Source organism: Lagopus muta, chromosome Z (genome assembly GCF_023343835.1).
Source record: "Lagopus muta isolate bLagMut1 chromosome Z, bLagMut1 primary, whole genome shotgun sequence".
In the NCBI taxonomy this organism is placed as follows: Eukaryota; Metazoa; Chordata; class Aves; order Galliformes; family Phasianidae; genus Lagopus; species Lagopus muta.
Genome location: NC_064472.1, coordinates 25,090,343 through 25,234,521, shown reverse-complemented (window position 1 = coordinate 25,234,521; position 144,179 = coordinate 25,090,343). Strand labels below are relative to the sequence as shown.

At 40.9% G+C, this 144,179-nt stretch overlaps 5 protein-coding genes and 1 long non-coding RNA gene across 10 annotated transcripts; 3 read left to right on the top strand and 3 right to left on the bottom strand.

The window, feature by feature from the left end:
* Positions 1–17,195: 17,195 nt before the first annotated feature.
* ENC1 (ectodermal-neural cortex 1) lies at positions 17,196–30,025 on the bottom strand. The gene is made up of 3 exons (XM_048931795.1): positions 29,843–30,025; positions 23,437–25,249; positions 17,196–20,250 (listed from the first exon to the last, which is right to left on the bottom strand). Exon 2 carries the CDS (start codon positions 25,235–25,237, stop codon positions 23,468–23,470), a length of 1,770 nt encoding a protein of 589 aa, XP_048787752.1. The 5' UTR covers positions 25,238–25,249; positions 29,843–30,025; the 3' UTR covers positions 17,196–20,250; positions 23,437–23,467.
* A 27,275-nt stretch (positions 30,026–57,300) lies between these two features.
* On the top strand, positions 57,301–72,871 carry HEXB (hexosaminidase subunit beta). The gene is made up of 14 exons (XM_048930596.1): positions 57,301–57,658; positions 57,752–57,903; positions 60,549–60,614; positions 61,367–61,413; positions 61,612–61,722; positions 63,769–63,870; positions 64,196–64,325; positions 66,960–67,140; positions 68,207–68,293; positions 68,879–68,951; positions 69,619–69,793; positions 70,570–70,660; positions 70,869–70,973; positions 72,681–72,871. The coding sequence occupies exons 1-14, from the start codon at positions 57,366–57,368 to the stop codon at positions 72,742–72,744; spliced, it is 1,677 nt and encodes a 558-aa protein (XP_048786553.1). The 5' UTR covers positions 57,301–57,365; the 3' UTR covers positions 72,745–72,871.
* Positions 72,872–73,093: 222 nt separating this feature from the next.
* GFM2 (GTP dependent ribosome recycling factor mitochondrial 2) lies at positions 73,094–92,070 on the bottom strand. The gene is made up of 21 exons (XM_048930595.1): positions 91,846–92,070; positions 91,649–91,738; positions 90,839–90,923; positions 90,035–90,080; positions 88,801–88,898; positions 87,637–87,762; positions 87,179–87,267; positions 85,936–86,024; positions 85,635–85,695; positions 85,363–85,548; positions 82,160–82,240; positions 80,521–80,669; positions 79,912–80,055; positions 79,731–79,830; positions 78,966–79,155; positions 77,307–77,383; positions 76,658–76,796; positions 76,314–76,499; positions 74,818–74,933; positions 74,405–74,587; positions 73,094–73,933 (listed from the first exon to the last, which is right to left on the bottom strand). Exons 2-21 carry the CDS (start codon positions 91,709–91,711, stop codon positions 73,805–73,807), a joined length of 2,337 nt encoding a protein of 778 aa, XP_048786552.1. The 5' UTR covers positions 91,712–91,738; positions 91,846–92,070; the 3' UTR covers positions 73,094–73,804.
* Positions 92,071–92,313: 243 nt separating this feature from the next.
* NSA2 (NSA2 ribosome biogenesis factor) lies at positions 92,314–96,330 on the top strand. The gene is made up of 6 exons (XM_048930597.1): positions 92,314–92,445; positions 92,669–92,856; positions 93,457–93,607; positions 93,957–94,136; positions 95,264–95,456; positions 96,071–96,330. Exons 1-6 carry the CDS (start codon positions 92,443–92,445, stop codon positions 96,136–96,138), a joined length of 783 nt encoding a protein of 260 aa, XP_048786554.1. The 5' UTR covers positions 92,314–92,442; the 3' UTR covers positions 96,139–96,330.
* A 5,263-nt stretch (positions 96,331–101,593) lies between these two features.
* On the bottom strand, positions 101,594–134,583 carry FAM169A (family with sequence similarity 169 member A). Of its 5 annotated transcripts, none has more exons than XM_048930593.1 (13): positions 134,481–134,583; positions 118,139–118,276; positions 116,718–116,817; positions 115,559–115,644; positions 113,511–113,682; positions 111,840–112,019; positions 109,754–109,876; positions 109,449–109,546; positions 105,950–106,004; positions 105,473–105,611; positions 104,902–105,064; positions 103,299–103,493; positions 101,594–102,550 (listed from the first exon to the last, which is right to left on the bottom strand). In XM_048930593.1, exons 2-13 carry the CDS (start codon positions 118,271–118,273, stop codon positions 101,981–101,983), a joined length of 2,016 nt encoding a protein of 671 aa, XP_048786550.1. In that variant the 5' UTR covers positions 118,274–118,276; positions 134,481–134,583; the 3' UTR covers positions 101,594–101,980. The 5 variants fall into 5 exon arrangements, with proteins under 5 accessions (XP_048786550.1, XP_048786547.1, XP_048786548.1 ...); XM_048930590.1 differs by lacking the exon at positions 134,481–134,583 and adding an exon at positions 134,348–134,472; XM_048930591.1 differs by lacking the exon at positions 134,481–134,583 and adding an exon at positions 134,248–134,382.
* Positions 134,584–134,605: 22 nt separating this feature from the next.
* On the top strand, positions 134,606–141,650 carry LOC125686523 (uncharacterized). The gene is made up of 3 exons (XR_007373824.1): positions 134,606–134,701; positions 139,980–140,308; positions 141,470–141,650. It is a non-coding gene; the product is annotated as an uncharacterized LOC125686523 (long non-coding RNA).
* The last annotated feature ends 2,529 nt before the right edge of the window (positions 141,651–144,179 follow it).

The window sequence follows — 144,179 nt, the reverse complement described above, 5'->3', positions numbered from 1 at the left end:
ACTGTCTTCCAATGACCCAAATAGTCAAACCTGAAAAGATCAATTCATTAGTCTGCTACATTCTCCAGCGACCCAGAACCCAGAAATGCGACCCTAGAAACTTGGTCTGCTTGAGCTTCGTGACCAGAGACTCCCCAGATAACCACAACAGGTGATATAATAGTGTGTGGAACTGTTAGTCTGACTCCAGGCTCCTAACACTCCTAGTGAAGCCAACTGCTTTTTTCTTACAAGCCATCAGGAACAATGGCACTGAAAGCAGTAATTAAACTGAATGAACTTCCCAGAGTGGAATTGAACACAAAGTTTCACAATGCACCAAAACGTGTACCATGGTGCTTGGGGAACTGAGGTTTTTCTGCAACACTGAGCTCATACTTATGCTTGAAATGGACATTGTCTGCATTCCAGTAAAGAAGCAGAGGATTGTACAAATTAGTGCTGGAAGGGACTGCAAGGGGTCACCTCATCCATCCCCCTGCCCCAAGGCAGGCTCAGCTCTAACCAAACCATTCCTGACAGATGTTTGTCTAGCCTGTTCTCAAAAACATCCAGCAGACATCCCACAGCCTCCTTCAGTGATAGCAGTAACTTATTCAGAGATTCCAGAACTCAGCTCAACATATGTATTGTCTTACTTCAAGTATAAGGATGAGGCATGCATCAACCTTTAAATATGCAGATGTGTTACAATTTATCAAATGTCAAGAAAGCCCTCACCCATGCAAAGCTGATTGAACAGCATTTCACACACACTTCTACTGAAAGAGAGAGGACTTCCAGAGCAACTGACTACAGCTGATCTGCTCCAAACTAATAGACATGGCTCTGAACAGCACTTCTCCCTCCACACCAACATGGAGGCTTTTCAGGCACTTTGAAAGTACTTAGGATACACCTGAATGCACTCAAGTGCATTGGCTCCCCTTTGCTTTGCAGAGCAGCATTCTCCTGCAACATCAATGGGGCTCAAAGCCTCACTCACTGGAAGGCTGAGTCTTGAAGGTACGCGAGGTGTCTGCTGTGGGACAATTCCCCATACTCTCACTTTGAAAGTTGCTAGGAGAAATTGGTGCAGATAAGATACTACTGTTTCTATCATCTCTATTCTCTGGGATACTCAAGGCCAATAGTAGTACAAGAGTTTCTTTACTGATATTCCTGTCCTTAGCCTTTTTTATAACTTTTGACTTCCATTATACTTACTGGAGTGTAGGAGACAAAAACAAAACAAACCAACAACAGCAACAAAGCAGGTCTCACCTGATTTCAAGATGGGTTTTGGAAAAGAAAAAAAAAAAAAGCATTGTCTCTTGATATCTTTGGGAGAAAAAAAAGGTTGTTTATTCTTTCATGTGGCTTTTCTCTTAATTAAATTGTCCCCAATACTGCGAGAATTGAAAGCAGTTAGAGTTTCATCATCTTTCCCTCAAAGCCAGTATGTGCTTGGCATTTTCTCCAAAATGAGCCTGAGGCACTCTGTAACATTTGTTGAATTCATTCTCCACAATGAATTTGTGGAATTTATTGTGCAGAATATAAATTAATAGAATGATTACCAAAATAGTCAATTGATTTTAGTACCATTAAGCAGGCTGTTCTTAGAAGGAGAAAGATAGGGTGACCAAGAAGCAGGTGCTAAAGCTTATAAAGAACACACAGGAGTGGGAAAGAAGTTTCTCTGTGCCTGATGGAGTGACTGGTCTCATCCCTGTGAAACAAATGAGGAGTATGCACCATTCTTCTCCCTGTAAAGGCATGGTTAGGTGAGGCATGGTGAGTTACTCCCAGAGGTAGGTGCAATTCCTGAGTTTCACGAGTGCCCCGAATTCATCCTGTAGCACTAGCTGCGTAACACTCAGTGCCCCAAAGCTTCCCTCACACATGGCTGCAAGTTGCTTTTACAATATCAGTGACCTGAATATGTGAGAGCAAAACTCTCAGAGAGAATTAGATTCAAGAAGCATGAAGCTTCCCAGGAATCTGAAAGAACTGGCATTTAGGCCTTCATGGCCCGCTAGAGCCAGTTAAAAGGTCAGAAATAAAAGGTTATTGACCTGTAGATTTTCTTGAGACTCAGAGGGCACCATGACTTCAGCCCTAGAGTTCTTCTCACAACACAGAGATCACAAAGAAGTTTGTAGGTCACTGACCCCACAGCACATGAAATCACAAAAATGACTGGTAAATTTACTCTGCGTTTTATTAGACTGCATTGAATGTAAATAAATTACTAAGAGATTGTCACTAATTGGAAAGCTCATGAAAGCCATAAGCAACTCTCCTCTCTGGAAGAAATACTTAAGTACATTTCTGTGTCAAAACACCGGATCATAAGTGTCCTACTTGACTTTATAATATATGAATATATGTTGCTTGTCTGGGGTGAGGCAAAGTCTCTCTGAATCTGAGTTTAGTTTTTCCTCATACCCTTTAAACTGTGTCTGAACAGCTCCTGAAAACCTACACAGTTACTCTCTCTTCAAACAAATATAGCAATACAGGTCATATTATATATTGCACACAAGAAGGGGTTGTTCTTGACACATTGCCAAGAAAGTTTGAGAATACAAGTCTGTATCACTTTGATCATGAAAGACAAGTGGCTCCAGTTATTTGCAATTGTATTTGACAGGATGGAAGTAAGATAGAAAGTCAAATGTTAAAGATCAAGGCTTTAAGAATATGCAAGCAAAATAGAATAGAAGAAGTAGATTTTCAAAAGGTCAGGGAAGGACTCACATATAAATTTTATTAAACATCTATTTGAAAATCTGTGCATGATGCAAGTGAACTCTTAACTGTTGCTGTACTCAAAGCACCCTCTCTAATTCTAGATAGCCACTCGCTGGCAACAGCAGATTTCCAGTGTTCAGCAGTGCTAACAGGCATCAAAATGCTGCCACAGCTTTGCGGGCACCTTTTCACACAGATTCTTGCCTTTTAGTGAAATCCTTACAGTCAGTAGAATTAGTCCTGATCCATGCTGACGGAAACAGAAGGAGAATCAACATCGTGTCCCTTCAAGTGGCAATCCTTGTAATCATCTTTTCTAAATATGATGGCAAAAGCTACTGCCTAAAGAAGTTACCCCAACTTTCAGATGGACTTTGAATACTTCACACACAAAGGAAAGCCTTAGAGAATGACATCAGAAATGGATGTTTGTTTTAGAGTGGATCTCCTAAGTAACTCAAACTTGCTTCACACCAAAAGCGTGTTATACAGGTGAAAGATTAGTAGTTTATCTAGCCAGCCTGATGACTATTAGGATGGAGCTAAGCAAGAGCAAATTTCTTAAATGGAAATAGTTGCAATTTCTTAAAAGATTCAAAGATCTGATGAATTATTGTGTTTTTCTTCATATGAAGCTTAGGTTTAAAGGCAGTAGCATCCAATATGTTAATGAGACAGAAGCAGGCATTGTTATGACTGCTGCTTTATTGATATTCTCAAAGTAACCTTGCTTAATAACCCAAGAAGCACTACCCTCTAGCCATGAGAAGATATATCTGAAGCACTAAGTACTCAAGGACCTACTGCTATCAAATTCCTTTACATGAGGGAGTAATGCAATGCAACACAGCACAGTGCACCTGCCATAGCCATGAACTCTTCCTCTCTGCTTGATGCCAGGGACAAGGACACGTTGCAAGTAACCAGTGATTAACATGCTAGCAGTCATCAAGTCATCATTTTTCTTACAGAAACTATACCTTCATGTGTTTTGATCTCATAATATAATTTGTCAAATGTTAACTGGTTTGTCCATTTTCATCAAAGGAGACACAATTTCAAACTACCTTGCTTTTAGCACAGAGGAGGAACAGGCATGGGAACCTGCAGATCAGCTGATGTGGAGTAACCTGTTTTCTACAGTGACTTACTTCTTCACATACCTACGGTTTGAGGACTTTCATGCTGTTGCTGCATTATGGACCATAAACTGCAGGGAAATCCATTTTCAGCCTGCATATCATGGAATCATAGAATGGCTTAGGTTGGAAAGCACCCCAAGGATCATCAAGATCCAACCCCCTGCCACAGGCAGGGCCACCATCCTCTACATCAAGTACAAAATCAGGTTTCCCAAGGCCCTACCCAACTTGGTCTTGAACACCTTCAGGGACAGAGCATCCACAACTTCTCTGGACAGCCTGTTCCAGCACCTCATCACTCTCTCAGTAAAAACCTTCCCTGATATCCAATCTAAACCTTCACCCTTTGAGCTTAAAACCATTCCTCCTTGTCATATCTCTGTCTATCCCTGTAAAAAAGTTGATTCCCCTCCTTTCTATAATCCATTTTTAAATACCAGAAAGTTGTAATGAGGTCTCCTGGCAGTCTTCCCTTCTACAGGCTGAACAAGCCCACCTCTCCCTCAGCCTGCCTTCATAGGGAAGGTGCTTCAGCCCTCTAATCATCTTAGTGGCCCTCCTCTGGACCTGCTCCAAGAGTCCACATCTTTCTTGTTGGGTGTCCCAGACCTGGACATGGTACTCCAGATGGGTCTTCATGAGGGCAGAGTAGAGAGAGACAACCACTTCCCTGTCCCTACTACATGATAAGCAGCAGTCTTCAGTCAGTTCTAGTCACATACCTATGAATTCTTAGCCGAAGACATCAATCTTTCTATGATTCATCTAAGGAAAACAGTTTCAGCTATCTCTTTTTCCTCCTCTAGTGAAATTTTGATCATAGTTACTTTGAAATCAAAGTTCACATCAACATTTGCCATGTGAAACATGGAATAATGTATTAAAACATGAGGACTTGCTGTAGAGATCTCCAAGATAAAAATCAGTGACACACACTATTGCAGCAGAGGCTGACATATTCTCTGACCTGCTTTTGCTTTGAACAGTTGGGTCTGAGATGATTGTAGAGAACAGGACACTCCCATCAAGTTCCAAAAAAACTCACATGACTGGGTACTCATTTCAAAATGAGTCCTAAAGAATCAATAGCTCCGTTTTGATTATCATAACCCTCTGCAGCAGAGTAAAAGCAGTCACCAAATGTATCTGCATCTCATCTTTGCATTTATTTCTTTCACTCTGACATCTAACAGTCCTCACTGTTTGTTCCTCTGTGCTAGACATCTTCCTCTGGGCATAAGAATCTTTTGTTCCGTGTTGGAACATCTCCATGCACAAGAAAGATCTTGTTCTGTGGGACATAATATCTAGACATACGGCATTAGAACAATAAGAAGTAAATCTTGCTTTTCTTTTATTTCATAATAGCAAGAGATGCTGAAGCCATTAAACCTAGCTATGATGTGCAGCCAGCAGGCCTGGTTCTCCTTCTTTTGCGTTGTTCCCACCACTTAGTTCTGAATGCCCCTTCCCTGTCCCACCATACTCATGGATCTTCTCTTTTCCTTCCACAATTTGGCCGTTAGTAGAAGCTGAAAGCATTCTTCTCCTCAGTCCATTATTTACTATCTGTTTTCAGGTTGCATTCAAGAGCAGAGCTGGCTGAGAGATACCCTCAAATAACAGAAAAAGCAATAACAATAACCCTCAAAGAACAGAAAAGGAGTGAGAGCACTCTCCTAAAGAAAGATTATCACATTCCTTCACAGCTGTTTCAATTACCTATTTTCCTCCTGCTCTCTAAACTCTTCTCAGACCCATGCTCACAGGTTGTGGATTTGGGCAGCACTGCTGCTGGCCATTAGCCCAATTGGGCTATTCCCAGGCAGCAGCACTGCTTAATAATTCTTTAAACAGAAGTAAAGTTTCATTCTTGTGTATTGTGGAGGTGACTGGGGCAGTAGAGGTATTTTCACACAGATTCATCTAACAGCACTAGTATAGAACTATTTAAACTGTTCTCTGAATTACAGTAACTGGTCAAACCTGTTCTCACAACTTCTGGCTTTGAGAGCAAGAAACTGAAACCAGGGAAGCTGCTGCTCAAGGAGATCTGATGTTTCAAATGGATTTTATATCAATTTAAATTTTCTCCAGGCAACTATAAATTATTTTGGGGATAGGGCAGAGTCCTACATCTATCTGTTCAACTCAGTTGTCATTCTCGGTTTGTAACATTCAGTGCAATTTTTTTTCCCACCTAAGAAAAACATATCAGTGTAAGCAAAGTGCATATTCCCACTAGGTATTTTAACATAAGCTGTTAATGACTTGTGACTTCCTCATGCAGTCAGGCAGAGAAGACTTGTTTCACACTAAGCAGGTAAGCAAAATTTAAACCAGATGGTTCCAACAAGGAGGAGTTCTGAGAGGAGCAAGATTAACATAATTTTATATACCTAAGCAGGGGCCCCAAAGCATGGGAGGAAAGTAGCAGTACACTGACAAACTTTGGTGCTTACTTGAGAGGCAAGAAAAGGAGCTCACCACCTAGAGTCCTAGAAAAATGTTATTCAGTAGGAAGTTTTTGCAACTACTTACAGACATTGACCCTGAGCATCCATTCAATCTAACAAGGTTCTTGGTTAACTTCCTGCTTGTACGGTTGAACTGTAAAGACACACTGCAAGGCATTAATCACATAATAAGGAGAAATCAGCCATAAAAAGGAGGCTGCTTTAAATTTCGTGAGCCATCATGTGAGTCCAATTTCACTTGCCTTCACAATTCAAAAAAAAAAAACAGCACTACACAGGTACATTAACTTAAACAGTTTTCCTTTTGGTAATAGCAGCTTCAGTTGAAATGGAAGGATGTTGCAAATGAAAGCTTTTTGTAACACCTTACCAATCCTTCACATCGCTCCAAGAGGGAGCAGACTGGTAATTGCAATCAAACTTAAATCTGGTTCCAGTAATTAAAGGGATCACATAAATCTTCTACTCACTGGCATGAGATTCTGTTTACTAGTTAATTAAAGACTGTTTCTTAAGCCCTTTCAGAACAGACATAAAAAAGAAAAACAAAAAAACAAAACAAAATAAAACGCAAGGCTGAAATTATTGGTTCGGTTCTAACCAGGAACAAAATGTTAATTTATCCACTAGTTCATGTGTGCCTGTATTTTTGAAATGTCTTGTTTCCTTTGATATTGCTGAGGGTGAGGAAGAAAGTGTATGCTCCCTAATGGCCCAACAGTCACAGCTGAGCTTGCCCTCAGCAGGGCAGTGGGCAGCAGACCTCATGGCAGGTCACTGTATTATCAGTGAGGTTGGGAAGCCTGCATGTACTCCAGGTCTCCAGTAAGTATGAGGGAAAGGACTGTAAGGGGCAGATTATCACATTTGTAGTGTTAGCAAAACATAATGGCCGTCAGGCTGAATAAGAGGAAAATATTTATGTGGTGTCTTCAGATGTTAGCATTATTAGACTTTAAATAAATTTTCCTATGTTCCATCCTAGCCATTGAGTAAAGGTGGTCCAGCAATCTGACTGCTTTTTCAAGGCTCTGGAAGAGAAAGGTTTGTTTCCTTCCTATGCCACAAACTTCTTTTTGTTACCACTTGATACTATAACACAAGGGAAAATACAAACTAAATCTTACACCTATGTGACGCTGTACTGAAGCCGCTGCTCAGCAAAATTGCCTTGTATACACAAGTCTCTCTTTACCAATGCATAGCACAAATCCTCCCCTTTTGGACCCAGTATAAGAACAAATACGCCAGAAACCATTGGATTTCTTGGAAACATGTCAGCGGACATCATATGGATACTTCAGCCAGAGGAACAGATTTGGGCCATACTTGAATCTTAACATTAAACTGCAAAATCAGACTTTCCAAATCCACTTTCTTAAAATATTTTGCTAGGGTAAGTTCTTGCAGCCCCTGTGCTGAGCTGCCTGCTGGGTGTCAGACAGGATAGAGTCCTTCTCCTGCCCCAAGCCAATAAGCAACACCACACTTGGGTTAGCACAGTTCAAGCACAAGCTGCTGTTGCTTCAGTTAACATGCTCTGGTCCTCAACCAGGCTTAATGCCTCACATTTATTATCATGTTATCAACTCACACACAGCTTTCAGTCAGCTCAGGTCATGAACAGAAGTTATGATCTTGCCACTGTATGTTATAGAGACTTGGCATTTCTCTCCAGTCCACTGTTAAGAAAAATCTCCAGCATCCTTCCCAGAAATGTAGGATTCTTGAGGCTTGAATAATATTCAATTTCACATTACAACTCTACCTTACTGCTGGGATTGAAAAGATTTATTCATTTTCACTGCATGTCTGTCCTGCCCTATGTAGCTTCATACAGCACCTTTATCAGAGAGCTGTGCTGAGCATACATAGATGTTGCAAAGGACAGCTAAGGATGAGGGCAGGGAGTGTTTTGTAGGTATACACCTGTATTTACACATGCACATGTACACAAAGGCTGATATGTTTTGATTCAAGAAGGGGAGGAAATGTGAGCATAATGGGTCTTTGATTCAAATGAAGTTTTCTAAATCCCCATTCCCAATTCTTCTACCCACGCACACCAGTTTTCCCTTCCCACAAGTGCTCTCTCCTGCTTGGGTGGTCCTAACCTTCCATGGAGAGTGCTGGAAAGGCAATGCATACTCCTGCCCCATCTCCTGCACACAGAGGGCAAAACACTGTGTACTGCAAGAACCACGTGTTATAAAATAGTTTCACAAGAATAGCTCTCAACTACTGCAGTAAATTAAGCAGATAGCCATGAAACTAGGATAAAATCTGATTCAAAAGCATCTTAATCACTGGCATTGCACATCTGAATCATCTGCTTTTTGATCTTATTCTTAAATCTTGATGAGCATTTTGGAATAGGTGTTGCATGAAAAGAGTTCCTGAGACACAAGGCACCTCATATGGTGGTGCTCTGTACCGGCTGTGTTCATACTGCTGGACTTCAGTGGTCCCTCTGCATTTCTCCTGGCTCCTGCCTCTCACGTCCATCTATTTTTCCTGCAATCCTATTCTCCTATTGTCATTTTCCTCCCACTTGCACATCTTCTTATCCTCCACATGCTCCTGGCCCTTGGGAAGTGTCTTTCCCTTTCAGGCAGGTTAGCTTTTGGAAAGCTCTACCTCAGCCTCCTACCCACATAACTCCTTTCAGTCATTCTGCTTGTTTAATCCTCCCCTTGGACTCCTTTCCCATCCATAGCAGGGAAGTGTGACAGACAAGTAAATCTTCAGCTGTCGTCACTTCTATCCTGGTGAGAAGAAGGACTCACAACTCAGCCTTTTCCCACGCCAAAGCAAACTACAACCCATGGGCTACACGTTTGCCAGTACATTAAACCACTAATCTGTAGTATTTAACTATTACAACAGGTCTTGGCATTCTTTCTGACAGGGCCAGCTAGCACTCTCCTAGCTATTACAGATTTATATACGTTATTGATTGTTTAACAAGTTCTGTGCTTCTAACAGGATGCTTTACTTCTTTGTTGCATGCTTTCCTAAAGTAATGGTCTGTTGTAATTAACTGACCAAAGACTTATCACAAAAAACAGACCCTACTGTGGTTAAAGCTGGTGAAGTGCTATGCCATGCAACTCCTTCACAACAGCTTGCTTTGTTTGTGTAAGTCATTCCAACGCCCAGCATCAATCACAAGGTGAAAGATGCTGACGAAGGCCAACTTTCGTAGCCTTTCTTCATCCCACTACTTTCTCAGCCCTTTCTTTCTCCTGTGGGAAACAAGCAGCTTTCATCCCAAATTCTCCCACAAGTACATTTCCCAGCAGTGCCTAACAAAGATGGAGCACAAAGAGGTCACAGAGCATCCCCTCTGTATGACCAAGTGATGTTCTACCGAAGTGGCCAGATACTGCCTGAACTCCTCTATGCTGACAGCAGATACAGTCAAGCAGTGGTAGCCACTTTCCGTTGAGACTAATCAAAACTCCATGATGAACGCGACAAAAAGCATTCACCTATTCATAGCATGTCTTCAGCATTTAGAAAATCAAGTATAAGGCATCAGCTACATAAAAATTCACAACTGTGGGGGAAAAAAAGAGTATATATCATGAGGGCTACTCAAGACAACTGCTTCACAAACTTGGGAAAGAGAGTCCAGCCTGGCCTTGAATGCTTCCAGGGAGGGGGCATCCACAACCTCCTTGGGCAACCTGTTCCAGTGCATCACCACCCTCTGTGTGAAAATCTTCCTTTTAATATCTAACCTAAACCTGCCCTGTCTCAGTTTAAGACCATTCACAGAATCACAGAATCACAGAATTGTAGGGGTTGGAAGGGACCTCCAGAGATGATCGAGTCCAACCCACCTGCCAAAGCAGGTTCCCTACACCAGGTCGCACAGGTAGGCATCCAGGCAGGTCTTGAACATCTCCAGAGAAGGAGAGTCCACAACCTCCCTGGGAAGGAGGGAGGTTCCCCCTTGTCCTAGCACTGCAACCCTCATAATCCATGCCTTGGCTGTGTGCCTGGTGCCGTGGTCTCTGCCTGCCTTCCATGGCTTGCTGACTGGAACCGTGGACCCTTCCTGCCTGCCTTGGCTGGTTGGCTGGAGTCGTGGCAGGTGTCTGCCTGTCTTGGCTGGCTGACTGGAGTCATGTCTCCTGTCTGCCTGCCATGGCTGGCTAGCTGGAGTCCTGGCCCCTGCCTGCCTGCCTTAGCTGGCTGGCTAAAGTTATGGCCCCTGCCACTCTGCCATGTCTGGCTGACTGAAGTCCTGGCCCCTGCCTGCCTGCCTTGGCTAGCTGGCTGGAGCCTTGGCCCCTGCCTGCCTGCCATGGCTGGCTGACTGGAGCCTTGGCCCCTGCCTACCTGCCTTGGCTGGCTGGCGAGAATCGTGGCCCCTGCCTGCTTGCCTTGGCTGGCTGGCTGGAGTCGTAGCCCCTGCCTGATCCTTTGGCTGGCTGCAGCGGTGCCGCTTGCATTCTTCAGATGGAGCCGTGGCCTCTGCCTGCCTTGGCTGCCTGTCTGACTGGAGCCATGGCCCATTCCTTCCGGCCTTGGCTGGCTGTCTGGAGATGTTGTCGTTGTCTGCCAGTCTTGGCCTCTGCATTTTTGAGCTGGAGTCTTGGTTGCTGTCTGCCTGTTTTGGCTGGCTGTCTAGAGTCGTGGTCTCTGCCTGTCTGCCTTGGCCAGCTGACTGGAGTCATCGTCGCTGTCTGCCAGTCTTGCCTGGCTGGCTGGAATTTTGTCCTCTGCATTTTTGGGCTGGAGTCTTGGTTGCTGTCTGCATGCCTTGGCTGTGTGTTTGGAGCTGTGGCATTTTCCTGCCAGCCTTGGCTGGTTGGCTGGAGTCATGGCCCCTGTCTGCCTGCCATGGCTGGCTGACAGGAGACATGGCCCTTGCCTGCCTGCCTTGGCTGGCTGACTTGAGGCATGACCCCTGCCTGCCTGCCTTAGCTGGCTGGCTGGAGCCGTGCCCCTGCCTGCCTGCCTTGGTTGGCTGACTTGAGCCGTGGCCCCTGCCAGTCCCTCTGATCATCTTAGTGGCCCTCCTCTGGACCCACTCCAAGAAGTTGACTTGTTAGACAGTGCCTGAACATATACCAAAACAAAACAAAACAAAAACAAACAAACAAAAAAAGACAAAAAATGCCCAATTAGTCGTGTCTCTGAAAATTTGTTATGAGGAGAAACTGCCCCAGCATGGTCTGAACAAATCGGACATGACCAAGGATTGTTTAATTCATTTTTTCTCTGTTTATTTTATTATTCTGAATCCTGGCTGGCGTCACAGCCACTTCCTGACGACAGTTGTTCGATGGGTGGAATCGTGGCCCCTGCCTGCCTGCCTTGGCTGGCTGGCTGGCTGGAGTTGTGGCCCCTGCCTACCTGCCTTGGCTGGCTGGCTGGAATCCTGACCCCTGCCTGCTTGCCTGCTTTGGCTGGCTGGCTGGAGTCTTGGCCCATGCCTGCCTGCCTTGGCTGGCTGGAGTCGTGGCCCTGCCTGCCTGCCATGGCTGGCTGGCTGGAATCCGGGTTCCTGCTTCCATCGGCTGGAGTCGTAGTCCGTTGTGTCATCGGCTGGAGTCATGACTCCTGCCTGCCTGCCTTGGCTGCCTGGCTGGAGTCTGGCCCCTGCCTGCCTGCCTTTGTTGGCTGGCTGCCTTGCATCACAGCTGGTGTTCTGTTGTCAGGTTTCCTGTATTTAGAGCTTTTGTTAGGGTGGTGGCTCATGGCATCATAAAGCCTTGGCTATGTATGCCTTAGAATGTCCCTTGAGAATTAAAACATGGCTGCACTGGAGGATTGGGTGACTTTGTCCTGACAGTTGCCCTGTGTGTCACCACTGGGATTCTGAGGGGTCCATTTTCAGGCCATTTCTCTATATTGTTTTTACGGTTGATTGCAATAAAGATCTGTTAGTTGTATCAATGAGTTTGTGGATGATGCTAAGCTGGGAGGAGTTTTGACTTCCTTGAGGGTAAAGAGGCCTTGCCTTGAGATCTGGACAAAATGAGGGTGGTTCCCATCTGCACAAAGAAGGGCGAGCGCTGGGTTCTGCACCTGGGATGGGGTGCCCTGGCTCTGTGTGCAGACATCAGGGGTGCAGTTCTGGAGTGCAGCCTGGCAAAAAGGGATCTGATTTGGCGGCAAATTGCATCTGAGGCAGCAGTGCACCTGGCACTCAGAAGGGTCAACCGTACCCTGGGGTGCGTCAGGCCCAGCACTGGCAGGCGAGGGAAGCGGCCGTCCCGCTCTGCTCTGCGCTGTGCGGCCTCGCCTGCAGCGCTGGGTGCAGGTTGGGGTGCCACTCCATAAGATGCGAGGAGAGAGTGTCCAAAGGAGGGCTCCAGAGATGGAGGAGGATCTGAGGGCACAGTGTTTGAGGAGCAGCTGAGCACCGTGGCTGTGCTCAGCCCAGAGCAGAGCAGGTTGAGGGCAGCCCTCATGGCGGCTGCAGCTCCTCACAGGGAGCGGAGGGCAGCGCTGAGCTGTGCTGCCTGGTGACAGCGACAGGGGAAGCCCATTCCATGCCCACCACTCTCTGGTCCTGTGTGAAGCCAGGGGTTCGAACTGATGACCCTAGGTCTCTTCCAACTGCTGCATGAATGCCTCCATCCGCACACCCCATGCTTCTCACCCATAGCATCAAAATTGGGCAGTGGCTCTCCCAGCTGTCTCTCTCCCTCCCAGCTTCTAGCAGTGCCCTCAGCTGCTGCACAGCAGGCAGGGCAGGGCATCATGATCTTTCACACTCTGGGAAAAGTCCGTTGTTTGTACAACAAACTGAGCATGCAAGGGAATACACAAAGAGAACTTATAGGTACACATCAGGTGAGTAAAAAATAAATGGGAGGAGATAATTAAGCAAGAAAGAAGCAGTATCACTGGCTGGAACAAGGCTGTACGGATGGCCTGCTCTTGTGGCTAATGAAGAGTTGGAGAAAGGGGCATTTCTATCAGCTCAAGCCAATTTGCTGACTGTGGCAGCAGCTGATCACTTCCTATATAAAAGACCTGCAGTGACACAAGGGGTGCTTTGAGGCTTGTGAGCTGCGTTTACCAGGAGCACAAGCATCCATCTGTCCCAGAACCTTTTATCCAGGATCACAGATGAAAGGCATGGTTCAGCTAAACCAGGGAGGACATACACAGCTCTGATGACTAACCCTTTTAAAGCTGACAAAACACTCGCTAACACAACACATCTGATCTCACCTTATGACACGAGCATTTCCAGGGTTTTGCAAAGTTATCCAGAAACAGCTAGATGCAGAGTAGAGCCAAACACAGCTTCAAACAAGCTGATAGCCATGAGCCACATGAAAAAGGGGCTAAAGCTGTGCTATTCAGGTAGAGAGAGACTGTAGCAGATGCTCTGGGGATTATTAGTCTGGTGGATACAGTCTCTGTACCATGTTCAACAGCAGTTTATAAGCAAATACCATCTATAGCACCTTACATGGAAATTTAGTATTTATAAAGCAAGAGGGTTCTACTTTGAGATAAGAATTGCCTGAAGAATCAGACCTGCTTCTTTCTTCCGTTTGCTCAGTACCCCTCTGCACTGCAGCGTGGGATAACACCTTGATTCAGCTCTAATACCAGCTGTGCCCTAAACTCGGCTGCTTCCTATCAGTTCTCCTTGGCTAAACAGCAACCTTCCTGATGGCAGAACCATTGTTCCTGGCCTGAGACCACTATCTAAAAAGCCAGATCACCTAACTCTATCCTTTGGCAAGACCCTTCCTGTTAGTCTTGCAGGACAACATCCCTGTAAACACAAAGGTGAGTTCCCACAGGCAGCAGTACACAGCAGCCCCAAATCCTGTCAGTGGAGATATCAGGAGGCAGTGGATGATAGGACGTAGAGAAATCCCACAGCCCCCTGCAGCCCAACAAGGCTTCCCTGCTCTCAAGGAAGTAATTTTGCTCATTCCCAAAGCCATTGCTGAGATGTGTTGTGATGAGGTGCATTGAAATCTGGTGGAAGACCCTGTAAACATAAGCATCAAATATTAGTTTATGTGTGTGATTCTAACTTACATAGATGTTCAATTGCAGTTGAATAATATGGCCAACCATAAACTTTACTTCTGCATCAGAGCACAGCATACAACCCACAAATTCTGCACAGCAATTACTAAGTATCTAACAAACTTAATTGAGTAAAGAAGTATGAAGTAATTTACTAAATGTCTGATGAAAAAAGAAATAAAAATTTTGTCCTGGTAGAAATTCCAGTGGCTTTGCTTCCTTCAGAGATACAGATAAAGGTTTTTAGGGTAATAGGGCAGACACTTGAAGAAACGGCAGCGCTGGCTATGCATATAGACTGGGGAATGAGATGCTGGAGAGCAGCCTCACTGAAAGATGTCAAAAGGTCTTTGCTGACAGCAAATTGAACGTGAGTTAACAGTGTGTCCAGGCAACCAGGAGGGCCAACTGTACCCTGGGGCACATTACACACAGCAGGTCAAGGGAGGTGATAGTCCCACTCCACACAACACTGGTGCAACCTCACCTTAACTATTGTGTGCAGTTTTGGGCACCACAGTACTAACAGGACATAAAACTATTAGAGCATCTCCAAAGGAAGCCTACAAAAATAATGACGAGTCTAGAGGCAAAGACTTGTGGATCATCTCATGTCCCTTGGTTTGTTCAGCCCAGAAGAGAAGAGGCTGAGGAGAACTCTCACGAAAACCTACACCTTCCTCATGAGGGGGGAATGGGAGTGCAGATGCTGATTTCTCTGGTGATCAGTGATAGAACCGAAGTGAATGGTGTGGAGTTGCAACAGGATAAGGTCAGGCTGAATATCAGGAAAAGGTTCTTCACTGAGAGGGTGACTGGGCACTGGAACAGGCTCCCTCAGGATGTGCTCATGGCACCAAGCTTGTAGGAGTTCAAGCATTTGGACAGTGCTCTCAGACATGGGCTCTGATTTTTGGGTGGTCCTGTATCAACTCAGAATATTTTATGGTTCTATTACACATTGTCTCCCATGGTATCCAGATACTGCCAGAAACAGAACCTAAACTTGGTGATGAAAGAGATTTGTCATTTATTTAACCGCTCATTTTAATTCTTAGTCATGCCTTATGTACTTTTTCAGTCTTAGAGGTGAATCTCATATTCAAATATACAGTTTCTAACAAGTACTGATACTTTAAAATTCATGGGCCATTATTAGAAGTACAGGACAGACGGCCCTGTTGCACATGTGTTATCCACTGAGGGAGCTGGCACTTTATTCCATGCCATACCTGTGCATAAATTTAAAGGTTTGAATAAACCGTATATTTTCCTCTCTGGCACTGTATTTCCTGTATGATTCACACATGTGATAGGCCAGGCTATCATTGCAGACTACTGCCTCTTGTACTATGGAGGGGAGTAAATTTTGCATGCCTTGCAGAGGTGTGAAGGCTTAAGGTCTCACTATACATACTGGATGTCCAGTAGGAGAAGTCTTCCACGTTCAGTACCAAGCAAGTGGAATTTGAATCCATGATAGGATAAAAGCCCTCCAGAAAGGAAACAGATGGCCCTCATGAGACAAATGAGTCGGTATGTTGATGCCCAGTTCTACAGTAAGCAGCCCAGACCTCTGTACACTGAGAACCCAAACTGTTCCTCTCCAGCATAAAGCTCACCATGAGTGTGGCAATTGATGCAACCTTGTCCTGTTTGAGATGGCATTTTTCTTCCAAGATCTTTTGTATTTTTTAATTCCTGTGTCAAGTGTGCCCCAGCCAAGACTGACTACAGACAAACAGGGAAAATGAGCAGGATCAGGGCCTGTCAGCCACACACTGCTGTTCTGGGCTGATAAATGCCTCAAAGCCTGCAGTTAACAAGGGACAGCTACAGGAAGTTTGATACAAGTAAGATCAGAAAATTTCAGAAATCTTAATTGCTGCAGAAAACAGTTCTTTCTGAGTCTGCTTTACCTTTCTCTACCTATGCTAAGTAAACACAACAATTGTACTTTCAGCACCAGGTTGCACAGGCTGGTGGTGGCACCTGGAGCATCAAGCCCATCCCTGCTCTGCCACAGCCCATGGGCATCTCCTCTTTCCCTTCCTTCTTTGGAGCTCCGTGTAAACAAAAGGATGGGACAGTAGACAATGAAAAGCAAGGAGGGAAGGTCTTGTTCCTTTGCTCTAAAGCAATGGACTGGACAAAAGTCCCATTACACAGGAAAGCAGGTCAGCACGTAGCAGACATGAGGAACTGAACTACCAGGGTGTGCACAAATGCCCCTGCAAAATGCAATAATAGATTTGGACATTAAGCTACATCTGAGGGCCAGAGAGGTACTAAGACAAGGTGGAAAAATCAATAGCATAAATAAATAAATAAATGTGTGTATGTATATATATATATATATATATATATATATATATATATATAAAATGTAAATGAGCTTAAGAGATCAAAGGGCTTGGCTCTATGCGTATATTATATGTAACGACTGGAATGTTTTATACACAGCCAGCATTTTTTCCTGGCAAATAATTATGAAGGATTCGAGATGCTTAATACCGCTTCCAAGTCATATCAGGCAGTAGCCTGAACTGTGCAGCAAGCACCATCAAACTTGCATTTCCCGTTCTTAAATGTTTTGAGGCTCCTGGGAGGTTTAACTGCTGAACTTTGAGATACTGATCATAGTAACAGCAGCAGCATAGAACAAAGGGAAGGGAAGTGCAAGTGAAGCAGAAGCTTAAACCAAAGCAGTAAACTACATGTTATTGACCTCTTTTTATTAAGAATACTTGAGAAGGACATTATAATGGATTCAAAACATTGGGGGGGGGACAGAAGGAAGAGACAACACTTAAAAGAAATGATCCATGGAGAGAAAATCTCTAATAATTTATTGACCTTCAGTTTCACATTGTGAAAAAAAAAAATGCAAGTTTTACAAAACCTTAAAATGTAGTAGCAAACAAAAAGACACACCATAGACATTTTTCTTTTTCATTTGTACAGTTTCCTTTTAGTATATGAACCACACCTCTTCAACAGCCAGGAAAGAGAATATTATTCTGCTCGAATCACTCTTATTCAGACAGGTGTCAGACCTAGAAAAAAGGGGCTGCACATTTATACCAGGAGAGGAAGGCTGTTCTTTGTTAAATGTTTCTACAGCAACCAGCCCGCAGAATAAGAGGAACCTTCTCGTCTTTTGCCAAGGGTTTTGTGTGCACTCTGCTGTGAGCCGCCTTCACTTCAAAGCACAGGCTGTGCACAGGACTGGAATGGCCAAGCATGCCACCGGGATTCCCACAAAAGCTTCAAGAGCCCAGTGCCTTCCCTCCAGAGCCTGAAGCCCAGCCCAACTCCCGCTTCCTCCAGCCTACCCACAGGAGTTAATACAAAGGGCAGGAAAGCAGACCTTGGAAACAGCTGCAGAAGCTTATCCTACTTTTGGAAGCCACATAGTGCCACAGAGCAGATTTGTGCCGTAAGCTGAGCAGCAAGGTGCAGAGAGGCTTCGCACCTGAACTCTCATCAGTTTGACAGGGAAAACAAACCTGGGATGCCCTGATTCAAGGGAGGGGCCCTGGATCCTCACCTCCCCATGCCTTGCACCACCAGTAGCACCTGGCAGAGGACTTGCAAAACACAGGTGTCCAACATGAGAGCTTGTTTGGTGCCCACAACCCCTGAGATGCACAGCACCAGAGGCTCAAGCCGGCAGCAGGGCATCCTGTGCATGCAAAGGGATGCAGAGAGGAGATGTATCCTACCTCAGATGTTTTTCTATTGCTCAAAGCCACCTAGTAGAAAGGAGCTGATGTGGGCAGGGGGAATGCTGTGGGTTTAAACACTTTGTTAATCTATCATTTCAATAAATCAGTTAAACTAGAATAACTGCAACTGTTTGCACCTAGCTGGGCCTCACCCTTAAAATAAGCTGCTAATGCCTTTGCTAATCAATGTTGTCTGAGTATTCACAGAACTCCAAGTATTCTATTTCTGAAATGTAAAGGTCTACTCCAAACAGCAAGTCAAACATAAGGCAGCACAGAGAAACTTCCAGTGACCAGTGTAAATACTTTCAGATGACACAGCTTTCACAACTACAGCTACACCACTGTCACAAAGAAAGGCAAGCATCACCAATGTGACTATTTTTGTTTTGCATGCACGCATGCAGCTTGAGTTTACTTATACTGCAGCACACACCAACCATGTTACTGAATGTGCCAGTCAAATTGGGCTCCAAAAACATTTAGGGAAAAACACAATACTATACATGCTTTGTAATAGAATCTGGCAAAGAAAGCACCTGTGAAAAATAAGCTTCTGAAATCCAGAAAGAAAAGAGTAGCTTTGTATCTGTCTCAAGACCAGACGGATAAGAAACAAATTTCTTTAAAAAAATTAAAAGACTGGGTTCTCAGGTCTGTATCAGACACTCTGAGCAACCAAGTGTTTATATACATACCTGGCAATGGAAGAGAAAAGGCAGAACAGTCTGAGGGTTATTTTTAGGACTAGGAGCTTTGAAATTAGTTTTCTATCCCCATGAGAATTTGCTAGAGCACTTGGGTCTTTGATTCTTGCCCACTCAGATGATCATCTGAAATCCAGATGGATGAGGCAATCCGGTCAGTGCAAAATTGCTGCTCTTGCATTTAAGACTTCATCTCTAACATATCTTGAGGTTTTTTGCTTTTATTCCTGAATCAGCCGCACTCCATTCACTGGGGTCAATGTGGCTGAATTGTAGGTATCCCCTTCTCCAATCCAATAAATAAATAAATAACTTTGGACAATGACTTCATCTGGGCTTGGTATCCAGAAGCTATTCCACAGTATTTGCATTGCAATCAGGGAGCTGCACAAAGAGAGAGCTGCACATGGTTTTGGCTATTTCCAGATAAGAAATTGAAAGGCATGACCAGCAAATGAAATGTAGCAAGGACACCATCTACAAGATGCACCACACGCAACCTGGGAAGTTGGTGGCCTGAGAAAGTGACTTCCATGGCTTCTTCCTTTAGTAAGTGTGTAATTTAAGATTTTCCTCTTTTTAATCCTTCCATTTCTGACAGAGAAGCCACCCCTCCCACCGTTACCCAACAGTTTTCTTTCTTTGTGCAGCAGAGCAAGTCAGCAATCACAAAATGTGCAAAACATACAACGATTCACACAAGCCCTTACAACATGAAGACAATTGCAGGCATTGTTTCAGCATGCAAGCACAGAACAATAAATAACTGTATCTATAACAAGTAACGTAACAAGAATAGGACAGTCTGGATTACTTATAAATACAGGGAGGAAAGGGAACAAGAAGCATTTGGGGCTGCCACTTTTGCTCCCCACTGTTGCAAGAAGATTTTGCCACTGTGCTCTTCTTCCTCCAGCAGGAGATCATTCACTGCAGGGTCCAGATGCTGTAGGTACTGCCCACAGACAAGCACCTCTGGCATGCAGAGTTCTCCAGAAGCACAGCTCCTTTCATCCTGCTGCTTCTGACCCAGCCTGCTATCCTGCAGCTGGTGCTGACACTTCAAGTCATCACAAAGGATAGTGACAACCATTTCAAATTTCTCATACAAACAGCAGAGTCTGCCAAAATTGAGAGCTGTGTGCTGCACTGCTCAGAGAAGTCTTGTCTCTTCTTTCTCTCTTTTGAAGGACTGATTAATATCGGCATTAATCCACAATTAATAGCGCAAGGACTAGATCATAGGTTCACTCATTTGTATTTAAGCCATGTGCTGAAGTCCAGAAGACAGTTTTTTCCTCCCATTCCTTCATCTCTAATTTAGATAATTTACAAGGTGCAGATGATTTTCTTCAAATGCAAGAGATGCTGAATTATTTTTCTTCATTAAAACCACTTATCCAGATCTGAGGTTCCAATTCTCTTCTCCAAACAGTGGAGTAAACTAAAAGCAGTGGGAAGGAAAAAAAAAAAGAGAGAGAAAGAGAAAAGGCTTAAAAGGCTTTGCAGAGACAAGGTACCATACGGTTTTTGTTAGATGTCAAAGAAAATCTAACAGCTAGGCTTACGACACAATCCAGTTGATGCACTTTCCCACCCCCTGCCACCTTACAGTTTCAACTACTGATAAATAAACCAGCCATGAACATAATTACTTAGGGCCAGATTTGCCTTCCTAGCCCTCCTCAATAAACCGTTCCACTCAGCCACAGAATGGGGTCAGCTAAATTTTCAGTTATAAATCCAATCATTTGAAACCTCAAACTGGCCAAACACAGCTTAACATGATGGGCTCTGCATTTTGCATACCTTAACATTTCTCTGCTCCCCCTGCATGCCCATGGATTTCTTTTCAGTGTGCAACTTCTCTCCCACAGAAGCCCAACTGAACAGTTCCTTCTGTTCCTGGGCCACAGCAAACCTGGCAGGAGTAATGCAAACGGGGAGGTGAAGGCGTTTCACCCCAATGCTTCCATTCACTATGAAGAATTCTCAATTGAATTTATTCATGGTATAGAAAAGGACATATTAATCCCCTTACTTAAAACATCTCTGCTATTCATTAGAGCAGAAACCTGCTTCATTCCTTTTCCACACAGCAGTGCACCATGCATCAATAATTCCATCCTGGAGTCTTTTGTAAAAACTGATTATTCAAAAAATTCAGCCTTTGGATCCTGAGATTGTGCTCTCTATTTTCACTTTGAAGCTGCATTAAAATGCTAACTCCCAGATCATCATCAGCGTGTTAGCAGTCATTTCTGACAGCACTGCTAGCATTTCCAGAGTCAAACCCAAATCATTACAATGCCAAAGAGCTGCAGTGAACTGAGTTGGCTTGAAGGTAACATGTATTTCTCAAGCTGTAACATCTAAGTACAACAGGGAGCACGCAATGGAAACGCAGTAGCCCACATAACAGCCCAAAGAACTGTGCCTTTTTTTGCAGCTGTGTGCTTCAAATAGGCTATCTTCATTACATCCAAAAAGCTTCTGCTCTTTGTGTTGATTAGTGTTTTCTAGACATTCCTCGGGGCAGCATGTCATTCTTCCCATTGAACAACACACAAATTAGCTCTGAAGCCAAAACAATTTTCCCCGTTACAGGAATGAACTTTAAAAAAAAAAAAAAGAAAAAAGTATATAAATGATTCAAAATCAGAGAGAAAAATATATATATATTTCTAACCTACTCAAAAGCCCCAAGTTGGAGAAAAGGGACAAAGCAGCCTGAAGTCTTCCTAGAAGCTGTCAGGCTGGGGCCACACAGCGCCATGAAAACAGAGGGTAATCAGAAGTAATTTCCTTTTTGTCCCTCCCACCCACTGACAAAGCAGCAGGAGTCAGTGGGAAAAAAAACGCACTTGCTGGATGAGCACACAAAAATCAGAGAGACTTTCAGTCTGTGGCTGTGTTCATCCAGTTATCTTGTGTGTCAGTGCAGCTAAAGTAATGCCTTTAACAAGACACAGCAAAGCAAATGAAAGCTTTTGCACCTCTATATTCTGAGGATGACCTTTCAAAATAAAACATGCTGTCTCAGGCGCTGCAAACGTTAGAACAATTAAGTCAGTCTCAGAAGAATAAGTCAATATTTTTCTTGGCACAAACCTCAGTCCGGGCATTCAATACTACTGTTCTGGTAACAGTGAGAAGCACTGAAAGTGAGTAATAATAGAAATTGACCGAAGATATAAAGATGTTTCACCAGTGAGGGGGAAAGCCATGTCGCAGAAACGAAGCTTCCCTCCTGCTCTCCAGCAGGGTCCCCAACAGCAGGACCCTGGGAGTCTGCAAACACAACGTTCTTTCTGGAGAACCCACCTTAGTCTGGACTTCTGGGGAACTAAGTCGCAAATGCAAAGCTCATGTCATTACTTCAGCTCCATTTATTTCCCGGGTTCCTTCCAGCCTTCCTGCCTTCATGATTACATTACACACACAGTTCAAATCCAAAAAAGAAGTTGCCACTCCTGGGGCACGGATTATTTAGGATTAAGCAAACCACTATGTTCCTTCAGCTGGCTAACGGTGATTCTATCCTGATGTCTCAGGGGGAGAAAGAGCAACACAGCACTAAAGGGAGTCTGCCAGATCTGTTGCAAAACAGACAGAGTGACAGTTCTGGAAAACATCAGCAACTTGCTTTATGTGATGTAACTCTTGGAAAGATAAAAACTAGGAAAAGCTAGAAATGGTTGAAATGTAGTAGTCTAGAACAACAACAACAAAAAAACAGTTTGGGAAAATACTGGCAGTGATTTCATTTTTTAATGAATGTTTTCTCCCCTCCTTTTAAAAACTGGAAGGTCACAACATCCCAACAGGGAGGCCAAACTGAGACTTGCTTGGGAGAAGATACAATGCTGAAGTTGCATCTGTAAGAGCTTGGCCCATTATGTGTAATTACATTGCTTTGGAACAGTAAGTGCTATAGACAGGTAATTATTTCAGCCAGCAATATTAATTATATGTCTTCCTGACACTCTATGCAGACCAACATATATATCCGTAACTATTTAGAAAAAAAATCTGTATTTCAAAGTGTATTAATGGGAGAAATTCAACCTTAGTCCAGGTAGGTGCAGCCTTGCTGTCTAGGTGAGACAGCAAATTTCATGTGAAGTCCTTGTAAAACACTTCTCACAGACATAAGACATCAAGTTTCCCAAAAGAGGAAAGCATGCAGCCTGCACTCAGAAGTGCAAGTGAACTCACTATCATGCTTCAGATCAGAATTTACAGCCCCTACTACTGGATGTACACAGTGACCCATACAGTCAGGAGAACAGCTCTGGTCCCTCGTCTAGCATGCATTTAGCATATAAAAGCAGAGCAGGGTTCAGTTTCAAAAATATCATCTGCATTGCCCCACAAGGACAGGGCCCAGAAAAATAATATTTTCCAACATCTAAATCATGCAGCAAGAAGTCCTGTGAGGAGAACTGGATGCAGGGAACATAGCAAACCACCTGAAGCATCTGTTTTGTCACAGGTTGGTTTCTGGCCAGCCGCACGTACCTTATCACTCCAGTTGCACCATACTGCACATACTTACCCCCTCAGAGCGAAGATTGGAAGCTGTGTGAAAAGCATTATTATGGTGGAACTCAAAGGTTCTGTCTCTTACCTGATAATTTCCAGTTGCAACACACACACAATTATGAGGGGAGGTGCTTCCACGTGCTGACGAACGCCGTGGGAATCAGCGAGTAGGGCACGGTCGTTATGCTGTTCCATACGTCCAAAGTGGGATCGTAGCAGTCCAACGTTTTGCATCTCTGAATGCCAAAGTAGCCTCCAACAACATACAGCTTGTTTCCTGATGCCACTGCATGGCAGCTCATCCGCTTGGCTGTCACATCTCCCACCTTAGTCCACTGATATGTCTCACTGTTGAATTTGTAAGCAGAGCATGCAGAGAATTCCGTATCTCCACCCATAATAAAAATCTGGTTACCCAGGACAGCTGCAGCAGTGTAGCGCCAGGGCTGAGGGCAGGTGGCTGGTACCGTCCATCTGTTCTCACACTGATCGTAGCACTGAACTTTGGGCAGCTTGTCGTGACTGACGCTGGTCCCTCCGAAAGCAAACAGCTTCAGCTTAGCGCTGACCACAGCCGCATTGCTTACTCCCTCTCGCAGCGGGGCAACCATGGTCCATTTGTTGGTCACAGGATCGTACTGCTCTACTTGCTTTAAGGATACTGAAGGGGAAGCCGGAAGGCATCCAGTTGCTGCAGTGTGTCCTCCTACCACATACAGACAGTGCTTCAGCTCAGCAGAGCCATGGCCAAAACGAGCCACCAGCATGGGAGCAGCCTTTGACCACTCCTCATGAAGGGTGTCATACACCCACACATCCTTGGAGACTCCGTTTTCTGACCCTCGTCCCCCAGTGATATACACTTTGCAGCCTATGGCACAAGCACTGAACTCTTTCCGCGGACTCGGTATGTCAGCCTTCGGAATGATCTCCTTTGCCTTTTGGTCCACCAGGTACAGCTTGTCACACATGAAAGTCTGGCCACCTAGAAGAAAAAGCGAATGGCCAGTTTTGCGGGGTCTGGCACACAAACTAGTGACCACTCCATCATTCTGTAGGATTTTTAACTTGCATCGTATCGATTCTTCTACTATCTCTTTGCTTTTCCTTTGCTTGGTGATAAGTTCTTCCATTGCCACGTTCTCCATCAGGTATATGGCTGGCAAGAGGGCTAGCCTCACTGTCTGAAGTAGCTCGGGCAGGTAACAGTGACGCTTACTCAGGTCATAGTTGACCCAGTTCATAGCTGATTCATACACGAGCCTTTCATCTTCGGTTTCTAATTCTTCACTGGAAAGGAGCTGCACTACCATGTCTTTCGGCAGTTGGAGGAAGTCTTCACTTTTACTGATACTCTGGAAGTTGCTAAGGCACATCCTCCAAGAGAGCTCGTAAAGCTTGGTGCACTGGTGAGCATCTGACAGCAGCAGCATGCCAAGACAGTTGGTAGGATGAAGGTTTTTCTCCAGAAACTCTGCACAAGCATCCCTGATGTCCTGGAACTCCAGCATGTCACCAGCCTCCAGCAGCGACTCTGCATTCTCCTCATTGATGATAACCCTGGAGGAATACGCATAGTCCAGAAGCAGCTCCAAGACTTCTGGGTGAATGGAATTATGGAAGTTGACTTCGCTGTCCTGGCTCTCTTTCAGTCCTCCACTGAACATTGCTTCAAAATAGCGGCTGCAGGCAGCCAGGACAGCTCTGTGGCAGGGGAATGACCTGTTCCCAGCATGGAGAAGAACATCTGTAAAGAGACGCTGCTGACGCAGAAGGTTCAGGTGAGTCAGGACACTATCAGCATAGGATGACTTGTGGAATAAGTATATGTTTATGGAGCCAGTACTGGCCCTAGATTTGCGATTTTCATGCATGCTGACTGACATTTTCTTCCACACCTACAAAGAAAAAAAAAAATAATGAGATTAATAGGAGTTTAATTCATTTTCTTTTCACATAACAAGAAGTATATCTATTATTCACTATAAGATGGGGGGGGGGGGGGGGGTAAAAAACAACAGCGTAATTTGTAGATGACTGGACAGAGAATTGCGTGTACCTCTGGCATGTGTTTATTTTTGTAAGATGAGTTTCATAAATTACATACTCTAAATTTGTTGCCCAAGAGCAGGTTTATCTTGGGAAACCTGATCTCCAACTTCCACAGCAATACAGTAGGCAAGTCATAGGAGAAAGAAAAGGAACCAGGGCTGATTTTCTCACCCTTCCCCAATCTAGACCAGCTGATTCATTACATATGTACATATGCACATGCTTGAAACATTCTCCTGTACTGAATCATAGCAGGAAGAGCTACCAGACAGAATGCCTAAGGAATGTCAAAAGCGGCATGATGAACAAAAAACTACTAATCCCATTAGGAAGCTTTGCTTTGTTACAACAATTCCATATGCAACAGCAGAGAATGAAAAGAGGAACCTTAAAAGGAAAACTTAACAAGGATCATAAGTTTAGACTTGCAAAATCTTTAAAAAATACTACAACTGAATTTCAGAAATTACATCTTGCACTCTGCCAGAGGCTGCCTGCTGCAGTGATACAGCACACACAATGGGCAGAGTCACAGAAAGATGTTTTCACTGCCAACTGAAGTCATCAAGGCATCACCATGCTGTGGCTACCTCGAGAGCCAGGTACTCAGAGTACAAGCCATCGACTGCTACTGACTGCTTTTGTGGAGGAGACAAAACAAGAGAAATATCCTGTACTGTTCTATTCCTGGTAAACACAGTGCTTGACAGCTCTTATCAGGTGAATGTTCCTGTTATCTGCCATGATATGCAGGTCTACATACGATTACCAGAGCAAGATTCCAGGTTTAATTAAGAGTTGTGCAAAACAGCACAGAGTGCACTGAAAGAGAGGAATACTGGGAGTTATATAGAGCTAATGGCTGAAAAACCACAGTGCAATGAATAGGTGAAGCATACAGAGCCCAGTGCAGCAATGGCTGTGACTTACTGTTATAACTTCACTTCTGACTCCAAACTGCATAGGAAGAAAGAAGAGAACCAACCTTCCCTATTACTATGATACTCTCTTACACATAGTCCCTTTTACTGCACCTTCAAATAAGGAACAGGGCAAGAGCCTACCTGGGAGGCTCCCAGTGCTCAAAGTCAGAGTATGACCTGGGGCCACCTGCAGAGGTTTTTCATGTGGATGTACTTCCCTCTCTCACAGACTTGAACATTTTCATATTCGTGAGCATGTTTAAGCAGTACACAACCGTGCAACTCTATTCCCACATTTCATGCTTCAAGCTGACACAAGAGCTTGAAGAGCCTAAAAAAAAAATCCTTTAACAATTGCATTTGTTTTTCTAGGTTCAGAGCCCTCAACAAAATCAAAACCATACATGATTCACTTGGGCAACAGACTTCATTTCAGAATACCCTATTTACACATAATGGAAGATACACACATTCTGCCACATGTGCAGCACAACCAGTACCATTCTGCTTGCTAAATAATACACAGAATAATCAATTTGTCACATACAACAGAAAGTTTGTGACACACCTTTCACTTCAGTTGCAAGGGGGAAAAAAAAAAACACAAAAAAAACAGCCCTCAAACCAACACCAATTAGGAAACAAAAAGGCAAGCCTTACTGCAAAACTACCATAACCCACTTCCTTTAATATGGAAAATTACTTCCCTACTACAATTCAACTGGGATTGAAAAGAGCAAGCAATACAACTCAGTGTAAAGTGTTCAGTCCAAAATCCTTCAAAACTCATAGGAATCCTTCCTCATCAGAGCCACAACCCAAGTACCTGACACACAAAAGTCTGGAAAGGTGTTTTAAAACTCTGGTCCCATGACCAACCTACAAAATGCATCGATACCAAGCACCTAGATATAGAACAGCTTCAGGAGGCAAGTACGTCTTCTCAACACAAATCCTTTCATAAGAAAAATGAAATTACCTTTAGAACAATTCTATTAACTAGCAAAGAGAATGGTGTCTGACTTAGATGCCATTCAAGGATCTTCAACACTAATCTCAGGCTAAAATAACCCACAGACTTAATCTACAGGCAAAAAGACTGTACTGACCACATACTCTCTCAGGCTGAAGCCTGCTGGAAATGAAGGATTACGGAAAGGGCCGTGGCTTAAAGTACATATATGTATACAGACAATGGGGAGACAGGTGAGATGTGCTCTTTACCAACAAAAAATCCTCCGAAAGCTTTTAGAACTTTTCCAAGCATTTTACCTTTTTAATGCCATCACAATGCAATGCACAGCATCAACTGGATCTCGGCTTTCCTCACACTGAGGGAATAAACCTGCAAGGCTTCCTTTGCCAGACAGTGGGATGGGAGCAGAACACCCACTAGGAGACAACAGAGCCACCAGGAACCAAGGATGGTGCTCAGTGTCCCTGCTCCCTGTCCCAGCCATGGGAAGGTGCAGACAAATAGCCCTGGCATGTCAGGATCTCCACAGCAGGTCAAGGAATACAGTTCTTCTCTTTTCCTCCCATACACTGGGGAAGCTCAGAGCATGCAGAAAACCTCTTACCATGCACACAGGGTTCAGTATTAGGGCAGGTAAAGTTCACGTCAGAGGCTGCAAACATTCAGCATCTACAGTCCACTGAGAACCACTAGCAAAGATCACTTGGAATGAGACCACAACCACAACAAAACAGATGCAAACTTAAAAAAACTCACCCAGCAACAATGCAGATATTGGGGGGTACAGAGCTACAAGCACATGTATAAGGGAGGAACAGATTGCTGCACGCTGCCGAAGCCCAGCCACAGCCCCAACAGGGAGCACTGTTGTTTGAAAAACCAAAAAACAAAACAAAAAAACCTCTCTGAAGCAGCTACAATGCAATGCAGTCGCATTTCACCCCACCAAAGGAGAAGACTTGGTCCCTCACTGAGTAATGCCAATTCTAATGGGTGAGTAATCCCAGTTCTTATGGAGCACTTGCAGTGCTGGTCTTTAACTGTTCCGGTAACACTGTCTTTATCATCACAATGCCATCCACTGAGAAGAATTCAAAGTATGCCTGTTCACATTTAAGATAAGGTAACATATTTCCCCAAACAGAACAAAGATATGTATCTACACATTTCTTTTCCTCCTCCGTGGTTGCTGAGATGAGCTCACACATGGACGAGCCCTTAAGAGTAATTATCATAATTCACTAACGAGCACTGTTTCTGTGAACATGTCTTTTTGCAGCTTCTGACAATTAGCTCTGTCCAGAATCCTACAAGAATGTTAAATGGTATAAATGATATCTCTGATTCCTCCGTTTGGTGCTGGAAATCGTGCAAGCCTCAAATACTTTCAACGGAGGTAATTTACAGTCAGTAAGCTAATGTTCATCTTGAATAAAATGAGTCAACTCCCTTCAGGCGACTTTTCCTTAGAAATAGTATTAGTAAGTAAAAAACAAGAAGTGGTCAGAAAATTACAGATACAGATTTTATCTAGGAACAGAGGTTCAACCAAGACTTTGATTTATAATTACACCTCAACAGGCTGCTTGTCACAGCAGCCCTGTAGTAAACACGATTTTAAAACTGAACAACAGACTCCCTGCCCTATTTCTTTGCAGTTCTGCAGCATGCAGGTCACAGCCTAAATCAAATAAAGAATTAAGCATTTTTAAATTACCGACACAGCCACGATGTAGACTCATTTTCATATGAGTCTGTAATTACTTGGGGCTTGTTGAGTTTTAGTGCAGAATCAGTGAAACTGCTGGGGAAAAGGAAATCTGCCATACATCCCATTGATCTGACTGATACTGCTTTCAGCTGCTAACCCCGCGGCGATACTGTCGGTCTCGCTGAGCCGAGCCCTGATCCTGCCTGAACTCCTCTACCACAAGCTTAGCGGCTCCCCAGGACCTGCAGCGAGATGGGAAGCAGAGCACGCTGCTCCTGCGAGGAATGCAACGCTGCTCACCACACGCAGACAAAGAAACTCAGCTCTAAATTCCCTATAGTTCATTCCACCGCGGTGCCTGAACAACCACCTCTCTGAAACAAAACTTCCCGGTTTTCTTCCCGAACTGATGCAGAAACAGCGCAAGAAGTCAAAGCGCATCTGTTTTTCTTTACAGAGCAACAACCACGTGGAAAAGTTTCTGCTCCAGAGCAGGCGGAGCAGCTCCGCAGCCAGCTCCGGCAGCAAAGCGGCGCCGGTCCTTCCCCCGTGGCTGTCACCGCCGAGGGATGCCCCGGCCAGGGGAGGCAGTCCGACAGCCTCGCAGCAGCACCCGGCTCTCCGCAGGACAGCCGCGTACCGGAGGCACTCAATCCCAGCGCCGGCATCCGCCCGCTTCCCCGCTGCGGGCAGAAGGAAGGGACACAGCGATGCGGGGGGCGGCTGCACTGTGGCGGACGCACAGCCTCCCCGTCCCACCCCGGCTACGCGCAGCCCCGCGCTGCCCTCCCGCTTCCCTCCGCGCGCGGCTCGCCGGGCACCGACTTACAGCGGCTGCTGCCAAACGGGCGTCCCTCGGCCTCCGCGCATGGGAGGGGAGAGGCGGCCGTGCGAAGAGGCGGCCGGCGGAGGTGGTGCCGGCTGCAGGAGGCGGGCCGCGGCGGGGAAGGAGGAGAGAAGGACGGGAGAAGGGGTGGCTGCTGCTGGCACCGCCGAGCCGCAACTCTGCGCCGTCGGCCGCGCGGGGATGGGTATATGGGCTGGGGGCGGGGAGGCTATGCAAAGCGGCTGGGTGACACCCGGGGGAGGGACGGGGAGGGAGCGGGCGGCTGAGCTGCTGCGCTGTCACAAGGAGTTCGCGTTCCGGGGAAGGCACGGGATACCCCAGCGCCGCTCCTCCAGGGCTGTGCGTGTGGCCGGGCTGCGGTCCCGAGGAGCGCAGGGCGCGCTGCGCTGTGCTGTGCTGTGCGGGCACAGGAATACCCGCTCGGGTGCGGGCAGGAGCCGGGATCCTGCTGCCGGTGCTGCCCCGCGGAGAATGCGCGGCCGTGCATCCCCGAGCGCTGGGGCCGCGGTGGAGCTGCTGCCGCTCGGTGGCTGCGCACTGCAGCGCGAGGCTGCGCCTAGCTTTAGTTACTTCCCAGTTAATGAAGTATGAGAAAAAAGCACGCGTGCAAAAGGCCGATGTGAAAAACAAACACACATAACATCGGTGTTTACATAATGGCGTTGTGCAGCTCTCGACCATTCTACACACTGCTGATGTACCGTTTGCTAATACTGCTTGCAGCAATGGCATTAGTCTAGAGAGGCTTCAAGAAAGGCACAAACAATTTACCCCCACCAACTCACAGCTGCATGTAAAGTTTGCACAGTTCATTTGTTCCTCATGAGGAAACATCACTGTTTATGTGTATGTTTACAATCGTTTATTTATGATATGAAATTCTGTAGATTGCAAGGTTAAAAATGCAAGGTTGCATATCTATATGTAACAAAGTGTATTTCAAAGCTATCTAGGTGTGAGAAGCTCTTGGAAATTGTGAATCACCTTATACAAGGGGTATTCATGGACAAAATGGCCTAACCCGGTGCTCATTTCAGCCAGGCAGTGCTAGTGGATTCTGGATTTATGACAGTTCATGACTGAATTTTCTAGCACCATGGGCTGTTTTTCCTTTCATCATATCATGTTTCATAAAATCTGATCCCACTTTCTCCCATTTTACTTCCAACAAAACATTCAGAGATTTCAGCCAAATCCTGCCCTAGTAGAACAAATTGTGGTGAATTCTGCATAGTCTGGTGTCACTAAGTCAGAAGTTGTCATCCCATACAACTAAAAACATAGGGTCACATAATTTCATACAGTGTCAGGTTTGTTCTCCTCCCTCCATGCAGGCAAAATGATCACCAGGAGTGAGAAACAATATTAGATAGGCTGTAGTTCAGCAGCCACAGCTTTTATGTGAGTCTGTTTTTGCTCCTAGTGGTGAGGAATGGTCAGTGGAAAATAAACTCAGTAGAGAGGACAATATGTAAGGCCTATGCAGCTGCTCACGGCACACATATTTGGGCAATGCTTTGGGTGACTGAAATGAGACAGTAATCCTCTGAGCGACCTCCATAAAACAAGAAACCTGTTGAGGTTAATGAGGGCAGAATAATTGGATGAAGCAACATGTTGCCTGTTGGTGAAACAGCCGTAGAGCCAGACAGCTCCTGGTGCATGCATGTAACAGCACACATGCACCATGTGAAACAATGCTACTGATGGGAGAAGAGAGAAGGACAAGAAAAACTCAGTGGTCTTCTGTCAGTTCCACATGTGGAAGCTCTACAAACCACAGCAGTGGCTCTCTTGCATGTCTTCATGGGAACTACTTTTCAAGCTCAGAAGACAAAGAGCATCCATACCACCTCTACTCCTTCCTGAAAAAGTTTCAGGACTAGTTAGCTCTCACAGTAAATGCAGAACATTCATAACTAGAGTGCTTGCCTTGTTAGCATGGGGAAAACACCCAACAAATTAATCTGGTCCAAAGCAAATCTTTGGCCCAGTTTACATTGGTCTAAGTCAGGTCACATTTAAACACATTTCCGGTTAAGCCAGTTTTGTAGATGGGCCAATCTGTATTTTGACACTGCTGAAAACAAAGTTAGCCTAGCCTATCCCAGGACATAGCTTAACATGCCCACTGAACTAGTTAGAACATGTTTCTCCTAGCACTCATATAGCAGGATAGATAGGATCTTTGAAATATTGCTAAATATCATGATTTTATCACAAATCACTAGACAATCAGCATTTTTCTCAAAGCCCCAGTTTCTGGAGTCATGTGAAAATGATGATTTCTTAGGGCTTATATATTTTTTTTAATAATAACTTTTAATGATAACTGTGGAATGGAAGTGTGGCCTTTGAAAACGGAAGTCATACAAAATCCCAAATATTTTCTGTTTTTACCTCTGGAATTTTAAGTGCCACATTTGACTCCAGTGCAATTGGGGTAGCAAAAATATCTTTGTTCAACTCAAATCCAACTTGCTATGTTTAAAAGCATTCCTGGTTTGACTACACGGGTTTCATCTCCCAGCTTCATTTAAATTTGTTTGGCTCCTGTGTTGAGACAAGTCCTTGGATCACTGAATGTACAGCAAATTTTATAACATGGCCTTTTTGACTCTTAAGAGTTCTGCAGGCATGGCTCTGCAGCTGAGACATCTTCCAGACTGGCCCAGCCACACCAGCAAGAGCTCTAACACTGACAGAGCTGTACTACCAAAATAATCCATTTGCCAATCCAGATTACCACAGTCAGGAGATTGAAATACTTTTTTTTTTTTTTTTTTTTTTTTTCTGTGTTGTTTTGTTGGTATCAGTTGCATCTACATTAGCAGAGTTTGCCAGTACAGCTATCTTGGCAACCCTTTTAAATGCAAATCAGCTGTATGTGCCCGCAGCACAGGCTGAGATCTCATTTTTAATGCTATTAAACAGCTGTGTCTTGGGCATTTGCCTTGTTAGACTCTTTTAACCACATTATTTTGTTCAACTGCTAAATAAACAGCATGGGGTTAAATATATTAGTGTAATTTATCTTCATTCCTTCTTAATTTACACTTTGAATGAATTAATTAGGATGATCTAATTAACACTGTACAATAGCAGTACCAGTGCCAGCGATCTCTTGGGGGATGAGGCCAGGAGCACCCCTCAGTGACCCACACCTGCTTTCCTTATCATTTCTCTGTGATGAGCTTCTCCGGATCGGCCTGGAAACATTCGGTTTGTGCACATACTGTGCACAAAGGGCTGTTTGAAGGTCAACACTGAACTGTTCTTAGCAACAAATACACCAGCCTTTCCATTCTTTTTTTTTTTTTGGTGGGGGGGAGGGATAAGTCCCTCTTTGCCTTCCTCTCCTCACCTCTGTCAGCGTTAATTTTTCTAAAGGATTACATTCAGTCAGAATTGCCCTTAGATGTCATTCCTGCATGGCATGGCTGTTCACATCTACTGCTTCCTGGAAACCAGCAGCAGCACTAAGGGACAAATTTTTGGGCAAGTGGCATGGAACTGCTACCCTCCAAAACATTCATCCTGCCTTGCTCTGACAAATGGCTGTGAGCTGCCAGTCCTTCACCTCTTGCAAAGTATGTGAACACTAGCCCATTTGAAGTTAGTGAGCTACAACATCATACAATGTGTAAGATAGGAAAGAGTAGGTCCTGGTTTCTGTGTATGGCTCAGTATGTTCTACAGAAGGGATTTTCATCAATAAAGGGTTAATGTTGTTTTAAAATAACATTATAGATGTGTGTAACGTTTGGAATGAGAAAAATTTTCACCAAAAATTTCTTAATCCTCAGGAGAAACCCTTGGACAAGCCTTACTTTTTGCACCTAATCCAGAATTCACAATTCTGCACTATTCCAGAAGTATGTGCTAATTAAATAAATAATTTTTTAAAAAAAGTAATGTTGATATAAAATGTCTCAGACTATGAAGAAAAGTCTTCTACTTCTGCATTGTTTATAATCCCTCTATGTCTGTTGTACCATTTTCAAGTCCTTCTTGCTCTTTAGTTACCCACAAAACAGTCACTGCAACTTAGCTTTTATTCTTTTTCCGCTGACTCTGTATTGCCAGCTTGGTCTCTATCTTAGCATGAAAAATTGCTCCTTGTTGGTGAAGACAGCAGTGGCAGTGACATATTTTTGACTAAGTTTGATTAGAAAGGGTTCCCCATTTTTTTCAGGTATGCAAGCCAATTCCCAGAGATACATGGTCCAGCACTGTGCTGGGACTTGGGACTATTACTGAAAAGAGGGATCAATGACATTCATGGTGACGCTCAGCAAAAGCCTTCACATCTTATTCAGATACTCAGGAGATACCAATTCCCTTCTCTGAACTTCACACAGAGGCAGTTCCTTGCTTTTCTTCAGGAGCTGCCTCAAGTCTCGCTGCAGCCCTTGCAGCAGTTTCCCTTTGCTTCTCTCTTGCTACGTAGCAGTGGCCCCCAGTGGTGACAGCTGAGCTGGCTTCCCGTTTCAGGTTATTCCAGCCCGGGCTGAAAAGCCTCCATGCTCTAGCAGGAACTTGGTCTAAGAACTTGTGTGTTCCTCACATCTTCCACTTCTGCAGGGCCAGTTCGCACTCCTTCCAGCTCAAAAACACCTGAGCTTGGAAGCATCAAACACTGCTAAGTCTCTGAGAACTGAGCTACTTCTTATTCATTTAGTCTTTTAGAAGGGACTAGATCATTAAAACAGAGAACACTGTGTCATCTAGGGAGACCTCTAAGTGATTTTGTTTTATTTATTTATTTATTTATTTTGCTTGTCTTTTATGTCAGTACTGAAAGCAGGAAGACAATAATGTATTCATGCAAATGAATGGCTTTGGTTTTGTAAGAATAGGAATACACATCCCAGTAGCTATGTTTGCATTCTTAAGTATACATTGAAATACAAGGCATTTAAGGTCTTTTAGTACTTAAGAACCGTTTAAGGACTTTTATTCAAGGTATTTAAAGATAAGGACTTTTGACACAAAATCAGAACAGATGTTCTTTTCTGATGGTGCAAATTTAGTCACTGAAGTTTGAAAACACATAAATCTGCACATTAAAAATTTTATGGTGACTTGTTTTACCTTGCTCCCTCAACTTACATGCTATTTTGCCAACAATTGGAGATGGAATTAGCATATACCAACAGCTATCACCCCCCAAAAAAGGGCAATGCATACTAGGTAAAATGCTGCATGTCACATTCATAGGAGAACATTTATGACTTTGTCGGATAGATTAGACCAAGCATGAGAGAAAAATTTTCTACTTCCATTCTTCAGTGCCTTAGGGACATCAAGTTAATCTGTCCTTACAGATGTATAAGTAGATCAGAACTTTGGGTACAAGTTCAGGTTGCTTAGCCTGCCTGTGTATCACTACTACTAGCATCCACTGTACTCAAAATGAAGGCCAACATTCAGTCTTCACTGAATCCTAGAATCCCAGAGCAGCTGAGGTTGGCAAGGACTTCGGGGTCTGTCTGACCTAACCTCAGCTCAAGCAGAGGCACCCAGACCAGAGTGTCCAGGGCCATGTCCAAGTGACTTCTGAAGATCTCCAAGGAGACTCTCTCCGCAGTCTCTTTGGGCAGCCTGTGTGAGTGCTCAGCCATCTGCACAGCACAGAAGAGCTTCCTGGTGTTCAGGGGGAGCCTCTGGTGTTTGGTGTTCATGCTTATTGCCTTTTGCAATAGACAGACAACACTGACAAGTGTTTGGCTCCTTTCTTCTTTCACACTCTACTTTCAGGTATTTGTAGACATTGATGAGATCCCCTGGAGCCTCCTCTTCTCCAGGCTGCATAGTCCCAGCTCTCTCAGCTTCTCATTGCAGAAGACATGCTCCAATCCTTCCATCACTTCTGTAGCCTTGTGTTGGACGCTCCAGTGTATCTGTGTCTCTCGTACAGGGTGGCCCACAACTGCACACAGCACTCTTGCTGTGGCCTCACCAGTGCTCACCTCCCTCAACCTGCTGCAGTGCTTCACCCAATGCATCCCAGGATTCCATTAGCCTTCTTTGCTGCATGGGCACATTGCTGGCTCATGTAATTACTGGTTTGTGTCTTGTAGTCATGCTTTCCATTATCATACACATACATCTCAGAGCACTGGTTTCCAAACTACAGGCTGTGAGGTCATGGGAAGTGGTCCACAGAACCAAAGTAAAATGTAAAGTTTATACTGTTTTCAATTCAAAAAGTTCGATGATAAGAATACATGAGAAATTTGGAAGCATAACAAGGTTTGCCAGGGACCGCTGCTTTAAAGAGACAGAGAGTAGAGAATTTCCTGATTTTTATGGGTTTAGTACAGATCCAGACAAGCATTTTAAAGCAAGCTTGTTTGTGTAGGTATGGCTTTATTAATTTTCCTGCTGAACAATTCACCACAAACATCTGGAACAGCATTATTAGTAGTTTTGAGGCCACATTAATTCTGGATGTTCTTAAATAGCATTTTTACCTAAGAACACTTAAGAAAGCAACACTTCTGAAGGCACTTGGCAGAACATGAGAAGGTTAAAAAAATCTCAGTTACCTAGTCTTATTCTGTGAAGCTTGGTGGTTGTGAGGACTAAGTAAAGTGATTCTATACATTTTAGCAGGATGAAATGTGTCCTATTGAGCTGGTATTTCTGTGGTTTAGATCTTGCTTTTGAATATGTTGCCTACAGCAGAGGTTGTTTCCCAGGCATTCAAATGCACGAGTATCCTCATCAGCCGATGTCTGTTTAATGAGAAAGACTTAAAAGGACACATTCAGTTGCTTTAAAAGACTTGTTTGCGTACTCTCTCAAAGCATTTACTCGAAACTTTATTGTTCTTACCTACAAAGAAAAGCAGTGGATTGTATACTGTCACAGTGCCTGTGTGTTATACCAACATCTACAGGTTCTTTGTGAGGTCTTCCTTCATGGTACTGTTTTTAAGCAAGACATTATAGATTACACCTTGATGTTGGTGCAATGCTGGTGCATTTAGATCTGCAGCAAACACTTTCAAAAAGAGGATAAACAGCTTAATAGCCAAAACCTTGCAAGTTTCATGTTCGTCATTGAGAGGAAACCAGATTCCTTATTTGGCTTGTATTCCAAAAGGCCCATTACCTCTCTGCTCTAAATATTAATCTGGATGATTTCATTAAACCTAAAACAAGTTAGAGGGCTTAAAACTAGGAGGATGTGTAGTGAGGGCAAAGCTTCAAAACTTTCCCAAAGCACTAAGTGTGACATTTACTCTGATTATTGATTTGTACCTTCAAAACTCTGCTTTATTTTAGGTTGATGGCGTTTAATTAGAGATCTGATTGCTGTTGAAAGCAGTAAAAATGAAACTGTGGATGCTTTATTTGAACTAAACATTTTCTGGCATCTGTCCCAACCTCGAGGACATGTCTGAACATGCTTCTGCTTTCCTACCTGAAGAAGGAACCACTTGGCATGTCAACATATGTGTATTTTGGCTTAAAGAAAAGACAGCAGTTTGGAAAAACAAAAGAGAGCTTCTGCCTTTTGTAACAGGTCATGTGCTAAGAAGTAAAAGAGGCAATATATTAAACTAGGAAGAATTTGAAGTGCAGAGTTGCAAGATTGCTAACTGATCACTTGGGCTTTCTTAAAGAAATTTATTTAAGGTTTTAGTTAATGGGAGATTTCCTTTCCGACATCTACTTTCCCTCTGTATGTGAACTTGGAATTTTGCTCACACAGTAACAAACCACGGTGATCCACCACAGCCAAATAATGTCAGTACTAATGCTGGGGTCTCCTTAAAGGAGTGACACAAATTCAGCTGTGGAAAAAAAATCCTACCCTGGCTAAAAGATTAGACCATGCCCACTACTGCTTAATGCAATAAACTGCACATACTGCAAGTATTCTGGATTGAAAAATACTTGAACAAACAATAAACAGGAGGAGGCAGGGACAGGCCTCATTAAGACAGCAGCCTTCGAATTGCAGTTGTTAAGCACACATAAATGGATTTTGTAGATCAGCAGCAGTTCACAAAAAAAAATCTAACTGGATGTCCTTAAGTGCTCAACAGCTTGCTAAAGGGCCAGCGCATCTACAGTGAGCATCTACTCACTGAGCCCAGTCAGATCTTTAGTGTTTGTACATTTGCAGTCTCATTTTCTCAGCTAGAAACATAAAAATGAAAACTTGGAAATATCTCGGGTGATCAGTTTTATGAAAATTCATCAGATTTGGAAATCTGGCTTCAAAAAATTCCAAGCAGATTTTAGATATTCGCTGTGTATATCAAAATTGGACATTTGTAATAATCCCAATAACAGCTACCACATTTTTAATGCAAATTAAAGCTTCAAGCGTATGCAAACAATCCTAAAACATGCCTGAAGGATTATCTGAGCTCCTAGGATCTATGCTTTGAACATAGCTTCTGTTTCTCTCTTACTCAAGAACACTTCAGCTTTCCTTCGGCTGGGAGTCACTGAGACTTCAATAACTTCAATAGGGAGAAATCTTGGGTGTACAAAATATCTGACAAAAAAACCTAAGTGATTTCATAAGACATAACTGCTTTTCCCAGATCACAGTCTACCAAAAAGGGGAAAAGGAAAACAAAAAGGACTTCTAAGAAAAATATACACAGTATTCTGCTTAACTATTGGCACAGTGGATTCCACATGGTTCTCATTTAATCAATAAAGAAAACTACTTCAGACTGCCTCTTGGGGAAAGTTTTTTGGAGATGGGTTTCTGCGTGGCAGCTGTGTTGTCAGAATGAAACAGTTTTAAATTTTCTAGAGCTCCTACTTTTTATTTCCTACCAAATGACATTAACCTGCAAAGTTCTAAAATATACATTAAGTAATGAGATGTGGTTTAGCTTTCCCATGCTAATGCCTCAATAAAAAGTAATAGACTAGAAAATACATTAATAACACGGGGCTCCTAGCTCATACAAAGATAAACCAAAAAGTTTCATCAGTGGTCTTCAGAATAACATTAAACAAGGGCTCATTGTAGACTCCTTACCTTGTCAAATTTCCTTCTAATATATCCCAAATATTCTATATACAAAATGCAGCGTGTAGAATTCTATATATGTATGCCATATTTTAGCATACCTTAATACAGTGTAAAAAGTAAGCACAAACAATTCCAGTCCATTGTACTAAGTAACCATAAATAGATAATAAATAATAAACAAGGGAGAATCACAGAACTGTAGGGGTTGGAAGGGACCTCTAGAGATCATCGAGACCAACCCCCGTGCCAAAACTATAAATACTATAACTAGAACTATTAATACTAAAACTATAAATACATTTCTAAAAATCCCTCAGAAATTTCTTATCACAACAAGGTTTTAGGGTTTGTAAGAAGAGGAAATCTCTTCAAACCTTCATTCCTCTTCAAGATTTGATGGCCATGGTCACAGCACTACCACTACTACCATAGAAATTAACATTACATGGAAGCACTTGCTGGCTAGAAGTAATGCTTTAGGAAACCCATGGCAGATGATGCCTTGGCAGGCTGGCTGGGAAACGGACACCCTCTCATGGCTCTGGGTGGGAGATGAGCACATGGAAAGCAAAAACTTGTGAGAAATTCTCTTACAATCATTTGCTGTCAACGAATGTCAGTTAACTTGGAAGGCAATAGGTGAATCCTGGTTGTCTTGTAACTAGTAGACGGAAGATCAGAGACATGGTTTTGGCTCAGTATTTTAGAGCTATGCAATTAGGTTTAGCGAGGCAGACATTTATTTATATATTCTAGGTTCATAGAAATAAAACTACCTCTGCTGTCCCATCCTTATATACATCCTCACATTTTTATTATAACTTATGATTCAATTATTTATTATTAATAGATAAGCATATTCTTAAGGAACTCATGACAGTAGTACTTTCTCCTTTGTTTTCTGCATGTATTTCTCTTTGTACATTCCTATGTTGCTCAATCTTGGGATGGTGCATTCAGACCATGTCCTGACTATCCATTTTTCTCTGCAGCCCTCCTAACTTAGCTGTATTAATCTGTAAAGGTAAAAGGAGCTGCAGAGAGAGGAGTCTGCCAATTGCACAGCTAAAATACACTCGGTCACGCCCTGGTAATGGACTGACTTTGGAATGACTGCACAGATTCCACCCTGATAGGTTTGGTACCACACCCCCTATCTGATCCACTTATTTCAGTAAATCCCACAACCATGCAAAAATAGGTCTGACCTGAAAATGCCTGCAAGCATTGTTGTCCACTCTACCCTGATCTGAACCAACAGATAAAGTTTCTGATGTGCCTTTTCTCACCATTATTAATGAAGCTTAAAATCCAGCTACTAGGAAGTAATGGGAGCTTTGCCAGTGAATGTCGACACCTCGTCTATTTTATTCCTTGGCTTCCTAAGCGGGAGCTGCCAATTATGCTGCATTACACTGTAATTTTATTAGGCATCCAATCGTAATTTCCGCAAAGTAGAGACAAGTTATCCTTTGCCTTTGCTGGCAACAGAATCAGGTGCCTTCAGCAAACCATCAAATTCTCTATACGTTTCTTTTGCTGGGAGATGCAGTTCCAAACATCTTGGCTACAAACCACAGTTTATGAATTGATAGACTGTAACATCATGATGTTGAGTACACATAGCATCAAACTCCTATCAGCAAGCTTATTTTCTTACTTTTTTCCTTCTTTCAGGAATTTACAATTTTCCAGTTTCCTTCTGGATAGCAAAGTCTGTAAACTAGATAGTAGTAGATTCCTTGTTATACTATTCTGCACATTATAATACAAAGTACTGAGAAAATATAAGGTAAAAAAATAAAAATCCACATCTCATTTTCAATCAGAAAATCAACTTGAACTTTATGAAAATGTTATTATTTCAGACTCCGCCTAGAGGTATGTATTTTTACTGTCTTTTGTTTCTTTTTCTTTTTTGTCTGATTATTTTTCAAACAAATAATAAATCTACTTATGACAAAACACATGACTAATCAAATTAGGCAATCTCCTTAAAATGCTGGCCCCTTGGCACAGCAGCTCTTGGCAGAACTGAAAGCAGTAGACAGATATGGCTTAAACTTTCTTCCTCTCTTTGTTTTCCTTTCTCCAGTTCCAGCTACAACCAAGGCAAAAAGCCACCTCTGTTCTTTCTACAGTGGTTACTTTCAGTAGCCCATAGGAAGAGGAAGCAGAAAAACAGATGGCCTGAATAGACAGAAATCAGAAGGCAGTAAACTTGAACTACACTGTAGGTGTGGTACAGCAGTCTGGTGAAAACTGACCATGTGCTCCAGTGTCTTCAAACTGCTGTGGGGCCTGGTGTTACCATGTTTCAAGAGAAAAGCATCTCCTTCTCTGGCCTGACTCTGGAAGTCCAAGCCTTCAGCTTTGTCAGCGGTGATGTAGCTGGGTTCCAGGAAGTCCAGAATGAACTTCCAGGGAAGACCACTTCTTCCCTGTTCCAAAAGACAGCACACACCATTTCACCCATTGAAGGCTGCGTCTTGAACTTTTTCTCTGATGGTGAATTCGTGTCTCACCACTCCATTGACTCCCGCTCATGGTGGTGGCACCATGTCTTGTCACTGGTAATGATGTGACCCAGGAAACTGTTACCTTTAGCAGAGCATTGGTTCAATAGGTCCTGATAGAGTTTCATACACTTTCTTCCTGTTCCTATGTGAGCAATTGTGGAACCCCCCCAGCATAAACTGTGTGAGATTCCAACATTGCCAACATAGTTTCCAACAGATTGAAGCCAATTTTCAGCTCTGTACACAGTTCTCTGGTCATAACCTGCTGATACACATGGATGCTCTTTCATTTTGTGGTGGTGATTGCTGTGCCATCTGAAATGTAGCTTGTTTTTCACGTTGCTGTCACCACTGCTGAAACACACCACACATTGTCTCACTATGCTCACATCCACTGTTTGGTCTCTAGAAACACTCAGCAACTGTCGATGAATGTCAGTGGGTGCTATTTTCATGTGTGGAGGAATTCAATGACACACCTTTGCTTCTTCCACACTTCCATGTCAGATGCCATTTTGTCAGACTGTCCCTCTGCTGCCATCTGTTGTATGGTAACAACATGTAATGGAACATTGGTGGAAAGGTTCAGCCCCTACTGCCATACCACAAATATCTGCCTCTGACATTATGGGATGACATAGTAAAATAGGAGGCACTACTTTTGGAGCAGCCCTAGTAGTAAGAGATATTTCGTGAGCAGAGCCTATTTCTGATACTATTCATTCACATTAATGCTATGAAAACATTTGCACAAAGTATCCCAGGTAATGCAAACAACTAATGACTACAAGAAGCAAGAGTTAAATCATGATCTGACTATTTCTGCTGACAAATTAAACTGCAAATACAATACACAAGCATTAGAGCTCACTGAACAAAAGAGATTACTTACAGACAGCCAAAAGGGAATGCAGCCAAAAGGGTCCATACAAGGAAAATATTCGCATTTAACTGCAATCAAAACTACTACACAGCTCTTAAAATACACGGGTCATTTTAAATGTATACTATTTTATTTGAAACCTGATATTTTGCAAGATTTTCTTTATTGCTTAAAAAAGCTTTTCTCCAAAATATTTCACAATAAATCTTGAAATTCTTTTCAACAGGTCTTACTCTTTACACAGAGCAATACTGCTCACAAATGCCTTTTAGTTATATTGCAGTATCTTTTTCAATTCACGATTCAGTGTTCTATCAGAGTCATAGCTTTCAGATCACAACTCTCAGGCTCCACGAATGCACTTGTACGTTATACTAGCACAATAAATGAAACCTTCAAAGTAATTCTTTAGGTTCTGGGAAGTATGATTGTGCATTGATTGTGTATTAAAGGAATGATTGAGTATTTCCTAATTTGATCCTCCTCTGCTCTGGATACTATCTCTCTCCCACAAACTTGGCTAGCATTTACAGAAACCTGTAAAAGATTCTGCAGTAAAGACTGAAACAAAGAAAGAATTCCTTCCTGTTTTCAAGCTCAGTCACACAGCTCCTGCTTGACTGCACTGGTTTCCTGCAGTGCCTGCTGTATGACTTCCACACCAGGGTAATCTCAGTGACCAACAAGTGTCAGACCAGCGGCTTGAATCTACTTGAAAAAAAAGGAGGGCAACATTTTTTATTCTTCCACTAAAAAAAAAAAGGAAAAAAAGGAAAAAAAGAAAAAGATCTGAGCTTTTGAAGGATTCTAGTATTTTTATTTAGATTTTTTTTTAATTTTTTTTATCTTTTTTTTTTTTTTACAGAACCACGTCGTGATGCCCCACGTATTTAAATCGCGTAGCGCACACAACTGCCTTAACCCATCTCCATCAGGGCTACAGATCTCATTGTAAGTCCAAATGTGACTGTACTACTAGAATGAAGGGGTTGACAGAAACACTGTTTCAATCCTGGACTTCAATGTAAGGCCTTTTTCTCTAAGTCATAATTTGCTTTTAATTTATTTTATGATGTTACTGAACAAGGCATGTATATCCACTCTGCTCATTACAGACTCCAGAAGTTAAGACTCAGAAATTAAGGAGGAGATACAAATTCAGGAAGAGTTCTTTAAAGGAGAAATCTGAACTGAAGATGCCTGGGTTGGAGGAAGGGATAAACAATATAGATTAAAAAATAATCTAAGCACAGATTCTAAACTTCTGGATCTCTTGAAGTTTAAGAGTACGGGGATTTAGAAGAATTATAAAAGATAAAGCTGAAATAGTTCAGACAGGAAATGATTCACGTGTGAATAAGGATTTCAGCAGAGCCAGAGCTGAAGCAAGGAAAAAGCCAGGTGGTGCTGTAGAGATTTTGAGAGATCACTGACGCACATCCAAACTGTAACGGATGTAGTGAACTGAAAAATTGGTTCAGATTCAAAGATTTTCTCAAGATTTCTGGCCTTCAGTACTGTAGAAGGTAATTAAGCAAATTATTGCATTAGCTGGACTACTCTTACAAAGCTAAAGATAAAAAAATAAAAAAAAATAATACCTGCCAAGCCAGCATCCCTGCAGGTTCTTCCTGCCATTCAATAAAATTTAAGGAAAGTGGAGATTCACTAGAAGAACTACAGTGGTATTCTGGTACTGACACCTGTCAAGGATGAAATGTGCTTGCTTTAAAAGAGCCTGTAACATCTAATTGGAAATACACATGCAGAGGATTTGTTTACAGAAACACTGCAAACAACTAAAGAAGCTGTAAGAGATTTGACATTGATAGCTCTTTCGCTGGCAGAGAGGAACATGGAACAGAAGGATTACAGTGAATGCAGAACATTGTAGGATCATCTTATGTAGACAGAGCTTAGGGCTCAGCAGAAATCAGGTGAATGAATCAGGTAAATGCAAGTGAGCCATGGGCGCTATTCTTGAAAAAGCAGTTATGATTCAGGTTGAAAACAGTACAAAACTTACACAAAGAAAAGGTCAAGAGGAGAAAGCAGTGCAGTTGCATGCTTTTCAAGGCTGTTTGGAAAGCCATGATGACAAAAGCAAGATGGACAGTGTTCAGTGGAACTCCTTCTCCATTCTATGCATGTTAAATTCACTGTAGTTGAATATACCATAGAAGAGTATAAAAATGGAGAGTGTGCAGCTGGCTTTTATGCAAAGCTGTTGTCTTAATGAGAAAATGTGAAAAGTCTGAAGAATAAACATAAAAGAATCACAATTTCATAAACCTGTAAAAGTAACAATGGTTCTAGAGAAGAAATAAACAACTCTTAAAGAATTCATGATCACCTTCACTGGAAAAATAAGCTGATATTTATTAGTTACCTTTTCTTTATCTTTGCTTTCTCTTTTATTTTCTTGAAGCCAGCTCAAAACCAGTATACAACTAAATGTCAGTTTAAATTGTATCTACAGTTTTCTGACAGATTCATTGCTTTTTCAGGTTTATGTCCAACACACTGACAGTTTCTAATCAATAGAAGACAATTCCCTTTGAGAGTTATTAAAATATACCTTGCATTTAAATGCAATAAAAAGCTTGACTGAACATGCCTCTGTTCCTCATAACACATAAATAGCACATCTGGTCCATAAAAAAAACATGCTTTATACAGAGTTTGTATCAATGCCAGATACATATTATTACATGGAACTGTTTTATCCATCTAGCCTAATTTCCACATGTTTTATTACTTGTAGACAAGAGTATTGTCAAAATTGTTGCTGGAAGTCCATTTATTTCAAGAGGGCAAGGGACAGGAATAGCAAGCTAAGCTACAGGAAATGTTTGTGATACAGCTAATGGCAAATCACATGACTGAATCACCAGCATTATCATGTTTGAAGAGATGCACTTAAAAATTCAATTTCAGACTAAAATTTCAGTAGACTTCATTATAAATAGGAACTTACTCTTCCAGCAGTAAATGCTACATAATTGCAGGCAGTGTTTACAATAAGCAGACCAAGCAGCTAATGGAAACAAACAGAAACGGTGAGTGCAAAAGGCAGTGGTAACTGGTGACTTTTCAAAAAATGTATCAAGCAGTTGAACGAAAATGCAGCAGATCCAAATACTTTAGATCTCAGGTGTCCAACCTTTTGGCTTGCCTGGGCTGCATTGAATGAAGACTAATTATCTTGAGTCACATATATCAAATATATAATACAGTTAATGTACATGAGTAATAACACCTTTTTTAATTTTTTTTTTTTTTTTTACATTTTTTTAAGCAAAGATTAAAAAGGGAGACTAGCAAAAACATAAGGCTAGTGGGATATTCACCCTTGTTTTTGTGAAACTAATACATCAGACTGGTTCAATGGCAGTGACTGCAATTCTCAGTGAGTTCTCAAGGTGTTTGACAGAGATTTCTGATGAAATTTTACTCGTCCTGTGTTCACCCCTGAAAACAGTTGCTCAGGGCTGCCCATGTCCCAGTTTCAGTGCAGACAGTGCCCATCACACATCACTGTTTGGCTGTTGCTGAGCAGTGGGTGCACGCACAGGCTGGGCTGCTCAGCTCAGTGGGACAGAGCAGCCATCATGATGGCACAAGGTAGGGAGCAGGCTGTGGTTGAACGTGCTTGCCTTAGTTTCTCTAGTTTGGAACTGGACTGTGGGCTGTTTTCTCAGCCTTTCTCCATTTTTATTATTTTTAATCTGTAAGGGTGGAAATCTGTTTCTAAACATCATTTGAAATGAAAGTGACAGTTCTCAAGGAGCCATATGACATCTGAGAAGCTTGTTTGGATCATTTTCTACTGCATTACAAACCTCAATTTTCTAAGATCCTTAGTGCTGTGTAAAAACATGAACAGTATTAAGTAGAAGATGAAAACTGTAGTTGAGTGTAAAGGAAAAGCAGCAGGCAGTAAATAATAAAAACAGTGTTTTGCCAAAATGTCAGAAGTGACAGTATGAGCACAACAGTGCAAAAACAAAACAGTTCTAAGAATGCTAATAGAAAGTACACAGCAACATAGAGGTTAGAAAGTAACAGCTGTTTTTTCTTGTAATGAAAGTACATTTCAGTAAGCACAGGATTTGGTTTAGTGAGGCACAAGCTATACAATATGTGAAGACTACCACGAAAGTTTTTAGAATATTTAGAGTTTTGGCATGATTTCTGACTTAATCCCTGAAAAAACTTGCAATGATTATACTAAATCTGCTTTGGAATCCTATTCAAAATGGCATCATAAATGAATCTCCTATCTTCTAACAAGTAACGTTGACCAAAGGCTCTCTTCTGTTCTGTAACATTTCTTACGCCATCACTGAAAACCTAAATATTCTCCATAGTTCACCATGGGTCCTATTTCAAACTACATAATACTCTCACATTCTAACTTCTTTTTTTGTAACTCCTGGGGAGTAATATGGTCATCTAAAAAAAAAAAAAAAAAAAAAAAGGAGGGGGAGGGATTAAAAAAATAGTGAAGTATTAATCATGCTGCCCATAAAAAACATGATGGTTACTTCACTGCCACCAGTAATTCCTCAGACATAAGTTAGAGTGGTCATCAATTACACACCCTACTTGCCAATTGAAGGCCTGTCCTGCTGCAGAAATTTGCTTTCTCTTCTAAAGATCCAGTGACTGCCTCATTTTTTAGGATTTCAGCAGGCTTCTTTGACAGCTCAGACAACTTGAGGTTTGCTGTACTCTTGTCGACTACAAGACCGTGACATCTAGAATTATGGAATGACAGTCATACAGCACAGAAACTCTCTCTGGTAAACAAAAGACTCTCTGCAGTAACTGAGTTCCCTCCTTAGTGGGACTTTTCAGAGTGGAATGTGGCCAAAGCCAGGTGAGTTCTCACCTCCTCTCTTAAAAGGTTTGTGTACAATAGTTGAGCTTGCTGTGATAAGATTAAGGAAGTAATTAATATTTCTCAATGTATGCATCACTCATCCCTACTGCATGATTTCCTCCCCCTCCTCCTTCCAATTCTTTGCTCAGTTCCAGTACGTGGAATGCTATCTGGACAGAGAGCAGTCTGATTATCAAATTGCTCAGAGAAGATGGGAGCATACAAGATTATCTTATGTATGAACAACAACAAAACAAAAAGGGAGACAATGCAATTGCGCAATGCTAGAAGAAAAATGTTGTGTGCCCTCTGTGCAGAGTTTCTGTGCTAGAAACTTAAACGAATTGTTCCTTTTTGGATCCCATTAAGAAGCTCTGGTTAAATTAATCTTGAGGCTCTGCATGACTCCTGCTATTGAAAGTAAAAACAACTTGGCTTCTCTGTGCTGCTAACACAGCAGCACCTCTAGGGATCAGATCTGTCACTTAGAATATGCCTGTATTGTATCTACCAGAATGAAGTCAAAAGCTAGACTTAACTGACTACAGCAATATAAACACATAATAGTGAGAGAATTCAAAACAAGCACTTTGTTACAAACATCATAGGATCTACATCTTTAAGCTCAATATGGATATTTTTTCCAAAGCTAAGAACATAAGGACTATAAAAACTAACGGTAGTGTTTATGTTAGGAGGTCTCCAAATACTCACAAAGGAGACACTTCTCCAAATATAACTTGCTAGGCAAAAACATGCTAGCCAAATCACAGAGATGGAAAAACCCCAGGCTAGAACAGAACAGCTACAAATTATATGGCAGGTAAAATTGGTCTCATCCTCAGTCCCTACAGTAATGCATTCACCTTTGTCCCACTTCCATATATTTTTACTGAAAGCATCTGTAAGCTCTCACTACAACATTATTTTCCAAGAAAAAGGAAAGTACTGTTAAAAACAGAGCTATGTCCTCTTTTTGCATCTCTGGAGATTTTTTCAATATACCCTTAGCTATTTTGTTGTCTAAGACATAGGGTACTCCTATTGCAGCTCACATGGAATCCAAGAAAAAGACAATATCACAGAATCACAGAATTGTAGGGGTTGGAAGGGACCTCCAGAGATCATCGAGTCCAACCCCCTGCCAAAGCAGGTTCCCTACAGCAGGTCGCACAGGTAGGCATCCAGGCAGGTCTTGAACATCTCCAGAGAAGGAGACTCCACCACCTCCCTGGGCAGCCTGTTCCAGTGCTCCGTCACCTCACTGTAAAGAAGTTCTTGTGCACATTTGTGCGGAACTTCCTATGCTCCAGTTTCTGGCCATTTCCCCTTGTCCTGTCTCCACTCACCACTGAAAAGAGTCCGGCCTCGCCATTCTGCCCCCCACACCTTAGGTATTTATAGACCTGGATCAGGTTCCCTCTCAGTCTCCTTTTCTCAAGGCTGAACAGACCCAGTTCACTCAGCCTTTCCTCATAGGAGAGATGCTCCAGGCCCTTCACCATCTTTGTGGCCCTCCGCTGGACTCTTTCCAAGAGATCCCTGTCTTTTTTGTACTGGGGAGCCCAGAACTGGACGCAGTACTCCAGATGAGGCCTTACCAGGGCAGAGTAGAGGGGGAGGATCACCTCCTTTGACCTGCTGGCCACGCTCTTTTTAATGCACCCCAGTAAGCCATTGGCCTTTTTGGCCACAAGGGCACACTGCTGGCTCATGGCCAACCTGTCGTCCACCAGGACACCCAGGTCCCTTTCCGCAGAGCTCCCCTCCAGCATATATCCATCTATCATTCATTTTCTGGACTAGAAAATATGTCCATCTTGTATGTACTCTGGACCCTCTTTGCACACATGCTGTAATCCCAACACATGTTCTTGTTTCATTTTATAAGAACCAATAGAAGAGTTTGTATCCACTGGCTTTTTTTACTGCTCTATAAAGCATGCCTGTTCTGTAATCAAAGTTTGTGAAAAAAAAAGAAAAGAAATGAGCCTAAGGAGGCTAACTTTTACCTCCATACTTATCAATCATCCCATTCTGCATAAAGGAGTCTGCATTTGACACTGCAAAACAAGATCTTGGAGTATTTTTGTCTTAACAGACTACTCTGCAAACAGCTGTTTTTCAATATCACAGACCTGTTTTAAAATAAGGAAAATCAGCACTAAATAATGTATCATACCTAGCTTGGCAAAGCACTAGAACACATTAGTGGAGCACAACACAATCTGAATTTTTGGACATACAAATACTGAATAGATACTGTAGGACAAGTGTTGTCACGCATTTTATCAGGATCTCTGATTTTCATCTTCTACTAACACCTTTCTGGCTAGGTGATCTGGCTGCCTGTGAGCCAGAATTTTACTCATGGGACTGTACTTCATTGGAAAATCTGGAGTACTGAGTGGTACAAACACACTTTTTCTTCTCTTCCCTCTATACAAGATTTACTCCCTTCCAGGGCTGCACAGAAGCAGTTGTAGATGTGCTCCACGTCCAGGTCAGCTGTTCCAGATCCTAACTGCCCTAAGAGCAATGCACAGCCACATTGGAGCTGCTAGGTCTGCCTCCAGCTGAAAAAAGGTAGAAGGGAGAGGCACGGAACAGATAGGTGGCATAAAGCAGCTCCCCTAGTTAAAGGTATCTGAGAAGGACAGAAGGCAGTATCACTACAGAAATGCATATGGAACCCAGGGGCAGCTTCTAATCAGCTAACAAAATGTGCAGACAAAACTAATTCCTATTTCCATCATGCTGTTGGTCCACTTTAGGGAATCATACCCAGGAACGAGAGCCAAATGCTGATTCAGTGAAAGCACAGCACCACCTACCGCTAAAGACAAAGCTTCAGCAGGGAAAAACAGCTTTTAATGCCTTGTCAGAAAATGCTGCTAGCTCTAAGAAAAAAAAAAAGAAAGAAAGAAAGAAAGAAAGAAAAAAAAAAAAGAAAGAAAATATCTCCCTGTGTATACTTAATTATCTTTATCATTAAAGATATCTCTAACATAAAACTTTAAAGAGAGGGTGCCGTGTGGTCACTGCTACTAGGTGTTTCTGGGCCACTCCTATTAGTACTTAAATATTATATACTACTAATACTTATGAGATGCTTCTCTAGAATATGTTTTTGAGCTTGTACAAACAACCATTTCAGTGTAATATAAAATGATGGAGGCAAAAGTATCTGTAATATGTAATTTATCACAATGATGTAACAGCATCGACAGTAATTTAACCTCAAGCATACAGTAATTCTGATTGTATGGCTCTGCCATTTGTTCATAATATATTCACAGTTCTCCAGATGCCTTCCTGTACTATACCTTTCCTGATTCACTTGCCTTCTTCTGTTGGTGTGCTCTACTGCCTTGAAACTTCATCCCTCTGACTAAACATTGCTGTACCCTCAGGCATGGTCCACTTCCATCCTCACAGCTCAGAAGTAAGAGTCTAGCCAGCAAACTCAAACTTGGTTTATGTGCTATGCTGCCTTGTCACATTATCATCTGGAGCTGTGCTGGGATTATAGATCTTATTTCCTCAGGATGCAGCAAAGAAGCAGGGTGCCCTAAATACCTGGTTAACATCAGGAATCTCCCAAGCAAATTACTGTCTTGCACTGCTCTCAGAGTTGTCTCATACAAACTAGTAGTTACTTCTGAGTCTCCTTTTCTGAGTTGCACCCTCTCTGTACATGTACAAAGAATCTCTAACACAATAAAAAGTTTTGCACTAAAAAAAAAACCTTTTATAGCTCAGAGATACATGACGGAGGGAATTCAGATGCAGGAAAATAAGAAGCTCATTCATATTTGTGAAGATTCTGAGAAAAGAAGAAAAAAAATGGAGCTATTTTAGAGTCACTGTTATTTAGTAGGCCAGAATTATGTGGCTGTTTGATCTGTAGTGGTAAAGATCTATGATCTCTAGATATGGATCTTAGAAGTGTAAGAAATTCTTCTTCTGCTTGAATAGTCCTTATTCCTCTCTGCTCAGCAAAGTGACTTCTTCAAATCCAGCACCACCCTGCCTTGGCCTATCCTGCAAAATGTATTTGCAGACATGGACAATGAAACCCAAGAAAGCAGCAGATAATGATCAGGCACCAATCATTACTAAAGAACAACCTGTTTAAGAGCCCTTACTTGATTATTCAATTCAACCTTTTTCCCCTCTGACATCTCATGCAATCACTTGGATGCCAAAGAACCAGGACTGATGAAGCTAAAGAGCCTGAAGAAGCAATGCATTTGGGTGCAGCAGTTCTGCACCCAAACAGCAGAATTCCACACCTCAGAATCCCCAGATAGCTGTGAAAAAAATACACAGAAGACCACAAGGAGTTTTACAATCATCCAATAAGTACAGTAAACCATAATGTTCCTGTATCTGACATATGCTGTCACTTTCTTCTAATACCTTTGAGGAACTTAAATACTGAAGTCACAGATTTGACTCACTATTATAACTGTCAGATTTTCTTGTGTTCAGGTAATACAGCAAACATTAGACAGTAACACACAATGAGGATGGCAGCACAACTCCCTTTACAAAACAATATGTACATGCTACATATGTGTATGTACATACATGTATTGTGTCTACAGTTTGCCTTGTATCTAGTTCTTATATTTACACTGATCATGGTTCTGGCATGTGCATCCATTCACAAATCATCCTTCCTATTATTTGAAACAGTTTTGTCCTGTGAGTTTTCCTCAAGTTACACCAGTTAAACATCCTGTTTTGTTTAGCTCTCATCCCTAATGACTTATGTATGTCAACATCAATACCAGCATTCTCGGCATGCAGTACACACACAGCTTCTTATAATCTCAAGTGTGAGCATTCTCTGGTCACATACAGGATTTCTAGGGTTTCCAGCCTACTAGATCTTATACCTCTTGGACATAAAGGATGTCCTTAAATAAATAAATAAATACATAAATATTTTAAAAAACTAAAAAGAATCTGTACTAAGTCACCAAAAGGAAAAAAAAGGTAACGCCCAATAAAAAGTGGACATACAACCACTGTGCCGGAGATTAAGTATAACTTACATCAAGAATTTACAGTGCAAGTCACTTCCTGGTTGTTGTTTATTTTCAAGCTGCAGAATCTTTGAAGGCTTTCTCGTTAGAAAGTTAATGTGAGCAGCTCCTTGTACTGTAAAATTATTATCCTAACCTTACTCTGCCACAATACCTCTTTGTTGGCAAGTCCTTAGCTAAGTACCGTACACCATTTACCAAGACAGTAAACTATTGCATGCAAAGGTACTAGTCAGACTCATCTGCAAAGCAATCTGATTATATATTTGAACAGCTGAACTGCTTTTATCCATTATGAAAGTATTTATTTGTGATACAAGCCATTTGCAGTTAACTTAGAAATTTATCTTAGCTTTTAAATTGACTTCTAAATAATAGAAAAATCACACTTACTGCTAACTTTCTTAAAGCTTCTTCAAAAAAAAAATCACTGGACAAGCTGTAACATACTCCGAAAACGTCTTCAAGAGACACCAGTGTGAAATTATTGGTATAGCCCCTATTCACAGCCTCAACAGTAACTTCCTCACTACACTGACCACAGAATATTACTGATGAGTCACTATTTCCTCTCAGTCTCTTTGCTATTTCTCAAATAAGAAGGGGAGTGAACTGCAAAGGCTCTGTGATAAATCCCTCTGCACACCTGGAAACACTGATGAGAGCGCTACTCACTTATAAGTGCCTGCTATAGCCAGAGCACAACAGGAAGATTGGAGAGCCATACTCAATAACCTGAAAATACCTTCACCACTTTCTTGCGTAAAAAATACCTCTATCCAGCCCACTGTTTTGATTAACCAATGTCAAAACTTTTTTTTTTTTTTTCCTTTTCTCCCCACATCTAGTGGCTGTGTGCATAATTTTGTGAGAAAGTATCTGTACAACTCTGTTGCAGAATCACAGAATCACCAAGGTTGGAAAAGACCTCCAAGATCACCCAGTCCAACCATCCACCTATCACCATTAAATATTTCCCACTAAACCATGTCCCTCAGTACATCTGAATATTTCTTGAACACCTCCAGGGACGGTGACTCCGCCACCACCCTAGGCAGCCCATTCCATTGCTGATCACCTGATCACCTGAATCTGCTCTGGTGCAACTTGAGATCATTCCCTCTAATCCTATCACTAGTTACATGAGAGATCAGGCTGACTTCTACCTCACCACAACCTCCCCTCAGATAGTTGTAGAGACTTAATATCTCCTGTGAGCCTCCTTTTCTCCATACTAAACAATCCCATCTCCCTGAGCCTCGTAAGACTTGTGCTTCAGATTTCTCACCAGCTTTGTTGCCCTTTTCTGAATACACGCCAGGGCCTCAGTGTCTTTCTAGCTAACCCCAGCTAGATTCATGTCATGTCATGCCATGTTTAGCAATTGTCACTTTTTAAGACTTCTCAGGAGAAAGCATTATACTGCAACTGATTAACAATTTTAACCTTACAGAATGCAGAAGGCACCTCTCACAGAAAGGGGATGCAGTAAAGATTCACCTTTGCACTTACGAGTTTTTAAAAATTTCGGCAGAAGTGCAAAATAGTGATCATTTAGTAGGTATTTATGAGCTGTAATATTACAAGTCTTAACAAACATATGTAAGAGCACATCCCTTGCTTAGGACAAGTTTATAGTCTAAGCAGAAAGTCTACAGTAAAAACGAAGAGTGATCAGTCATTAAAATCCATACTTCTCAGAGGCATACGAAATATACAGCACAGGCTAAGGATAAAGCATGATGGCCTTCCACATTCAAGACTTGGAACTGATACCAAAGCACAATGATCTCTGAGAAATACTATCATTGTTTCCCCTCTATGAATTAGAGGTTCAAACTCATAAACACTTCGTATTCAGATGTTCATATTCATATATTCATATTCTGAATATATTCAGATATTTTAGAATGGCAGCTGCTAATGGCGGTATACTCTGGAAAAATAACCATATCTGTCACCATTAAAGTTGGTCTTGATTGCCACTTGATGCATGAACCTACCTACAAAATTCAAAAAGAAAACCAAATAGAGCATTTTTCCATATAACTGTGACACTTTCGTATCCCACTATAATAAGTACTGACAACGAAGTGTACCTCGTACTTGGAATTTGTTTCTGTTGTCAAAGCATCTTTGCATATATGAGATTAAAATGTCTTAGCTGAGGTGTTTTCTCCACCCTTATTCCCACCTGTTATGACCCCACTTTGTTATTTCTACAAATAAGAACAAAAAATTCTGTTCCTTCCCAGCTCCTGCTTCATCCACCTTTAGTCCTTCTACTCTATCTTGTCTCCTCCACTTCCCACATCCATACTTGCTTCTAAAAAAAAAATGAAAGGCAAAGTAGAGGCAATTAATGATTCTGTAAAAGGCAGAAAAGTTATTCAAGAATTAAATCCAAAGGTGCATATTCTTCAGGCTAAGGAAATTATTATAACACATCTCAGCATTTATATGCTATATTCATAAATCCCACTAAAAACTCCACGCAGACCTCTTCCCTGGGACTAGCAGGAAACAACGCACCACATAAAATATCTGATATCCGTGTTCTGCTTTTCCTAAGAAGAAAAGCAATCATTTGTTCTGTACTGGATGTGTTACCATCACAGGATACCAGGATTTGTGACTCACACTGCCCTGAGAGAAGGCATGCTGTATTTGGGGAGGGGGAAATGGAAGGAAGCTCTCTGAGTAGTTATGGGGTGTGGTTATGAACTTCCTAACAAACAAGTTAACTAAACATGCTGTCTGAGCAGGGTGTCTGTCACTTCCTTGTCTTGAGTAATAACTTCAATCATATTGAAATGTGGCTATTTTCCCTGTACCCTTTTGAATAAAAACTTTATTTTGGATTTATTTAATCTACAGAAAGCCACATGATGTTGACACTGAATGATGCCATATCCATATCATTTTTTTCTGCCTTCTTAGTTGCCTTTAAGGAACTGAGAGTGGGGGAGAACCGCTCAATCTTCTAGATCTCATGTTTTTCTAGCCATGAAGTACAGAGGAAAAGCAACGGCTCTCATCAGCCTGCTGCTCTCTAACCTCATACTTCATTCCATACCTCGGTAGCACAAGCTCAGTTTCTTTTGTTATTTCCCCTTGATGTATTCCTCAAAGCAAATAAGCTATTCAGTTACTTAATTACTTAGTTAAATAGCATGTTGTCTTGAGAAACACTGATGTCTTCTCATCCAGCTCCTTATGCACATGCTGGAAGTGCTTACAGTCCCAGTGCGGCAGTTCTCCCAGCCTGCTACACGCAGTGGAAACCACAGTGAAGTCAGCAGGCCTCTAATGCTCAGCAGCCAGCTTACACACTGCAGAACTGCAGCCTGCACTTCAGTGCTCCTCCACAGTAAAGCTCCATCCCACCCCCTAATCCAACAGCTTTTAAATTCCGGTGGCCAATTTAAAACTAAACTAGCTGAGGTAGATGTCTCAGGGAGATTGTATTCCTGGAAGTTGCTTCACAACATCTGAGTAAGAGAAAAAAGTGTGTGTTTCATATACTTACACATGAAAAAGCCATCTTAATGATTATCAGAAGGTCCACATAGAGAAGAAAATACAAAACTGATTTAATTGCATAGTTGTGCACAAAGCAGCATGTTTAAAGAGTGACATCAAGAAATAAATGTACTTAATTGTTACAGAAAAGCCTCGCTATACCAAAGTTATAATGAGAGAAAACAAAACTGGAAGCAAAAGGCTGGTGGGGTGGACTCATGGGCCCTTTGGGATGGTGGAGCTTATCTCCCGTCAGCAGGCCTGCTGTTTCAGCATACAGCTCCCTACTAACTTCAGTTTGTCACCATGTCCTCTACTTGCTCAGAGAGCCTACTAATCACTTAGCTGTGCTACAGAAATGTATGAAAGAATCCAGATTTCCTAAATATGCCCCAAAACATGACCAGCAATGGACACCATGAGCAGTTCCAACAGTACAACTGAGGCGATGGTCAGAGAGGGCAAAGGGTAAGAGAGATTCAAGCAGCTGGAAGCCTGTGCCAGAGCTTGGACTGCATGTACAGTACAGCCTCTGGAAAAGCCTGAGGGTCTCCTGTGCACTGTTTCACAGTCTAAGCATGCCTTGCATAGCCTGAGCCTTCCCCAGGTCCTGCTCCTTCCCCTTATGCCAACGCGCTGAAGGTGTGAGACACCAGACCAGCCAGCCACCTGGATGCTCTCACTGTGGCATCACACCAGCATCAAAAAAAACAGTGGCGAGGACTCACCTTGCTGTGCAAACCCACTCTGCAATTAGTCATAAAAAAGTGAGGCTTTTCGCAGGAAGCAACCTTGACAACACAAGAGCATCCTCTCCATGACCCATTTCTTCTGTTTCTTGTATCCAGAATGTGTGTCTGCCTCCTGAAAGGATGACAGTGGGTGCTGCTGGCAGAGGCACTGCTGGCACAGGCACCACAGGAGCAGCGTGCAGCTGAGCGCTCCCTATTGCTGTCCTGTGTCATCTGAGCAAGGGCACTGGCATGCACTGCTCTCGTTAACCATTTAATTGGCAGTGCCTTCAAGACAGAATGCCTTCCCACTGGAATTTCCAGCTTCCAGGCACGTGGCTTGCCCTCCAAAACACCTCACGACTTCCAAAATTTACAGTGGGATCTGTCAGTGCAGACATTGTTCCTTGTCAGACTGCTGCTAATGCATACTAGTTCACAAAATCACAAATCACAGAATTGTAGCGGCTGGAAGGGGCCTCTAGAGACCGTCGAGTCCAATCCCCCTGCAAAGCAGGCCCCCTGCAGCAGGCTGCACAGGTGGGCGTGCAGGCCGGTCTTGAATGTCTCCACAGAAGGAAAATCCCACAACCTCCCTGGGTTTACACACTTCATTCTGCACAAAGCAGTTCTAACCGCTTCTGCAAAGGCTGAAATTGCTTTCTAGCAATACAGACGATTGCTTCGCAGCGCTGGAATCGCCTGCACACACACGCAGGCTGCAACCCCTAGCCCCACACCCCCGGAACCCCCACGCCCCGCGGACCAGGCACGGCGGTTGGCGCTGCGAGGCGCGGCGCACCCCGCCCTTGGGCGGTGCGGAGGGCGGCGCGCGCAGGTCCCGTGATGGCGGAGGCGGAGCGGCGGGCTCACTCGGCGGGGCCTCCGCCGGCGGCAGTGCTATGGGCAGAGCCATGGGAGTAGCCGGGCTGCTCGCGGGGTTGCTCCTCGTGCCCGCCGTGCTGCTAGGCGCCAGCTTCGGCCGCGGAGAGCCGCCTCCCGATGTGCAGCCGGCGCCGTCGGAACGGGGGACGGAATCGGACGCCGTCCCCGAGGACTCGCTGTGGCCCCTGCCGCAGTCGCTCCGTACGTCCCGTCTCCGGCTGCAGCTGGCCCCCGAGCGCTTCCAGGTGGTACACGGCACCGGCTCCTCGGCGGGGCCGGCCTGCGGCCTCCTGCAGGATGCCTTCCGCAGGTGAGGGCAGGCGGTGGGGCGGCAGGGGCGGCAGGGGCGGCAAGGGCGGCTCCTGGAGCGGCGGCGGCTCCCTGAGCTCCGCGCTCCCCGCAGGTATTACGAATACATGTTCGGACGCTCCAGCTGGAGGAAGCCGCACCGAGCGTCGCCGTCTGCGCAAGGGGAGCTGTCGCAGCTGCAGGTGGTGATCGCCTCCCCGGAGTCCGGCTGTGACAGCTTCCCACACCTCGCGTCCAACGAGGCCTGTGAGTACCGCGGCGTTGTGGTCAGGCTTAACGGCCAGCGCAGAAGTCAGACGGTGATTTATTTTTATTTCCCCCTGGAAATAATAGGCTCATGGAGGCCCCGTGAGGACACGGCAGCTCTTAGCTAGTCACCTAGTCACTAGTTGTGAAATTGAAACCGTGCCACGTCGTGACATTAATCAGTGGCATAGTCTGTGATCTCCTCAGCGTGAAGTGCTGGGTGAAGAAGCAGTTGAGCTGCTTCACCTGCGTCCTGCAGGGTTGTAGGAACGTTTTTGTTCTGTCAGTGCATACAAGGCAGGATTAAAAAGGCGACATGATTACATTGGATTTGTCCTGCCCTGATTCTCCATGGCTGATGTCCAGATTGGAGAAATACTCTAAAATCAACTCCTAACCACTAAAGAAGTTTCTTATCAGTTATCACAGGAATCAGTGCGTTCGGCTCTCCTAGATCTCTTCTGAGGTAATCTTCTGTAACAGTCTGTGCAGTTATGTGGTATCCAGGATACAGATCCTTCCCAAAAGATCCTTTTAATCCTAAGTCATACATCTGCAGCAGAACTAATTCTACCGGACTTGTTAAAAAAATGTACTGATATTAAATTTAATTAGTCCTTTCTGTACATGCAGTGAAGCAGTGCAATTTTAGTGTGCAGATTTGCCACATATTTCTGTGTAAATGAGGTACAACAGCAAAATCCTAGAATCATAGAATGATCTGGGTTGAAAAGGACCTCAATGATCATCTAGTTTCAACTCCCCTCTGTGTGCAGGGTCGCCAGCCACCAGACCAGGCTGCCCAGAGCCACATCCGGCCTGGCCTTGAATGCCTCCAGGGATGGGGCATCCACAACCTCCTTGGGCAACCTGTTCCAATGCTTCACCACCCTCTGAAAAATCATTAATGCTTTGGAATTTTTTTATCGTGGTCAGGATATTACATTGCTTTACTACTAGCTGAACTTTGGACAGTTGTGTAAAATTCAGTTCTTAATGAAAGCTGGTTTTTCTGTTCAGTAAGGAAATTATTCACTTGCTGCATTGAGCAGTTGTTTGGTTTTTTTTTCTAAACAGAAATGGCATGGTTTAGACAGTGGTTATCTCATAGCGTGGCACATGAGAATCTAGTGAGGTTTAACAAGGCCAAGTGCAAGGTGATACACTTGGGTAAAGGCATACCCAAATATGAGTACAGTGTGTGAGAAGAACTCACTGAGAACAGACCTGCAAAGAAAGACTAAGGGGTCCCGGTGGATGAAAGGCAGTGTGTTCTTGTAGCCCAGAAAGCCACTGATATCCTGGGATGCATCAAAGGAGCGATGGCCAGCAGGGAGAGGGAGGGGATTGGTCCCCAGTACAGGAAGGATGCAGAGCTGCAGGTCCAGAGGAGGGCCATGAAGATAACCACAGTGATGGAGCACCTTTTCTCTGAAGAAAGGTTGAGGGAGTTGGGCTTGTTCGGCTTGGAGAAGAGAGGGCTCCAGGGAGACCTTATTGAGGCCTTTGAGTACTTGAAGGGAGCTTACAGGAGGAGAACTGACTTTATGTACATTTGATACCAATAGGACAAAGGAGAATGACTTGAAATTAGAAGAAGGGAGATTTAGGTAAGATGTTAGGAAGACATTTTTTACTCAGAGGTGGTGAGGCACTGGCACAAGCTGCCCGGAGAGGTTGTGGATGTCCCAGTCCCTCAGGGTTGGGCTGGATGGGACCCTGGGCAACATGATCTAGTATGTGACAGTCCTGCCCATGGCAGAGGGTTGCAACTAGATGATCTTCAACCTAAGCCATTCTATGATTCTGTGATGAGAGTATAGCTACCTAATAAAAATACAGGTTACCTGCCCTCCTCTCTGCTGACTTCTTACCTTTTTGTGTAAAAGGTTCAGTTTATCCTTGCAAAACTTGTTGTGTTGCATTCATTTAAGATAAATGTTGAGAAAAACAGTTGCTGTCTCAGAAGCATATCACTCACTGGCCTACAGTTTACCACAAAAAGAAAAAAATAAAGCAAGAAAAAGAACCCCAAAAAACACACAGAGATTGTATCCATGCTCTGTTTCTTTCCCTAAACTTCCAATACATACAGAATATCTCTAGGTTAAAATGGAAAATTAAATACTTTCTTGATCTTCATTTTTGTTACTCTGTAATTAGACCTTTATAAGCAATATTGCTAAAAAAAAAGTAATCTGTAAGCACAAAATATCTAAAATGAGTGTAAAAGGAGAAGTGCATTTCTGTGGTTATGTCTGGCTTAGTTACTCGACCTCATTGCCTGCTTACTAGATGCAAAAGCATCATTTAATGTGTGTAAAAATCAATTAAGCTACAATAGGCTGGTATTCTGGCCACTGTACAAAATTTAATATAGTCATTTTTCAGAGCCATTTTTGTTTTAGCATCTTATTAACAGTGGCTTCTGACTGGGAGCTTGCATTATTCCAGGAGCACATATAAAAATGAAAGAAATGTGCATAGTATCACCATTAAAAAGAGCATTTGTTTGAATTACAAAGAAAAAGTACAAAAAAAAAGAAAAAAAAGGGCTGAGGAGGAATCTTGAATATCTTACTGCCTGATAATATCTTAGCAATCCTTGCCTTGTCGAGGAATAACTCTTTTTTTCCTCTCTTTAGATCATTTAACTGTAAGTGAGCCTGTAGCTATACTGAAAGCAGACGAGGTATGGGGAGCTTTAAGAGGTAAGCTGATGCTTTCCATACAGAGCTGTTTCTGTTCTAAGCTTGTACAGACTGCATAGCAGAGTAGGAACCAGCTGACCACTGAGGCTTGCCCTCATTCAGTCCTTCATGGGAGGCAGACTTGGGCTTGAGGGCCTAAAGGTACCAGAACATGGACTGCACACTCCCTCAATCTGTGTGCTTTATCCCAGACCCAGTGGCAAACCAGAACTGCATGCTTGCTTTATCTTAAATCAGCCAGGCCAACCAAATCCCGAGTGCTAAAAATTTCTCTGATCTGTAGTGTCAACAGATTGTTCTGCACTAATAATAATGTGCAGGTCACCATCATCAAGAAGACCATGATGCTGAAGTCTCAATCTGCTTTTCTTAGACAGTATTTAAATTAGAAATTTTTTAATGCTGAATTGCAAACTTCACCTGTTCTAGAAATGACAGGAATATATGCATGATAACACCAGACATTCCTACCTTACTCTCTGTTGCAATCATTCTGTCACAGATTAATAGGGTATGTCTGAGCCATGATAATAATATTCAGTGCTTGTGTATAATGGAGAGTTTGAACTGTTCTCTCTTCAATACTTTGTTAACTTTATTGCTTGAGCAACAAAGGTGAATGTGATAATAGGAAAGAAACTCAGTAATAAGGCATTCTTTCTTGCTGTAAATAATTTGGGTCCTGTTTTAACTAAAATTTTAAGGAATAACAGTGGGTTGTACTCCAGATTCCTTTCTTTGATTTTTTCCAGGTTTGGAAACCTTCAGTCAGTTGGTTCACGAGGATGAGTATGGAAGTGTAAGTTAATTAAAATCACAATCTGATAACAGACAGCCACATTCTTAGGTGTTTTTCAAGGAACAGTAGATCTGCAAGTTTCATTAACTGCTTTTTCAGAAAATAATTTGGAAAGGTGTTAGGAAACTGAGAAATACTTCATGTTTGTAATGATGAGCATAAAATGGGAATTCTAATTCTCAAATCTCATTTTTGTAGTTTCTTATCAATGAATCTGAAATCTATGACTTCCCAAGGTTTGCGCACAGAGGAATCTTACTTGACACTTCAAGACACTATTTGCCATTGAAATCTATTCTCACAAACCTGGTAAGTAGACTGTCATATATCATTAATAAGGAAGACTTCCTGTTACATTTTGTTCTCTAAAGTAGGTAGCAACTGATCTTGGTGTGAAATGAGAACCTGGCTAACACCTGAAAGGACAGGGTGAACTTTTCTAGGTGGAGGACAGATTCTGTGCTGGATATGAATCGAGTGGGCAGATGGAATGGTTTCAGTTCATTAAGGAGGCTGTGATTTTGTGCACCTTGGGTTTTCGGTGTTTGCTGCTGCCTAAACCAGCACAGATATTTCCTGGAGGCATGTTTTGCAAGCATTATAGGGGAGACACTGCAATCAGTAATTCGACTGCCAGTGGTTGCAGTAAGACTACAGACTTTTAAACAACCATGTAGTCAATTCTTAAGTTGATAAGGGTGATTCAGTAATGAAGTACAAACAGAGGCAAATTCTAATATGTTCATTCTGAGCTGATTTTTTTTCACTACTTCTTCTCAAAAATAAAAAAAGGGTAGTACAATTTCTGTGAAGAGCTTATGAAGAGTAAGAAATGTGTATTCTCGCTCTCACTTGATGAGAAGGTCAGAGTTTTGTCTAATTCAGCACCAGAAGCTGTGGGTTTTCTTACTTCCTACTGCCATATTTTCTCTTAAAGTACTTGTAGCAGGTCTTGGTTGGTTGGAGTGGAGGAGTCTTTGAATGAGGGAATACGCAATTTCCTGTCTTGTCTGTCCTGTTTTTCCAGGATGAGTTTTTCTTAGATACTTCCCTTCTATGTTTCAGAACTTTGCAGAGCAGGCTTAGGTGGGCAAAAACAGTGCAGGTAAAACCAGCCTTTATTTCTGAGGTCATCCTTGAACTGCACTTGGAGCTAGCCCCTCCATGAGTATTTACAACTTGTTTTTACCTGTCATATCATTCCAAGCTCAGCAATTAGGTTTGTGTGGGTAGTCTCACACAACTAAGAATGTTCCAGCTACTCAGGTAGTTCCTGTGTCAATATTTGTTGTCTTTTCTGAAAGAGCAAATGTATGCCTGAAGTATAACTTTTGAGACTTGAGTTTCTATTCATTTTTTTAAATTTCTGTAACTGTTTCTCTTCCGTTTTCTTCCCTTAAATTATGTCTGTGGTTCAGTACTTCCTCAGAGCTATGTTTTATGCCATTTTGCCAGTTTAAGAAAAAGTGTGCTTTTCCTCCTTTGTGGCTTGAATCCAGACTAGCCTAATAAAAAGCAGCAGTAATCCCTTCACTGACATGTGGTAATTAGATGCTTAAGGCAGCAGTTTAAGTACATTTCCTGTTTGTGTCTGACTACTGTGCTGTATCACAAGGAATCACATTGTCCATCAGGAGGGAGAGGTTGAGGGAGGATCAGGATGTGTAATTTTTATGTGGAAAGGTGTGAGTTGGTGGAGATGCATGAAGACAAGCAATAATTCAGTTCTTCAGAAAATTCAGCTTGGATGAAAAAAGAGGGGAAAAGATGGATTGTGCAAGCAACTGGAAGCAACTGTTTTGCAATTATTTGTCCCAGAAGAGTACAAATTTCTTCCAGCATACAGCACGTTCAGTGACTCTGATAAACTTATGTAGCCCACAGTATGTGTGTAAGTGCCCATCTGGAGTTATGATTCTATAATAAATGTGTTTACATTTATATTCATGACGTACAGTTAACAAAATAGAAGTACTAATACTATATTGACTGAAAAATGCATAGTTTGCTTTGCCTGCATTTGAAATGCATTCTGAGGAGGTTATTGTCACATGAGGATGTAATCAATAGTAGGAATTCAGTTTTGAAGTACAAAGTATTTAGGTATAAAAATGTAAGCTTTCCTATAAGCTGAAATAGCTGATTGCTTATAGACAATCAACCAGATGCTCTGAAAAGTGGAAAAAATTCACAAGAATTTATAGTTGTTTACTTGTTAGTTGAAAAATGGTATTTTGCTTTGATTTAGTCATTGAGCTAGGCATGCAGGGTATACTGGGCAAGACCATCTTTTTTGCATAGATTTTCTGTGAGAGTAAAATGCTTAAGTGAACTTTCTTGCATTATTTGTTACAGGATGCTATGGCTTTTAACAAGTTCAATGTTCTCCACTGGCATATAGTAGATGATCAGTCATTTCCTTACCAGAGTATTTCTTTTCCTGAGCTTAGTAACAAGGTGAGTAGACATCTTTGGAATACAGTGGGAGGGCAGAAATCTGGCATATTTCATGGAAACTAAATGCAGACACAAGAACCTATAAATGGTTAATTATATCTCCCTTGGCCTATTGTGAAACGGAGTTTCACCATCACCTGCATGTTTGCATTAATAATGAATGTAACGTGACGAGGGTCCTTTGTTTCAGAATCAGTGATGAAGAGAAGGAGGGAAAGTCAAATTTACTTCTTTGTATAAGTAAATAAATAAATAACCCTTATCTACTAAAAACTGTGATGGTGTAACGGTATGTAAACTTTCTCTAAATATGTACACTTCACAGGGGGCTTACTCTTATAACCACATCTATACTCCTACTGACGTCCGTCTGGTGATTGAGTATGCCCGATTAAGAGGCATTAGAGTTATCCCAGAGTTTGATACCCCAGGACACACACAGTCCTGGGGAAAAGGTATGTCAGAGAAAGTATTAATGCTTAAAACATTGTGATGAGTAAAGTGCAGCATAATATTCCTATTATATATATTTATATTATATAATATATATATTATATTAATATAATATGAAAGTGAGTGGGCTTGTTAAAAGCAGCTTTTGAAGTACTTTGAAAGGCATTTGGAAAGAGGTAAACGAGGGGAAGAATCAGCAGTGGTCAAGACCTTAGATGTGAGAGAAGCAAAAGTGAACGGAGGAAGCTGAAACTGAGCAGTCATTTCCTATGCTGGATGTGTATGCAAAGGCTAAGTATATTCTATCTGCTTTGGTTTCATATTGATGTTTTCACCCCATACAGTCATCTTGAGTTTAGAGTAATAAGGCAGAGGCTAGAAACAGTGAGCTGCAGTCCCTGGAGATATTTTTTCTTTCAAAGTAGCTGATATTTCTGTTTACTAGTAAAGACACGATCTGCTGGTGTACAAATGGTAGCAAAGCTTTATTCTGTTTTCTAGGTTTCAAAGTAGTAGTATTTTTCTTGATAGAGTCCAGAGTTACGGTGATTACATGTACTCAGAGACCAGGAAACCTTGTGCCTTGATTCAAGATGTATGGACTGCTGTTAAGCTGCAGAGTTTTTGGCTAAACGGAGAATAGTATACATTTTCTAGTCCCTTTAGCTACAGGATGAGTCTTGTGCTCATCCTGTGGGAAATGTGTCCAGAACATTGGAAGATGCCCCAGGCTCTTTCTCACTTACTTTACATGAGAAGGAAATGAGCAACATAGAAGTTGAACCGGTAAACAATTTTTCTGAATCTTTCATCTTATGTAGTCTTGGTTGTTATGAAGCATTAGGGGATGCCATCCAGAGGGACCTGGACAGGCTTGACAGGTGGGCCCACGTCAACCTCATCAAGTTCAGCAAGGCCAAGTGCAAGGTCCTGCATCTGGATTGGGGCAATCTGAAACACAGATACAGGTTGGGCGGAGAATGGCTTGAGAGCAGCCCTGAAAAGAAGGATTTGGGGGTGTTGATTGATGAAAGATTCAACATGAGCCAGCAATGTGTGCTTGCAGCCCAGGAGGCCAACTATATCCTGGCTTACATCAAGAGAAGCGTGCCAGCAGGTCGAAGGAGGTGATTCTGACCTTCTACTCTGCTTTTGTGAGACCCCACCTGGAGCACTGCGTCCAGTTCTGGTGCCACCAACACAAGAAGGATATGGAATTGTTGGAGCATGTCTAGAGGGCCACAAAGATGATCGGAGGGCTGGAGCACCTCTATAAGGACAGACTGAGAGAGCTGGGGCTCTTCAGCCTGGAGAAGTCTATGAGGTCTCAGAGGAGACGTTATAGTTGCCTTCCAGTACCTGAAGTGGGCCTACAGGAAAGCTGGGGAGGGACTTTTTATAAGGGCATGTGGTGACAGGATGAGGGGAAATAGCTTTAAACTGGAAGAGAGTAGATGTAGACTAGATATCAGGAGGAAATTCCTTACTGTGGGGGTGGTGATGCACTGGAACAGTTTGCTCAGTGAGGCTGTGGATGCCGCCTCCCTGGAAGCATTCAAGGCCAGGCTGGATGGGGCTTTGAGCAACCTGGTCTAGAGGAAGGTGTCCCTGCCCTCCCTACAGGGGATTGAAACTAGATGATCTTAAAGGTCACTTCCATCCCAAACCATTCTATGATTCTGTGATTAACAAAATCCAGATGCTTGCCAGTGGCTTGCCTACAGGTAGCTGAGCTGACCTGTAGTCACATGAAGAGCAGGATTCAGCTCACTTGTCTTTAACGAGCTGGTCCTGATAGTTTCTTGTATGATAGCTTTTTAATATAACTGAAGCTGGATTTACTCATGAACCTGAGAACTACAGCTGTGCTTTCCCTACATCTAAATTCAAAGTATTGGAAGGAGACCTAGACTCATGCAAGAGGAGCAGGTGAAGCAGTGTATTACTAGCACTCTGCTTGGGTGAATGTGCTTGGAGTAGAAAACATGCGGCTGGGAAAGTGCTGCTGCAATTATGTAAACTGAATATAGGGATCATAGAATCCTTAGAGTTGAATGGGGCATTTAAAGGTCATCTAGTCCAACTCCCCTGCAGTGAACAAGGACATGTGCAACTGGATCAGGTTGTGCAGGGCCAGCTGATCCAGTCTGGCCTTGAAAGCCTCCGGGGATGGGGCATCAACCACATCTCTGGGCAACATATTCCAGTGCCTCACCAACACCGTGAAAGACTTTTTCTTGTATTCAGCCTAAATCTATCCTTTTTAAGCTTGAAGCCATTTCCTCTTGTTCTTTCACCACAGACCCTGATTCCTTCTAATTGGCATATTTCCTAAATCTATTAAAGCTTTGTTATTCAAGTAGTCATCCAGGAATTGCTTTCTAGGTGGTGGAGTATGTTCTATAAATTTGTGGTTTTAAATCAGAAGTTTAAAAGCTGGAGTCTTCATTTTCAGTTGGAGGGTTCTTCAGCTTTGGGCAAAACTGCTTCAGCTTGTCTCTATTCAATTTTGTATGGAATAGATGAGCACTTCAGTAATGAATATTAACCTCTGTAATATGAGTGAACTACTTCCTGTTAGCAGAGATAGCAAGCCCGTATGGAACTGAATATCCTCCATTAATTGTTTCTATTAGGTCAAAAAGATCTTCTCACCCCTTGTTACAGTGGAGAACAACCAAGTGGATCCTTTGGACCTGTAAATCCCATTTTGAATTCAACTTATGACTTCATGGCTACATTATTCAGAGAAATCAGTGGTGTATTTCCTGACGCCTACATCCATCTGGGAGGAGATGAAGTGAGCTTCGATTGTTGGTATGGTCACAGTTCAAAAAATAAATAGCCAGTGCCTCTTAAATTTGCCTAAATCCATCAGCTGTGAGATGGCTTTCTCTGCTTATCCCAAAGATACTCTGTGCTCCTGCTTCTGTAAGAATTTATAGGCAGAGCATTTTCAACAAGCAAGTTACAGTTGTACAGAATTTTGCTCTGACCATTTGTTTTTCATGCATGTTGGGATACTCTAAAGGATTTCTTTATGAAAACTAACCATTCAGAAGGGAGAAAAATTTGGGGAGTTAAGCACTATAGAAGATTATTAATGCTGAAGTGCTTTGTGTTAAAGGAAAACCAGTCCTTTTCATTGAGACCTGCCTTATAGAAAATCTGTTGATGCTAAGAATTGCAGTACTACCTTCTTGGGTGCTTACATTACAAATACTGCATACATTAGTACAGTTCTTCAAGTTGTGGATTTGGGCTATTTTTAAATCTTTCTGGTGGAGTAACTAATAATAATACAGAATTGAGAGCTGATGTAATAGGATTAGCATTCAAATTGATCCTTGTTAGTATTTGTGGATTCTCTTGAAGAAACAAATCTGAACACTCAGAACTTGCTTTAATCTTTGAAGTAGAGATAAGTTCTGTCAAATGTTTCAGTACAAAGTGTTGGTTTGCTTTAAGGGAGTTCTTTTCAAGTTTGATTCTTAATGTAACTCCTGCAGATACCCTGGTGCTCTTTGGTTGCTTAGTTTCCGGACCTGCTGGCAGTTTTCCCACAACATGATAGAGGCACCAGGAACCCCAGGGCTCTTAGGAGCTTGAGGAACCCTGCCAGAAGCTGCTTGAGGGCAGCTACTCCAGTAGCTTTCCCAGAGAATTAGGACTATTGGCTTTGTTTCAAATCATGATTAAATTTGGTTTCAAAATACCTAAATCGTATTATTCTGCTACTTCTGCTCTGTTGTGCATTTGAGGCTGTGACATGTCTAAGGCATCTGTTAATATACTGTGTGTGGATAAATCTAATTAGGAAATCAGGCTTAAAACAAACAAAAAATAATTCTTCTGATTTTTTTTTTTTTTTTTTCTGTTTAAGGAAATCTAACCCTGAAGTGAAAGATTTCATGAAGAAGCAAGGATTTGGCATTGACTATGCTAAACTGGAATCATACTATGTTCAGAAGTATGTGCTTAATTTTTAATTTCTCCCCAGCTTTTCACACCTGCTGTCTGAGGGGGATGTCAGGGTGCAGATATGTAATATTTTAGACTGTATTATATTGCATATATAACAATATTTTAAAAATTTCAAGAACTTCAATGCATGGGGGTACATCCCAGTTTCTTTTCTGTTTTTACAAAGAATATAGAGTTTACATCTTTAAAATGTGGGACACAACAAGGATATGTAGGTTCGTTCTAAACACGCTCTGAATGTATTGGGTATCTTTAAACTGGGTGTACTGAAATGTCAGTAAACAAGGTGGGGAGAGAAAATCAAAAGGTTTTTGCAGACGTTTATTGTTTTTTCTTGTGACATACATTTCAACATCTTTCTGAGTTACTGGCAGTTCTGTACTGAAGTCTATGTTAATGTACTTCCTTATTTCCTTATAAGTATGTTCTTGAAGGCCAAAGTCTGGCTTCTTTTGGTCCCGTAGGAATGAAAAGGCACAGTATGCATTAGAGTAGGATAATACTGCTGCATTGGGTGTCTGCATTTGAGCTGCTTGAAGTTCACAGGCGTGATCTTATTTCTAAATCCTAGGATTTTGGATATTGTTTCCTCCTATAACAAAGGATACATGATCTGGCAGGAAGTGTTTGATAACAATGCAGAGGTAAGATGGAAAAGTAAATAGGATGCTCTCATAAAACAACACAATATCATGGGTGGCTCCCAAAATAGACAATTAAGTAGTTTTGGTTGTGTCCTTTAAGTGTTTAATGGAAATCTGTGGACAATACCAGTAAGTCCACACAGGTGTGGAGCCTAACCTGTTATTACCATTTATCTAGTAGATAAAATAGGTGAAACAAGAACAGCAGCATTGCTGCACTTTCTTCAAGGTAAGAGTAGACAATATCGCTTAATGTAGAGTGATATTTACTTAATGAGTAAAGAATAGAAAAGTTTCTCTGCCTTCTTATATACTTTAAGTTTTCCCAGGTAACAGCACACCTAGACTAGTAACACCAGGTGCTCAGCTTTTTGAAGTTATCAGTTAACTGGTATGATGGCATGTAGGAGCCATCTCAGGGAACAGACTGTCTACAATCTGTACTTCTCTCTGTTGTGAACTGTGTTTAAAACTCACAGATTATTAGTTTAGACTGTCTAGGAAAGAAAACAGTGCCAAAAGTTAGTTTCCAGTGCTCTCCTTTTCGAAGCAAAATGCCCCCCCTCCAAGTTTTGAAATCTGTTACTGGTTTTTTCTCCTGTCAACAGTAATTAGGATTATCTTTCATGTTGATTTTTTTGAAATTATTTTTATTTTTCCCTTCTAGCTGAAACCAGACACTGTAGTTGAAGTGTGGATGGCAAATAACTATGCACACGAACTGAGCCGTGTCACTAAAGCTGGGTTTACTGCTATCCTGGCAGCTCCCTGGTATTTGGACTACATTAGCTATGGACAAGACTGGACAAAATACTACCGTGTTGAACCACTGAACTTCCCTGGTTTGTTCCTTTTTTTATGTATGATGTGCGTGAATGTATTTGGTTCATAATAAGGCATAAATTGAATAGATAAGGCTATTTAGAGATGCATGCAGTTGGTGTGATCAAATACTCTATAGTCAAAGGTCTTGAGCATTTTCCAGAGTTGTGGCTGACAAACAAGTGAAAAAAACAAATACAACTTCCCATTTCTCAAATGGAAAAGCATTAGTTCCTCCAACGTGTGGCACTGGTTCATGTGTGAGACAGGAAGCTGGACGGCATGAACAGACGTGTCATGCTTTAGGAACAACACAAAACAGCTGATGGTGGACAAGGAACTTGTATTTTGAAGCAACCTCATAGAAAGTTAGACTGTTAAAGAAAAAGGTATATTCTCTCCCTCTGGCTGAAGCTGATAATCAGAACTTTTGCCATTTCCTATGCAAAGTGTTAAGGAGAACTTCAGAGTTCCATAGCTTCTTCAAGAAACGTTCTGTGTGTAGTAGAGGGAGCAGTTTGAATGAAAACTTGAATCCCTGAAGAGTGTCTAAACAATGGAAAATAAAAGTTATAATCTTTTCTGCCACAGAAAGGAGATGTGTTCTCCAGGAAAATGGGCTAGTCATTCTTACATTCTACTACCAAAATACTGTTTGTGCTCAGGACAGATATGTTGTTTGATAAAAAGTAAGTGACAGCTGAACAGCAGTCCTGAGTATTGAAGAAAAAAATAATTGTGATACATGTCCATGTCCTGGACAAATAGAAATTCTTACTTTCTGCTTTGAATACAGGATCTGAAAAACAGAAAAGGCTCTTAATAGGTGGAGAAGCTTGCCTGTGGGGAGAATATGTGGATGCCACAAACCTCACACCAAGATTATGGTATGAACTTCTTTGTATTTTAGAAAGCTACAAGGAGAATGAATTAATCAAACAGTATTGTATGTTTGTGGTAACAGTGCTAGAGTTCTGTACTGATCCTAAGCAGCTTTACAAATTGATGCTCCTGGTAAAAGACCTGGTGTTTAAAACTTTTATCCATTCTTGGTTGTAGCCTGTATCTCCTCTAAAACTTAGTTTATCTTCACAGGCCTCGGGCAAGTGCTGTAGGGGAAAGACTCTGGAGCAGCAAAAATGTGACCAATTTGCAGGATGCCTATAGAAGACTGTCCAACCATCGATGCCGCATGCTCAGGTAAGATCAGTGGTTCCAGTAAGCCTGTGGCTCTCATGCCGTAGAGCCAGTGGAGTTAAAGTACAGGCTTAATTTGCTGGCTCCAAAATGAATGAAAGCTAGCAGACTCATCTGATCACATAAATACCATCCCAAGTGTTCCCTCAGAACGGAAAAAACAGTTACATTAAGACAGGAGTTCAAAAGATTCTTGCAGATAACATTCTCAAAATCATGACCACTCTTTACTGAAATGCTAGAACTTATCTCTGTTCTGCTTTCTTCTGAAGAAAAAGCATACTCCATGACTGACTTACTTCAGACTATGAAGGATATTAAAGGGCACGTGGGAGGAGTACACAGACAGGAGAAAAAATAGGCTGATTTTTTTAGTTCTTGGAAAGAATTAATTGTTACCGGAGATAATCAAATGGAGCTTCTTGCATGAGAGGTGGGCTTGAATGACCTGTTCTTTCAAGTATTGCCTTAATGTAGAAAGTGAAGGGGTGGATCTGGTCTTAAGTTTCAGTGCGACTCACTTCTGAAAGTACGCAGCCAGAAAGCAGTTTGATTGCTCAAATGTTGCTGCAACTGATCTACAGCAAGAATGAGCATGCCAGCTAGTTTTATAGTAGTCTATGACAAACCAAAGAAAATTCCACCCATGAGAGAAAGGATTTTGAGGTATTTACAGATCATGTTTTTAAAGGACAGGATACATGGCAATTACAGTCAGCACCCAAAATTCAAGCACTCTCTTCAGATTTCTGTGGGTACCTCAGCATGTGCTTTGTTGGCACATAAGCTCATGGTGAATAAAAAAAAACCAACAACTTTGCTTTAAGGACATGTCCTCCTTAAAAGTACTGCTTTTATGTAGGCTTTAAGCTAGAAGGACAGTAGAGTAACCATCCCATTTCCATTGGTTAAATGATCATTCCTTCTGTCTGCAGTTACACTGCCTTTCATTGGACCTTCCATGAGTTTTTTTGAACTTCTGTTTGAACCCCGAAGCGCTGATTTTATTAATTGAACTGTTACAAAAATTTAGGAAGTGTGCAAATATGTCCCTGATACCGTTCTTGTGCGTGGAATATGTATATGCAGACGGGTGGTTTCAGCAGGCTGAGAAGCCTTTCCAAATAAAACAGCTCTGGCTGGATGTATGTATCAGATTACCATGCAGAGAGCGAAGGGGCAGGGAGAAACTTTCTAACAGCTAGATCACGGTCAGTGGAAGAACAATAGCTCTTCTAATCTAAGGGAAAGGTTACTGCTACAGAAATTGTACTATAAAAACAGTTTCCATTCAGATCTGAACTCAGCTTCCTGTAGTGATAAGTAGAATGAACGTAATCAGAGCTGCATGTGAAGGAAATATTAGCCTGAGAGGAGAATGTGCAGTGTTAACTGTCTTGTGTTTTCATATTCATCACTTACCTTAAAAGCAACGGATTTTACAGAAGAGCAAGACCACCAGCCCTAAAGTTTGGCGTTTTTAACTCATTTTCTAGTATTCTGATAGGTTCAACTGAAACAAGATTACTGTATCTGGCTTAGTAACCAAAATGCAATCTACAGAATAGAGCGCTTTTTCCACTCTCTAAGTAGGCAGCCCATTTTGTTTACATAAAGCAGATTAAAACTGGCTGCCCTTATCTTTGTTCCTTCCTAAACCACTAGCCCATTATTTGATTTATTCATACATATTTGACTTTATTTTAACAGCAGGGGCATAGCAGCTGAGCCTCTTTTTGTTGGCTATTGTCCCCATGAAGCAAGATGGCAGTGACTGCTTTGGACACCTCCGTTCAGCAACCTGAAGTGCCTCTGAGGTGCAAAGATGTGTAGATGAGCACATGTCGTTTGATTGTTGAACCAAAAACATTTTCACTTTTAAAATAAAGATATTTCACATGCTTGTTGGAGTAGGCCTTTTTTTTTTTTTAAATCTAGGATGGTTCATTCTATATCAAACTTTAATTAGAAAGAGGGATTCTTCACTATGAAGTCTTTACTTCATTTTTAGTTATGTAAAGTTACTTGCATAGAGAGTCTGCTCTTTATATGTCAAAGTGTTTTGTCATCTGCTACTTTCCCAAATTACTGCAAATGTCAAATTAATTGTAATACACAGCAGGTCCAGACCATTTAAAACTTTAATCAGTCATTCTTAGACATCTGAAAAATTTTCAGTGTACAGCAAAGTAGCAGGTGGGGATTGATGTTGTGGGAGAACTCTGGTTCTTGTATTTTTTGCTTACTCAATTTGCAGATGGACATATTCCAGGTACTTGTTAAAGCAAACTAAAGTTAGATCAGTGTCCTGAATTCTATTTCAAGTTGATTTCTAGCCATACAGAAACATATTTTCACAGTTAAAAGTGCTTCTTGAACAGTCTTGTCTACAGCTGAAAGCGAATCAAGATGCAGACTGACAAAACTATAGTTATTCATCCACAGACATTAACTTAAAAACTTCACAAACTTTACTTAGTATATAAGAAATAGTCTCTTTTACACACTGAAATGCACGTAGTGCTCATTCCTTTACAAAGGATTTACATCACTTCTCATTGTGGTTATCTGTAAGGTAAGGATTGCCAAGGCAGCAGATTGTGGTTGCATCTCTAGTGGGCCACCCTGCAATTTGAAGGCTTTGTCTGTAGAACACAGTCCCTTGAATGTTCCCTTGGAAAGTCACAAGCAGATGTCTATCATGCTGCAGCTAATTCATTATTTGCCATTATCAGCTCATCACAGAAGAGCACACTGGTCAATGTAGGTGGTTTCCTGGAAATATTTAGTATGGAGGACATGTTGTATCTTTATTTTTCTACAGAGCAGAACAGTCACACCAACCCCATCCTCCTTTGAAGAAGTGCACTTTGCTCTTGACTGTTCAGGGCTTGATAACTGGCTAACTCCAAAGTAAAAGTTGCTGAGCCTGATGTTAAAGAACGCAGAACTGTTGAGTAGCCCTGAACAAAAAACAGAAAACATGTATCACCTAATTTAAGGCACAGAGAAGATAAACTAGCAGAGGAGGCTCTTAAATGCCTAGAGAAAAAGGGACAGAGTCTTAAATATACTGCAACATTCCAGTAATTTTTTTTACATCATTAAAAGCGCAATGCACACAAAAATTAACTTTGTTTTGTCATGTTCTTTTTTTTTTTTAACTATTCTCTGTAAAACCAGCTTTTACTACTGCTCTGGCATAAAACTGAAAGCACACCATTTTAACAAACTGAATCATGTTCAAAATACTACTAATTTTGCAAGCACAGAAACAAAACAGGCTCTAAATCCATACAACCTCTGAATGACTTGCTTTAGACCTCCAATAATTAAAATACAATTAAAAACATTAATTCCAAATTTGCTTATACATAACAGGAAAAGTGATCTGAAGTCTGTAAGTCTTCTTATGCATTACAACAACTACGTACCATCATTTCTGCTAGTGGAACAGCAGCAATCACAACTTTGTTATCTTGACGACTCTGGATTTCCTGAATACTGCCTCTTCGTTGTGCAAGATCAGCAAGTGCTGCACTGAGATGATCTTCACTTACTGTGATTTCTAGGCTCATCAGGGGTTCCAGTATTTGAATACCAGCTTTTTTCAAAGCCTGCATGGAAATGATGGAGAGTTATGCCAAATCCTTTTTCAAAAACTGACATAAGAAATGCTCACACGGTTCATTAGTACTGCCACTCAAATTTTCTACCTCCAAAAGCTATAAATCCCCCAAGCAAGAGCTACGCTGTTCAAGAACAATTACCAGGCAATGATATACCTCTTTTTCCCAGTGATACATCATGCTCCTGTGCCCTGCAACAGCCTACAGCTTTGCTATACCTTTTGCAAGCAACGGGAGATGCAGGCTGATATCATTGTGTTGGAGGTATCAGGATGCACTGTCAGTGACTGCACTGTCACGTCTATATCCTGAACAGGGAAGCCTAGCAAGGGTCCTAACAAGAAAGAAAAAGAAAAAAAGTGATTAAAAAAACAGACACTTTCTTTTCAGAATATTATGACACAGAGGAGGAAAAAAAATAAAGTCTCAGGATCTCGCCTTTCTCTTTCCCTTCTCCTCCTTATGTCCAAGGGCATGGCTACTTGTTATTTCATTTTATCATTACATAGCTTTGCATATAGACTCATAACTTCTTTATTCTCCTTATCAAAAACATGGCTAACGATTTTCAGAATTGAAAGTTCCTGAGCACACTCATCCAAACAATTGTTCCCAAACTGTCTTAAAATACCTAAAATTCATCTGCTAAAACAAGACATCAAGTGAAACAAAGAAAGTTACGGAGTCTTTTGTTTAACCTAAAAGCACAATATCTTCTGTATTTCAACAGAGTGACTGCAGGAAATTCCTAGTATCAACACATTACCAAAACTGCAGTGTTAACTCGATTCCATAAAAGATCACCTGCCTCTCTAGTAACCTGTGCAGTTTAACTGACTACAACTGAGAAGTCTTAACTAGACCAAAAACAGTGTTAGACTGCATGTGGTGCTTGAACCAAGTCTGAGGAAAAAAAAAAAAAAATACACACAGCTTTTTGCTGCAGAACACATGGCTAAATGGGTTTTTAAAGGAAAAAAGCCTTTAGTGGTAAGAATTTTATGCTGTAGACTGCACAATTCTGAAGTCTTCATGGTGTGTGAAAGAAGCAGTCAAGACTCATTTCACAGCCAGATACAAAGCAATTTTAAAAGAAACACCACATGCTGCCTCTTCAGCAGTAATTCTCTTTTATTAAATCACTACCTGTTAGTGAGAGTAAGGGAGAGTCCTTCTGTCACAAATTACTAAATAATGTTTTAAACTAAATATAAGAGACAGTTCTTAAGAGACCCCACACTTTACAATTAGATAAGGCTTTTTCTTTTGTTAATATATTAGTACATGCACTTCATATACTTTCATGAATTTACAGAAAATTAAAAAATAAATAATATAAGTGTGATATTGACATGTTGGCCAAAACCAGTTCAAGTCACACTGCTGTGCTTTACAGGATGTCATCAAACAAGTACCTTACCTATTACACTAGATCACAAAAACATACCGAAGAAAATGAATATTATAATTTGACTTAGAAGAAATCAAGCTTAAAACCAAAGGCACGCTGCCTTTGCTGGTATGGCAAAAGGGGGATGTGGCCATTTTTGTAGTTAAGGAAATTCCAGAACTTGGTTTGTACCTGAAGTAAATTCATTGGTAATATGTTTTCGCTTTCAAGCTGCCAGATTTTTTTTTTTCCCTCCCAGAATCATACATTATTGATTCCTGCAGAATAATTAGACCAGTGTAGCTGTTACAGCACTTCCTTTACCTTGAACACACGAATTCGTGATTCCATTTTCTACTGCTTCCTGGAGTTCTTTGGGTAGCACTTCAATGACACTCTCAGCATACTGAATGATAGGTTTGGTCACCGTTCTTTCTCCTGACACAGGCCTCACCTCTAGCTCTGTAGTCACAAAGTGTCTTTTATCTCCTACTACTTTATCCAATACATCTTCAGGAAACAAATGAACAGGAATTTGGTGGCAAAGAAACAACACATAAATAAGTTACTTTCAGATGAATTTTAAGCAACTAAGTACAATGAAAGATCTTTTCAAGTAGATCACGTAACAGAACAAGATACAAGGTATTTCTTAGATTCCTTCTTACCTGTGGCTTGTGCAGCATTCAGGATGGTTTCTCTGTAGGCTATCTGAAGTGGTCCCAAATATGTCTCTATTCCATATTCACGTTTGATTCGGTCATGAATGATCTCTATATGCAGTTCTCCCATGCCACAAAGAATGGTCTAATGAGATGACAGTTAAGAGAGAGGCAGAAGAACATAGAAAACTCAGGTTTTCATAAGAACTGTTTAAACAAGGGCTCATGGGCTCTTAATACCTTCTTAAAAATATTTCAAATTCTAAGGAGCCTTGAGAAAAAAACCAACAACGGGACTACTTGATGTCATGCAAGAAACATCCTAAGTGACACAGCAATTCCTGTTGTAAAACCACTAGGTAAAAGAACATCTGACATTAGCTTAAAGATTACATAATTCAAATTCTTCTAACTTCGTGAAGAACTCTCAAAACATGCAGAAAATAGGATGACCTCCTTTATTCTGTAAAGTATATGCACACAAGGTTCAATTTTAGCTTGTTTAGAGGCTCACAGCTTTGTACCTACACGATACAAACACTGAGATAAGCTTTTCATTCACAGTAATCTAAGTATGTAAACTAACTGAAGAGTGGTCCTGACAGTTCTAAAATAAAGTTTAATTACAAGGTGAGGAATAGAAGATTCATCTTACCTGTCCTGTGTCAGGATCTATTTTCACTTTCAAACTTGGATCTTCACGCTGAAGGCAGCTCAATGCATTATCCAAGTCTGTACATAAACAACAAACACCATATCCAAAGAGGCTTCAGTAATTTGAGAATCACAGTGAATCCCTAAACAACACTTTCCTTGTAGGGTCATATCATATTCTCAGAAGTAGTCTAAAGGACCCTAGAGAAGCATGTATTTTTGTAGACACTCAACTCAAATTACACACAACTTGCAACTTCTCTCCAACAAATTAACTGCACGTTAGAGAGCTTCCATAACTGATTAGTCTTCCTAAATAGCAAAATTTAATGACACCAAGCAAAAGCTGATTCACAAACAATCTCAGCAACATTTAGAGACAGAAGCTTTTGAATAAAATGACCTCACTTTAAAATAATAGCTTAAAGGAAAAATAACCTGTTTAAATTCTATCATGAAAAATACACTTTTCCAAGTCATATTTTACACTTGTATAAAGACATACATGAAAATTTAAGTGTTTCACCAAACAGTAAAAAGCACCATTCCCTTTTTACAGATGAGAAAAATAGCCATCTTATATGATTTACCTACATTTTTACAGATGAGTTCAACAAGAAGTTAAAATGCAAATATTTTTTTCTGATTCCCCATTATGTTGTACAATTGGCAACGAAAACAGCTATAAAAAAGAGCAATGATGGAAAAATAAACTCACAGCTGAAACTGCATTTATCTACTTCACAGAATTTGGGGGAAAAAAAAAAAAGAACTGTGACAGAAACAAGTTGCAACCCAGCAGCTCAGACTGCAAGACAGGTGGTGCAAAATACACATTCTACCTTGCTCCATGCCATCATACTACAGTGGTACTTATTTTTCTTTTGCCTTCACCCTCCAACCATGCTCAGCTTTGTTGGAATGTCAATAGATGGTAAAAACTTTCAAACAGGTTCTCTGGTATAGATTTTTGTGGTAGACAGTAAGATTAAAGGTCACACTGCATAGATAAACCCTAACTAGACATACAGCAGTTTTGGTAAGAGGAGACTTTGCACCACACTATAAAACTGTGAATGCTGTCGGAAAAAAAGCACAGGATAGCCCAAGGCTAGCTGTACAGAGACACTGCACACCATCCTCCCATAACTGCAGCAAAACAAAGCATGATAATAAGAAAGGAAGGAGAAAACTTCCCATAGGGAAGGGAGCATATGTACAGGAGAGGGAACAGCTGTTTATGAGGGTGGATAGTTATAGGACAAAGGGAAATGGTTTTAAACTGAGACAGAGGAGATTTAGGTTAAATATTAAGAGGAAGTTTTTTATTTAGAGGGTGGTAACGCATTGGAACAGGTTGCCCAAGGAGGCTGTGGATGCCCCCTCCCTGGAGGCATTCATGGCCAGGCTGGATGTGGCTCTGGGCAGCCTGGTCTGGTGGCTGGCGACCCTGCACATAGCAGGGGGGTTGAAACTGGGTGATCATTGAGGTCCTTTTCAACCCAGCCTGTTCTATGATCCTATGAGACAAATGCCTCTATGGCTTCAAAATTAAGAATTACGGCTTTTCTGAAACACAAAAATCACTGGAGTACTAATAGCAAAGAGTACTGACAGCCACAATCTAAAAGGCCTTTCCTCCTCTGCAGCTACATTGTACCTTGTTGCTTGGCCATTGAAGGAGGTTCAATGGTACAGAAGAAGACAGGCTCCGGAACCTCAACACCTGCCAGCAGAAGTCTCTCTACGTCACTGGTGTTCCTCTGCTCTCCCCCAGCACTCCTTCCAGCTTGGCGTGCTGCAGCTACAGCTGAAGCTTTTGATGACACTAGCGTATCTCCAGTGGCACTCTACAGATCAGTTCCCAGTGATTCCACAAGAGAGGAAGCAGCAGGGGATGGGGGGTTGTTAAAATGAAACCACAGTCATAGAGAACAGTACATCAGTATATGAAAACGTGCTTATGCATTCCAGAATAGCTTACATTTTGGAAATTCTGGGCAAATGGTATCTATCCAGATTGCTCAGGCACTGAAACAGTTTGGGAGCGTGAAACAAGTACATTTCAACTTAAACTGCTGTTTTTTTTAAAATGAACTTTCAATATCACCCTGAGGCCTCCCTAGGGCATTACGCAGCATTGGTATCGTGAGAGTTACATTATAGATATAAGGTTAGAACCCTACTAAAATACAATGTCTTGAGGTTCAGCTCTTTCCACGTATCAGCACAGACTTTCTCACATCATTTATTTACATGTCTGCACTGTAATTTTTCAGATTAGGAGGAAGTAATTATGTATACTTCAAATAATGCAAATTTGCGTATGTAAAAACAATCAAGATATACTTGAGATACAGAAGCACAGAGGGGAAAGACACACTAGTAAAACAAGCTTTCTTTAAAAATAAGTATTTTCAATTACCTGTTTTAAGCCAACAGCAAGGGCAATGTTTCCAGGCATTAGTGATGGTATTTCAATTTGTTGATCAGCAAAAGGCAAGAGCAGACGGCTCATTCTCTCCCTGTACATTAAATCGTTTAATTGTTCATGACTTCAACAGACATCCAAATGCTACACTAACCCACAGCCTGCTTGTACTCACGTGCAACTTTTGTTAATATTATATACAGCCGACTGAGGTTTCAGTGAACCTGAATAAATGCGAATGAAAACTAATGGTCCACGACACTTATCATGGAGAACTTTAAATGCCAGGGCACACAGGTCATCATCATTGTACCAGTGTCTGCAAAACAGAAGCCACAACAAGAAGCACACTTGTAGGATTAACCCACCTCAAACCCACTCTTATATAATTGTCCACTCACTTAAGAACCTGTATATGTCTACTTGCAATATTAGCAGAGACATTTTAGATATACATTTTAGATATGCCAACTTAAGCTTACCCAATTCTACCATTCTAAAATATGGCAGAGGTCATGTGACTCAACCAATACTAGAGATGATCCCTGGACTCCAACACTCCAACTGTAAAATGTCAGTATTCTCAGACTAAAAGACTGGAACTCTAATTGCACAGCAGGTTCAGTACTTGGTAACTTTTAGGTCTGCACATCTGTACTGTTATTTAACAACTAAAACCAGTAAGCATTTGTAAAGATATCAGTGGTCAATATTATTTTCTCTCTTTGCACTTTTTCTACTTGCTTTTCCTTTTCGTTGACCCTCCCTTTCTTACTCCACTTACAGAAACTCATAGGAACGCTCATGAGGTGCGGGCAAATACATAGTAATAGCATCCAGTAACGGCTGCACTCCCCTGTTCTTCAGTGCACTGCCACAGAGCACTGGTACAGCCTTCTGAGCTAGGGTGACTCTGCGTATAGCAGACCGTAGCTGCAAAAAAAGAAAGAAAAGAAAAAAGAAAAAAGGCTTTCTGTTGAGTTGTGAACAGCATTTTAACTTCAGCATTCCAGCTACCAGATATTACTATCAGATTTTGCTCAAGTACTGAGGAAATGACAAACTCTTTTATAGATTTTTTTTTTTATTTACAGAAAAAAAAATTAACAAAGAATGTTTACTACTGGTAAATAGTGCCTTTTTAAACTTCATTAAGCATGACAATAAGACTATTAACGTGTAAAAAATGCCCAAGGACAATCTAACAGATTTCAAACATTGTACTCAAGTACCACTTTGACATGTAAGTTATTACCATGTAATCAGCAGGCTTTGCAGTTAGCAGTAATTGTTCATAAAGTGATTCCAGAAACTGGGAATAAGCAGGTTATAGCAAGTAATGCACACAACACTGAGTAAAAAAGATGACTGGAGCTACCATGTTTGTCTTGGGCAGCAGTGTCTGCACAGACAGTACACTGTGCTGTTGCAGGGCAGTGCCATCTGCAAGCACATGGGTGGCTCATGGACAACCAAGCTGCTTATCAGAACTGCTGTCAGTAAATGCTCTTGCATGCACAGTGCTGCCCAACAGCTCCCACTGGCTGGAGACAGCCTGCAGAGGCCCAGTTCTCAAGTCCAGTAAAGATTAGTTGCTTCATTAAATTACTCACAAGGATCCTGTTTCAAGATTTTAAACAACGGTGATTTTTGCTTATGTCTTTTCATTTGAAGATGTTAATCACACTGATTATAAGCTTTGCCAGCTTCTACTCCTCCATTTAAAAGTACCTATGCTCCATTGTTTTAGTACAGTCATTATATCGTGTTGCATTTATAAGTTCTCATCTTTCCTATGTAACAATTTTATTGAGAAAGCCCATTTATTCCAGTACAAATTTGACAGGCATCAATATGTTATTTGTAGACAAGAATAATTAATTTATTCACTTCTACCAATTAAAAAAATATTTTAGCAAGGCTACCATTTTCCAGTCAGAGCATGCGATGTGCTACCAAATTCAAACTACCAAAAAAAAATCACCCTTTTTTATCATGAAAGTTTTGCCTCACCAGTTCCAACATGTAGTGTCTCAAGAGCCAACCAACTCCTAGTGACTGAAATGCTACTTTTGTTAGTGAGACTCTGTAGCTCAGACACACCAGGCTGATCCTATCTGGAAATTTCATTTGTGTTTCTCTAAAGTTTTTTGCAGCAGCCTGTCAATGAAGATCACCCATAAAGGTTGAACTGTTACAGCTGTGCCCTGCATGTTTGAGAATTAGCATTAATATATGATCGCATACAATTCATATTAAGCTTGAATGTATCTTGTCCTAAGTTCACAATACCATAGAATCCCTACAAAAGCTGGTGAATGCACAACTGTGAAACCGTATCTGCACATGCCAAAGGCAAAGCAGTCTCAACCTTCAAAATGACAGTGAAAATTTATTTATAAATAACAAAAGGTAAACATTACCTTGTTGGATGGTACTAGGTCAAAATTTTCGCTGTGTTCTCCTAGAATCAGTTCAGCAAATTCATCATCCAGATCTGCAACCTTCAATAGAATAGTTCTGCCTTATTATTTGGTAGACAGTAGTTTCCACATTGGTCACAAATCTTAGATAGTTAGAAAATACAGCAAAATAGGGAAGGAATTAAGCTTTTAAAGATATCAGAGATCATAAACTTAAGCAACACAGAAGATACATTTCACATCTCCTATCTCAACTCAGTTATTATAAATTTTCAGATTTATAAATATCACTTAAATTTCACATTAAAAAATAAATCCTTCACTTGTATTACAGAATGTCACTTATAAGCAAAACTGTTTAATCCCTCTCTCAATAATGCAACTATTGTGAGAGCTAAGCAAAGCATGTTAAATTATCTTTTAAAATGCAGTATTTTAATTACATTCTACTTGACAGCATAAGCTAGATAGGACAAGCTTTTGCTGTCCTTCCCAGTGTTTAAGGCTTTTACACTGATTCTGCAGAATTAATCTCCTCTGAAGAAGAAAAGCAAGAGCCTTTACAGAACCAGTTTTACAGAGAAAATTATGCAAATACTAGTTTCAAAAAAGCACAAGGGAAAAGAAAAGTCATCATCTTAAAGCTACTGTCAGGCACGACATCAGTAGGAGAAAGAATGTTGGGATGTGTCCCCCAAAAAATGAAAAAGCCTGCAGCTGTATTTGACAGCCATGGAGGGCACAACTGAACAGACTTTGAACTTAAAAAAAGCTGAAATCTGAACTAAGCAGAAAGTGACTTTTGTGAGACAGTGGATGCAGCTAGGAAAAAAAACAAAAAAAACAACAAAACAACAGATAAGCCTTCAGGGTATTTTGACCTTCTTCACGTCAGAAGCTTGGAGGTCTAAGAGATCATCTGTGTTTTCAAACTGTTCTAATTAGCTTATTAATTAAACATATTTCAAACCTTGAGTCACACACACCATTGCTCCACTGCACATCCACTGAGGTACTATGCTCCCTTCAGTAGCTACAACAGGAATTGAGCACATATTGAAACAAATCTTTGATAAGCAATTAGAAGTCTAATTAAGCCAACAGATAAAACATGAGAGAAAAAAAATCTTGTGTTTATTTGGTTAAATGAAAGCCAAATTTACCAGAGATGACCAGTAGTCAAATTACTAAACTTCACATTTTAAATTTTTGTTAAAAATGAGCATTATTAAAGTAGAGCAAAAAATATTTTAGGAATAGGAGGTTATCTGAATTATCACACTACTGGGCCACCCCATCCTACTTCAGGAAGGGCCCAGAAGCTAAAGAAAAAAAAATGCAGTAAAAAAAAAAAAAGATTAAAAACCCACTGTTCTTATCCTGATTTCTATCTGAGATTTCTTAAGAGCAGAGGCTGAGCAACAACATTCCCATTTAAAACCTGAATATTCTGAAAACGGGGTGTATTTCACTGAACTTGGAGCACATCAAAATGGATCACATGGACTGATGTTGCACGTGGAACAGAAAGCCCAGCATCACCTATTATATCTAGCAATACGTGATCCAAATTCGCATGGAAGGCAGTTCTCAAATGGATCAAAACCTCTGACAAACATAACTGTTAACTTCTTGTACTTCTGCATATAAAGCACTATGTTTGGATGTAACTGCTACTACATTTCTAAGGCTGTATAAAAGCAATTGAAGTTCTAGGCTGCAGAAAAGCAAACAGGTTTAAAAAATCACCCTTTTAACTTGGAGATCAGATGTGCTTGGAATCTCTCAAGTAGAACCAGCTCTTACCATTGCATTTACACAGAACAAAATGGAACTTTTAAGCATTAGCTTGAAGAAAAACAGTCTGGAAAAAACTATTTCAAAGATCCTGCATAGCTCACAGGCACTCTTTCTTTCACTTTATTATTCTTCAATGCTTCTGAACTGTCTCAAGTCTGCAAAGCTTGTTAGATGCTAGGATCAAGCAAACCATGCTTCTATTACAATTTCTTCTCATCTCTCCAATGGACTTTATGGATGGATCTGCTCTTTATGAGATCCAGTTTCCTCTAGCATAGCATTTAGGGTCACTTGGAACAGACCCTGACATCCCATCCAGTTTCTAGCTGTCATTCCAGAAGGCTATGAATAAGCTGCAGGTTCTGGGTTTGAGCCCAATGTGAACGTTCCAAGTATCTTTTGGGATCTAAGATGGCAAAAGATGCCATGTTAACCAACTTGATACTAAATTTAGGGTCTATTTTTTAGGAGCTCACTATTTATGAAGTAGGGAGTATTTGCCATTTTGCACAAGTAACATCCAGCAACATCCATATTAAGCATGTTCTGCCATCACATGTCACAATATGCACTAAAAGTCTTTTATCAAAGAAAAGCAAATGAAGAAAATCTGAAATCGGTTTATCAAGGACAAACGCAGTACCTCGCACCTGTGACAAAACAAGTCCATGTACTAATACAGAATGGGGATCAAACACCTAGAAAGTAGGCCTGTGGAGCCAAACACAACTTCAGGTCCTGCTTGACCAGTGAGAACAAATCAGCAACACACCCTCTGACAAATGCTAACTGCAAAATGGGCTGCAAGAGTACTGAGTGGATAAAGGCAAGCAGTTATCACCAGCTTCTCACCTTCTATTTGTGAAGCTATATCTTAGACGCTGTGGTTTTAGGTTTCCCAGCACAAAAGAAACAGACAAACAGTGGGAAATCCAACTGAAAACCACAAGGTGCTATGTCAGAACACAGTGGGACACCCACAGAGATGAGTGTGTCTAAATTGGGAAAACGAAGGAGGTATATGGTGCCTCCTACTACCCACGACATGAAATGACTGTGGGACTGTTTTAGGGAAAACAAAGCCAGATTCTTTACAGAGAGAGGTGCAAAAGGAAAGGACGAGGAGCATTGCCATGCATTGCCATAACAACTCAGGAAATTTCCATACAGACAAAAAGAAATAATGTGTTTGCAAAAATGATCAAACACTGGGATGTTGCCTTGAAAGTTGCAATTTCCATCCTTAGAAACCTGAAAGCACAGCTGAACAAGGGCCAGAGCAACCCGCTCTAAAGCTGAAATTAGCCCTGTTTTTAGCAAATCACTGCACTAGATGCCTTCAAAGGTCCCTCTGTTCTAAATAACTGTTTTAAATGCATTATGCATTTACTTTAGAACTTTACTTGTTCTATTAAGGTATTTCTAGCATCCTGGACTTCTTGGAACAGGCTGGGATTATCCGACTCTATCAGTGGCTTTTGCTCAAAAAATATGCCATCATCCAAATCAGATGTAGGTTTCCAAATCATTTGCTCCTTAGTCACAACATCAACCAGTCCTCTGAAGGTTTTGGCTTCCCCAATGGGCAACTGAAAGTAGAACAGAAATTTTAAAGAGTTGAAAAATAATAAAGGTGTTCAATTAAAAAGAAATGCAGGTGAATTTCTAAGCTTACCTGTAAAATCAAAGGTTTTGTCTTCAACTTTTGTTTGATACTCTCAACAGCATATGCAAAACTGTATTAAAACAACAGATATTGTTACAATAAATGTAATGATATAGTGAAAAAGTTTACTCTTATTTGTTGTAAGAAGTACTTCCACAATTGCACAACATATGTAACCAAACAATTAAAGATGTGTACAGTACATATTAACATAAAACACCAGTTCTGTGCTCAACAGAGCATCTTCAACTTGATCAGAAACGTTCTCTTATGAGGTTTTTAACAGTGATTAAAACAACTGTATGAATACCTTGCCCTGTTTTTGTCCATCTTGTTCAAAAAGCAGATTCGTGGTATCTGATGTTTGTCTGCTTGTCTCCACACCGTCAGAGTTTGGGCCTACACAAAAAGGCAAAACAGTAACGTTAGTATTGACAGAGGAACTACATACACATTTCCTTAGACGAGAGGTCAAGCATCTTCATCTTGTGTTCCTGCTGCTAAGAGACTGAGCTCAGAGTAAGAGAAGGGAATTGTGCTGAATGCGTTGTGACAAGTCTTTATCTAGACAGAGGAGCTCCAGAAGCAGCTCTGTCACAGCTCCTCCTTCATCTGTTGTCTTTCCTCCACTAAGGGTACAGAGGAAAGAGAACAAGGAGAGAAGATAAGCACTGCATGGGATCTACAATGAAGTTATTCACTGCAGTGTGGCAGCCTACACTTAAGGCTTAAGATACTGCCAAAACACTTACACATGTACTCATGATGCTACACAGAGGAGACAACAAATTAGTGTGGTTAAGCTAATTATTGACATACTGCTGAGTCATTTTTGAGGCTCATTCAAAGCTAAAACAGGTATGCATGAAAATCAGTGCAGATTTAGAAATAGTCTGCTATCAGCAGATGGAAATAATACACTTCCTACACGTCTTCAGAAAAAAAACAGAACAAAACAAAACACAAGCAGCTCTAATTTTTTGTTGTTGATGGCTGTGGAGGGTTTCAGGCTCATACACGACACTAAGTAATGCTTTCCAGCAGTATGTTAAAAATGTGACTAACACTGACCAAGACTTCCCTCATCCTTTACCTAGGGAAAAGATACGTATTAAATTCAGTGTTCCACATGACATGTAACGTTTCTATGGAACTGAAGCATCAAGTCAAAGTCAAACACCAGCCGGGCTACACATCTTCTGCACTATGCCCCAGTGAGCTTATTAAACAGGGCACAGTGTGGTGGTGGTGGGGAGAGGTTAATTCTGGGTGAAAATGATTAATTTTTTTACATGGAAGCAGAAAATGAGATGTGAACAGATGCCCATTTCTATCCACAGCTGGAGCTAGCCAGAAGCCTTCACATCAATCTGCATTTGTTAAAAAAAGCAGAACAACAAAACAACACAGTAACCAAAGCAACAATAGCTAACAGACTTTAGAGAGAACCCCGTTTATTTCTCCCTCATTACCATAGGAATTCCTATACACTTAAGGTAAACATTTCAGCCTCTTTTAATTTGGAAATAAAAAAAGTTAACAGTCCTTTTTACCTCAACACCAGCTGAAGCATCAAACACTGCTACTGCTCCATCCAGGACTCTCAAGCAACGTTCAACTTCCACTGTGAAGTCCACATGACCTGAAAAACAATTGAAAAAACTCAAATTCACAACCTGAATTACCATTATCACAACTCACACAGGCAACATCTACAGACCATTGCAACTTTTTTCTTTAATGTTTAAAAACACGTCATAATTACTGTCTTACCTTTCAGAGAACTCAAGTCCTTGAAAGACACAGGCTGCTCTTGAGCTAACCTTGAACAAGTCAGACCAGGCTGCAGAAAACACTAGCTAGTCAAAGGTCAGCAGAGCTCAGTACAGGCTTATTTACTGCAGCAACTCAACCAGCTAAATATCACACTACATTCAGGACCTAAGTTCAGCAATGCTTCACCTCCTCTACTCTTTCACATCATTACAGGAGTAGCACTAAAGCACAGTACCTGGGGTGTCAATCAGGTTGATTCTGTAGTCCTTCCAGTCAAAAGTAACAGCAGCAGATTGAATGGTAATACCACGCTCTCGTTCTTGTACCATAAAATCTGTTACTGTGTCTCCATCATCAACATCTGCGAGCAGGAAACAGGGTTACAACTGGGTACATAAATAATTCAAAGACTAAGCTGTCTTGGAATAAAGACAGTGAGATATTTGGAAATACTCCCCCTTTCGTAAACGATCAAATTATGAAAACTTTTCTAAGTCATGGAATTACAACATTGGACCATACACCAGGCTGCCAATGCAAGGAACAAATCATTTGTCAATTGAAAACAATCGACTCCATCAACTTTTTCATTTTTAATCAAAGAAATACACTGTGTAGAAACTTAAAAGTTAAGCAACACTGTGAGAAATTTAAAAAATTACAGCAAGGTCCAAAATCATGAATAAATGACACTTTTGAAATGAGAGGCTGCACTCTGTACACAACCTGACATTTTAAGATTTAATAGTTGAAACTCAGAGATAGACTTCAGTTTAAAAGCTAAGACTTTCTATTATTTGTATTTTTAATAGAAACAGAGAAAGTCCCATATTTTCAAACAAGCATATCACCAAGGTCACTCCCCAAGGCTCACACCTTCTAACATTCTCCTGTGTAGCAGAGGAAACGCCACTAAATTTAAAAGGTCAAAGGCACCATAAATGAAGGCAGCTTTGATTTTCTCAGTCTTAAAAGATTTCAGTGAGAGCTGCTGCAGAAAGGAATTCTTCCCTTTGGTAGGACTTAAAATACAGATTAGTTTTTGGTAATCTGGCCTCTTGACACATCAAAATGAATCCAGAGGAGCAGCTTTGCCAAAACAATCAACGAACAACGCATGAAACAAAATAAAGTTCTGAGTAAGTGTTAAACAAATAACAGTGTAGGAAAAACAAAAAGAAAAAAATGAATCAAGAAGCTCTCAACTGCTTTAGAACTACAAGTGCAACCACATTCAAACACAATAGAAAACACATTACAATTTCATTAAATTGAAGAACAACTTTGAAACAAAAGGCTTCTATGCTAAAAATTGTACCACCAATCTCACTGCATGAGATTGCCACAAATGTCAAATCTCTCACAGCTATGGAAATACAAATATATATATATTGCTAACCTCCAAGTGTTCTTATGTATCCAGAGTAATACAGCATTCTTTCTGTTGTTGTTGTTTTCCCTGCGTCAATATGGGCCATGATACCAATGTTACGGATTCTGCATAAAGCAAAAACAGCCTTTAATGTGGCACTTGTTTCCAGTGATGTTTTTGGCACGAACAATTCACACTTGCTAAGCATAGCACACAAGATGAATAGGGCTTTTTCCTGTCACTTAACTGATAGAATACATGTGCTGATTCCGAAGTATGATAGCACTGAAATGGTGAATTTTCTTCTCAGTGGCAACACTCAATAGTTCTGGAACAGGTTTCCACACTTCACTTCTGTACCTGCTTAGCCTCATTCTGCACTCACACGTCTCCTCTACAGATGGAAACAGCCCTATCACCTTCTTGTATGTTCCAACCCCTAAATCCTAGTGACTAGAACAGTCCATTGCATGTATCACAGAATCACAGGATCACAGAGGTTGTAAGGGACTTCTGGAGATCACGCTGCCCAGCCCCCTGCTAAAGCAGGTTCCCTGGCGTAGGTTGCACAGGAAAATGTCCAGGTGGCTTTTGAATATCTGCAGAGAAGGAGACTCTGCAGCCTCTCTAGACAACCATGTTCCAATGCTCTGTCACCATCACAGTAAAGCTTTTCCTCATGTTTGTATGGTGCTTACTGTGCTGCAGTTTGTGCCTGCTGCCCCTCTGTCCTGGCCCCATCCACTGACCATAAGATATTTGTAAGTGTTGATATTTATGTCCCAAATCTAGCTTGCAAGTTCTCATGAAGTTGTATGAGATTTTGTTCAGACAGATCTTTTCTGAGGTACCTTGCCCAGAGGCTTCCAAGCAGTTCTTCTCATTGCAGGCTTGTAATCAGCTGCCATCATTATGATTGGCTGAATTAGCCCTCAAGACAGAGGCACCCCTCATGTCATTTCTGTGATAGCCCAGCCCCTAATTGCTTTGCCCGTATTAATTAAGGCCATCATCTCTACAGCTAAACACAAGGAATACAGTGCTGCCCATGGTGGTGGACTGCATGCCAAGAAGCTCCTCCACCTCATTTAGATCTCTCTGACACTCACACTGAAATGTCAGAAAGTTGAAAACAAGAAAGTGTGAACTGCAATTTAAAACATGTATTTAAGTAACACCAACAGCAACAACCCTTGACATTGTACCACATCAGTTCCTCTTGCTATCAGTTACATAGGGAGAATAAGCTGCAGTGACGTACCTGGATATATGAGGATTAATGACAGAACGCAGAGATTTAACATCTCCTGGAGACAAAGAAAACAAAAAAGACTTGTCAGACTGATCCCAGCAAGAAACGATTGATTTTAACAAAATTAAGTGAATTAAGAAAACTCCTAAAAAGCTTATCTGAAACAAAGATTCAGAGCCACAACTCTTGAAAACTCCTAATTCTCACCCATCCCCAATTACTAAAGATCTGTATTTCACTTTCAAAACATTTCTCACTCTCTTTCACACATGGAACTCTTCAGAGCTTTAACTTGGAAACAACAAGAAAAAAACAACACAAGGGAAAAAAATATCACCAGACCAGTGAAGTCTTACTCTGCAGAAGCAGTAACTAATCAGGCCACAACTCTCTTCTGCCCTAACTCTACACAGAAAAGAGAATGATGGTTACCTCAGACTTCCTTCTACTCAACCATAGATGTCTCTCTTTGCTTTTGTGCAACACGCTGGCTATCATCAATTAGCCAATGACCTATTAATACTTCAGGCAATTGGACAGGGATTACTGCATCTTTCATAGCTAATCTGGCTTTTTATCCACCTGTTTTTCCCTTTTTCTTATTTCCTAATCTTTATACTACAAAACTACTGAGAAAACAGCGGCAATTAAAAACCATTCTTTCCAATCCTTGAACCTTTTAACCACTCTGTGCTTCAAATGTCAAATATTATCAATGAAATTTTGAAGGTGTTTTTACTCACTTCTAAGTAACTCCTAGCAATAAGTCATAAATTAAATTCAGAAGAATAAAAATACAATTTGAAAGCATACTTGGTGGAGAGCTGTAGTTCCTTTCACTGCTGTTTTGCTGCGTCACACTTAGGACTATAACTTTTGGCTTCCTGAAACATGCATGCTGGCAATGGAAGGAAATAGAGAACACACACAACTGTCACAGTAGGGAATTAATAATCATAACTCATTATTAATTCGTAGGCATAGAATCATAGAATAATAGAATCAGAGAATGGCCTGGGTTGAAAAGGACCACAGTGTTTCAACCCCCTGCTATGTGCAGGATCACCAACTACCAGACCAGGCTGCTCAGAGCCACATCCAGCCTGGCCTTGAATGCCTCCAGGGATGGGGAATACACAGCCTCCTTGGGGCAACCATAGGCATAATTTTTCCAGTTGTACAGAACGAAATATAAATGTGATCTGAATCAACTGATGTTCATTAGGTATTTACATAAACTGAAATTACCACCAGCGTGGAAGCAGCAGCACAGCCTGAGCTTAAATAAGAGTGAAATCTCAACAGCATTCGGGAAGTCCAGTAAAAATGTGTAATATTATCAAAACAAGCTGTCAACAGCCACAGCATTTTATACATGCCTAAATACCATACAAATGTAACAGCAAAAAATGTCGTGTATCAGAGGTGTTTAAAAGACTTTAGAAAAAAGTAACACAACTTCCACATTCTGACATATGAGAAGCCCAACCTCAACATGAGTTTATGTCGTTCGTTTTATCTCCAAAGACCAAAATGAAACGAAATAAAATGGTTTACTCGGTGTAACTTAGGTGATCTTTTCAAACTCAGGCATTAAGTATTAAAATTTGGGAAGGCGTTTACCTGACTGCACAAACTTGACAATTTCAGTGCGTTCACTGAAAACTTCCTCATGATTCTCCACATTCTGGCTGCTGTCTCTAAAGACGTTCCCTCCCAAAAAATAAAATGAGATAAGCACCACACCGAAGGCCTGCTTCTTTCTGGAAGCTGTGCTGTCCTTTGTGGGCACTGTTTTCACACGACCAATAGCTTTTCACCTCGGATCGCTGTTTCTCTCGTCGCACTGCAGTCGAAGTGCTGCGGGACCTTCAGCACACGGCACAGCCACACACAGTCAGGGTTTGCGAGCTCACTGCCCATGGAAAGCCGCAGCCAGCAGCGCAGAACACGCAGCAACGCATTGCGCACGGAGTGCTGGTTCGGGAAACGCACCCTTTTGCTCTTGAAGGCGGTGAAAAGAACGCTTTTTAAAGCAGACAAAATCAGACGCTACATCGCCAAAGTGCCCCAGGACGCACCACGGTCCGCCGCACGGCACAACAGCGCCGAGCCGCACCGGAAGGTGCGCTCCTCATTGCGCTCCCCCGCGGCCACCCCGCCTTACTCAGTCCCACCTCCGACTGACAGACACAGGTGGCCGAACAGCCACTCCGGCCTTTTCTTCCCGTTTCGTCCCTTTCTTGCCCCACCGAGCCGGGCCGCAGCCCTAGGGCCGAGCAGAGCGACGCCTGTCCCGAAGGCGGAACCAAAGCGCCGCGGGGTGCGTTTCCACACGGGGCGGCCTGAGGAAGGACGGCCCTTTTCGCTGCGCAGGGGCGAGCGGCGTGGAGTGAGCGTGACGTGCGGCCGCCGCCATGGTACGGCCGGGGGCCGGGGCCGGGGGTCGGGGGCCGGTGGTCGGGGGCCGGGGGCCGGGGCCGGGGACGGGGACGGCGACGGAGGCTGGGGACGGAGGCTGGGGACGGAGGCTGGGGACGGAGGCTGGGGACGGAGACGGCCCCGCTGCTCCGTGCGAATGGGGTGCCTCCCGGTCTCGTCCCGGCGGTGTGAGGCACTGAACGCGCTGTCCTGTGCCCACAGCCGCAGAACGAGCACATCGAGCTGCACCGCAAGCGGTACGGCTATCGGCTGGACTACCATGAGAGAAAGAGGAAGAAGGAAGGGCGCGAGGCTCACGAGCGCTCCAGGAAGGCCAAGAAGATGATCGGGCTGAAGGCCAAGCTGTACCACAAGCAGCGCCACGCCGAGAAGATCCAGATGAAGAAGACGTGAGTAGCGCTGTCCTGACATTATGTCTCTGCACGGCGTCTGCGGGACTGAGACAGCCACAAAGGCCTGGCTGTCAGCTGCGTGGCCCCTTGTACTTCTTACATATTGCTTAAGTTTGGGACAGAGTGCTTAAGACGCTTCTGATGTCCTCTCTTCCCAGTGCCTTTTTTTTTTTTTTTAATCATTGCTGTTAATGACTCTGTTCCTAAAAGCATTCCTTAGTACGTGCATTAATTAGCAGTAGCAATTGCAATAATGTAATCGTGGCAGAATGCAAAAACTCTATATTGGCTTTCAGCCTAATGGTAACGACAGCAGAATATGCTTGGCTTTGTCTATTAGGCCCTTTGCTTTAAGCCGGTTCCTCGGTAAGTCTTGTATTACAATCTGAATGAGCTGACAGGCTTCAGAGGGCTCTAATCTGCCAGCTGTCTTGTTTAACTTCCTATGAAAAGTACTTGGGCACTGTTCCTTAAATGTAAACTCTGTGCTTACTTTAAAGAATATTTTGAATAGTCACAACCTAAGCTATTATATCTCAAAATTTGCTTCTTTTCCGTTCTTAATAATGTGTTGTTGCTGTTTGTTTCTCCTTGAAGAATTAAGATGCATGAGAAGAGAAATACAAAGGAAAAGAATGAGGAGAAAACACCTAAAGGAGCTGTACCAGCATACCTGCTAGACAGAGAGGGCCAGTCCCGGGCTAAGGTTCTCTCTAACATGATCAAACAGAAACGAAAAGAAAAAGCTGTAAGTAGCTGGATTAAAATTCAGACACTTAGTATTACTTATGGTGATGATTATTCTGTTATTGATGCTTAAGTGGCATCCAGCTTACAAGCAAGGTCTGATTATTGATCTTGTACAAAAGCTAAAACTTTGAATAGCATAGCCACCTTGAGCAAAGTAAGCAAATGCAAAGTCTTGATTTCCATAAGCTTAAATGCTAATTAAAATAAGTGGCTATTATAAGTAGCTATTAGTTGCATAAAACACATGGTTTACAGCTACTCTGATCAGTTACATTTTATTTTGTACTTTGATTATACTGTTTCTTTTAGAAATGGCACATACCTAATTACAGTTGTGTTTCCTATAGGGGAAATGGGAGGTTCCCTTGCCAAAGGTCCGAGCACAGGGAGAAACAGAAGTTTTAAAGGTGATTCGTACAGGAAAGAGAAAGAAGAAGGCCTGGAAGAGAATGGTTACAAAAGTTTGTTTTGTTGGAGATGGCTTTACTAGGAAACCTCCTAAGTATGAACGATTCATTCGACCAATGGTAATGTTCTTGAAACTTTCAAATATTTAGGTAGTAATTATTTTAACTGTTTTGGGTTTGGCAAAGAATCACACAGAATGGCTTTGGATAGAAGGAATCTTAAAGAGCGTCTAGAAAGCTAGATGGAGTAGAATGAAGTTTCATCTAGGAACTTCCTTCTACGATAATGCACTTGATTACTACTGATTTAAAATATTTGTGTTACTTTCCTTTCTGAAATCTGAACTTAGACTAGCTGGAGGTACCCCTGCAGTCTCTGTCTGCGTTGTAATATTTACATCCTGTCTCCCATAACTGAGATGACATCAGTAAGTTAAAGCCGTGAGTTCTCAAATTAACATGGGAAGATCTTCAGCAGAAGCACTTCAGAAGCTTCTTTCTTTTTCAAGCTACTAGGATTCTGTCAGCTGCAGGGGCTAACTCTGTTGTCAGGCTCACGTACTCCCTCCTTCGGATTTGTTAGCTAAGCTGAAGGCACAGTGGTGACAGTATGCAAAGAAGCTGTTGTGTCTGCTTGGCCTTTCCTTACACAAATACAAGTAACAGCGTGCAGGCCTTAGCAGTCTAGCAGCACAGAAGAAAAATCAGATTCATTATGGCAGTGTAGTTTATTTATATAAATACTGAGTAGAAACCTTGGATAGGTTTTATTGACACACAAAGTGATACTGTATTTAGTGATAAAGACCCTATTACAGTGTACAGGTACCTAGACAGAAAGAGGTGTAATAGGTGAGTGTTTAATAGTTCACAGCACATGAAAAGCATTTTCAGGTTTACAAGTATAAAGGAAAAAAATTGTCTGAAAACTGCTAATGCTTTACAATAAACACCTCACTTCTTCATGAAATGTGCTTTACTCGTGGAAGTGATTATTCTTCTTTTATTACTGTTAAAAAAACTGCTTTATGAAAGTAGCTGTTTAAAAAAAAAAGTACCTAGCTTTGTCATTGATCAGGTTGTTAACAAGCCTTCTATAGTAAGCCAATTACTTTCTGTGTTCTGGCTTGTTTCATTCTTCCCTGTTTCATAAAATGCATAAATCTGAGGATGTAATGCTGGAAGTGTTAAATTAGCTGTGAGGCCTCCAAGTATATACTGATGTTTTCTAACACCTTGTGCTACAGGGCTTACGTTTCAAGAAGGCACACGTGACACATCCTGAACTTAAAGCTACTTTTTGCCTGCCTATCCTTGGTGTAAAAAAGAATCCTTCTTCTCCTCTGTATACAAGTTTGGGTGTGATTACCAAAGGTACTGTCATTGAAGTGAATGTGAGCGAACTGGGCCTCGTGACACAAGGGGGCAAAGTCATTTGGGGTAAGTTCTTTATCCAGTAGCAGCACTTCAGAACAAGCTGTAAGTCTTTATTGCCTGAGTGTACTGTGAAGCCCTTGTCTTGTAAAGTGTCATAATTTATCCCTGTTGAGTTTTGGTTGTAGCAGAAGCAACAACCGGGACAGCTTTGAAAAGTTTTAATCGTAGGCTTTCAGTTCACACTTTGAACATCAAATTAGGTGAAGATCAGAAGAAGGACTTCCAAGACATAAGCAATCATATCAAGCAATGTTACAAGGCCGTTAAGACTTACCTATGTGAATTATGAATGATTATATGGCCATGTTTTCAGTCATGTGCACAAACATCTTCATTGAATCTGACTAACTTCTCTAACAGTGAGGCTGACTTGGACTGTGACAGAACCTGTGATTTTTATGAATTCCTCAAGGTTCTGGGTATGTTACAAAGACAGCGTGAGCAAGATATTTTGAGAACTGAAGTTTGCAGCTCATCAGAAAGCATACTTAGATTTGTAGTGCATTCAATTTTGAAACAGCAATTCCTTCCACTTCCAAGCGGTCTTGTGGATTAAATTTTCAAAATGGAAGAATTGTAATTTACTATGTTAACTTTTAATTTCCTTTTCCCTTTAGGAAAATATGCTCAAGTAACAAACAATCCAGAAAATGATGGCTGTATTAATGCAGTTCTGCTTGTCTAAATTGCTTGATAGTACACATTGGACACTGCCTTCCACAAAATCAGTGAAGTTTCAACAATTTTGGAAGATCTCTGGAACCTTCAATCAGTCAGGCATGCTGACCCCTTAAGTGTGCCAGAAAAGACTGTTCAGATTTTTATATTTAAAATCTGTTTATCTGACCATTGTCTGAATAAAGAGATTGAATTTTTATGTTTTGCTACTGTGTTATGGATTTGATCTTAACCTTCATGATTCTAGAGCAGCACACAGCTTCTCTGGGCAGTCTGTACCGCTGCCTCACCACCTGCTCAGTGAAGGACTTCTCCCTGACATCTAATCTAAATCTTCCCTCTTTTAGTTTCAAGCCATTCCCCCTTGTCCTATCAGCCTGTGTAGAAAGTTGATTTCCCTCCTGTTTGTAATATTCCTTTCAATATCAGAAGGCAGTAACGTGAGAATGGCATAACAGTACTGATGTTACAATTCACCATAGCAATCTTGGGTGCTTTTAAGAAACATTAAAGTGAAACTGAAGTCACAAGCATCAGCTGGTAGCGTATATTTAGCTTCCATCTTCAAAATACAGGAAAACAAAAGCTGCTTTTACACTGACTTCTTCCAGTCAAGAATTTTGTGGTAAATAAACTAGGCACCATCTATCACTACAAACACACACTGATACATATACCATTTACTCCTATTTTTACATAGTACTTCAGTTCAAGCAGAGGAGCTTTTAAGCACAAACTTGAAGTAAAATCTTCAACTTTTTCCAGTTTATGAGAACCCTCTGATTCCCCCAACATTGTAAGAGGGAACCTTCAAACAAAGCTCAAGGTTCTTCACAAGCCAAATTGTAAGTAGTCTGGGGGGTTGTTTTTAAACACACAAGAGGCAGCTACCTGCACCTGTCATGCCTGCAATAAGCTACAGGAATAGGCAGTCTGAGTATCAGATGATAGCAAATAAAATTTGAAAGGACCTGCTGAAACTGTCTAAGCCCCTACTTAAAGCAGAGTCAACTATAGTGGTCTGAGGACCATGTTCAGACAGGTTTTAACGATCTCTAGGGATGGTGACTTACGATGGGCAACGTGATCCAGTGTTTGACCACCCTGAGTATAAGTTAGGAAGCTTAATGGAATTTTCTTCACTCCAGTTTGTAGCCACCGCTTCTCATTCTGTCATTCTGTTACTGAGCTCCACTAAGAATCTGGCTCCATCTCTGTACCCTCAGAGCAGGTATTTGTACAGAAGGGAAAGATGTCCGCTCCCCCAGCCTCAAACCTTTTAACTAAATTCTAGCACTCTCAGCCTTATGTGCAAGTGATGCTCCAGTCATCTTCATGACCATAACAGCATTTCCAGACCAGGAACTCTAGCCAGGAGCATCTGCTTCTGCGCGTTCTGTGATTTCTCTTACACCACTTAAAGCAGTACTTTAACTGTTTCCCCCCCTTTCAGACTACTTTGTTAGTTTAACAGTTTGTCCTAGAGTGGACTCTGCACTGTAACTGACTATGGTTCTTGTTTATTTCTGCAATGGTGAATGATTCAAAACTAAAATGAGGTTACAAGCTAGTAAGCAATTTGCTTGGGGAGAGGGCATTTTGTCAAAATGTTACATTACCTTTTAATGCTTTTTAATAACATAAATAAACTCAGCTGCCTCAAGAGCACTACTACACTGCGTTGTAAATACATGACTTGTTGGCTGAGTGATACAATTATTGCAAATAAAATTACATTTTAAACACTATACAGAGTTGATAAGTTCATAGCAACGCATGATGGGAACTGCATACAGTAAACATACTTCTTAAAAAGCTGTAGAATAGGCTGCTTCATAAGATGCATAAGTTAAGTAAATACAGCTTTTTTTTTTTAAGTACAGGAATTCTTTTTCAATGAATATACTTACAGCATTTAAAGCTCTTCGGTAGCAGACAGATTGCAAGATAATAGATTGCAAAATAACACCAAATGTAACTACACTGTTTTGTTCTAGTGAATTAAACCACTTTAAAAGATGCCTCCTGCATAGCAGAAAGGAATCAAATACTTAAAAATAAGTCACAAAATAAGTTTAATTACCTTTTCAAAACATTTCAAAAGCAGTCAACACAATACAAAGAAAGGAAAAGTCAAGACAATACAAAGAAAGGAAAATCCAGAACACACTAACTAGCTCTAAGTACAGTACTCTAGAACAGCATCACATCTTCCATAGGATTTATAAACACTAGTTTAAAAAACATCTAACACCACATTCATGAAAATAAATATAGAAGTATATCCCCTTGGTAATATCTTTTAATGGTCGAGGAAAGGATGAAACTTAGGCCTATTTATTGCTCTTTTCATCCTAGTAGTGTTGGTAAGTTCTAAATGATCGATTTGATTACTGACACCCACAAGTGAAATGGAAAAGAAGTACACCAACAAACAAAGTATGAGTTACTAAATTAAAACCAAATTGGAATAAATACATATCTTTATGTAAAGGGCTATGGAACATGAGAACAGCAAACAAGAATTCTGCATGAAATGAAGAAGCCAAAAGAAACTGTGAGAAACAAAGCAAGTTCTATTGAAAATTAAGCAGCAGTACAAGGGAAACATTTTAACAAGCAATGCATTCAAACACAAAACCATTGACTATTTAAGTGCAAGGTTGAAATCACAAATAAAGATTCTTTAAACTCCATTCCCAGGCTAAGTAAAGCTCAAACATAATACTGCTCGCTTTGACCACACACACATAGTTTTACAACATACCATAACAGTATCTGGTACAAACAAATGAACTTGATGAACTTTAATCATTGGTTGCTGGTGTGGTAAGATCTTAAATTCTTTAGCAGTTCAATGGTCTAAGCCAGACAATAAACCGACCAAAGAAAAACTGTCCAGGCATAAAACATTTTTTCCCAAGATAAAACATTTCAGTCGATACAGTTGTCAGACAAATTTCCTTGCTTCAATGCAACGGAAGGTACAGATTATTAAACTACTGTTCCAACTGGACAACCATCACAACAATACAAACTATTATTTAAATCAGTAGTTTGATTTGGCTACTCAGTATTTATTGCAAGACGACTGATGCCCAAGAAATTATTAGACAAACAAACTCCATTCCAGCTCGATGTACTGCTGTGATCACAGTTAAGAACTATTTCTAGGTTTCAAGACCATACTGCTTATTAGAACTGCTAATTGCACCACCACTGCCCACAATAGGTAGATAACAATCTGGCCACTGGCTACTATCTCAGGTACCCCAAACAAACAGAGCTAGCCACTCAAGTATATACCTAAAGATGTGAATTTTAGCTCAGTATTTCAAAACTTTCTGGAGTTTGATCAGATACCTGACTGTTTTCAGCAGAAACCAAGACTGACCTCATTTAATAATTCTGCTGTAGTTTTTCCTGCATTCAATACATAAATGCCCTAAGAATAAGATACTAATTGAAACTAGTTCCAACTTAGCCATGAAAAGAAACATCAGAAGTCAGATAACCTTCCCACAAAGGGTTTTCCAACCTCACAGGAAAAACCAAGTGACAAACGTATGCATAAAAAAAAAAACATCTAGAGGAAATAAGTGGCTCTCACCTGTTTGTGAACAACAGAATTCTTGAATGTGAACATATTTGTACCAATTGAAGTATTTAACAGATTAGTATGTAGTACAGTTTGCTCTAACAAACACAAAATGAATGACTAAAAACTGCATACAATCAGCATTTTTTAAACTATCAGGTTCCATCCTTAGCAATGTAACAGATGTGTGCTTTGTGTGTGTGGTTTTCTTTTTTTTCTTTTTTTTTCTTTTACAGTAACTTAGCATTATAAGACAAATCATACTATTGGTAACAAGTTTTGTTCCATGTGCATTACAGAAAATGTTTTATTAGTTTTAGGAATTCTTAAGGTTCACTTGAATGTGTTTACAAACAACCATAAAAGATCTTGAACGTTTGTCAGTTGCAAGGTTCATAAGTAGTAACTGCACACTGACAGGGAATTACAACTATGCTCAACATCCAAACTCAGTTATCTCATCCACTCCGAAGTCTAAAGTTTGAATCAAAAAATTTATGTAATACATGCATCTAATAAAAACAAAAGCAACACCTCCTACATAAGCTTTTTTTTTTTTTTAAACAGATTAAAAGTAGGATTGTATTTCAACAGGTGAAATAAATAGTAAGAATACATCTTAGCTAAAATGCTTTATAAATACGCTTAAACTATAGGCATAGTCTTACTTTAGCTTCATGGAGGGATAAAAATTAAGACAGCATTGCAACTATTCAAGTGAACCCTAACAGCAATCTTCAGAAGCCCAGCACTTCCAAGACACAGTAGGAGATTAGTTTATTAATCTAAGATTAACTAGCAAGGCTGCTCTTTCTTATTCCTGACTTTTCAGCTCTTCACAAGAGGAACTTCACTTACTGAAATAAACATATTGCCAATCAAAGAGTAACTCAATGTAAACCTGACAAACTGTATTAAATATATACTTCGCTAAGAGAATTTCTGAAAGTAAATATGCATAATAGCCTGTTTGTATTTCTGCTTGTATATAGCAAGGTTTAGTTCTTGTTTTTAGTAAGATCTATGGACTGGGAATCAGTCCAGAAATTACACTCAATTTACAAAAAGGAAGTGGGAATCACAAATATTTGCAACAATCGCCTGATAACACCTAAAGGCGCAGAAGTTTGGAAAAAGAAAAAAGCATTCACTGAAATATCCACTAATATTTTGACACTAATAAATGTCACAATCACCTGAAATTTCAGAGTTCACAGGAGTCACATACCTGGCAGTTACAAGGTTTTAACAGCATCAGCTAATTATCTGGAAAACAAAGCACCACTTCCAATCATACCAATACTAGATCAAAAATTGTCTTGTCCCATAACATAACAAGTAAGCAAGTATCCATTCAGCACATGCAAGTAGTTAGAAAGGCTGTTCAAACAACTCTGTAAGCATACTGGAGTGAGGACTCCAGTATTCTGGAGAAACTCACGCTTAACAAGACATCCACTTTGGAAGCCACAGATATAGTTTACTGTGTATGCAACTCTAAACTTCACTTTAGGTGTGCGCTATGGTAGATGCTGTGCTGATATTGTTACTGGTAACCCAGCTGTTTCAAGTGATTAGCAAATCAAATTTGCCAGTTTGGGAGTCAGAAGCAGAGCCATTCTCTCCAGTTTCACTCTAATAAAAGATAGATGCTACGTTATATTGTTTTGATGTACAGAGTTACAACTTCTTGTATATTTTGAGACCCAGAATTACAATCTGACATTCTTTTAATCTCATCCGAAAAAGCCTGTGAGGAGTTAACAAGAAGAGAGGAGGGATGTTTCTTGTTCTCTACTGTGGAGAGATGCAGAACACTCAAATATTTATTCTTTATTCAAATTCAAATTTATTCAAATAAAATTCTTTTAAAGTAATTTGTGATGAAAGGCCTCATGAAATTCTATGAAAATTTTAGTAACTTTAATAAATCCAGAATTTCATACTTCATTTTTCCTTCCCAGACTGACACCTGAAATATGCAAACTGTTCCTTCGCCAGCACAACTTTATTCAGCGTGTATGGTTTATAAAAGAAGAAGACTGGCTGTTTATTTCATTCTCGGAAGAAGATCAATGTCTACTGGTTAAAAATTTAAGAAACCTTGAGCAAAGGTGATGAATCTCAAAAGGAAGTCCAACCCAGTATTTATTGTGAACGTCTGTGTCCTATACGTTTTCGTTACACCCTAGCGTTTTACACAAAATAACAAGTTTTTTTTTCGTACAAACAGATGAATTAACAATTTATTTTAAGCCGGCTTTCCTTTTTTCTTGGGTGGACCTTTGTAACCTTTGGCCTTCCTTCGCAAATTTCTCCGATCCACAATGGGCACCTCGATTTCTGCCTCCTCAGAGCTGCTGTCAGCTGCCCGCTCTGCTGTCTGCGTGTACTGCTCCGTCTGCGTGTACTGCTCTGTCTGCTCAGCAGACTCCTCCAAGTGCTCTTCTGTCTGGTTCTTCTGTCCTTCCTGTCCAGAAGGCTGCTGAAAAGAAACACCCTCCAGTTCAACCACTATCAAAGAGCTCTGACCCAAAGCAACAGAAGCCTCCTGTGAGTTCTGCTCTGCTTCCTCATTTTGATCTTCCCCTGAGGAAGCTGGTTTGCGTGACACATTTTCAGAAACAGCCTCTTCAACTGCTTCACTTCTGACAGAGTTTGGTAGCCCATTGTTTGAGATTTCTTCCTTTGGTGTTAAAGCAACTACGTTTTCAGTGGATGATTTTTTTTCTTCAGATTCTTGCTTGTCTTCTTCAATACCCTTCTTCTCCACCAATGCACTTTCTTCAGTCAGTCCTTCTGAATCATTTGCATTTATAACCTGAGGGTGTGCCAAAACAAAGGGATTATTAATTGAAGATAGAAGAGGATGAACAACTTTTAACCTTAGTTAGCAACTACAGAGGATATTTTGGCATTCAACAGATCCCATGCTCGCTTGTATAATGCATATACAGTCAACTAACCAACCCTCTCCTCCTCACTGCACAAAACTATTTTGTGAATTGAATTTGATATTCAGAGTTCCCCACTATGTTTTCATATCCAAAGTATTAAAAAAAAAAAAAAAAAAAAAAAAAAAAAAAAAAAAAAAAAAGAGTAGACATATTCTGAAATTACACCCAGGGAAAGATACCAGTGTTTCAAAACCACCGATGGTAAAATCTGCGTTATTGAAGAGTATTTTACCAGTAATTAATTGCTTGTACACTCAATCAGTGAAGATGTACTAGATAAAATACAGATGTTGCTTTCAGACATATCCAACAAACAATTCACACAGAAAACAGCTGTTTCAGTACTGCCAAGGGACACTGGAGAAAATTATCTTTTTTCGCTTTCTTTTATCTTTCTGTTATTGCAAATATATGCCCCACTTCTGCATATCAAAGCAGAAATGGTACTATATTTTGTCAATGGATTTGCATCATCTGGCCTAACAACTGCATCTCCCAAGAATTTCACACAGCGGTGGGGGCCTCCTCCTCATTGTTACATAACAAAAAAGAGGAAACAGCAAAGTATGTATATTCCAAAGGAAAAACAACATTTTGTTTCAATTCTCTCACCTTCTCTGACACAGCCTCTTTTGCTGGAGACTCAAGGATTAATGGAACAAGCAGTGTTAACGGTTCTTCTTGACTCTCAGTCTGCAACTTTGATTCAACACCTAGGACTTCATTTGCAGTTTCCTCTTCAGCCGTAACTAAGGTCTTAGTAGTTTCTTCTGCTACCTCCCCATTAAGAGATTCAGATGGAGTTCCCTAAAAATTACATTTTTAAGTCAAGATTATGCCAAGCTTTATCCCTGACACTAGCAGTGTGTGTGTTCTAAATTTGTTTTTTTGATAAGAAAAGCAGCTACCTTCAGCTAAGCTTGAAATACATAGCAAGTCCAGCACATACCAGCTATGCAATTACTAATCCAGCGTATTAGCTTGGTGTTGTTAACTGTCCTAGGTTTCTGACTATGGCTTATGTGATTAACAGCCAAACCAAGTAGCATGCATGCTACAATCATTCCTTGAAATGTCAGATGATGAACCCAGCACAGTTTATTTTTCACTTTCTCACAAATCAGTAAGAATATAAAATCCTGGAGGTATCATCAGGCACTAAGGATACTCCAAGATCTAAATTTAAGCTTGTATACAGTAACAAGACTTTGTTTAAATCCAACTTCTACCTATAAAGCCAACCGCTTTACAGTGAGAAGAAAGAGGCAACAGTTGTCAGTGAAGCACATCACCTATTGATTTCTTCTATTAAACTTTTTCCCTTTTTTCAGAGGTACTGGATCAGACCTCAACCTTACTCCAGTTCTCTGCAATATTTAAGAAGCTCAAATCAATCAAGAACGCTATGTCAATAAAAAAGCTAAAAATTTATTTTGCCTATGAACTCTACTTCAAAAAAGTCATGAAATGCAGTGATTCGGAAGGGACCCATAAGGATCATCAACTCCAGCACCTGGCTCCACATAGGACCATCCAAAAGCCAAATCTTACCTTCGAGATCAAACATCTCCTGAATTCCAACAGGCTTGGTGTTATGACCACTGTCCCAGGGAGCCTGTTCCAGTACTCAGCCACACTCTGGTGAAGAACTTTTTCCTAATGCCCAACCTGACCCTCCCATGAGGCATCTCCATCAATTCCCTCGGTGCCACTGTCACCAGAGAGCAGAACTCAGCGCTGCCCTTCAGCTCCCTTCATGAGGGGCTGAAGCTGCCATGAGGCCTCCACTCAGACTGCTCTTCTCTGGGCTGAACAAACCAAGGGATATCAGCTGCTCCTCATACATCCTGTCCTCTCAACCTTTCACTATTTTCACAGCTCTGACTTAGATGTCCTCTAATAGTTACACATTTTTTTATGTTCTGCCCAAAACTGCACACTGTGCTTGAGGTGAGGCCATATCAGCACAGAGTAAGAGACAACCTTTTCCCTCAAACAGCTAGTGATGCCATGCCTGATGCATATAAGTTTAAAAGAATTTTCCACTGTCAGTAATTCTGTACAAGCTTTAGCTTCTCAGATATGCTACTCAACAAAGCATCAGTGCAAAAACTGAACAATCCCATAGATCAAGGCAGCAAGGGACATATTTAATGGAAACTGTAGCCATGTTCTGAACACAGTCATCTACCATGATTGTTAGAAACTATCTTACCTCCTTCTCGCTCAGCTTCTCAGATGGTGATGTATGTAGCTCAGTTTCTAATACACTCTGGTCCTCTTCAGAAGTGATCATTTCCTCACCACTTTCAACATCAACCTCAGGTTCTTCCTCAATAACTTCAAAGCATTTAGATGTGTGAGTGGGAAGTTCTGGCCTGTAGCAGACATTTATACATACGCCCCAGTCAGGTTTTATTTTACAGTAATATGCCAGCACAACAAGAGGTCAGAGATGGAGATGTCTCCCAGACTGCACAGCATTGCAGATACACATCCAGTTATATTACAGCAATAATCCGTGCTGTATGAGTACAGATATTTTTACTCTAATGATGACCAATCTATGATAGAACAAAGTCCACTTGTAAATACAACTTAATGCCTCACTACAGGCTTTATTCCTAATTCCTCACAACAGGCTTTATTTGCATTAATTTTAAAACCAAGCAAGCAAAGTAGAAATAAAGCAGAAGAAATTCTAGTTACCACAATGGGAGAAACTACTATAGATGATGACTGCCCAAGCAAAAGAATGAAAAGTAATAAAAAACCATCTCCTTTACCTGCCTGCTGATGCGTGAGGAGCATTTTCCTCATCTCCTTGGGATATTTCAGGTCCAGATTCGTGGCTATTTTTTCCTGTCTTGGGACGTTTTAAATGACTGCTTCGTGTCCGAATGGAAACGTGTGCTACGCTTGGGTCTTCAGACAAATAAACAAGCGCAGGCGAACAAGTGCAGATTAAGTTATGTACCTTGATAATTCATTAAAGCTGCTGAGTGCAAGTAAAACAGCATTTCACTGTGGTACTTATTTTCTGAATATACATGCATAGCTTTTTAGTAAGACCAATAACAAATAATTTTATCCAAAGACCTCCAAATGTGCTTGAGTTGGGCCACAGCACCATAGAAGAAGGCATGTTTCTACATGCTTCTTAGATGAACACACTAAGCTTGGACGCAATAAAAGAGCTTGCTGACCTACTAATCCATTATAAGTACAGTTGATTATCAGTAGATAATCAACATTATTCTTACCTTCAGATATGCTTTCACGGTCATCCAGTGATTCTTGGTCTTTTTGAGAGTCAGTCTGACAAAAAAGCAAACCCAATGTCACACAGAAATTCAGAACTCTCTGAAATACCTTCAATTCCCTATATATGGTTGCATCTTCGTAAATAATTTTACAGAAGTGATAGTGGGAAAGAGTGACTATACCCACTCCTAATTTAGTATGTATTATATACCTACATACACACAGCACTAAAAGCTTTTGCTCTAGAGTACTCTAACACTTGAAAGCAAAAAAAAGTGCTTTAAAGTAGATTGAAGACAAAATTTTTAAGAAATTTGCATTGTTATAGCAAGTCTATTTTAACTAATAGAAAAGTGGATTGCAGCTGACAAGAATTTTTGTACATGAATATTCATTTTCTTTCCATAGTAAACTGTAAGAGCTCTTCTCATTAAAGCATAGTCTGAATTGAAGGCAATTCTTTTCTACTCTGAATCTGTTTTAGAAACAAGTCTGTACAAAAATAGTAATTTAAGTAAACAAGATGTAGTGGTTAAAAGGATTGTATTACTTCTTGAAGGTCCTAATAATTTTAATTCAATAGTGAAAGTTTCTTTTATTTTTAAGTCAACATTAATCTAGGTCTGAGAGAGTCTGGCAAAAAGACATGAGACAGCTGGCAAAATATTTCCAGCTGCAAATACTGCCCTAAAGAGACTTTGCAAATACATTCAATTCCTCTACTAACTAACTGATCTTGGTTAAGAAGAAATTCGATATATTATTTGCTTAAAGAAAAAATGGCAGAAATGATCAGATAATGAAACTGACGTCTTCCATTACTGGCTTGTTATTTGTCCATTCTTAAGTGTTTCAACTGTAATTCCCCTGTTTCTGTTATATGGCAAAGGAAATAACAGGTGTTTGTGTATGTCTGGCCTAGAACAGATAGAGCAGGTTAAGAAAAAGCTGAGAAAACAAGAGTCTCATGCAGAGCCAGCTCTGAAGACTGAAGTCTTGTAAAGCCCCATCTAGGAAGGCCCCAGTGCAGCTAGGAGACAGTGGAAGCAAGTGTGTGGGTGAGACCAGCAGTGAGTATGGAGTGGGCCTTGCAAAGCCCAAGGATATTAACTGGAAGAGAGAGAGAACTGGCACAGCTGCTGAGCAAAGGCAGGTCATCTCTCATGGAGAAAGTAAATAAAAGTACTTCACTACTGAAATAACATCCTTAAGTGCACACTTTGATAGAGGAAGGGTCAAGTATCCCAGATGGCCTCACCAGAAAGCCATCCAAATATAGCATGGTGTCCACTACCAGTGATTTCAATTAAGAATGGAAAATTGTTTCCAAAATGACTAGAGAAGAACTGTGATGGTCTCACTGGGATGAAGTTAAATTGCTTCTTCCAAAGCAGCAATGGATGTTTCTTATTTTCTAGCTGATTTTTTCTAAAATCATCTCTACTAAAAGCATGAATACTTTTTCTGCATTTTCTTTCTGGCCCCAACACAAGACCTGAAAGACCTGATATAAATAACAATTTTTTTCTTGGTTATTCAGTTTACAACAGGAATCTATGGAATGCTAGGAGTCTTTCTTCACTGTATAAAGAGAAGGGTCCATACTAGAATAGCTGACAAAATTTAACAGGACACTTATTATACTTGAGTTCTATTTCATAGTCTTCTTTTAACCATGGTAATAATGGTAGTCAACAAAAGGCAGTATCCCATTTATGTGTGTTTATCTTTAAGAGATCAGACCAGAAAAAAAAAAAAAAAAAAAAAAAGAGCCTACTGATGCAGCAGTAACACAGGTTGCAAGCACAGTGAGCACACACTGTTTATATTAAACCCCCCTCTCTTTGTGTTCTTTTCCTTCACTCATCCATACCACCCCAATATCTCAATTTCTTTTCTGCAAGTTAGAAGAGGATTTTGTGTTTGAGCACATGACAATCTGAGGTGCGCCCAAATTACAAATATCAAAGTAAGAATTGCTCTTAGCTGCTGTAGGTAACACAGCATTGGCAATAACCTGTATCCAGTTTCCTGCTTCCTTTTTAACCTAATTTTCAGGACAATTCAAAAAAAAAAAAACCCAAAAAAAACCAACAACCAGCAACAAGTAGCCCCATGCAGATTCCGCAGTTTGAAACAGTTTCAAGCAAGCTTTAAATACCTAAGAACTTATAGACTAACGATAAATCATTCTAGCATTAAAACATAAGAAACACTATGAAATAATGCAAAAACATAACTTTGCAGAATAATGTTTTCCTTCAGGTTTAAGGAAAGGTGAGTTTTTCTGCTTTTTTGTTCAGTGATCCGACAGCTTTCAAAGCACTGCAGAGCTTTGTTTCCAGTTTTTGAAGAACAGTCCATTTGTGCAGAGAGCTTGTACTTTCTCTGTAGAGCTGTACACAGTGCAGCTGAGAAGTGCCAATGAGAGGGGTGCCAGTAACTCTATCAAGCTGGGAGGAGTTGGGAGCACTTTGGAATCTGTTACTTTAGTGTTCTTCAAAAAGAGCCATGAATGTCTTAAGAACTACTAATATCCCTTTGCTGTTCCCTCCAAGGATATCCATATAGATATACAACCAAAATATAAGGTTTTGGATCTTTTTGGTGAAATAATCATTAGTGACCATCAGTGATGATGCTCAAGAGTGTTATAGCCTGAAAACCAGCATACATATCAAAGACAAGTATGAGTTATTGCTTCTGACCATACAGAGATTAAGAATGTCACTACTTTGCAGGAAGTCGCAGTCCTCCTATACAGATAATTTGCAGCCCAGAATTGCAAATGAACACTTTCAACTGTATTGAACTGTGATGTGAATGTGAACTTCTATAAACAATTTTCCTCATTCTCTCCACTCCTGTTGTGATTCCTTTGTTCAACGGTCTTTCTAGACAGTTTAATCTTCAGAGTCAGTTGAAACACTCTCCTCTTCTAAATCACTAGAAAGTGACAACCCCAACTATTATGCAAATAGTTGTAACACAGACCTCCCTACACTCATCAGCAGAAAAAAGTGAGGACCTCCTTCTCCCCACAGCGAAGGGGGCATTTTTCATCCCAAGTTAGTTTGTCACATTAGTGGAAGACAACTTTCATGCAAAAGGTAACTAAAGCACTTGTCTTTTATAATGGAGATGTGAGCCAATTAAATTCTGAAACAGACAACAGCACAGAGCTGTTGGAATGGGTCCAGACTGCCATGAAGAACAGAGGGCTGGAACACAGGCATGGAAAGGTTAGGTTGCCTGCAAAACCAAAGACTGCTCTTCAAGAACTTGAAACAAATATCAAACATGCATAGCATTCAGTTGGATTACATGCATTAATTTGCTAAAATCCTTCATTAAGTTCAGAAATTTGTTCTTTTGTAGAGGTTAAAAACATTTTCTGACCATGAAGAACTGGTAATTAGAGGTAGTATATGATATGATTATGAAAGTCTCTTACAATTCAAGCTTTATTAGTAAAGTGGAAACTGTATGTGTACCTACACTTAGCTGTGTTTCTGGCCCAGTCTTCAGTTCATTCGCTGCAGATTGCCAAAAATGATCCACCGACTGGAAACTCACACTTGCTTTCTGAGAGCCCTCTGTTAATAAAAACATTTAGTGACAATGGGGAAAAAAGGACAGTTATAGTATCTTCATGTATCAATTAACCACTTCTAATACGATACCAGATCAGCAAATAAGTCTTTCTACTAGTCTCCATAGGCAACATTCACAGAAGTCACTGTCAAGCCAATACAACTTTCATAAACCGTAAGGGAACAACAACAACAAAAAATCATCCATACTTATGAGTTCTTCCCTTCGCAATACAGTGGCAATGGATTTTCTCTGGGACCAAAATCCAGCTCCTTCCACTTCGCACAAAATGTCATTATCCCCAGGGTACTTCTCAAAATAGTGCTTACAAGCTGAGAAGAAAAAAAAAAAAACACAAACAAAACACTATTAGAAATAGTATATACTCATTCTTACCTCCAGTTTTGAGGTTTATCTGAAGTAAGTTAATTTGCAGTCTTCCATCAGACACAAATCATCACAGAAAGAACTGCTTGACAAAACAGCATAGTCTAAACAAACATAATTTCCTTGCTTTCTGTTACTATCATCAGCTGAAAATAAAATTTGAAGGGCTTTTTCCCCCCTTCTTCTCAAAGCACCCTCTTCAGAGCTTTATAATTTAATTTCTCACTGTCCCTGCTAATGACAAGTTTCTCTGGGCAGCTTGTTCCAGTGCCTCACCACCCTCTGAGTAAAGAATTTCTTCCTTATATCTAACTTGCGTCTACTCCCTTTCTACTCCCGTAGAAAGTACACACTGCCCTGCCTGTGCAGGTCCTTGTAAAAAGTCTCTATCCATCTGTTTCATAAGCCCCTCTTAAGTTTTGAAAGGCTGCAATAAGGTCTCCTCTGCGCCCTCCCCTTCTCCAGGCTGAACAAGCCTCCCTCAGCCTTTTTTTGAAGGCCCTTATCTGAATCCATTGTAACAAGTATAATGCCCTTCTGATGCTAGGCATGCCTCTTTTAATGCACATCTCTGCCTCCTGTTGGCTTCCTGAACTACCAGTTTACCCACCAAGCTCATGTGTTGTGCTACTACACATTCACCAGCACTCTCAAATCCTTCTTCACAGAACTACTCTCAATCCATTCACCACCTACCCTTTTTTCATCTTTGGGATTGTCCAGACACAGATGGAGCCATGCTGAACTTCATGAAGCCCACACGTACCATCTCAGGAGTGTCAAGGTCCCTCTGGACAGCATCTATTTCCTCTAGCCTATCAACTACACCACTCAGCTTGGCATCATCCAAAATGTTGCAGAGGGTGCACTCAATCCCACTGTTTATGTCATTAAGGATATTAAACAGTACTGGTCCCAGCACTAACCCCAGAGAGGCATCTTGGTCTCCACACGGAAACTGAGTTGTGGAATGCAATTACTTGAATACAGCCATAAAGCCAATTCCTTAACCAATGAATAATCCAACCAAATCTCTCTCTCCAGTTTAGAGACAAGGACCTTGCAGGGGACCATGTGAAATGCCTTTACAAAAGTTAAGAAAAGTGGTATCAGCTGTTCTTCTCTTACCCACCAACACAGTCACTCCATGACTGCTCTGACAGGGAAACGGATTAGCCGTTAAATTATATTCAGTAAAATTTGTTGGCCAAACCTAGCAGGAGAAAAAAAAAATTCTCCAGCCAGATCCAACAGCAAAAAGCAGTAGTTAGAGAAGCAGAAAGTTTCCAGAGGCTAAGTAGGAAGGCCAGATGAAAACGTTAACAGAAATAAGCAAAATAAGCCTGGCAGATATACAGAAAATAAGACAAGCCCTGAGAAAATGGACAAAGGAAAAACTTCCCTGAATAGTCCCAAGCAACACTGTTTCCTGAATGTGTTTCTTAGGGACATCAATGAAAAAGCCAAAAGTGGTTTCCTTGCACATTTTTTTTTCCTTCGTGCTTTTAAGTTAAACAGCCTAGTATGCTCATCTGACAGGACAATCTGAGAAAGAATGAATTAAATGACCTTGTGAAACTTTCAAGTAGAAAAAGATGGTACAAAGAAGATACATGTAGGAAGATCATACCCAGAACAACTTAGCCCACTGTGGAAGGAATACAGCTGTAATCTGCATAGCTGTGGCATAAAGTCAACAGAAATCCAGTAATTTAACCTCACACAGAGGATTAAACTCTAATCAGAAAATACTCTGCCATTTTTTACAAATCAGGATTTTCAGCCTTCAATGAAGAGCAGAACATTCCACACAAACTGAGCATGTGGCCATAAATACACAGCTTGAATGCATTCATGTGATGTGAAGAAAGCACAAAGAAGATCAGAATAATAAATCAAAGGACTTGCCTTTGTACATGAAAGATGACAGTGGATACCGTAGACCAAGAGTGGCTTCAGTAAAAGATTCCACAAAGTCTTCTAACATCATGAGCCCCAGGTCTTTCCCACGACACTTCTTCCTTACAAACATTGTGTCCAGCACTGGTAGCTGGTAACGGTGAGTATGGTACGGGCTTAAAGCAGCTCCTGAATTAATAGAAACAAAAAATATCCATAATTATTTCAGTAGATTTTTAGAGTATTTTTAGAGAATCTAGATAAGGACTTAAAGACCTCATTTTGCCAGTCACTGTGAACCACATCAAAAGCAAGAAAAAAAACAAACAAGCAGAAAACAAAAATGAAAAACCACAACCCTTTCTTCCAATAAGGAAAAGAGAGAGAAGCAGAGAAGCATATAGTTGCCTATAAGATATACTTGAGACTAACAAACGTGCTTCATTCTAAAAATGAGGACAGATAGTTCTATCAGTCAGATGCCCTCTGGCAAACTTGTCAAGCTCCAATACTCTTTCCTAACCACCTGTATCTAAAGATCTCCACATGGGCTCCTCACTTGGAAAGTACAACGTAGAATCAAATGTAGGTGAAGTACTGGTAACACCTAGAAAAATTAGCTTTCTTTGCTGACTTGGCTCAAACTAAGTGGCAGAGAATCATAAGTATAGTAAAACAATACCACATGTACAACTATTCCCATTCTAGCCTCAAAGTACTATTTTAACTTTCACCTTGATAAGGTGAAAATAAAAAGCACAGCAATGCAAATATCATTTTGTGACCATCACACAACAGCAATTTTGACATTAAGAAGATCCTAAGACATACACCAATTACACAATGCTTCATTTCTTTAATAAGACAAACAAAAAAAATATATCAGAGAAAGGTAACAGACAGTCAAAATAAATTAGCTGGTTGTTTTCCTGTGTTTCATGCTGTACCAGAAATGTCAATATGTCAACTCAGACAGTTTAATACACTATTTGCAAACTGCTAGAAATACAGTATGAATGTCAGATGGAGGAATTAATCTATTTAATCACCAAATGTTATTTCCAAAAAATTCAAAAACATAGTGAAGTCTAAATCAACTAGAAATAAATTCTAATTTTTAGAAAAACAGGAAAAACTACATGGAAATCCATAATATAAATGACATAAACCTGTAGCTGAACTGTAGACTCTGAAGCAATACACATGTAGAAAGAAGAAAATACCTTTCTTACCATCAAGCATAGCTGAATCTCATGTCTGTGAGCAAAGCTTTTATGCTGCAATGCTATAAAACATTTAAGTGATTGTAGAATAGGAAGCCACTTTTAGATAAATGAATTTTCAGGTTTCTTTTTTCTTAACCCAGTATCACATTTCAAACAATCCTAGATGTATAGTCCAAAAGTAAGTACTCTACAAAGAACATAAATCTCTCAAATATACCTCTCAAATATACAAATATTCTATGGCTTTCAATGTATTTTGTAAAAAATGAAAAAAAAAATTAAAAATCAACTAAGAGCGACTAGCAAGAAATTTTAACTGCAATCTGGCTTTTCTTGACTTCAGGAGAACACCAATTCACTAGACCTGCAAGGCTCCTAAGGCTATTTTTCCAAATAACCTCCTTATCTCCATTCCCCATTTTCCCCTAGATCCCACAGTTCATAAGTGTTTTACCTGCAGGTTTAACAGAATAGAACCCAACAGCCTCTCCTTTTCTCCACATGATCTTAGCATAGTCATCACTGCTGTGACAAAGGAATGGGGTCTCGTTTCTCTCCATTTCATTTTTGCGATAGATAATTCGATTCAGAACATACAGAACTATCCTCTCCCCCACAGAATTCACCTAAAGAAATACAGAATAACATTTCAGAAGAGTGATCAATTCAGGTGATACACAGCAGATTTTTCATTCTTCAAACTTGCCAGCTAACAAATCTGTAAATGGAGTGAAGACAAGCAGTAAGAGCTCCTAGGTTTGAGAGCCTGGATGTACTTCCATGCCATAGCAAGTTAAGTATAAAGCACTACCACAGATCGAGTATCTTTCACAACAAGTCAATCCCAATCCATTGTCAATGTCAGTGTCAATCCCAATCCAGTGGATAAAAACTGAGAGAAGTACCAGGGTGTGTGTGAGATGGGGAACATTTTAACTGAAAACTGTTGTCGCCACAATAGCATTATGGCAGACTCAGATTTCCCAGGCTAGCAGGTAACTGAAATCCTGAGGTGGCACGACAAAACACGCTGGGTAGCAGGATTTAGCACACTCAATCACTGCTGACACAAGCAGCAGGCAACCGGGTGCAATGCAGTGGAAAAACCAGTTGCAGCATTTTCTGTGGGAGAAAACAAGAAATTCAATTCCGTTTTCTCGTCCCGCAGGGTTTCTCTCACAAAAGTGATTTAAATTTACTATTATCCTAACCACTGTAAAGGAAGAACGAACTGTGTTCCCTTCCCAATGCCTAAAGTTTCAGCTATCCCACCTCTAGAGATTCAGCTTTTCTTGTTGCACACCATCCTACACTTATGGAGAACACAGAAAACAGTGCAACATACCAAATTATCTAGAGTAAATCTAATACAAGATCCAAAAACTGCCCAAATTCCACCTGCAGGTAAAAATGAAGTTCCCGGAAAGACAGAGGTTTCCAGTTTCAGGAAAAAAAAAATCCGTATAACTATGATACACAAGTCAGTAGTCTTGACAAAGTTCAATGAACAAAAAAAGCAGATACCAAACAACTTGTTTTCCCAAACCCCATGTGTTGCCTGCTGCAAAACACTAGCTCCAATGCTTCTCTATCAAACAGGTTCCTTTCAATATTTTACTTTACCAGTTTCCCAATAAGACTGATAAGTATTCCTATAACACAGTGCACCACAGTAAGATGTTCCAGTATAACCAAATACACTGCACTCTGAAGAGTAAGGAAAAAACATTTCACAGAATCATAGGTGTTGGAAGGGATCTCTGGAGACTATCTAATCCAACACAGGAAAGCATCCAGGTGGGTACTGAATATCTGCAGAGAAAGCGATTTCACAAACTCCACAGGCAGCCTGTTCCAGTGCTCTATCACCTTCAAAGTAAAGAATTTATTTTGCCCATTGCCTCTTTTCAGTGCTCTGCAGCAACAGGACAAGAATCTGATACCATTCATTTGGGTCCAGTACTTCAGATATTTTTAAGAGTATTTAAAGTCACCTCTCAGTTTTCTCCAGGCTGAATGCATCCAGGTCTCTCAGCCTATCCTCATATGGGAGATCCTTCAGGCTCCTAATCATCTTTGTAGTGCTCCATTGGACTCTTTCTATGTAATTTTTCTTTTTTTTAAACTGGAGAGCCCAGAACTGGATATAGTACTCCAGATGCGGTCTTGACAGCACAGAGTAGAGAAAGGAAGTTCACCTCCCTCAACCTACTGGCCACACTCTTTATAACGCATTCCACTTAATGATGTCCTAGCACCACTATCATGGAAATACCCTGCATACGTACTTAATGCACTGAAGTGCTCTGTAAGCACTTTCACTAGAAAATTCTCTTCCCACTAGTGCCTACTCCTTTCTCCCTTGTTTTCTTACGTAAGATAGCTAACTCATTTCTGAATAGAGTAAAAGAGTGTATTATCTCAGACAGTAGTCAGTTGCCATCACATTCCATTATGTTGAAGGATAGAAACAAGTGCTAGGTAAACACCGTAGAACTTTACCTGCTGAAGCCCCTCTCTAGAAGAAACAGATGTTCTCAAAATGTCATCAATTGACCACCACTGGTAAGCAAGAAACAGGGCTACAGCTTGAGAGAGTCAACAGGGAAAAAAATGTTAGTGATTCTTATCATTCCAAAAGAAGATATTCATTATAGCTGTCAAACAATCAGGAATACCACTATAGTAATCAAAGTAAACATCTACTACTTGGCACTAGATTAAATGCAACTTTCACTACCTTAGCACAACATTCCTGGTGTGACACATCCCCCTCGTCCCCATCCCTTACACAACTGTCCCATTAAAATCTTGCTTCAAAAACAAAAGCAGTAAAATTAGATGCAAATTTTGTACACTATAACATACAGAAACTGCTTTTCAGACATAAATGCTGTCCTTCACCACTGTACTCTATTACCTCTTTTCATCACAATCTTGGCCTGCCAAGAGGAGTATAGTGTGTGCCCATACTTTATTTCTGGGTTGTGAATGGATATAGATACTGAATGGATATAGATACTGTTCTAGAGAGTCACATGAATGTAAGAAGGCCAAATGATTAGTGTTTAGGAAGAGTTTGCTCTACTAGCATTCATGGCACACTTGGATATCATATACCTAGTATTATATGGAGGACTGTAAGGGAGAAAAGGGAAAAAAAACACAAGGAAAAGTGAGGAAAAAAAATATATATTTATATATCAGTGAGATGTTATCTTAGCCAAACTATGTCAGAAACTGAAGGTAAAGACAAATTCACAAATGGTACTGATTAATCACTTCTAATCAAAAGCTTCTAAGTTCATCAGCAAATTAATGGATTTATGAATACTCAACAAATTATTTGGAGAGGTGATGTGTAAATCCAACTAATCAAGAGACACATATTGTACTTTGATTCAGATGAGTATTGTGTTATTATGCTACACATACTGTGTATTCAACAAGTCCAGCCTTACTCTAATTAGCAGGCAAAGTTCAATCACTTGTGCACATGAATTCACAACAACAAGAATAGCATAGGAACAAGTAGGCAGTAAACAACTAATACAGAAGTCGCAAAGTTATAAGCTATGCTAGTGTGGAATGAGCAAAGGGCTGGTTACATGTATTCATCACAGAAAAAGAAACAACACGGATTAGAATCTTAAAATGAAACCTGTGAGAGAGTCCTCTGGTGCAAACAAAGCAAGAACTTTGTGTGTCTGCTCTCCACCATAAAGAGGAACAAAGCCCACAGTTGACAAGCTAATAGGAATCTGAAACAAGAGAGCACAATACTTCAATAGACTCTTACTAATACAACATTAGTAAAATATACAGAGAATTGTTTAGCAAGATTAATGCTGAAAACCAAGTGCTTAATGGCTAATTATAAAAGAGAAGCATCAGATCCCAGCCATCACTTCAGACATTCTTCCTAGAAAGATTACATCACAAAAAGCTCAAACTCAAGTTCTGCAGATTCAGCCACAGTAGTTTATACTGTTACAGCTCTTTGCTGATTGCAGCTTACTATGCACAACTGCAGTAAAGGGTCTTTATCTGCTCCAGCTATGTAAGCTCCCAAAGCCAACAGAAGAACAAAGCAGGCAGGTACGCACAAAAACAATCTGGCACAGCTGAACTGCTGTTTGCTAACATGAGCCCTGATGTACCAAGGTAGAAAGGCTTGATTCAAAAGCATCTTCTTCACTAAAATTGCACGCCTTTAGGAATCTCAGGTTTGCCTGCTTGATTTTCCCCTCAGCAACAACATAAGAATGGTCCAATAAATCAATCTTAGGGGAGCTGATACCTTTTTGAAAATGCGTTTCGCTATTTAAATTCACGTTTTCAGTATTTTGTTAACAAAGACTAGACAGAAGTTAATGCTGTGTTAAATAGACTTTCTTTTCTAGAAAACAATTTGAAAAGGATTATAATATGCTGTATCACTAACCATGACATTAACACAGACAAATACAGCACCTGCAGAAATACAGGAAAGTACCCAAGACTGCAACTGCAATGGAGCCTTCAGCATTAACCTTTTAATCTTATACAGAATCCTCTCAGCAATCTCATCTTTCATTAAAGCTAGCTACATGCTGCTGTTTTTATTGGTACTACTAGAAATGTTCATCTAAATAGAATCAACATCATTCAAGGGTTAAGTGTTTAAAATACAAAATGACATTGTCAGCCTCTGCCAGAATTCCTAACAACTGCAGTGAACATTTTTCATAAAAAGAAAATAATCACTTCTGAAATCAGTGACATTTATTAATCAACAATTGAATTCTGCAATGAAGATCACTGGAAGAGATGCCACGAAGATCACTGGAAGAGATGCAGACCGAGGCATTTAGTTTCAGTAAATCATGAACCCCTTAACTATGCATATAGATACATTGCCTAGAATCAGTAAATATTAACACCCAGATTTATTGCAATTACAGAATAAAACAAATAGAAATTTAGAAAAAACGATGCTTAAATACTGATATAATTCAACAGTTATAAGACAGGTATTTTTAAGTATTTTAAATCCACAGATGTATCAAGAGAACCAGGACTAAGTTATTTGCTCATTCTTACTTTGCTGTGGTCTGACAGGGATAAGAACTCAGGCTGATTTGGATCCCCGCAACGAAGTTCAGACAAGTAGTCCTCTGCAGAGCTCTCCAAGTCTTCATGAGTGTAGCCATTCAACATATCCACAGGGAATGCCATTATCTTGAAAAAAAAAAAAAAGAAAACCTATCACTGGAGATAGTTTGAGGGAAACAATGCATAGTCTATTACTCATAGCTATGAAAAATTAAAAACTAAGATAGATATATAATCTCCTTGGATGCTGTCTGAAGAGACTGTTCAAATCAAGCACCGAGCATGACTTAACCTTGGCTATACAGTTTAGTTTTCCAAACAAGTACAGCCTAGGGTAATAAAGACACTGATGTCTTCAAAAACAAACTTAGTTTTGCCTCTTCTTCCTCACCCCTACCCCTCTCCACAGTACTTATGTGTCATTTCAACAGCGCAAAGTATAACCATATCTTTCACATTCAAGCCAGAGGGGAGAAAAGAGGGGTGCCTATTAACATCCAGTCTGTGAAGAGTTCATGAACCCAAACAGTGCCCAATAAGCGGAAGAGGAAGTCTGTGTGTATGGGACAAGGAGGCAGAAATGTGACAAGTCCATTCTTTCATTCTGAGGTGTGTCATTCACCTCAAGACTCACTTCTCACCATGCCTCCTTCACACCCATCACTTCTGACTTGAAATTCAAGACAACAGAATCTAAACATCAGAGAAACTTACCAATATCTTCAACACTTGCTGGCTAGCTTGTGCCAGCCAGCATCTCCCTCCAACACTTCTGTTAGCACCTCCTTTCACATCAGCACTTATGAAAAGTCCTTCCCAACTCTTTGTTATACCCTTCAGTGCAAGTAACTCCAGCTGCAAGCCACATGTCACTCTGCACCTCCTGGACGGCCCAGCTGCTATCAGGAGACAGGCCAGAGCCATGGGCAGAGCTGCACAGTTGTCTTCCTCCTAACCTATGTTACTGAAGCCACAGAACAACAACAACACAGCAACAAGTGTCCAGATGGTTTCAAAGTAAGCAGCTCAAAAATAACAAGAGGAAGAAGCAGCTGATTTACTTTGGAGAGCTTGCATTTAATTATCTGATGAAGTTGATTTGTTATGCAGAACTTCCCTACATAACTGGCCGCCCAGACTGGCTAGCAGCTGGCTATTTCCAGAATATTTCAACTGTGAACAGGATATGCTACAAGCTAGTTAAAAATCAGAGCCCCCCCCAGCAGACTAACAGGACATTTCAGGGAGGTGACAAGGTAAGAACTAAAGCACTGACACCACAGAAGCAAGAACTCCTTGAATACTCTTCAAGATCTTGTTGAAGTAATTTCAGATTGAAATGAATGTGAACACCTGAAAAACACTGAATTTTCCTCTTTTAAAGTCTTTTCAGATCTACACAACTATACACAGACCCACCAGGAGCTCCTTTCATGTTAGAGCTCAAACTCCCTGAACTACAAACTAGCACCACTTCATGGGTTTAATCTCTTCTGGAGGAACCATTCATCAAGCGATCTTCTCAGGGCTAGCAGATACAAACACACCAACAATGTTTTAACACACATTTCAAACTCACAGTTTACACCCAGCTGGAAGCCAGGCACCAGCAGCATTCTCCAGGGCTCAATTCCAGGGCCTGTTCCATTCCACATTTCTGTCAGTGATTTGGGTGCAGGAGAGTGCACCCTCAGCAAGTTTGCTGACTGACACTGAACTGGGATGGGCTTTGCTTCACTAGAGGTATGAGGGGCCTTGCAGACAGCTCCCCCACACTAAGTGCATTAACAAAGCACAGCCAGATTGTCAAAAGAGAGAATTCTCCAGCTATACTTCGCGTTGGCACAACCTCATACTTACATTGTATGATAAAAAGGATGTTAATGCATCCATCAAATCAGAGTCCCTGAGGCACTGCTAGAACAACAGACCTCATTCAGAAGTTGTGGCCACTGCACTGGCGTACAGTCCCAAGCAGGAACTGTTGAGCTTTGAAGAATATATAATGCTGCATCAGTCTGAGTTAATGTTAGCCTTTCAATATGCCAGATGGATAGGTATGAAATGTGCTTAGGTTAACCAATACGTTGCTAGAAGATTTTTGTGTGACTCCTCTGCGGGTAGTAAGTCCTGCAGCTGTGAAGCCTTTCTCATAGCTGCTGCAGAATTAACCATCAAAATGCATTTTGGGAAACTTGAAGCATCCAGGAGGGAACATAGCTGGCAACAGGGCAGGAAGGCACATCCTGTAAGGAGGCTGAGGACACTCGTGTTGCCTAGCCTGGGGAAGAGGAGGCTGAGAGGACCTCAGTGCTCCCTGCAGCTCCGTGAGGAGGGGAAGCAGCAGTGGTGCCAGACTCTCCTCCTGGGAACTGACAGTAGACTGGGAATAGCACAGAGCTGCCAGGGGAGAGTCAGGCTGGGCACTGGGAAACATTTCTGTGCCATGAGAATGGTCAGACATTAGAACAGGCGTCATGGATAAGCGGCTGATTTCTGTGCTTGTCAGTACTCAAGAGACAATGTACAATGCCCTCAGTAATGTGTTTGACCTTCAAGGTAGTTCTGAAGTGGTTGGGCAGCTGGACTCAGTCCTTGGAGGGCCCTTCTAATTGAACTGTTTTATCCTAATTTTCTCAGTCATGGTCAAGTGCCAGAGGCAGTCAGACAGACTTAACTGCCTCACTTTGAAGCCTCTTCCTAGCTTTCAGTTCCTTCCACAGTAAGCTCTGGATCCATTTCACTGACGTTGAACTCCTAGCTGGAGTTCCATATCAGAAGCATTGCTCATCTCAGCTGCTCTTCTTACAGATTCCTATACTAGGTACACTTATCTCCCAATTGATGGGTGAGACACTGCAGCTCTGTACATCTTAAATGGCTGGTCAGGAAGGATGGTCAGGAAGAGCGAATGAAAGCTTATAATCAAGTCTATTCAGGACAAAACTGCACTAATGGTGCTATTTTGTAACATCAAGAAACAAAATCAAACAGCTTTCACCAAACACCTAAGAAATTTAGAACCCTTAGTAAGTGTACCATCTTGATAGAGACACACTGCAATAGCTACAGTCTGAACAGGACGTCACGTGAGGTTTGAGACTGTCACTGCTTCCACAGCAGGATGAAGATTTATCACCTGGTTGGCTGCAACAGCACAACACTCCTGCTGCTTTGCTGGAAAAAAATGGAAATTCTCTGTCTGCAGGCAGAAAGAAGAGAAGAATTATTAAAGAAATCATTAAACTGCTTAGATAAACCTAAGAATAACAGATGAGTGAGCCGAGGTTTTGCTTTTATATGACAAAGAAACATTTCAGTTACAAGTTAAAACTGAAAGCCTCTAGGTAAAAATTCCTGAAATGTTTCATAATAAAGTAGTGTGTGTCCAAAAGGAAAAAACATGTAGTTAGAAGTTTAGTAATCATCTGAATTATGGTCATGACATCACTTAGAAAATTAAAGCAACAATCATATCTTTGCTTATTAAAAAAAGAGGCCGAAAACTGCTTTCCACTAATTAATAAATTCAATGACTTATTTTGAGAGTAATTTTACGATCTTCCTACTCAGCTGTTTGGATTATTTTCTATTTTTGTATAGTTCATTAATTACATCTTCACCCAAAATAACTGTATTAATAACTTTTTCATCCTATATCATTTCAAGAGACAAGAATGTAGGTCAGTTTTCAAGAGTGAACTGTCACAGAGAACTCAACATTCCTGCTTAATAATCACTTACTATTTGCATCATGAAACAGATTAAACATGTAAAGTCACAATTTTTTTTTTTTTTTGGTATTACTTCTGCCTTATGGTTGGTAAGGTCTAAAATATTTCACAACAAATCAATTCACTAGATTCCTGAATAAATCATTAACTATATAGTTACAAAACCATACTGAAAGCACTGAAGAACTGGTAAATGATTGCCCTATGCTAATCTACAGAAGATCATACAAAAGTGGTCTAACAATCCGAAATGCAAGCATCTGCATTTTGAAAGGCAAACTAACCTACCAAAAACAAAGTAAATGACTATCAATAGTAATAAACCAAAAAACTCCCCAAATTAAACCACAATTGCATTGTCAGGATCTTTAGAAAAGTACAAGGTACAGATGGGTCCACAAAGACTCTTAAGCAAAGTGTGAAAGAGGAAGGAAAGCTTTTCTGTTTTTCCTGAAAAGAGCATCATGCGTTTTTCTATACTGCAGCAGGAACAGCACAGGTCTCAGCCATGAAGTCCACCATATCCTTTTTTGTTGCTCTAAGCATCCACGCGTAGCATTACTGTAAAACTGTCAGGTCAAATCCTTATCATATGCTGCGGGATCATGCTCTGCTCATGAGGTGCCACTCCAATTGGCCAGCCAACAATCAGGCTGACTGCACACACACGATGTAGCCTCAAGCAACCAAACTCATCACAACCATTTGTATTAAATAAATACCAGAAAGAAAGAGGAGGATTTTTTTTTCCAAATGAGGCAAGTTATTCTTTTAACGTTAACTGAAAGAAAATAAACCTTAAACTCTTCATAACCATATATTTTCACATAATGGCATTAAAGACTGTACATAATAAGCAAACACAAGCAATATTTGCTTTAATGTGGAATTGTATCACATTTCCTTTTCTCAGCACTACATAAGTTACTACGTGAGAAATGGCACGTCCTTTTTGGGAACATCTGCAGCAACAAAGGATAACAGATCAATTCAACAAACAATAAAACCACATTTAACAGGATGAGTAAAGCACATTCCTGTGCAATTGAGGTAGTTCTTAGCTCACAAAATCTTCATTAGTGTAAGCATTAAGATTGAATTCTTTTTTCTTCTAGATAGAGAGTAAGCAGGTAGCCTTGCAAGCTGATTTAAATGTCAGTTACAGCTGCAGCACCAGTGCCATCTTAGAAGCATATGAAGATGAAGGAAGACAAAGGACAGAGGCTCAGACCACACAGCTTCCAGCCCATACCAGGATTTCAGCAGACTCTGGAAATCAAGAGATGCAGTCATCCCACTCTAGATCTTCAGTACTGAATGCCATTATATGACAAAAATAAGAAGCCAAAAAGCTATACTGTTCCTTGCAGCTATTTAACAGAGCACAAATACAGTTTAAAACCTACTTCATGTGCCTTTGTCTTAGTGGTACTGAAGTCCAAGTGGTCGGGCAGCTAGCCAAGGCTTTAGAGGAATGAGGATAAATTTACAGCTCTGGCAGACTTAATGCAAGTGAAGACATATTACCTGATCTGCATCAACTCCTCACCTACGAAGTTGTACTAATCAGTACCTCAGAAAGATCAGAGTGAGAATACTTCACCAAGACCATAAGATACTCCAATAGAACTTTACTAGAAGTATGCTTGAACGATACAACTTAAAATCAGCAAGCTTTCAACATAAAACAACTGACCACAGATGCATAAAATTAAATTAACTGCTGCATAACTTATCAATCTTCAGACCTGAATTTGTATTTAAAAATGGTAAATTTGTTCTTCTTTAAATTAGAATTTGAAACTAGCACCACACACATCATGCTGCTCGAGCTATGATCAGCAGAACATTTTTGCTAAACCGGGGCAACTTCTCCAACCACAGCCAATGTACACGTATGCAGTGGGTTCACTCCTGTAACAAAGTTCTGGCCTACTCTGACAGAAAGTGAACTTCAGCGCTGCCTGTTAAAGTATTTAGACAATCAGTAGAGTACTGTATCACAGAACTGCTGAAGGACTCTTGTACACCTCTCATTAACACTGATACAGAAGTCCATCTACATGCTGCACCGGCAGCAGTGTGAGAAGAAACTCAAATTACAAACTAAATCTCCCTGTGCAGCTTCTGTCACTCCAGAAAAAAAACAAGACATGGGATTGTGCAAGTCCCGAGTCTGCTCCAGCACCAGAGCTGATGATGCACTAAGCTGACAATCCCCTTCTCAATCACAGCAGCATTTCTGTTTTGCTATGTTTCCCATCTTGCTAGTTCAATTGCTAGGTCAGTGAAAGTGGAAGACACATAAAAGTTGAAATAACAATAAAAAGCGATTAAAAAGAAGTAGTGTATTTAATTTTCCAGCTTACAGTAAAAAAAACAAAAAACATAACACACGATTCCTACCACTAAAACAATAAAAACTGTTTAGTTCTACTATCACACTGTTCTATTAACAAACACATTCCACAGCTGTTTTTTCTTGCTTAGACTATCAGCTGTAACATACACAAAATCTTCCCATCACTTCTGCTTCTTTTTTGTTCCGAATTACTTGCTTCAAAGATGAATGGGGAGGTGTTTGTAACGTATTGTGCATTTGGACTTTTCACTCATTTCTATCCCAACAGAGTCTGAAAAGATTAGCTTAAAAGGTTATTCATCCTTTCGTAATATAAAAACCTAAATTTTAAACTCGCGCTAAGGTACTCTCCATACAGATTTAAATATCAATTATCTGTCCCGCTTATTACTAACTCTGTGGTTTGAAATACATAGGGAATGTCTGTACAACAACCAATTTAGGTTACTAACCTAACAGCTTTCATATTTTATAATTATTTCTAATCCTTAAAACTGTTCATTTTAATTTGCAATGTAACAAATACTGAAGCAAGAAGACAACATTTCAGGAAAGAGATGTTGCTTTTTAAGCAACAGAATATAAATTAGGATTTCTTGGGGAAAAAAAAAAAAATCTTACAGGCTTGAGGAATTAACAATATGCTACTTGATCTGCCACACTGAACAGACAACTTCAACCCTGCCCACTCAATAGCCACAAATTTGAAGGGAGGTTTTCTTGGATTTTAATTCCAGAAGCTTGCTTTTGTATATTCCTTAAGTATGTTTCCAATCATCATCTGCATCATACTAATAACGCATATAAATATCATTTCCTGCTGCATGGGTTTTGTTCAAATTCTTAGAGAAAACTGTCTTGTCAATTTTAAATACAAGTTCTTGCCAACTCAGATAAATTTGCCCTGGCTTGGAGAGGTTTGTTTTCCTAAGTAGAAGGAAAAATATTTTCATCTACCTCATTTATTTTGATAGGAAACCGCAGTAAACTCTAAATAACAACCTCCCAACGTTACAAAGACCCAACCAACAACAACAAAACCTTATGGAAGCACAGGACAATGATTTAAAAACTGCTGTCAACATTCATTGAGCACTCTGGATTACTGTGTCAACCACAAAATCCATAATCTGCTGGAAGCAGCTTATGCAGCTCTGGTTCTCTATCACAGAGAAATGAAAGCAGTTCATTTAAATGTAAATACAATCAGTCTTTGCCGTCCATTAATTAGCCACCATAATTTAATTTACTTGCATAGCATAGAACTATGAGATCTACACGAAGGATCTATTCCCCAGTTCTGCTATAAAATGACTTCAGTTGAGGTAAGCAAGAACTATGGCTGAAAGGTTTATTTGTCTGGGTTCATACAGTATCTTGTGGAATTAAATGCTGACTAAGGAAGAAAAAGAGGTCTTTCACATTTATAAGTACTGGCATATGGCCTGTTTTTCCTTTAAAAGAAAGTGGAAAGTACATTAATTTCTGTACAATGCAATCTTTTTTTTTTTTTTTTTTTTTAAAAAACATGTCATGAAACATGTAATGAAAATATATATTTAAAAAAAAACAAACAACATGTAATGAAAATATTAAAATCTGGTAGCTACAGAAGACTAAACTCTTGCCAAAATCTACTTCTGCAGAACCAGATAAAAATATATAACAAGTAAAATATATACACAGTAAAATATACAAGCAATATTAAGAAGTGCCTTTAATTAAATGAGAGTTTCTCTTACAGTAAACACGACTCCTGAGGTCAGCTTCAAATGAAACATGAAAACAGGAAAAATAGGAAATAATGAAAATAGGACGGGGATCTTACCAGTTGTCAAAAATAACACCACAGGACAGAATTAGGAGACTCGGTTATGCAACTACACTCTAAAACCCACCACAGCTAGGAAAGGTTCTTAAGCAGACGCTTGATTAAGCACCAGACTGACACTGTTGATGTTTTCCTCAAGTGATTAAAATGAGGCATTAGGTTATGTAGCCTATTCAATCAAAGACTAAGTGCTTCAGTATACAAAATACTAACTTGTTATTTACATTCTCCTGAACATTTAATGAGATCATCACTTGGTTTCTTGAAGAGCATTTTATTCAGTACAGAGTCTGCAGAAATTGATACACAAAAGTATTTTTCTGGCACACTTTCCTAACTATGTTCAAATTCTATGTTTGAGTCAACTTCAGAGAGTCACAACCAATAAAGCTGAAGTTTCTTACAGAAATCTTTCATGCATTTCTTTTCCACCTCTCAGATTTGAAATATATACAACCACACACAGAATTAAATCAATTCCAGTTTCTCTTGAAGATCATTAATATCAGTAAGACAGAACAGTGGGGCTAAGCAGGATTTTTACTTCCTAGATCCTCATCTCTTGGACATGCAACTGATCCCATGCTCTCATGTTCAGCACTCATTCTTCTCTGCAGCTTCTTCTCCACAATACAAATCTGCATAGTGTTTTCAAAAAAATAACACCACACAAAATTGCTCACAACCCACCTTTCCAGTCACTCCTCTTTCTCTCTTCCATTCCTCAGCATTTTCAAGTTGCTGTTCTTCAGTTCTCTAGCTCCTCTCTCAGCTCTGATTTTATGTCTGCACTTTATACAACACAGCTTCTGTTTTTAAAGAACAGCCTTCCTACAGCTCATCACTTGTAAACCAACAGCCTGCCTTCCTCTGGGAGGCAGCCAGCTGCACTGATCTTGCACTGCTCACCTCTCACAACCTCACGTCCCTCAGCACTCCTTCTGCTTCTCCAGGTACCTCTTTCAGAAGATGTGCCTCTGTATATTAAGTGAAAAATCTTCCTTCTCTATATTTTTTTCAGTTTTATTTGCCTCTTACTACCAGAAGATAACCTCCTACTCCCATGTTGTGCCCACGTATCTTGCTAACTTGTCATATTCTAACATCCCTCCATTTTTTGAAGTGCCATCCAAAATTCATGAAGAAAACACTCAAAATCTAATGAGGTGTTGAAAAGCCAACATTCCTCTATTCCTCATGATATATACCAGGTGACTTTATAAAGCAACTGTGTGCTCTCAGGGTTCAAGTTCTACCTTTAAACAGTAAAGATACAATACACAGGCATACATGTTCAATCTCTTCCAAGAACTCCCTAATACATGCCAATTTTCTTGCACGCACGACTGCATCTAAGGTGGTCTAAGACCACCTGCTTCACCCCCTCAATTTCTCCTTCAGCTTCATCACAGAGACTTTTGGCCAACCTTCAGCTGGTTTTCCCCAATTTATCATATTTCCATTGCTTGTTATGTCACAATGAGCAACTTTCTATCTTGATGCACTATAACCCAAAACAATGTATGTGAAATCCAAGGAAAAAGTCCTTGCACCTGGGCATGCAAAGATAAAAATAGTCTACTGTGACTCCAGTATTCCTGAAAAGCAGGACAAAAACAAAGCTGCCCACACACCAAGCAAAGCTAAACTGGAAAGTTTTAGAACTAGCACTCACTGATGCCTTTTGCTAAACTAAAACACTGGTCCTTAAACTAGTATACTAATCCCTATTGCTAAACCAGCCCTTCTGATATAGGCTATACCATATACAGAGATGAGATCAATGAAACAAAAATGAAGCAAAAACTCTTCTCTTGATCACACTTAGAAAAAACACCAAATACAATTAGACAGCTGATGGGCTTCTAAACCCAACATAACTAATCTAGTGGTGAGAATGGTACTGCAGAAACACTATGTATGCATTTGTTTTTATTTTGAAAACTTTGAGTTGTGTTGTCCTCTTCTCTGTCCCAGACGCAGGGGCAGTTGACAAAGCCATGCAGATTAGGTCAGCCTCATGTTATTCAGTCTGAGTTACTGCTCATCAGCTAAACAACAGCAACTCTCCCTATAGGTGCTTTGAGAATATTCCAGATGAAAACTCAAACGTGACGGTGACTGTAGCTATGTTCATCAACTCCTCCATAACAGAGGAAGAATTAAAACTGCCTGAGCAACTACTATGCCATGAAGTCTAAAGATGCTGTCACTTTCAGCAGAAAAAGCCACAGGAAATGCAAATGGTAAGTGGTATTCCACCTCCTGCCTTTTTTTTTTTTTTTTTTTAATTGCATGTGAGTTTTTTTAATTGTATGTGAGTAGAACAGAGCTTCCCTCTCCCAACCCATTTTAAAAGTCGTTTGGAAGAAGAGTGCTATAACTGAGAGAGCAGTATTTACCTTGTTTTTCTTGTGTGACCCAAATGAAAATACAGTAGAAAAGGGTCAGTAAAAACATGGGAATGTCCCACAATTCCAGGATGTGAGACAGGTAAATCTGATACAAAGGGCTGTAACTACATGTTCTTATCAGTCAACCCTGTAACTTTCTCACAGATCGAGGTGGAATTGAGGCTTTTCATAGTTTGAGTATACAGTCACATGGCCCATCTACTATAAAATTGAGGACCATAATTCTGGAAATTGGCACTTTAGTAAGTACAACACATTTGGAACACTAAGAACTTAAACCTTAATTTACCTTAAGACCTTTGATTTACTCTATTTCCAGACAGAAAATAAGCAGATATCTCTAACCATTATTACTACTACCTTCAGAAGGTGACAGACAGCTAAAAATATGGTGTTGGATAAGAATGAATTCTGAAATTCACCTGCTTCTACAGCAGCCAGTGCTTTCAGCTGTACGTAGATGTTTGCCTTGTCAATGCAGAACAAAATAATTAACTTCACTTACTAAAATCACATGGGATTAAAGAAAACCAGAAGACAAAGACGACTAGAAAGACAAAGTAAATAAAGCTATTTCAGAGAAAGATAGCATGAAATTCAGGTGACATGAACATTACAGACATTAAGAATAACATTTAAAGCTAGTAATCAGGACTTTCAGCCACAGACATGCCAAGAAGACATTTCTGAATGTCAGGTTGATGCCAGTCATTTTATGAAGAGATATGTCAAGTTACCATCACAGGCCATGGACAATATGCCAGCAAATACAATAATGGCAGGTAGAAACACTTTCATATAACCCTGGAAAAGAGAACCCACGCTTCATCACCTGTACAAAGACGATACAGATAGACTATCCCAACTCTAATCCAGCTCACAGCTGGATTTGTTGGTAAGTCTGCTTTCATTGCACCTTCAAACATCTTCAAAAGGATGGAAAAATGGCATATACAAATTAAAAATAGAAGTAAACTTTGTCCTCTGAAAAAGAATCATTCAAAAAACAAACACAATATTATTGTGATTAAGAAGCTAGCAAACAGTCAGACATCATCCAAGCTGTTCCAGCTAGAAGTAAAAATGAGTAAGGTGCAGTATTTCTTGTTTATGTAAAAGTCCTACTTCCAGAATAAAGGAAAACTAAAACATCAAAAGAGTATTATTCCATTGCTCAAAACTCTCAGGAATCTGTTTAGACATCAGCTCTTCTCTAAGCCTTCCAATGGGCCCAAACAAATGATCAGCAGCTTAGGGCACAGTCTTACCCACTTCTCCCTACTGTCCATACCTATTGCTATCAAGACCAATATTTAGCAAACTCCTCACCACATAGTTCAAATTCCTACGCATTTGTTTGCCTTTGCTTCCAGCAGTCTCATACCTGCAGCTGGTTCATTTTGATTCCTCACAACTGCCTCTGTATAACCATTCCTGAATCAGTTCAGCCTGGTACAGCTGTAATATCAAATATTTGTTAACATGAATTCACTAGCTACTGGTGAACAAGTTACTACAAGACTGAAGGTCTACATCTGAGAATGTCAGCAAGGATGTCTGTAATACAGAAAGGAATGCACACAGCCTCCTCCCTCGTGCCATCCTGTCCTTATCTCCATCATCAACCGTTCTTCCATCAAACATACTTCCAAGAACATAACATGCTCCCGGGAACATACCACATTTCCCATTTCTCACAATAATATGTGCCACATTACTAAGTCATACCTCTCAGTACCAAAGCTATCCTGTTCTGGATGCACTTGAATTTTTGAAAGAATGACTTAGGCTTTTATCTGCAAATCAAAACTAGTAACTGTTTCTCCGCTAGAGATACAGATACTACCTCTTTTTATAGCTCAGGTGCATTATGAACACAGATAAGTTAATCATCACTAAGCAGCCTGCACTGCAGTGCAATAACATTTCTGCTGTTACTGGTTTTCCTGACAACCCCAGCAATTCAATTATTATCCATCCACAAATCATTTAAGCTTGCTGGAACAAATTTTGATGGTTAATTCTGCAGCAGCTATGAGAAAGGCTTCACAGCTGCAGGACTTACTACCCGCAGAAGAGTCACACAAAAATCTTCTAGCAACGTATGGGCTAACCTAAGCACATTTCATACCTATCCATCTGGCATATTGAAAGGATAACATTAACTCAAGCTGATGCAGTGTTATATATTCTTCAAAGTACATCAACAGTCCCTGCTTGGGACTGGCCAAAGCAGTGGCCACACATTCTGAATAAGGTCTGTTGTTCTACCAGTGCCCCAGGGACTCTGACTTGATGGACACTGCATCCTTCCTGATTATTCTTCCTCTACAGCGATTCCACAGAATTAAGAAGCTTTTTAACTATCCTTACATGTTTTGATGAAGCCTACAAGGAAGAGTAACTGAATCATCTCAGCCCCTAAAGGACGTCTAACCGTAAGGAGAAGGGTGAGGCACTGACAACATGTATATCCCCTAATCTACAGTGATAACAACAAAATCACGATACATTATTTTACTATGAAAATCAAATACAGGACCAAGAGAAAAAATTAAAAACCTAAATGCTACTCTGAATAGCTGCACAACAACAGTTTACTACACAATTCAGAAAAAGATCTGATCTTTTTAGACTTGCAACTCAAGGAATTGATTAAATACATGGAGATATATCATGTAGATACATCATTTAGAACACAGGACTTTCCAGTCAACTTTGAAAAATCAAAAGAGATATGTTAGCTCTGATAATTCTTATTAAGTTTTAGTGAAATTTTAGGGAAGTTTTGAAAACTTGCTACTTTTTTTTGAGGAATAAGTTTTTCATATTTTAGGAGCAATTTCAAAGAGTTCTCAAAATCTCAGGCTCATTGAACACCACCTAAATTTATACTGACTAAATAAATACAAGCTGTCACATTCCATTGACTTAGCTACCTGCTTTCCCCTCACAAAAAAAAAAAAAAAAAAAAAAAAAGCCAGCAGTAGCAAAAAAGAACAAAAAACAAACACAAATATCTGTCAGGATGACAGCTTACAGCTCTCAAGGCAACACATACTTTTTTTAAAAAATGCAGTAGAGAAAACAATATTAAAGCAGGCTTTTGCACTCAGGATTGCTTAGTCTATACAGGAAGCACTAGAAACAGAAGCTTAGGAGGAAAGTTGAAGTTTATTAAATTTAATTTAAAAAAAGTACCCAATATTCATTGAATGATACAATTTAGAGATATTGATAAGCCTTGTACCTAAGAACATAAGTAAAGGGCTGTTCTACTCTGATGAGCTTTTCTATTGCTACAGAATTTCATATAAACATTTATTTTCTCGCATTTAAAATAAGAAACAAAAACACTATTGAACATCAGCCTAAAGAACTCCAACTACCTTGTACTGGTTAAGATTCTGATCTCTAATAGCTACTTATTACAACTATTTAAACTGGTTTGCATGAAAAAGATGTCTGCGCAAGTAATGAAGGTAAAGCTTCCCTTTTAAGTTGTGTCACCTTAGCAAAACTAGTAGACACTTAAATAAAATGTTTAATTAATGAAGAGACATTACATTGACGTGCACATGAATGAAATTAGGAATATTTTCTTACAAATCATTTGTCTGAGTACTGCCCCACTGTAAAGGAGTGATGAAACACACAATGAAATACACCAAAAATGTGGTACTGTGTTTCCTGACATGCACTGCTGTAGAGATCTCAATGAAAAAAATACAGTAGCATCCATCTTTCACATCAGTAACACTGACACTGAAACATTCACTTCCAAACATGGCAGATGCTAACTAAGACCAGATTGGAGAAAGAAGGATAGGAAAGCAACTGAAATACAAATCTCAGTATCCCCACAGACTTTTTGTTTGTAAAATGGTGTTGAAATAAGAGGTAGAACACCTGAACTTAAAATGCGCAAGCTTAAACCTCACACAGAAAAGCACAGACAGAACACAGGTCAGAGGACAGAGAGAAATAGGTGCCCCAATGAAACACTTGCTTATTGATCATTCTTAAGACAAGAAGTGAGAAATTATCAATGTTAAGTCTGTCACGTTTCAATTGAAGTGCTGGTGTGTTTAAGGAATCAGACAGAAGATGCATGAAGTTCCCATAGAGAAGAGTTTGAAGGAGAGGAGTGACCACAATCACTCACCTGCAGCAGCCTCCTGCAGGACTTCCAGCAGCAACACAGCACCAAATTTATTACCCTGAGCATTATGACACTATGCTAACTCTTCTTAATAACGGTCATGTTACACACAAGAACAGGTCCAATAATGCTGCCCAGTACCCACAAATAATCATAACAAGCAGAAAAAAAATTCTTTTTCTCACTTGTGCACACATACACACGCACAATAGGATGAGATGGAATGTCTTCACATTGCACCAGGGGACGTTCGGGTTGGTTACTGGGAAACATTTCTGCCCAGAAAGAACACCACAGGCTGCCTGGAGTCATTGACCCTGGAGGTGTTCAAGAAGCATGGAGATGTGGCACTGAGTGATGTGGGTAGTAGGTACAGTGGGGATGTGCTAGTGGTTAGACAAGGTGATCTTAGTGGTCTTTCACAACCTCAATGATTCCATGAACGTGGAACCAAGCATCACTGGACTCTAACTCCAAATGACAGGCAGGCGTTTTGAATTACTAATTTTTAATAACACACAACACAGCCGATGGAACCCAAAGATGACTCTTAATTTGTTCTCTAACTAGAACACCAGCTCAGATATAAAACCAGAGGGTTGATGCATTTTGTTTTCCATTAACAGACATAAAACCCAGTGCTTTAACCCAAGCTCCCAGAATAACCCACTTTCTCAGGCCAGATTTAACCCTCCATAAAAAGGATGGCAATGCTATACCAAACATCTTGGGCAGGATGCTTCCCCTTGTTTTACAATGGAAGAATTGACTCTACCTTAAAGTAAAATGCTTAACCCTATACATCACATGTATGAAAAGGGAAGGGAGAGCATGCACGTGCATCCAGGCTGGATGTGGCTCTGGGCAGCCTGGTCTGATGGTTGGTGACCTTGCACATAGCAGGGGGGTTGGAACTAGATGATCACTGTGGTCCTTTTCAACCCGGGCCATTCTACAAGTCTATCCCCATACACAATTCACACAGACACAGCCATCTTTGTGGAAGGCATCTGTTGTAACACAGTCATTTTTACTTCCAAACACAGGCACGCAACGTACCCGCAGACAGCAGAGCTCACATACATACGTGCCTAAATATGCAAACAGCAGCGGTACAATAGACGCCTTCCACAAAAGATGGCTGGCTCTACACCACGCAGACCGGCCCGGGCCAGAAGAAACGGTGCCGCTTCCCTCAAAACTCGCCCAGAACTTGGCAGCGGGCGTCTCGCCCTTCGCGGGGCTCAGCCCGGCCGAGACGAGGGGCATCCGGTCCGAAAGGAAGGGAGAGCCCGGCGGAGCCGCCCCCGCCCCCATCCCGGGCCTCAGCCCCCCCACCACGGTCCTGGAAGGCGGCCGGGTCCGGGCGCTGCCCGCCGGGGGCGGCGGACACCTGGAGCCTGGACACCTCCGCGGCCCGCCCACCTGCCGCCGGCGGGCTGCACTCCCCGCAGGGCAGGGCACGGCGGGGCACGGGCAGGGCCGGGCCTGTCTCGCTCACCTCCCCGGCCTCCGAGCGCGCCCACCCACCCTCCGGGCAGGCCCGCACGCCGCGGGGGGCTCCGGCAGGTCGGCCGTTCAGGAGCAGCCTCACCTCAGCCCCGGGCGGCCTCCCGCGGGGCAGGAGGAGAGAGGAGAACGCGGCTGAGGGATGAGCGGGGACGACGGCTCCCCGGCAGCGCTAGCGGGCTCACCTCCTGCGTGCCCGGCTCCTGCTGCCCGGCGCCTGATATCATCCCTCCGCCGCTCCCCGCCCCTCGTCGTGACGCACTCCCGCTGCTACGCCCCGAGGCGCTGATGGCCCCACCATGGCGGCTTCCGACGTACCTGCTCCGTTCCCCGGCCGCCGCCTCCGCGGGGACTCGGCGCACAAAGGAGGCTGGCGCCGCCCCGGGGTGGAAGCGAGGAGGCCGCGCGTGTGTTGGCTCGCGGGGGTCCGGGGTCGGGGGGAGCGCGGGGCGAAGAGCGGCGAAATCGCGCGGTTCGTCGCGTCAGTGGGCACTGCGAGCGCGGAAGGTGGCTCCTGCAGCCCGTGCGAGTGGACCGAGGTCTGTGCTACTTGGTTTTCTCCCTCCTGGTTTGTACTGGTTGTATTTTGCTCTTCCCGGTCGAACAAAGGCAGAAAAAAATTTTACACAGTGTGACTGCTTTGCGATGATGTAGCATAAATAATAGCATAAGACACAAGATGACAAAGTAACCCCACATCCTTTTTTTTTTCTTTTTTTCTTTCTTTTTTTTTTTTTTTTTTTCAAGATAAATTAAAATTCCTACCGTCCTGGATGGAAAATTCTTAGTCTTCATCCATCTCTTAGCATGTTCATTTGGTAGATAGTGTAATACTGCAAAAGGAAACCTTAACAGTACATGATGTAATAAAATATTTTCCTCCTTACTTGCTTAAGATACGGATGTGCTATTACAAATCTTCTGAGAAGAGAAAGAAGATGTCTTGCAATAAAAAATTGCCCTCACATGTCACCTTCACCAATGTTTAGAAATAGATCTTTATAGAGTTTATTTTTTATTGTTATTATTTCTTTCCTCTTTCATGTCTGTGCAAAATGCCCACTTTCTTCTTTCTCTCTAATCTAACTTACATTGTGGGGCTTAAAGAACAGCTGACAGAAGATGCCATTGCTTTTTCGTGTACTAATATAACTCCAACTGTGTGTTTGTGTATCCATTTCTCCTGTATCATGGTATTTTTGCATGCTGGACCTTCTAAAAGGACTGCTGACACTACTGGCGTGTACTATGTTCAGTGGGGAATCTCACAGATTACGTTCTGTGGAATTGAAGTGATGGGCATTTGGGGTTGCCATGGTTGTTTACACAGTAAAATTGTGTCCCATCACAGCCATTAGTTGCACACAGGAAAAGGATGTGGTCCCAGAAATAAATATTTTCGTAAAACCTTTGCATTAAGGAGATAAAGTACAAGTGGGAGATCTGGCATCTTACCCTGTAATTTCACATTTTCTTTCCCCAGTCTCATAGAACAACTGATACTTTCTAAGAAATGTCATGTTGCAAGGAACCTTAATGAATTGCCTAGCCCATCTTGCAGTGAGGCAAGACCAAGGCTGGGAGACATTCGTCTAAGTTGTTGATTGTGGCAACCAGGCGTGGAGTCAGATGTGAATGATTGAAATCTTTTATTACAGGTTCTCACATAACTCATATACATTCACAAGTTTCCTTTTCTAGCTTTCCCATCCACCCTTAGAACTTTCCCATCCTCTTTCCCATGTCAACAAAGTATTCCACAAACACTCCTTAACTGTGCATACAGGCGCTTATCCAGTAAGAGCCATGGGCCATTTCTTCTGCTTTTCCTTTCTTCTAGAGATATCCTTAGTTCTCAGCCTTCTCAGTTTTCTCATACTTTATCTTGCTCCACAGTGTCTGCTCTGAATATTCTCTCTTGTATTCCCACACTGCACTTTTTGATCTCCACTTTTTAATCTCCACTGAATGAGATGCCCTTAGCCTGCCTAGGTAGACTGCTAGGTTTAGTGTCTTTCCAATTAAAAAAAAAAAATTAAAAAGTGACTAGTTGTTGTGGTGCTGTATTTGTGAATATCATATGCTATATGACCTAACAGAAGCTTTGCAGGGTCATGTGATGCAGTCAAAATGTACTTGTTAGCAGATGTTACAGCGAGTGATCCTCGCATTGATCACTAGAGAAAATCAAGAATCTAACAGCCAAACACTGGGGGGTTCCAGTGAAAGAGTTTGGCATGTAAAGGACTGGTGGCAGATGTCACTGGGGGAAGTTTGGTGATTGCAAGCGTGTCAGAGTGCAACGGTAGGCCAGCAAGATTCAGCAGCCAAGAAGGACTTATTAGTTCATCACTAATGAATCAGCCTAACCCATGTGGAAAAAAGGACAATCTTTTTGCAACACTTATGTAACAAGACCCAAGCAAAACAAACCAAGCATGCATAACGTGTAAAATCACAGCCAGTGACCATCTTACTGTATTTCTCTTTTCACTTCCAGGAAGGGGAAATCTTAAAACTAGGGATGTTATGAAAATATATGTAGAGGAAAAAAAGATGGAAAGGAAGAAATGAAATGTGCATCTCATAATTCCTTTTATTGACAAAGTCTTTAAGAGCACTTAAAACAGCTCTATCCAGTGCATCTTCCTTCCAGCTTCCTCCTCTTTAGCTTACCCCATCAGTCTCCACATGAGGGACAAATACAGCCTTGACATCCTTTGCAGGGCCACGTTCACTCCAGTAAGTGATGTCATCTCAGCATCTCAGTTTGTAAGTTACTTGATTTATCCAAATGACTCACAGAATCACAGAATCACAGAATTGTAGGGGTTGGAAGGGACCTCCAGAGATCATCGAGTCCAACCCCCCTGCCAAAGCAGGTTCCCTACAGCAGGTCGCACAGGTAGGCATCCAGGCAGGTCTTGAACATCTCCAGAGAAGGAGACTCCACCACCTCCCTGGGCAGCCTGTTCCAGTGCTCCGTCACCTCACTGTAAAGAAGTTCTTGCGCACATTTGTGCAGAACTTCCTATGCTGCAGTTTCCAGCCGTTTCCCCTTGTCCTGTCTCCACTCACCACTGAAAAGAGTCCGGCCTCGCCATTCTGCCCCCCACACCTTAGATATTTATAGACCTGGATCAGGTCCCCTCTCAGTCTTCTTTTCTCAAGACTGAACAGACCCAGTTCACTCAGCCTTTCCTCATAAACAAACTCATTAACAAACTTTTGTGTTTCAAAATCTTGTAATAATTTTTTTTCTTCTTTTTATATTCTGGTATTATTGGTAGAAACGTAGAAATGTCCATTTCTGGTCAGCTTAGTCCACTTGCAAAAGGATTTTTCTGTATCATAAGAAGTTTCATTATCCAACAGTATGTAGCAGAATTTACATGTCCTAAGTGAACATCTCTATTTCAGTTTCTAATTTCATAGCCTGAAATCTCCCTTATTCCTCCAAGTAGCATAGGAGTTCTCTTTTCCCACTCAGAATTTAATGTGCCCAGAACCTATTCACTGAAACATTCCAAAGAAATAACTCTGTTTTCTGGTAGGAAACATTTTAGTGTGGTTACAGTAAGTTTTACAAGGAGATGAAGATTTTCTTGGATCAATTCAAGGTTATTTCATAAGTTTTGCTTATCTGCATCTTCCATATCTTGATAAAATCTCCATACTTCTCAAGTACAGAATGGGCATCAATAGACAAACCATAGGGGCTGCAGATGAACCAAGTAGAGATCTTTCTCCTGTAAAAAGCAGGAAGATAAGAATGAATCTGCATAATCCTTCAGTAATGTTGTTTTGAGGAGTCATACCACATAGCTGTTTACCTTTTTTAGCTCATACAGGTAGAACTGGATTGTAAGCCATACGTAGACCTCCTCTTGCACCATGCAGATATTGCAGTCAGAGATGTGTTGTCCATACAGGTAGACATACCGGTGTGCACAGTGTGCAGCCTTTAACCATGTCAGCTCTACTATTGATTACAAAAAGTCATTTGTAGCACAGAGAATTGTCAGTGTGTTTGGAAACCTTGGTGTTTCCAAGGTTTGGAAGTTTCCAAGTTTTGGGAAAATTTAGGTTTAGAAGGTGCTCTAGATCACAGAGCAACCCAAGAGAGAACAATTCACAAAGATGAAAAGCAACTCCACACAGTTCTAAAACTGCCTAAATCTTCTTGCTCAAATATGTAATTGTTCACTGTTTAACCCTCCACATTCTCCAGTACTGCCTGCAATCAGTTGTCTGACTTCTGCAGGATGCTTTTCTCCTGCTCCCATTTCCCTGTACAATGCCCTTATTATGTAGTTAATTAGAAACCTGGCCCTGTGGCCTCTGTCCTCTTGCTGGCCCCATGACTTACTACTCCTGCTGGTCTCAAGGCTTGCAGCCCTTCACAACTTTACTGACGTGAGATGAAACATTGCAGCAACCCCATTCACTCTGTGCAGAAAAACTCAGCCATGTGTTGACTAGCTGCAGATTTGAGCATTAGGTAGGGTCTTTACAGGGCGCACATGGGAATAAAGAGGGGAAAGACAGATGACAGAGTTTTCAGATAAATTACGCTACATTTGCAAGACATTTCTTAAATAGGAAAGAACAGAAAAAGCCATCAAGCTGGATTTATTTTATCTTAGTGTATATTCTGTTGTAACAAGAACAAGGTAGTGCAAAGAAATTCATAGTGTTAGTGTACATTTTTAATTCACCAATCAAAGCTATCAATGAGCACAACTTTCCACAGTGATGAGTATAAGCAAATTAATTGCAAGGCAGTTACCCCTTGCAATTGTTAAAAAATAAAAATTCAACTGCAATTTCACTCTAACTAAATACACACCCTTCTCTTGTACTTCTCCGCAGTACAGAGATATATTTTCAATTAGTACCAAAGCAGCTCTCAATGACTTCCTTCAAATCCTTTCTTAAAGTCTGTGTTACGTACAAACATTTGATAGCAGAGGAGTAGCTAAAGACAAGGGATGTGCTTGAACCACTCCTTGTCAAGATGGTCACTGTTTCATCACTGCTACCACGTACTTCTTCTGTCAGTCCACAAGCCCAAATGTTTCCTTTCTTATCATGAGTCTATCAGTTCCCTGGGCTAGGTATCATTTTCCAGTCATATGACATCATCTTCCAGTTCCATGATAAAGAGGAAATGGAAGCACACTCTTTGTCCTGAAGTCCCCCCCACACATAACCACACACAGGCAGGAGTCCCAGAGCCAGAAGGAGTCCATCCCATAGCTTCAACATCTCCAAAAGAAACATAGGCTCTTTTGCCTGTGGCAGGAATGGCTCGTCCTGTGGTTTTGCAGGTTAAAAGTTCTCACTGCCTTATATTTTCACTTGTCTAACATAGTGATTTTAATATGTGGATATGCATCTCTGTGGGTTTCTGACCACTTCTGAAAGATAATTATGTAAAATGAGTATGCTGTCTTAGGATTAATTTTACACTAAATATACAATGCAAAGCAGAGGTCTGCAATGCGGAAAATGCTGAGAACAATTGTTCCAGCTGAATACATTTAGTGCCAATGACATAGAAAAGAGCTTTTCTTTTTCCATCTACAAATATATGTATGCATTTCTCATCACAAAACATGAATTCAGTAATTATTCTGTTTAATTTTTAGCACTTTATTTATTCAGATTATTTTGTTGCTTGAAAAGCAGTGACCTCATCTACTGAGAGTCACATTTTTAAAAGCAAATCTGCTTTTTTACTCCCAAAATTCAGAATGAAAATTGCATTTAAATCTCACTCTTGCAGCTCTCCTTATGTACTGTTTGTTTCTATAGGCTGGTTCCCCTGCACCCCTTCATGAGGAGAGTCTGTCTATACTGGAGACCCGTTCTGAGCACAGGAGAGCAGTGGCATTAGCACTCACTGCTGTGTGACCATGCCTACCCTCTCCCACTGGCTCCAAAGGAAACAGCTGAGGAGAGCAGCTGCTGAAGCATTTCTGCAGTGAATGAATACAAATGTCAAGTCTTTATTTCTTTTTGTCATTACTGAAGAGCATTTTGTGTGGGGAAGAAGAGGCAGTATTTTGGAATGAAGGAATAGAGAGAACTTCTAAAGAAGTGCCTGGAAACCTGTGGAATCTCCCTCAAAAGCATTATAAACAGTAAGTACTTATGTCACAACAAGTAGGGAAGACTGTTTTGCAGGTGGGAAAGTCCCAACAAAGGGTCATTTGGCCTAGAAAGAGCCAGAGGTCACTAAGAAGGTCACCACAGCTCTAAAACTGGACAGGGAGTGATAAGGTTACAGGGCACGTAAGACCTTTGTGGGGGTATAAGGAGGGCAGAGAGGATATTGACAATCTAGCATGCTTTTTTGTAGCTTTAATTCCATGTAATAGCAGCCAGCCTTCTCAGAGAAATGTGGAACCAGATTGATTTCTAGACCATCCCTTTGTACTGAGGGAAGGCTGATCCTGGGCACAACTTTGTCAGATACTAATCTAGACTTGCTCTTTTACCTCCAGTGAAGAGGAATCCACAAAATTAGCCCTGTATTAAAAACAAAGAAAAGACACCATACCTTTCTTTGGTGTTTAACCAGATTACATATCAGATCAATTATTGTTTGTCCCTTGACATTGTATCCATGAGCATGATGGTTTCCTTACAGCCTGAGACAACGTTTTCACATGTGGTGCTGTACATTGGTCTCAGTAACCACCATGTGCTTTCATGCTTGAAGGCTGAGAAGGGCCCCATAGTAAAAGAGTAAAAGTGAGAAAAGGGCTTCACAGGGACTAAAGATTAGGGGGGAGGGGAGGGTATTTAGAGATAGTTTATAGAAGCAAGAATGTAGAGTTTGTTAGAAAAATAAGGGATGGCAGACACTGGATGTGGGATAATGAGGGGGATGAAGGTCATAAAGATAAGGGTTTGAGAACAGCCTGAAGACATCTGGCAGTGAGGTGATTAGATGTCCACAGGGCAAGCAGAAACCATTCTGGGGGGCTGCCCCTCTGACAGGTCAGAAGTTTACAGCGAGGAAGACTGTGATTCTTCATCCCACGACCACCAGGAGCAAACCCCCACAACCCACTATGCACATACGATGGGGAGGGTCTGCATGCTAAGGGGTTCTTGGAAATCTAATCAATATGTATCTGAATTCCTGGAAACAATTGATTATGTATTAATTTGGCCTATATCTGTGGCACGCTTTTTCCTCATGGGGTGCAAGTTAGGTGAATCTATCCCCCTTGCACCTAGCATATGCACACTGCTGGAATGAACATAGCTGCTTTGTAATCTTACTTGGGTTACAGAGTTTGATTCCTCACATCAATTTGGTGACCCAGATGGGACAACCTGTGTTTGGCTGTGGGACCAGCTGAGAGGGGGGATGCCTTTGCCACACCCTGAGATGTTTTGGAAGGAGTCCTCTTCCTCATTCAATCACTGCAGGAACAGACAAGGACCATCCATCGGCGGACCTGGTACATGTATGGAAAGGGGGAACCCATAAATCACGAGGAGACATCCTACGCAGGGTATGAAGGAGCGTGCATGTTCCCTCCCCCTCTCCCTCCCCTCCCCCCTCCCCCCCCAAGGTGTGTGAGCTCAAGGATTTGGTTGCTTGCTGGGGTAGGAAGATTCCTTGGGGAAATTCCTACAAAGGGTTCCTGTAAGTTGTACACGAGGAAAGAGCAATAGCTCTCCCTTAGGTGATCAGTAATAGCGGGTTTCTTGTCAAATAGTAACAGGGGAGTTAAAGGTTGTATTATTGTCATCACCATCTATTGTAGGTGTTCGATACCATGTGTTTGAGTAATTGCTATCAAAACACTCAAAAGGAGTTCAGAGCTCTGATTTGGTATAGTGTAAAGCAGGTATTATGTGTGATCACAAGTGAATGTGTTGAGTACTTGAGACTCGGCATAGCTGCAGGGTGAGTGCAGTGTATTATAATGATTGTTGTCTAATTGTTTGTCTTTACATTTTTGTATGAATTTATGAATGGGGACGATGAACTCATAGAGAGATGCCCGTTCCATTCAGGGAATGAATGTCAACTTGTTTATGTTTGCTTGCGAGGAGGTGTGTGAGGGAGGTGGGTCAATCAGTGCTGGTTCTGTGACAAGGTGTTTATAACTGAATTATATGGATTGTTAGAGGAAAGTTATATGGTATTAAGGGTGTTTATGGAAACTGAAGAACTGTATTGTTTGATTTGAGGGTTTTGAAGGGAATGGGATAAGCTGTTTTGATGGTATAAGAAAGTGTAATTATTAATGGTATATGGAGGCATAATTAAGGGTATGTGGAAGTGTAGCTGAGGGTATGAACAGTGAAATGGTGTACCAAGGAAAAAGGAGTGAAAGAGAAAATCAGTTTATCTGCACTGGCATGAGAGCAACCTCCTCGCACCATTCCCCCGTGAGCAGAACTTGGTGTGAGAGAGCAAGCCAGCGGCAGAAACTGCTGCTGTAAACAGTATTACTTGCAAAGGGGGAGGTGGAAAGGATAGGGCACTGGAAGTGAGAATAGCCTTCATCTGCAAAGATCTAGGAAACCTGAAATCCCAGTGTTAGCACTGGAAGCCTCTGGAGAGGAAGAGGTGAAGCTGAAATATGATGTTAAAGTTTAAGTAATGATGAGAGTTTGGAAAGTGAAAAAGTTTGGAAAGGACACAGGCTGAGGAAGGCAAAGATGAGCAAGGTGTAAGAGGGATGTCAGGACTGAAGAGAGGTGAGTGATATGGAAAAAACAAAAACAAAAACCCAACTGATTGAGAAACAGAGATAGTAAGGAAATTGGGAATTACAGCGACTGTTTCTGTTGCAGCACTAGATCAGGGCTGTAGGACCCAGAGGTACCCTCAGAGAGAGGTGGGGGGGCTGGAAGAGCCACGGAGAGCTCCGCCCCACTGGAATGGGAGAGCAGTGTGCAAACTGCAGGGAAATGGGACACTGGTGGAGAAATCCTACCAAGCTGAGTGAGAGGAAACTGTCTTTGATTGCAGAATTGAAGGATGGAAACCTGGGAAGTTTACCATAGCAGATACACATAATTAAACTGCTTAAATTGCAGCTAATTGAGCAGGATCAAGAGATTTATCTTCTGGTGGATAGGAGTGCCTCTTACCACCCGTAGATAATTTTATAACAGTACTAGGTGCTACTAGTCAATAAGAAAAGGCTTACTTTTGGGATCAATTAAATACAGGCTGAGAAAACAAGTAAGAATACAAAAATTCTTATACGTGCCAGGTTACTCTGGCAAGATTTATTAGAACAAATGAATGCAGAAATCAAATTCAATAAAACTGGAGCTAAAGGTCAAACAATATTAACTGATTGAAAATTGTAAGTTTGGCTTTAACACAAACTGGGAGAAACAAAGTTGTACCTCCAGAAGCTACAGAAATCTTAAATAAGGTATGCTTAAGAGTATGGGTATCAGGGATACCTGGCAGAGCCAAAATAGTAGCCCTAAATAGAAGTTAAGTTAAAAGTGAGAGTTAGCCAAGTTCAGGGTAAAGCAGTGCCCTTTGAGGATATGTGATTGTAGAAGGATAAAAGAAACAGTAGATAATTTTTTTGGAGTCTGGGTTACTAATTGAATATGAATCCAAATACAATCCAACTATGGCAAGTGCTATAGTTCAGTACAAGATTTGAGGGCAAGTGGTAGAATTGTTGAATGCATACACTCAGTGGTGGCAAATCCATACACTTTATTAACCAAGTTAAGGAATTAGTAGCTGGAGTTTACCTTCTGGATTTGAAAGATGCCTTTTCTGCTTGGTTTGGCCAAAGGAAGCCTAAGGTTATTTGCCTTTGAATAGGAAAACCCTAATTCAGGGAGAAAAGGCTCAGTTAACCTGGACAGTGTTACCCAGGCTTGTGAGAACAGCTCAATGATTTTTGAGAGCTGGTCAACTAGTGAGCCTGAGATTTGGGTTCCTCCATCCCAGGGTAGAACTTTACTGCAGTACATGGATGCCACGGAAAGAAAAGAGGACTGTGTGCCATG

Excerpts from the sequence above, each read along its gene's own strand:
- ENC1 (XM_048931795.1), bottom strand. The coding sequence starts at position 25,237 with ATGTCAGTCAGCATGCATGAAAATCGCAAATCTAGGGCCAGTACTGGC.
- HEXB (XM_048930596.1), top strand. The coding sequence starts at position 57,366 with ATGGGCAGAGCCATGGGAGTAGCCGGGCTGCTCGCGGGGTTGCTCCTC. Across the intron at positions 57,659-57,751 it reads CTGCAGGATGCCTTCCGCAG|GTATTACGAATACATGTTCG; the intron begins GTGAGGGCAGGC and ends CGCTCCCCGCAG. Across the intron at positions 64,326-66,959 it reads CACACAGTCCTGGGGAAAAG|GTCAAAAAGATCTTCTCACC; the intron begins GTATGTCAGAGA and ends TGTTTCTATTAG.
- GFM2 (XM_048930595.1), bottom strand. The coding sequence starts at position 91,711 with ATGTGGAGAATCATGAGGAAGTTTTCAGTGAACGCACTGAAATTGTCA. Across the intron at positions 90,924-91,648 it reads TGTCAAGTTTGTGCAGTCAG|CATGCATGTTTCAGGAAGCC; the intron begins GTAAACGCCTTC and ends TTCCATTGCCAG. Across the intron at positions 86,025-87,178 it reads ATGCTTCAGCTGGTGTTGAG|GCCCAAACTCTGACGGTGTG; the intron begins GTAAAAAGGACT and ends CTTTTTGTGTAG.
- NSA2 (XM_048930597.1), top strand. Across the intron at positions 94,137-95,263 it reads AACGATTCATTCGACCAATG|GGCTTACGTTTCAAGAAGGC; the intron begins GTAATGTTCTTG and ends CTTGTGCTACAG. Across the intron at positions 95,457-96,070 it reads AGGGGGCAAAGTCATTTGGG|GAAAATATGCTCAAGTAACA; the intron begins GTAAGTTCTTTA and ends TTTTCCCTTTAG.
- FAM169A (XM_048930590.1), bottom strand. The coding sequence starts at position 134,389 with ATGATATCAGGCGCCGGGCAGCAGGAGCCGGGCACGCAGGAG. Across the intron at positions 112,020-113,510 it reads CTATTCTGTTAAACCTGCAG|GAGCTGCTTTAAGCCCGTAC; the intron begins GTAAAACACTTA and ends CTATTAATTCAG. Across the intron at positions 103,494-104,901 it reads AGAAGCTGAGCGAGAAGGAG|GGAACTCCATCTGAATCTCT; the intron begins GTAAGATAGTTT and ends TGTAATTTTTAG.